The sequence below is a fragment of the Bubalus kerabau genome, chromosome 2 (assembly GCF_029407905.1).
Source record: "Bubalus kerabau isolate K-KA32 ecotype Philippines breed swamp buffalo chromosome 2, PCC_UOA_SB_1v2, whole genome shotgun sequence".
Lineage (NCBI taxonomy): Eukaryota > Metazoa > Chordata > Mammalia > Artiodactyla > Bovidae > Bubalus > Bubalus kerabau.
The window spans coordinates 69,116,204-69,260,382 of NC_073625.1; the positions used below are offsets into that span (position 1 = coordinate 69,116,204).

The window sequence follows — 144,179 nt, forward strand, 5'->3', positions numbered from 1 at the left end:
TACCCCGTCCCTGGGATTCTCCAGGCAAGAACACTGGAGTGGGTTGCCATTTCCTTCTCCAATGCATTAAAGTGAAAAGTGAAAGTGAAGTCGCTCAGTCGTGTCCGACTCTTCGCGACCCCATGGACTGCGGCGCACCAGGCTCCTCCGTCCATGGGATTTTCCAGGCAAGAGTACTGGAGTGGGTGCCATTGCCTTCTCTGGCCTTCTGCTTCTACACTCTTGGTAATTCAGTTCCCTCATCCTGAAACACCTCCAACCAACTGCTTCTTATTATCCCATCAACCTCTCCCAGCCCCTTTCACTCTTCAAAGTACTGTTAGACATATTATCTTCCACTGTCTTCTCTTCAAGATAAAATTATACAGCCTTTATTCAGTACTGTTTATCCCCTATGGCCATACCATAATTATGTAATATACCATAATAAATTACATTTATGTATCTACCTTCTGTCTCTCCTTCTGATTGTTACCAGTGGCTAACATCGTGCTCAATAAGTGTGAAGATGATCATTATACTTAATAATATTCATGGATTGTTTGAATTATGCATTCTTCATAAGGAAATGGTAGTGAATACTACTCACTAAAAATACACATACTTTTTATTCTTTACATTATGAAAGATTTTTAAAATACCACCTAAGTGAAGAGAACATTATAATGAATCCCTATTAACCATAACATATTCAATAACCATCAACATTTTCACATACATTTTTTAATCGGTTAGAAAGCTAGTTAGAAAGTCACTGGCCGATTATTCTCCTAGCAGGTTGACCTGCTGTCAACACGGATCGTCTGACTTACATCTAAGGTGAGGAAATAGAGTTCAATTCTCCAAGATCATAGTTCTGATGAATGTTAACATTAGTAACAGACAAAACAGTCTCCGAAGGAGCCATTATGTACAAGCAGTGACAAAGAAGGGAGAAAAATTGAAGACTAGAATCAGAAAAACACTCACAAGAGTCCTAAATGGCCGTGGCATGTTATGGGATTTGTACATGAGAACAATTCCTGCCATTTATGACTTAACTCAAGAGAACGTTAAGGTATCTTGTTTACATTTTTGTTTTTAACGGCCCTCAGTTTTAGCGATAGAGAAAACATGTCCCTACTCCTTTGGATAAATCGCACTGACTGAAGGTGCTCGAATACATTTTTTTCCCAAAAGAAAAGCAAAGGAGTGAGGTTCTTATCCGAGTTCCAAGGTAGCCCGCCCAGTCACCCTCTAGGCTTGCACTGTGACAGAGGCTTTTCTAAAGGATGCTGTGGGCGGGGAACGGGAGACATTTAAGAACCCACATCTGGAATCTAGATTCCAGGCAAAAAAGCACGTTTCAAAAGGTAGTAAGAACGAAATAACAAACGCTGGAACCTGGGCCTGGTTAGGGACATCACCCCAAAACACCAAAACCAAACAGTCCTCACTCTCCCGTAGGCGAACGCGGAGAGGGAGGAACTACACCTCCCAGAATGCAGAGCGGCGAGGCGGTGCTAAAGAGATGGCCTGCTTTTACCTCACGTTTGCTTAGAAACGCCAGTCCCTCTTCTTAGTACTCAGCCATCCCAGCGTAATTGGCTCTGTAGCCCGTGCGTGGGAGGGCGGCTCAGGCGTCACTGGCAGCGGTTGAATGAGGTCCTAATCCCCGCCTCCTCACGGGAAATGAAGTCCTTTCCAATAGTTTCTCTGACCGAGTCAGAGCAATAGGACTACATTTCCCAGAGGAGCGCGGGTCTGCCAGGGGGCTTGGGGGCGGTGCCTCACGTATGTTACAGTCATCGCAAGCCTCTTCCGCGGGACTGTGATGGCCGGAGAGATGACGATCTTAGGTTAGTAACTAAGAGGGTTCTTTACGCTGTCGCGGGCACCGGAGCGGTTGAGGGAAGCAGGGATGGGTCGGGGTCGTTGTTGCAACTGCTCGATCCCGCTGGCATGGCGGGAAAGGCGTCAGAAAGGTGCCTTTGAGGCGCTTTGGGGCTGTTCCCGACGCCGGGTTGGGGGTCGCCTCTTGGAATGCCCCGGCCGCTGTAGGCCTGGGTAGGGCCGGCGGCGACCCTCTGCATACATTTCAAGGATGTTGGACCTCAGGAAGTGTTCTTATCCAAGGAATGTCGATTTTTGAATCGTTGGTTGAATCGGGGTCTTTGAGAGGCCTCTAGAATATGCATTTCCGAGACCCCTTTGTGGAGGAAGGGGGAGGAGCACTAGCAGCATCCCGACCTGTAGGCTCGTGGGATGCTGGATTTTGAGAGATCCAGGGCTCTTTAATGTGTAGGCCAGTATTTCCACCAATCCGGGTAGGAATTACACTCTCCAGATGAGAATGTGATAAAAATGTTCCTGAAAATGAGTCTGTAAGAGCGAGTGGAAGGTGGGAATGGGAGTTGATTTCATTTCATTACGTGTTGATGAGGATTTTTGTTATTTTTTATTGAGTAATTAATTGTTACTAAGCTAAGAATTAGTGAAAGAGACTCCTTTAGATTGGCATTTTGAGTTTTATGTAACCTGGGTGGACACAGGTGTAAAACACAGCCTCCTGAAACCAAGTAACAGATTAACTATAAATTCGAAGTGGCTTCTTTCTCCTTCACTTATGTTTACAGGCAGTGTAACATTTGTACATATTTGTTTTTTTCATAATTAACATTTATTGGCAAGCTTCTGTTAGCTAGGAACCATTTGTGCAGGGGATTCAACGTGCCTAAAACCTAACTTCAAAGAGTTTCCATTTATGTTAGCATCAAGTTACACACTTCTATTCTCCTAAATATCACCGCTGCAAGATGTCCTTCATTCATATTTAATACAGAAAAGGTTAACTGTGTTCTGTTATGAAGTGACAGTTTAATATCTAAGCAACTTCCAAAACTGTTTCGATCCAGTTTATCCATTTCATCCTTTTGAAAGGAAAAAGGAGAGGGGAGATAAAAGAGTTTTAGCATTACAATATCAGGGCTTTTGGTATGGAAATTTTAATAATAGAGTTTTGTTTTAATATTGATATCTAAAGCTAATTATAAAACTATAAAATCTAAATAGCAAACTTTGGACAATTCTGAAAGAGATGGGAATACTGGACCACCTGACCTGCCTCTTAAGAAACCTGTATGCAGGTCAGGAAGCAACAGTTAGAACTGGACATGGAACAACAGACTGGTTCCAAATAGGAAAAGGAGTATGTCAAGGCTGTATATTGTCACCCTGCTGATTTAACTTATATGCAGAGTACATGATGAGAAATGCTGGGCTGGAGGAAGCACTAGCTGGAATCAAGATTGCCAGGAGAAATATCAGTAACCTCAGATGTACAGATAACACCACCCTTATGGCAGCAAGTGAAGAAGAACTAAAGAGCCTCTTGATGAAAGTGAAAGAGGAGAGTGAAAAAGTTGGCTTAAAGCTCAACATTCAGAAAACTAAGATCGTGGCATCTAGTCCCATCACTTCATGGGAAATAGATGGGGAAACAGTGGAAACAGTGTCAGACTTTATTTTTGGGGGCTCCAAAATCACTGCAAATGGTGAATGCAGCCATGAAATTAAAAGACGATTACTCCTTGGAAGGGAAGTTATGCCCAACCTAGACAGCATATTAAAAAGCAGAGACATTACTTTGTCAGCAAAGGTCTGTCTACTCAAGGCTACGGTTTTTCCAGTAGTCATGTAGGGATGTGAGAGTTGGACTATAAAGAAAGCTGAGTGCCGAAGAATTGATGGTTTTGAACTGTGGTGTTGGAGAAGGAGAGTCCCTTGGACTGCAAGGAGATCCAACCAATCCATCTAAAGGAGATCGGTCCTGGGTGTTCACTGGAAGGACTGATGTTGAAAGTGAAACTCCAATACTTGGGCCACCTGATGAGAAGAGCTGACTCATTTGAAAAGACCCTGATGCTGGGAAAGATTGAGGGTAGGAGGAGAAGGGGATAACAGAGGATGAGATGGTTGGATGGCATCACTGACTCAATGGACATGGGTTTCGGTAGACTCCGGCAGTTGATGATGGACAGGGAGGCCTGGCGTGCTGAGGTTCATGGGGTTACAAAGAGTCGGACACGACTGAGCCACTTAACTGAACTGGGTTACATTCTGACTTTTGCTCCAGATAAATGACTTTTCCTGTCAATTTTAGTACAGGTATTACTGAAATGTTTCTTTTTCAGCCTTTTACTCATCCATAAGTTAAGTACACTAACATACAGGGTTTTTTTTTTCTTTTTTGTTACTTCATTTTAATGGTATTATAGTCGGTTTGAATTGTGAAAAACATGATGTTTGAGAAATGTTATGAGTAAAAAAGAAAAAAATTTTGAGACTTTATAGTCTAGTATTGAAGAGTGATTTTAGTGTTGTAATTTATCAAATTATACTAGTTTGATAAGACAACTTTTAATTTGCCTGTATTTCAGGATCAGCTGTTTTGACTCTCCTGTTGGCTGGCTATTTGGCACAACAGTATTTACCACTGCCTACTCCTAAAGTGATTGGAATTGACCTTGGCACTACCTATTGTTCAGTTGGGGTGTTTTTTCCTGGCACAGGAAAAGTAAAGGTCATTCCAGATGAAAATGGTCATATCAGCATACCCAGCATGGTATCCTTCACTGACGATGATGTTTATGTGGGGTATGAAAGCTTAGAGCTTGCAGATTCGAATCCTCAGAACACAATATATGATGCTAAAAGATTCATAGGCAAAGTTTTTACCCCGGAAGAACTGGAGGCTGAAATTGGGAGATACCCATTTAAGGTAAGTTAAGCTGAAATGTATTTTTAGTTCAGCACGCTGTTTCAATTAGTTCTTTGGCTTCAAGTTACAAAAATTTATGTTTCAATGGACTCAGTTTGTATGGAAGTTATATTATCTCATTCAACAAGCAGTCCTACAGTGGCTCCTGGGTTGGTTAATTCGCTGGTCCCACAACACTGTTGAGGACTTAGGACACTACCATCTTCTCACTCTGCCATCCTCAAAATGCATTGTTCTTTTATTGTTCTTCTCACTCTGCCGTCCTCAAAATGCATTGCTTTTTTTACAGAATGCATTGTAGCAGGTGGCTAATGAAGTCCCATATACCTATAGATAGATGGATGGATAAATAGATACTCTGTTTGTGTGTGTATACGTATTTGTATATAGAAAAAGAGATCATACTAGGCATGCTGTGTTTTGACTTCTTTGAAACTCATCAGTATATCATATATATTGTTTTACATCATTATCTTTCATGGTTGTGTGGAACAAGTGTTCCACCGTTTAATTGTCCAGTCTCTATATGTTTTATTTTTTCCCTAGTTTTCCACTATCATTGGAACTTCAGTGAATATCATTGTTTGTACATGTGTATTTTTACACTTGTTTGATAATTTCGTAAATTTTATAGGCCAAATGGTTGTATGTTTTTAAGGTTTCTGATTTGTATTGCTAACTTTGGGCACCAAGAAGTTTACATGCTCTTATCTGTTTTTCAGACTGCCTATGTCTTCAGTAGTTATTATTTTTCAGTCTTTGCCAGTAGATAAGTAAAACATAGTAGTAATTTGCATTCCTGTGATTTCTAGTGAAGTCAAACTTTAAAAAAAATCAGTTTATTGCATTTTTCTTCAGTGATCCATTTCTCACCCTTTGTCCTATTTTCTTTTGGGATGTTTATCTTTTTTGAATGACTATAAAAATACATTTGTGACACTTAAGTATCCCCCCTTTTTTTTAACTAACTGATGTATAATTTTGTTTTTTAACTGTCTAGAGTATTAGATTTTTATGTGGTAAAATCATCTCAATAATTCCTTAAAAACGTTTTTAGAGTCTTATGCTACTTACAACAGCCTTTCCTATCCTATCCACTTGTATTTTTTTTCTAATGCTTTTATATAAGTATTTGTAGGTTTGGGTTTTGCTGGGCTTTTTCTCTTAAATATTTAGATATTTATGTAGGGTTTTTTTTTTTTTTTTTTTTTGGTAAATTATGAAATAGGATTCTAATAGTTTTGAAATTAGATGATTGTATCAGTGTTGCTTATTGAATAACCCATACATAAAAGCTCTGAAATTTTTATTTATTTTTAAGAGGAGAAAAAAATTTCTCCAGGTATGTATTTGGTTTTATTTCTTTGCTTTTCTTTTAATTTTTTGTTTTCAGTTCAGTTCAGTCACTCAGTCGTATCCGACTCTTTGCCACCCCATGAATCGCAGCACGCCAGGCCTCCCTGTCCATCACCAACTCCCAGAGTTTACTCAAACCCATGTCTATTGAGTCGGTGATGCCATCCAGCCATGTCATCCTTTGTCGTCCTCTTCTCCTCCTGCTCTCAATCTTTCCCAGCATCAGGGTCTTTTATTAAGACCCTTTATTAATTTGTAATTTTTCTTTTGTAATGATAAAATTGTATAAAGCTATACATTTTCCTCTAAATTGCAGCTTTGGGTACATTACTTATTGATCCTAGAGTTATTTTAAGGTTGTGTGTGTGTGTGTGTGTGTGTGTGTTTAAGTTTCTCAGTGATCCAATTTTTTTGTTGTTTCCCTTTTATGATTACTCTGAACATACTGGAATTAATCTAATTTTTTAAAATGTACAAATATACAACTACATTAGCAAGGATAGTATACTAATATACGTTTTCATGGAAATAAGAATGTGAGTGATATTTGATTCTTAGCAAAAATAGTGAAGTATTAAAATTATTCTTGTTAATACGTACCAGCACATTCTTTCAATTATCTATTATGTTTGGAAATAAATTAGTTTTTTGAAAAAGAAGATCTTGAGTCGTACATGATTTAGCAACTGTTATTCCTTCTATTGGGCTTTCCTAGTAACTCAAACAGTAAAGCATCTACCTGCAATGCAGGAGATTCAGGTTCTAATACCTGGGTCAGGAAGATACCCTGGAGAAGGAAATGGCAACCCACTCCAGTATCCTTCCTGAGAAGTTCCATGGACAGAGGAGCTTAGCAGTCTGCAGTCCCTCTATCTCATCATTCATTTTTTTCTTACATTTGACATATGTATTGAGTTCTAGTTATATGCTGCTGCTGCTGCTGCTAAGTCGCTTCAGTCGTATCCGACTCTGTGCCACCGTATAGATGGCAGTGCACCAGGCTCCTCCATCCCTGGGATTTTCCAGGCAGTAATACTGAAGTGGGCTGCCATTTCCTTCTCCAGTGCATACTTAATGATAAAATTTATTTTTCTGCTATTATTAAAAACTAGAGTAGATTCATTTTATAATTTTAAAGTATATCTTTTAATAGCCTCTGATCTTTGTACATGCACTTGCTAGATAACAAATGAAATTTTATGACCTTTTCAGGGTAAGTTTTGATTGAATACATTCAGTGTGTGTGTATATATATATATATATTTATGTGTATTAGTATATGTGTATGTATTATATGTATGTAGATATAAACACACACTCATATATAGTGTTTTCATCTTTGCAAATCTTATTCACAGGTTTTAAACAAAAATGGAATGGTTGAATTTTCTGTGACAAGTAATGAAACCATCACCGTTTCCCCAGAATATGTTGGCTCTAGACTGTTGTTAAAATTAAAAGAAATGGCAGAGGAGTATCTTGGAATGCCAGTTGCCAATGCTGTTATTTCTGTACCAGCAGAATTTGATCTAAAGCAGAGAAATTCAACAATTCAAGCTGCTAACCTTGCAGGTAATAATATCACTTGCCTGAGTTGCATTTTTCTCAAAATTTTCTTAGGCTGAAAATCTGTAATGAGGTGTATTATTTTGCTATCCATTTGATTAGGCGCCTAGACAACTATATGGTAGATAAACAATTAAGAAGGCTCCATGGTACAATGTAAAATATGTATATTCTGACAACAACCTATCAGGTATATGACTAAGGCTGAGAAAGAACATGGACACATTAGCAGTGAGGAATTTGTTCTCCTGAACTTGTTTTAATGTGAAGATGAATATAATACAATGTTTTTTAAAAATCTGAGGTGGGAAAAATTTATTTGATACCATTCAGCAAATACTGATTACCTAGGTAAACAGAACAGGTAAACCCTTTTTCTCATGGAGCTTATATTCTATTGGAGGAAACAGAAAATCAGTATTGAAGATAAATATAGTGTTCTTACCTTTAGCATTCTGTCATTTTTGAGGTTGTACCCAAGTCTGCATTTTGGACTCTTGTTGATTGCAAGGGCTACTCCATTTCTTCTATGGAATTCTTGCCCACAGTAATAGATACAATGATATCTGAATTAAGTTCGCCCATTCCCGTCCATTTTAGTTCCCTGATTGCTAAGATGTTGGTGTTTATTCTTACCATCTCCTACTTGACCACATCCAATTTACCTTGATTCATGGACCTAATATTCCAGGTTTGGCGTCAGAGGATGAGATGGCTGGATGACATCACTGATACAATGGATATGAACTTGGGCAAACTTCAGCAGAGGATGAGGGACAGGGAGGCCTGGTGTGTTGCAGTTTATGGGGTTGCAAAAAGTCGGACATGACTGGGCGACTGAACAACAACCCTTAGCATTATTGACATGTTAGCCTGAAAATTCTTTGTTGGGGAACTGTCCTATGTATCACAGGACATTTTGCAGCATCTTGTAAACTGTACTCACTAGAAGCTAGCCAATAGCACCCTCTCTACCAAGTAGTGATAATTTTATGTCTCTGGACATTGCTAGATGTCTTTAGAGGAAGAAAATGATCTCTGGTTGAGAGCCTTGATACAGTATGTATTAGAAAGTGACCTGCTATGGGAGAGGAAGATAGGATAGAGGTTTAAGAGGATGGGGATATATACATACATATGGCTGATTCACTTCATTGTTCAGCAGAAATTAACACAACATTGTAAAGCAATTCTATGCCAAAAAAAAAAAAAAAAAGTAACATTCTCTGGCTATGACCAACCTAGACAGCATATTAGAAAGCAGAGACATTACTTGGCTGACAAAGGTCCGTCTAGTCAAAGCTATGGTTTTTCCAATAGTCATGTATGGATGTGAGAGTTGGACCATAAAGAAAGTTGAGCACTGAAGAATTGATGCTTTTGAACTGTGGTGTTGGAGAAGACTCTTGAGAGTCCCTTGGACTGCAAGGAGATCCAACCAGTCCATCCTAAAGGAGATCAGTCCTGAATATTGATTGGAAGGACTGATGCTGAAGCTGAAGCTCCAATACTTTGGTCACCTGATTCGAAGAACTGACTTACTGGAAAAGACCCTGATGCTGGGAAAGATTGAAGGTGGGAGGAGAAGTGGATGACAGGACGAGATGGTTGGATGTCATCACCAACTTGATGAACATGAGTTTGAGCAAGCTCTGGGAGTTGGTAATGGATAGGGAAGCCTGGCGTGCTGCAGTCCATGGGTTGGAAAAGAGTCGGACACAAATGAGCAACTGAACTGAACATGTTATGAAAAAAAAGACAGGATAAGGGAATGGGCTTGCTAGGTGATCAGAGAGTAGGGGAACTTGCAGGTTTTGAAGAGAGTGATCAGATAGACCTCAGTGAGAAAGTGATGTTTAAGCAGAGTTGAATGAAGCCAGGTAGTGAGCCAAGCAGGTGCATGGAGGAAATACGTTGCAGGGGAGAAAGTGGCCAGTGTAGCAGCCATAAAATGAGAATTTAGAAAACAGAAGGTTGGCCAGTGTGACCAAAGGCGAGTGAGTGATGAAGTCAGAAAGCTAAGGGGAATAGTATTATGGTCTTTGAATAAATTCTTCAGAGTTTGACTAGTTTTTATGGCTCTTGATACAGAAAGTCATACTACTTTCAAGGCCACTCATTATCTATTGTTTAGCATTACCTTGAAATCAGATTTTACTGTATATTTCAGAGTTGCTTTCAAGGATCTTGCATTTTAAGTTCTTTTTAAAAATATCATTGTAGCTGTTAAAGCATATCTTCTAAGATTTTTCTTTTTATCATTTTTCTATCTATTCATCTGTTCTTTTACAAAAAAAGTCATTTTTAAAAGATGAGCACCATAAGCTTATTTCTATGGCTATTTGTTACAGTATATGGTTAATGTTTCCCTTCCCAAGTAAAATATGAAAGTTAGAAGAGGCTGAGGGATCTTAAAATTAAGTATTAAAAAGAATAGAGTGATGTATTTCACTGAATCTGGGCCTTTATTTCTTTATACTGTAGTCATCTTTTAGAATAATTTTAATGATATCCATTTAGAAGAACCAATATTTGTCCTTCCCGTTTCATTGTTTTTATTTGGCTTGTGACTGTTCTGATTATTACTCAGTGGAGTTCATGTTGGAGAAGATACTAATATGTTGTAGGATTAAGTGAAAAAAAATTCCTTAATCATGTCCTTTAATGATTGTTCTTCCCTCCAACCAATTTTACAGGCCTGAAGATCTTAAGAGTAATAAATGAACCCACAGCAGCAGCTATGGCCTATGGTCTCCACAAAGCTGAAGTCTTTCACGTCTTGGTGATAGATTTGGGCGGAGGAACTCTCGATGTGTCATTGCTGAATAAACAAGGAGGAATGTTTTTAACTCGAGCCATGTCTGGTAAGAAAAATGTAGGGAGTGTTAACGAGATTCAGCCATGTTGACATATCTAATGTGTAAAGTGTTCATTTTTCAGTGTTTCAGTATTGTTCGCATTAATTTTGGTAACCTTCTGTACTTGTGATCTTAATGCCACCACCTCTTTTATTTATAGCAAAAAGTCTCAAAAAATGACTGGATATCCTGTAAGTCAAATATTGTAGCTCACTGAGCCAGTAGTCTTCACCTCCATTGTGAAGGGAACAGAAGGAAAGAAATCATTTAAAATGAAGGATGGTCAGTTTACTTCATTTAATAATCTATTTCACTAAGTAGCTATGTTTAGGAAATCTAGTAGTAGTATTTTACATTCTAAATTTTTTTACGGTTTTTGTTTTAGTTTAAGGAATTAAGCCTATGGAACTTAAGTTATAGGTTGTCTAACTGGACTCCATTTAGAAGCAAGTTCAGTGATGGGAATTTATATCACATTAACTCTTTTCCTTATTAAATTATTTTTTCTACTTTTTAGCTCTTAATCATTTAAAAAGGAATTTTTTTTTAAAGATAAATGCTTACTGGTACTTTTTAATTGTAAGAAACACGTCTTTCTTTTGAGACTAATGCCACTTTTTGTTTCTAAATTGCTACTTAAAGCCCAGTCTGTGTTCTCAATTTCTTATTTTCCGAAAAAGTATTTGATATCACTGAGAGACTTCCTTTTACATCATTTGAACCCAGATGTTCACTGTATTTTAATAGTGTACTTTTGAATTAAACTGCTTTTAATCCAATTATTTTTAATCAGTCTGTATATGAATAAAATCTTAATAATACATTAAATAAGTATTTATCATCCCCAGAATATCATTTATACATACATACTACACAGATACATGCATATGTAAACACATACATAGTATAATATAAACTTTTTATTTTTAACTTAGGAAACAATAAACTTGGAGGACAAGACTTCAATCAAAGATTGCTTCAGTACTTATACAAACAGATCTATCAAACATATGGCTTCCTGCCCTCTAGGAAAGAGGAAATCCACCGCTTAAGACAAGCTGTAGAAATGGTCAAGTTAAACCTGACACTTCATGAGACTGCCCAGTTGTCAGTATTACTAACAGTGGAGGAAAATGACAGAAAGGGACCTCCGACTAGTGACAGTGAACTGCCAGAGGACAAACTTTCCCCAGCAGATGACCCCCATGTGGACAGCGTGTTTGGAGCTAACCTTTCTGAAAAGAAACGTGGAGAGGGTCAGGTTTTATTTGAAACAGAAATATCACGAAAGCTCTTTGATGCCCTTAATGAAGATCTTTTCCAGAAAATACTCGTACCTATTCAGCAAGTGTTGAAAGAAGGCCACCTGGAAAAGACTGAGATTGATGAGGTGGTCTTGGTTGGGGGCTCAACTCGTATTCCTCGAATCCGCCAAGTCATCCAAGAGTTCTTTGGAAAGGACCCCAACACGTCTGTAGACCCTGACCTGGCCGTGGTGACAGGAGTGGCTATCCAGGCAGGGATTGATGGAGGCTCTTGGCCTCTCCAAGTCAGTGCTTTAGAAATTCCCAATAAGCATTTACAGAAGACCAACTTCAACTGAAGTACGGAGGGATTGCTATTTGAGATCTTGTCTAGTGATCTCTTCCTCTTTATCAGACCACCTCCATCAGCCAAATAAAGTCTCGAAAATGTCTCACACATTTACCTGAAAAATAACGTTTATATATGTGAAATTTTGCATAACATTTTGTCTTAAGATTGAATGTGACCAGATCAATCCTTCTTGATTTTGGAGAGATCCCATTCCAACAAGTACTTCTAAAATGATAGAATTGAGGTAAAACTCTCTTACTGGATTATAGGTGACTGTATTTTCTGGATTCTGGAAGTAGACATCCATGTGCACTTAAAACTATATTCTGTAAACAATGCCTAGTGCCAATTATATGATTCCCAGTTCTTACTAAATTGTATTAGCAGGGGCTGGCAATTTATTTACTTGGTTATCAGATGTAATTCTTAATTTGAACTATACTTGAAGGACAGTGTTGATGTCATGTACTTATATTGACTGGGAGATAGCAGTGTTATTTGTATAAGCTGTATATACAATGTTCAGTAACGGCCATGGTATATGACAAAGTTAACCTTCGCAAGGTCAGTGTCCTGTCATGTGTCCTATTCATGGAACCTGCATTCTCCAGATTTTTAAAATATATTTATTGAATCAGTTTTTTTTCTTTCTAAAAAGCTACAAATTTATTCAAACATTTCATTACCAATTTATATTTTATTTCTTTAATCTGCTATCATTCTCTGCTTCGATTTCCATGGTTCTGCATGGTTAGAAAACAAAAGAATTATTAATTACATTTTAAAAATGTGTTAATGTCACAATATTTATTACTATAATTTTTTTGGTTATTTAAGACCTTTGTAGATGTTGATAAGGGGCTTTCCTGGTGGCTCAGTGGTAAAGAATCTGCCTGTCAATGCAAGAGACACAGGTTCAAGCCCTGGGTTGGAAAGATCCCCTGGAGAAGGAAATGGCAACCCTCTCCAGCATTCTTGCCTGGGAACTCCCATGGAGAGGAGTCTGGGGCTACCGTCAGTGGGATTGCAAAGAGTCAGACACACAATTTAGCTACCAAACAAGACATTGATAAACAGCAGTAATTAGGTACAGTATTTATTTATTTTATGGTTTTTTTTTCAGTGTTTATGGTCAGTAAGCCCTGGAGAATTTAGCTTGCGTTTGATTCAGTTTTACTGACGTTTTTCCCCATATTTAGTTGTGAATGAGGAAAATTGTACTCATTTGCAAAATCCTTGTTATTTGTTTCCTACCGTCATTTAAAAATAATCAGACTTGGACGGTTTTAACCTTAAGGTTAGTTTGTGATAAGAACAAAAATTCATGAATACTGGAAGTAATATGGAAATCTCATGAAAGACAATGTTAAAAAATGTCCACAAATCAGCATTTATAGTAACATTGGTATAGTGCGGTAGTTTTAGTTTGTTTCCTTTTAGAAAAGCTGCAGGAACCAAGAAAGAAAACATAGTGGTTTTATTTGTTATGCCCCTATTATTTGAAGATTTTCTTTTTCCTTAATAGAGGCTACTTCCTCTCAATATTCAAAAGTTATACTCTGGTCAACATTTTTGCTAATGTAAAATAGGTCTCTTTACCCAGTGCTGAATTTGAAAGGACGTTGAATTTCCAATCACTGAAAAAAAGAAATAAGCAAGCGCATTTCAGCAACATCAAAACATTTCTGCTTCTCATAGTAAAATCTAAGTGTTTTTGTAGATTATAAAGAAAATATTTCTTAGCAATGAAATTGCAGTTAAAACAATTTCAATCAGATACTTTTGTGAATAGAAAATGTCTGTAGTAGATAAGTAGAAAAATATAAAATGTCTGTTCACATGTTTAATTTTAGAACTGAATGGAGAAATGCCAAAGAGGAAGCCTTCACTGCATTATAAATATATTCAAGTGTTCTTTTGAACTTTATAAAAATTTTTACTAGACTTAAAAATTGAAAAAGATCTTTGTGCGAAGGTCTTTTAAGAGAAAAGTGTTCAATTTATCAAAATCTCTATAGTACCAGCTTTAACTAAAGCATTTTAAGATTTTTTTAAAGTTCGAATTTCTCCAATATATGAGATAGTTCAGGACAGTCTGTTAAGAGTTCTTAGAGGAAACAATTTGCAAGACAGAATGGCTAATCTCATACTCTAAAATTGGAATTTAAAAAATTTGATTGTGTCTGAAAAATAGAATGGCAGTGTTGGAATTTGGAGCCAATAGTTCAGCATATTCTCTAGAATAATACGCTTTAAAAAAAAATTGTGTCTGTCTTCAAACATATTTAGGAGGCTATGTATAAATAGTCTTGAAGTCAATGTAGTTTATTTAAAAGGTAAAAATGCATTCTGAAAGGGATCATTTATACATAATAATCTGAAGACATTTTCCATAAAACTATATTTTGGTTGTACATCTTGCTAGTGTTTTTTGAAGTACATAACTTTTAAAATATTAACTGTCTTACATGACTAGAATATGTGAATGAATGTTTGGTGTCAGGAATGTTTTGGTACCTCCTGTTTTCACTGGAACCACTGATGTATCAGCAGATACTATTGTGTATAACGTGTTCTGAAGATCATAGTTGCCGTGCATAACATTGTGCCTCTTAACTTGGTGTGCATACAGGTGGTTTACATTTTAATGTAAATAAATGCCACTTTGCAGTTTGTTTTTTAAACTGTGTCCTTTATTTTCTATTTGAGACTATGCCAGAGTACATTTTTGAGGTATGTAAATAAGAAAGGAAATGGGAATAGAGCTGATCTGATGCTTATGGCACATGACCTCAGCAGGTGTGGCCTAATTTCCTGCATCCTGAATGTCCCTGAAATTGCTTGCTTTTCTACTTATTTCTTTATTTTTTAATTAATGTTTATTGGAGTATAGTTTCTTTACAGTGTTTTGTTTCTGCTGCGGAGCTAAGTCAATCAGTGACACGTGTACATATATCCCCTCTCTTTTGGATTACCTTCCCATTTAGGTCACCACAGAGCACTGAATAGACTTCCCTGTGCTATATAGGAGTTTCTCATTGGTTATCCATTTTATATATAGTATCAATAGTGTATATATGTCAGTCCCAATCTCCCGATTCTTCCCTCCTCCCTGCTTATCATACATTTGTTCTCTAGGCCTTTGTCTCTGGTTTTGCTTTGAAAATAAGTTCATCGGTATCCTTTTTATAGATTCCACTATAAGCAATATAGTGTTTGTTTTTCTAGATTAGTTTTGGCTCCATTATAGTCAGAAGCCATGAATTGATATTTAGAATTCTGGATATCCTATTCATGATACAGGAAATGTCTCTTCTAATTTAAAGAAATGACATATACCCAGAATTCTGAATACCAATTTATGGCTTTTGACTAATGGAGCCAAAACTAATTTAGATAGTTAATAACCCTGCTTAATAAACAACTGTAATCCTTTGGTTAGTGATTAATACTTGATAATTCTCTAATAAAGTTTGTATTATTCTTTGGACAAAAAAATTTAATATGTATTTTTTAAAGAAGTTCATTTGATTCATGTAGTCTTTTCAAATGAGCCCTTAAAAACAGATGTGGCTTTCACTAGTTCCTGTGATTCTTTCATGGTTACTTTAACTACCATTGCTGGGAGATTCAAATATATGAGAAAATAGAGGGATATGTCCATATTTTATTTCACTAAACAGACATATACAGTGACCTATTCAGGTAGGCAGCTTCTAATGTAACTTCCAATACTCGGGCCTGGTATTCAAGTCTTCAAATGCTGTAGCCACAGTTCAAATTTGAATGTAATCTTTTGAGAGACTCTTAAGCCAGAATCACTGAGCTAAGCAGTTTCCAGATTCCTGGTTCACAGAAACTAGTACCCTTTTTTCATTTGTTTTAAGCTTTGTTCAGTTGCTCAGTTGTGTCTGACTCTGCTACCCTGTGGACTGCAGCATGCCAGGCTTCCCCATCCTTCACGATCTCCTGGAGTTTACTCAAACTTGTCCATTGAGTCAATGATGCCATCCAACTATCTCATCCTCTGTCACCCCCTTCTCCTTCTACCCTCAAACTTTACCAGCATCAGCGTCTTTATGGTTCAATTAACATCTCTACGTGACTACTATGGACCTTTTTTAGCAATAGATAATACAGTGCTTACTATGTACCTGGAGTTTTCTAAATGTTTTAATAGTACAAATTTTGTTCTAGCTGACTTATGAGTAGTTACTGTTACCCTGGGCTTCCAGGTGGTATTAGTGGTAAAGAACCCGCCTGCCAGTGCAGGAGACGTAAGAGACATGGGTTTGATCCCTGGGTGGAGAAAATCCACTGGAAAAGTAAATGGCAACTGAATCCAGTATTCTTTCCTGGAAAATCCCATGGACAGAGTATTCTGGCAGATAGAGACACGACTGAAGCGACTTAGCACGCGCACACTGTTAACCCATTTTCAGGTATGTAAATTAAGGTACAGATGTGTTATGTAATTAATACAACATTACACAGCTACTAAGTAGCAGAGTTATGATTCAAATCCAGTGCATGGACAGAGGAACCTGGCAGGCTGTAGTCTATGGGGTCACAAAGAGTTGGACATGACTGAGTGACTGAACACACACACATTTAATTCTTCACATTACTGAGAAATTTGAATTTACAGATTTTTCAGATCCGAAATGAAGATAATAGTACCTAATTCATTGGGGTTTTGTAAGTGCCTGGCACAGAAAGTGCCAAGTACTATGAATGGAGATGATAGATAATTGACCATAAGAAACATTGAAACAAGTTTCAGTGACTTGCTAATTTTATAAGAATTGTAAGAAAATGCCACAATAATGTAGGTTATTTTCCCTAATATACTCAAAGCCCTAATTCTATGAGTCTAGAAGATAAATTTGCCATGCTAAAGCATTTATTTAATTTTGGAAAGAATTAATAGCTTGCCTCACCTCAAGTTATTTGGATGTTAAAAAAGTAACAAATGCAGTTTATTTTATACCTCATTGAATTAACTATGCTTTGGCTTACCTAAAAAGACATTTAAAATGTTTTAAATAGCTTACCTAAAATATGTAACACAACTTTGATGTGGACTTCTTTTTTTTTTTTAAGTTATTGAATTTGTTACAATATTGCTTCTTAAAATCCTTAACCCAAGGGATCTTAGCTCCTTGACCAGGGATCAAATCCACACTCCTGCATTGGAAGGCAAATTATTAGTCACAACTTTATATATATATGTATATATATATACACATATAACAATGTAAATACATACTTCTGTTAAGAGTTTATCCATTCACCTTAAATTGTTTGATGTGTCCTATGTAGTACTGGAAACTAGAAATTGGATCTTAATTATTAGTTGTAAATACTACCCCTGCCCTGTCTCCCAAGTAACTAAATTAAGAACATTTTGTCAAGGTTGAAAAATATTAATACTTTATAACATGCCAAAGAATTGATGCTTTCTAATTGTGGTGCTGGAGAAGACTCTTGAGAGTCCCTTGGACTGCAAGGAGATCAAACGAGTCAGTCTTAAAGGAAATCAACCCTGAATATTCACTGGAAGGAAAGATACTGAAGCTGACGCTCCAATACTTTAGCCACCTGATGTGAAGAGCCGACTCATTGGAAAAGACTCTGATGTTGGGAAAGATTGAAGGCAGGAAGAGAAGGGGTCATCATCAACTCAATGAACATGAGTTTGAGCAAACTCCAGGAGATAGTGAAGGACAGGGAAGCCTGGCATGCTGCAGTCCATGGGGTTGCAAAGATTCTGATACAATTTAGCGGCTAACAACAAAAAAAGTGGTCGTGGCAGATCCTGCTAAATGCTACTGCACCATCTTTTCTATTCCTTCTTACTTCAGAAGTGAGTTTTTTTGGAGAGGCAACATCCCCTACTTTAAAAATTATTTTCTAGCTTCCTCTAAAGCTAGGGATGAATATGTGACATAACTCAGACCTACCTTCTTGAAATACAGACATGAGGCTGGAGATAAAGCAATGGGTTTGCAACTAACAATCAACAGACATGTAATGGGTGGTTGAGCCAAAGGCAGAAAGAAGCAGCCAGTGGTGTCATGTAACTGCTCTGGACATCTTTGTCCTTTCTGCCTTGGGACTTCTTTCTACCTAAGAAAAACAAGCCCTTAGTTGTTTACACTTCTTTGTTTTCCTTCTTTCTGGTTTTGAACCTTTGACCCTTAATTTATGGTTAAACATTTTGTCCAATTGTCATTTGTTGGACTTCGGAATAAAAAGGAAGTGGTTTAAGTAAAAAGTAGAAGAAAATACATGAAACAGTTTTTTCAAGACCTTATGCATCATGGTTCACATTAATTCTTGTCTGTTATCTCTGTAAAATCATGGCTCTGGCAATACAGAGAAAGCAGAATCTGTTGTGTAATACCTGGAGATGGTTGCACAAATGCTCAGAACAGAAAGCCAGAAGCAAATGTTCAGACAGAATTACTGTTGACTAAAGCTGGATTAATATTTATGCCTAGTTCCTGTGGTACTCCACTGTAACACATTCTCAATCATTCATTTAGTCTTATTCTCTGATGACCACATTACATTTTCTATTATGTCTATCAAGAGTTGAAAAATAGCAATAAACCCATAATCATCCCCAAGTATATTAATGATAAGCTGAGTGCTATAAATATGAACTCAAAATCAACCCTGTATCCCTTCCTTTGACACACAAAAATGCATATGTGTCATTTTCCTTTTAAATGTTTTGGAAACATATTTTTCAAATTTTTCACAAATATCACAGATAATTTTTTAGTTTATGATGTTATTTTTACATTTTGCTCGTATGCCTATCCATTTTTATTTTTCTCTTGTGCTGCCCTCATGAGATAAAATGTTACTATCATTGATCAGCTATAACTAAGCAGGTTCAATCTGGTCAGTCTGTAAATAGCAAGTGAGCAAGCTTGGTTACCTAGTCAGCAATCATTAACAAGAGAAGCTGAAATGGAGCAGGACCCTATGGATCCTTGTCCCCCATGTCCTCTGCCTGACTTTTGTCTGTGGAAAAACTTTTGCCAAAGAATAAGCCTAATCAGAGATGTGAGAACATACAGATACAAAGGAAAACAGTCAAAGGAGGCCAAATAATAAAATATATTCATTAAGCATAGTCAAGGACTTTTAGTTTCTTCTCACATCCTGTGAGCTGTTTTATAGATACTTAAACCACCCCACCAGGTGGAGAAGTTAACTACATGACGATCCGGCTTTAGCCATGACATAAGCTGACAATTCTGAGAACAGACCTCAAGAAATGGAAACAAAGTGGCCCTGGAATTGAAGATTAACTGTACTTAAAACAATCAAGTTGATGCTGGTCAGACCACTGACCAATTTCAAGGTGACTGTCAGAGCTAGCTATGCTGTTTCTGTTATTTAGCCCCCTCCATCTATAAAAGCTCTTGCTCCCTGATTGTTGGAGCTGGGGGGAATTGGCCTTTGGGCAGGAGTCTGTCCTCCCCCTGCCCCCAATTGTCCACATACAAAATAAAGCAAACTTTCCTTTACACCAACCTTGACACTTTATTGGCTTTTTGAGAGGTCTGCAGCCAGACCCCACTTTTGGTCACAAAACTAATCAGCCTTTACCAGGTTGTTACCCATTACCTTGGCACCATTAACCCAATAGCGTAGCAGCTGCCGTGCAAACTACCGAGGTAGTCTTCCATTTTCATGAAAAAGGTTTAGAGAAAAGTGGCTCAGAATATTGCCAGAAGTCCTGATTTCTATATTCCACAGATGGTCTACTTGCTTGGAACATAACAGCTAGAAAAGCAAGAGCTAGGAAAACTGGAAGGACTAGAAAGAGATCTGCCCTGTTACTGCCTTCTCAATGTTGCTTAATCTCACCAAGATCATATTGTACACAACTGAGGACCATATCTTATTTAAATATCCAATTATCCCCAAGTTGCTGTGTATACAATAGACTATCATAAATATTGGCTGTTTCACCCTTTTTGTTTAAAACTGTGTCCTATGTGATCTTGTTTGTAAACATGAGACTATATATAACTACAAGAAACTATGAATGTTAATATTTAAGTGGTTATTAAATATTTCTATATTCCAGAAAGTGTTCTATCTGTCCTAATGTTATGTCATCTCATTTAATTTCCAAAAAAGAAACTTTTAAGGGGTAGATAAAATTCTTACACCCAAATAAGTTCAGAGAAATAAGTTAATTTGCCCAAGTTTGCACATCTAGAAAGTTGTGGAGTTGAGATTTAACATACATATTCTGTATCTAGATTCTGAACTCTTTTAACTACAATAAAATTTTCTTATTTTAATTTTGTTGATTATTTTTCCCAGAATAAAAGCCCTCTAGATCAATTAGAACTCTTTGTTATTTTCATGTGTATTAAAATACTTCATTACATCTCTTAACACTAACTTAGATATCAAAGTTAAATTGAAAAGTAAATGAAATTGCCTTTATTCAACCATTTTTTACCTACAATGATAACTAATTCATTTGGGTTTAACTAATATTATATTTGAAGAAGAACCCTGACCGCAAGACAAATACCATTTATCTATTTCAAAGCTATTGGTTTAAAATTCTTCTCTCCCATTCTTTAATTATAGACTCTTTAAGTGGCTCTTCCAGAAATGAGACATATTATTAGACAACTGAAAAGAGCATCAATAGTTTTATAGTCACCTGGGTCTGGATTTTACAATTTGTTGGCTAAGATCCTCTTGGTATCTTATCATGTTTGGTAAAATAGGGTGGGTAGTAATATCTTCCTTATGTTCTTCAGTGAGAATTGAAAGTAATAAATTATTCCAGTGCTTTGTACATCACTTGGCATATAGTGGGCTTTCAGTAATAAATATTCTTATCCTAAAATAATTCAACTTAATGCTGCTTAGAATTTTCCTTCTATTAGCTAAGAAGGAACTGCATGTCAAAAATGATAATTATTCTCTTAATCCATTTTTTAAGTTACAATTTGAAATAAATCAATCATTCAATCAATGCAGGAGATCCAGACTTGATCCCTGGGACAAGAAGATCCCTGGAATAGGCAATGGCTACCCACTCCAGGATTCATGCCTGGAGAATTCTGTGGACAGAGGAACCTGGTGCACTATAGTCCATGGGGTCACATAGAGTGAGACGGGACTGAGCAAAATTTAAATTTACTACTTCTCTATAATCCAGTCTTTTAAATATCTCTCATTTTGCTTCAAAGACCACTGAAGTAATTGAACAAACTTGATGGACATAGCAGAAATTAGAATGAAATATTAATTTTTTAAAAAACACAATATATTGAGTAATAATAGCAAGAAGAGATAAGCCTTCCTCAGTGATCAATGCAAAGAAATAGAGGAAAACAACAGAATGGGAAAGACTAGAGATCTCTTCAAGAAAATTAGAGATACCAAGGGAACATTTCATGCAAAGATGGGCTCGATAAAGGACAGAAATGGTATGGACCTAACAGAAGCAGAAGATATTAAGAAGAGGTGGCAAGAATACACAGAAGAACTGTACAAAAAAGATCTTCATGACCCAGATAATCACAATAGTGTGATCGCTCACCTAGAGGCAGACATCCTGGAATGTGAAGTCAAGTGGGCCTTAGGAAGCATCACTACGAACAAAGCTAGTGGAGGTGATGGAATTCCAGTTGAACCATTTCAAATCCTGAAAGATGATGGTGTGAAAGTGCTGCACTCAATATGCCAGCAAATTTGGAAAACTCAGCAGTGGCCACAGGACTGGAAAAGGTCAGTTTTCATTCCGATCCCAAAGAAAGGCAATGCCAAAGAATGCTCAAACTACCGCACAATTGCACTCATCTCACACGCTAGTAAAGTAATGCTCAACATTCTCCAAGCCAGACTTCAGCAATATGTGAACTGTGAATTTCCTGATGTTCAAGCTGGTTTTAGAAAAGGCAGAGGAACCAGAGATCAAATTGCCAACATCTGCTGGATTATGGAAAAAGCAAGAGAGTTTCAGAAAAACATCTATTTCTGCTTTATTGACTATTCCAAAGCCTTTGACTGTGTGGATCACAATAAACTGTGGAAAATTCTGAAAGAGATGGGAATACCAGATTACCTGACCTGCCTCTTGAGAAATCTGTATGCAGGTCAGGAAGCAACAGTTCGAACTGGACATGGAACAACAGACTGGTTCCAAATAGGAAAAGGAGTACATCAAGGCTGTATATAGTCACCCTGCTTATTTAAGTTCTATGCAGAGTACATCATGAGAAACGCTGGACTGGAAGAAACACAAGCGGAATCAAGATTGCTGGGAGAAATATCAATCACCTCAGATATGCAGATGACACCACCCTTATGTCAGAAAGTGAAAAGGAACTAAAAAGCCTCTTGATGAAAGTGAAACTGGAGAGTGAAAAATTTGGCTTAAAGCTCAACATTCAAAAAACGAAGATCATGGCATCCAGTCCCATCACTTCATGGGAAATAGATGGGGAAACAGTGGAAACAGTGTCAGGCTTTATTTTTCTGGGCTCCCAAATCACTGCAGATGGTGACTGCAGCCATGAAATTAAAAGACGCTTACTCCTTGGAAGGAAAGTTATGATCAACCATGATAGCATATTCAAAAGCAAAGACATTACTTTGCCAACAAAGGTTCGTCTAGTCAAGGCTATGGTTTTTCCTGTGGTCATGTATGGATGTGAGAGTTGGACTGTGAAGAAAGCTGAGCACCGAAGAATTGATGCTTTTGAACTGTGGTGTTGGAGAAGACTCTTGAGAGTCCCTTGGACTGCAAGGAGATCCAACCAGTCCATTCTGAAGGAGATCAGCTCTGGGATTTCTTTGGAAGGAATGATGCTAAAGCTGAAACTCCAGTACTTTGGCCACCTCATGTCAGGAGTTGACTCATGGGAAAAGACTCTGATGCTGGGAGGGATTGGGGCAGGAGGAGAAGGGGACGACAGAGGATGAGATGGCTGGATGGCATCACTGACTCACTGGATGTGAGTCTGAGTGAACTCTGGGAGTTGGTGATGCACAGGGAGGCCTGGAGTGCTGCAATTCATGGGGTCACGAAGAGTCGGACACGACTGAGCGACTGAACTGAACTGAAGTGAATGGCTTAGTCATTTAAACTTTTACTTTTTTATTCTTTAACTGTATTATATAAATATAAATATATATGACATCAATAATAATATATAAATATTATATAAATATATTTATATTATATATAAATATATAAACTATATTATACATGTATGCTGCTAAGTCACTTCAGTCGTGTCCGACTCTGTGCAACCCCATAGACAGCAGACCACCAGGCTCCCTGTCCCTGGGATTCTCCAGGCAAGAACACTGGAGTGGGTTGCCATTTCCTTCTCCAATATGTGAAAATGAAGTCACTCAGTCGTGTCTGACTCTAAGCGACCCCATGGACTGCAGCCCACCAGGCTCCTCCGTCCATGGGATTTTCCAGGCAAGAGCACTGGAGTGGGGTGCCGTATGCATGTGTACATACTAATGTCACGTCAGTCACTTCCAACTCTGTGATCCTATAGACTGCAGCCCAAAAGGCTCTTCTGTCCATGAGATTCTCCAGGCAAGAATATTGGAGTGAGTTGTCATGCTTTCCAGAGGATCTTCCCAAGACAGGGATTGAAGCTGCATCTCTGATGTCTCCTGGATTGGCAGGTAGATTCTTTACCATTAGCACCACCTGGAAAGCCCATACATGAGATAAATATATAAATCTATCTATCTACATTGTACAAACCCTAAGTATATGGCCTGATGATTTTCACAACCTGAACCAATACTCAGACACAGATCAAGAAACAGTACATAACCATTTTCTAGAAGCCCACCTTATTTACCCTTTCAATCATTACCCATCATTGGAAAAGACTCTGATTCTGGGAATGATTGAGGGCTGGAGGAGAAGGGGGCAACAGAAGATGAGATGGTTGGATGGCATCCTTGACTCAATGGACATGAATTTGAGCAAACTCTGGGAGACAGTGAAGGACAGGGAAGCCTGGTGTGCTGCAGTTCATGAGGTTGCAAAGAACAGACACGACTGAGTGATGTAACAACACCAGCAACCAAGAGTAACCAGTATCCCAACTTCTAGGAGTATAATTGGCTTTTCCTTTTTTAAAAAACAAACTTTTGTATCAATGGAATCATAGGATCATGTAAGAGTATTCTTTGTGCTTTACTTCTGTCACTCCACGTTATGCATGTGAGATTCATTGGTGTTATTGTCTGTAGTGGTTGTTCATTCATTCTCATAGCTGTGTAGAATTCCATGGTGTGAAGATCCCACAATATATCCAGGTGACTGTTGACATACCATTAGACTGTTAAATTATGTAGTGTCTCTGACTGACTTATTACAGATGTAAAGAAGCTAAGACACAAACTTTAACTGATGTTAATGAAATATACAACTCCTTTCTTAAGAGATTTCAACAAATATTTATTCAATGCCTACTGAACACAAAACATAGTGGTAAGTACTACAGGAATTATAAAGACAGGACAATACTTTCAGTAGCTAATGTTTTAAGCAAGGAAACTTTAGATAATGTAGGGTTTTACAATTTAAGTTAACTTTTCATAAATACCTTTAGGGGATGAAGCAAGGTTATGCAAAGTTGTTAAGGAGAAAAAGAGGATAAAAGAAATGACTGATGGGTCTGAACAGGTTAAAACATTCTATTAAAATAATCTTGAAAGGAAAATATAATTGAAGTTTGGAAACTTCAAATTTGAAGGGCAATTCAGAGAAATAATGTTGCTTAAAACTACCAAATGAAAAAGCCATTCAAAATATAATTAGTACCACAAATTAATAATTACTTGTGAATGTATACCATCTGATATATAACTCACTGAGCTTTTCAAGTCAAAAATGACATTCCATAGAAAATACTGGCTGTTTACTCAAATAGTAAAAATATTATAAAATATTATTTTTAAATAAAGCACATCATAAAATTCAGTTAACATAGGCTTTCTCTTTCAAAAAAGCAGCTGAATAACTCAAAGTTTTTTCTGTGATTCCTCCAAAAATTTATATACTGTACAGTAACTCAAAACTTTGTTCATATGTATATAGGTGCCTATACAGTATTACTCTAAAACGCCTAATGATTTATTCTACAAATTTTTGTTGAGTATCAACAATCTGAAAGCACTATGCTAGCAACCTAACATACAAAGATGATAAAACTAGGCACTTGCCTTCAAGTAGCTTTAAGGGGAGGCACACTAAAAAGAATTTAAACAGATTTTGGTCCCTGCCATGATAAAGGTATGCCAATAAGGCTAGTCAGAACATATCAAAAGGGCATCTAGATAAGACAGGGGACCAAGGAGAGAAACCAAGAGATACTTTGTGCAGAAGATAACTCCTGAACAAAGTCTGAGACTTAAAGGATAAGTGGCATTTTGCACTTTGGGGAATCAATAAAAGGCAGATATTCAGGAGGGCATGACTGGAAGAAAGAAGGTTGGGCACAGCTCAGGATGGTTAGAACTATGGTGCTTATCTCTATTTGTGCCAACATAGGCCTACTTTTCGACATTTCTCTCCAGTCTTTATTTTTTTCAAATACTATTTTTTTATTTGGTATAATCCATATATAACTATTTATTTTTCGCCCCCAAGTCTCGTGTTATTCCAGCTTCTGTTAGCATGTCAAAGAAAAGTCCTCTCTTGTGTATCAAATTCTGTGGTGTTTCAAATTCTGTAATTCTTCCAGAGTCTAGAACAAGTACCCTGCAATGTGAAAAGAATCCAGTCAGGTAAACTATAATCAGTATTTCAGTTCATCTTTCTTGTTCTTGCAACTGTAAAGTTTAAATTACTAGGTAAGTTCTGCCAGTACGAAATAAAAGTACAATTTGACTCAGGAAATAAATCAAGTTTTCTAATATTCTCTTAGCATTAACGCTTTCCTCTAATTATTTTGGAAAGTATCTTCCATACTATTAGGGGACACTTTGTATCTCTCAGCACAGATAAAATCCATTATTAGTGGCAAGTAATTACTGTGTTTCAGACGTGCAATCGCTCTCTCTATAGAAATTGTTTTATTTCTGAAAACAAATAAAGCATACCTGTCTGAATCAATGATAGAATGCAGTCTGTGAGCAATTGTCAGGATGGTGCAATCAGAAAACTCCTTCCTGACTGTGGTCTGCACCAAGTTATCAGTCTCAAAATCGATGGAGGCTGTTGCTTCATCCAAGATGAGAATTTTTGTTTTTCTCAGCAAAGCACGAGCAAGACAGACTAGCTGTCGTTGTCCAACACTGTTATAAAAAATAGTAAAATGGTCTCAACAATGGATTTTATGGTCACACACTTCCTATTCTAAAATTCTGACGACATTGTTATTCTCTTCCTAAGCCACATTCATTCATTCTTTAAGAAGTATCCCCTGAGTGATTATGCCAGACTCTGGTCCAAGTTCTGCAAATAGAACAATGAATTAAACAGACAAAAGTCTGTGGGTTTTCGTGAGGAGACAAAAAATAAACAAGATAAATGAGCAAAAGGCATAAGAAGAATTTGAATATACAGAAAGGCAGGATGTAAAATGTGGGCATGGGGTGGACATTTTTGAGGAGCATGCCAAAGAAATCCTCAGAGACGACGCCTTTAAATTCAAGACCTGAGGAAAATGGAAAGTGAATCCTTGAGATTTCCAATGGGAACTTGCTCCTGGCAAGGTGATGGACAGATGTAAAATTCCTGAGGCAGGCAGGAAGTGGCCTGGCATATTCAAGGAACTATAAGAAGCCAAGGAGGCCAAGGTGACAGAAACAGAGAGAGGGAGAGCGGGGAGTAAGCAAAGAACAAGCTGAGTCACGCAGGCTGTGTCTCTTAGGGGCAGAGAGGGTCTAATTGCTTTTCCTTAGGTTTCTGGTTGGAGAAGGAAATGGTAACTCACTCCAGTACGCTTGCCTGGAAAATGCCATGGACTGAGGAGCCTACCTACAGTCCGTGGGGTCGCCAAGAATAGGACACGACTGAGCAACTTCACTTCCACTTTTCATTTTCATGCACTGGAGAAAGAAATGGCAACCCACTCCAGTATTCTTGCCTGGAGAATCCCAGGGACAGAGGAGCCTGGTGGGCTGCCGTCTATGGAATCGCACAGAGTTGGATACGACTGAAGTGACTTAGCAGCAGCAGCAGCAGGTTTCTGATCACATAAAGGGACTGTCCTAAGACAATAGTGATGAAGATAAAGCAGTACTTTGTTGTTGTTGTTCAGTCTTTCAGTCATGTCTGATTCTTTGCAACCCCACGGACTGTTACATGCTAGGCTTCCCTGTGCTTCCTATCTCCCAGAGTTTGCTCAAACATTTTTTTCCGGAAGAAAGCTATTAGGGTAGGAGTCTTTACTACAGAGGAGTCAGTTAACTAATGACTTTCCACACTGCATTGTTGCTTTCTTTCCCCTTCATTGTCCTTCACCAGCAGTTTTCCAGCTGGTGGCTACCATTTTGTTTATTCCTCGTCTCTCTTCTCTAGAAGGAATCAGCAAATGATGTCCTTTGAACAACAAAATCCATGGTGGCTCAGGAGTGATTTCCCTCAGGGGCCAACTTGTTTCTAAAAAGCCTGGAATGAGTAATTCAGGCAAGCTCTGTTCTTTTAAGCTTACCTGAGGTTTTCACCACCCTCTGAAATCTCATGCAGCAGCTTCTTGGGAAGGGACTGCACAAACTCTTTTAAGTGACATAGTTCCAGCACCTCCCATAGCTCATGATCAGGATACTTGTCTAGGGGATCCAGGTTCATTTGAAGGGTTCCAGAAAATAAAACAGGATCCTAGAGAATAGAACAATCACTGGTAATCTTATTGTCACATGAGGCATGCATACATTAAATAAGGAAAAAGCAAAATGATGAAAAGCTAAATAGTTACCAAATTCATTTTATATTGAAACCAAAAGGTCAGAATAAGCTGTGTTTGATTAAGTCATTATAAACTTCCTGATTCTTCTTTCTCTAGTTCATAATGTTGACGACAGCTTTCCAACCACAATAATAATGATGATAGTAGTCACCATTTAGTCAGGGATATAATATAATATGGGCTTCCCAGGTGGCTCAGTGGTAAAAGAATCCAGCTGCCAATGCAAGAGATGGGGGTTTGATCCCTGGGTTGGGAAGATCCACTGGAGAAGGAAATGGCAATCCACTCCAGTATTCTTACCTGGAGAATTCCATGGACAGAGGAGCCTTGTCGGCCACAACCCAGGGGGTTGCAAAAGAGTCAGACATAAGCTAGCAACTAAACAACAACGTAATATATAATATAGAGAAGAATAGAATAAATGTATCTATAGTATGTATATAATATTATCAATTAGTCCACCAACCAGAAATAAGGAAGCAAACACCCTTGTTAGATAGCAAACTAGAGGTTTCAAAAGCTCCTGTCCAAGGACACACAGAAAGTAAGTGCTTAAGCAGAATTCAAAGACAAGTCCATGCTTTTTCCAATACATTTACACATCTAGTGAAACTGCATTTTACTACACCTGTTTTGATTTATAAGAAAGGAATGACAGTTTCTCTTCTCCACCAATTTTTTTCCCTGCCAAAATTTACTTAAATTTGTTCCAAAGTAAATTCATGAATGCCAGTATATGTTTAAACAATATGACAAAGAGATGATAGCATTTTTAGAAGCAAACATAAACATACTTCATAAATTCTCAGCTCAAATCTTTCAAACACAACTGAATGAGTCACATTTGACTGTAGAAGCATATTATTGAGCCGATTTGCATACTTGTTAATGATCAAGTTCCTCTGATGCCACAGATGGAAAAATCAAAGGAGTTGGAAAAAAAAATCTAACTGAATTATGGTTCCTTTCATTTTTTAAAAAATACTTCTAAACCTCAAGTCAAAAAGTCAAAAAAGTCAAAATTCAACAAAGTACCAACTAAGCAAAAGCCTCACTAATTGCTTTTTTCTTCTAAAAAATACCAGTGTGTTTCAGTATGATTTCTTCATTTTAATTTTATTTGTATTTACTATTATGAAGGAAACTTGCAAAGCAACATACTAGTTTTTCAAACAGATAAATGCACTTAGAAAGAATGCATCAGGGTAGAGTATTTAATAGGATTTAATTGCATAGTTATTTTTCACAATATATTTAAAATAATTTGGCTCTCAAATCCAAATGTATAGGCTTGAAAGGAATATATTCTTAAAAAAACAACAAAAAAGAAGTTTACCAGAGGGAGTTAAGAAAGACTAGCAGTAAAACAGTCTTTACCTGTGGAATAATATTGAGTTTGCCACGAAGGTCATGAAGCCCAATAGTAGATATGTCAATTCCATCAATTATAATTTTACCTCCTGATCTTTCTACAATTCGAAAGAGGCAGTTTGATAGTGTTGATTTGCCTGCTCCAGTTCGTCCCACAATTCCAATCTATAATGAATGTATCATAAACAATTTACACCTTACTTTGTGTAAGGGAAGGAGACCTTTGTACTGACAAAAAATACATTATGTGTCTGGTAAGTGGAATCTAACTGCCAACTAGAGTAAACTTGACTATCGTGGAAGGCTTAACGTGACTTTCAAGGATCCATCTTTATCTAGATGCCGCTTATTCTGGTGGCTCAGGGGTGCAGAACCTGCCTGCAGTGCGGAAGACCTGGGTTTGATCCCTGGATAGGGAAGATCCCCTGGAGAAGGAAATGGCAACTCTTTTCAGTATTATTGGCTGGAGGATTTCATGGACAGAGGAGCCTGGTGGACTACGGCCCTGAGTTGCCAAGAGTCGGGCCCAACTGAGCAACTAACGCTTTCACTTTACTCACCAGAAAGGCTTGGGCTAATTTGTGTGTTTCCTCTGGTTTTGAATAGTTTAGTTATCACCCAGCAAGAACTGCCCCAGGCAGAGCAGATCATCCCTGAACCATCCCTGAACTAGCCATTAAATGTGAGGTTTAAAGAGAGACTGATAAAGGGCTTGATTCCATGAGACTTTCTGAAGGAGGCTTCTCTACCATTCTTCCTCCAAAACAAACAAGCAAATAAAGGAGATGGGAACCCTTTGCTGAGATAGGCTAGAAAATCTAAGGGAACGCCTGCAAAACAACTATTGCATCAAAATTACTAAGGGTGGTCACAGATCATGTCTGGGGATTTTGGACTTTTGGACAAAAGTAATCAGCTTGTCATAAGCATCCAGTGATTGCAGTGTTCCTTTGGCCACGAGATCTGAAGCAACCTCTTCTGGGTGTTGGTTCGTGTCTTGGTGTTAATGGAAACACTGCATGGAGAGAACATTTGGTGCCTGGTTCGCCCTAATTACAGATCTTAAATCTTAAATCTGACATACTACATCCAAAAAACCAGGAATACACTGAATGAAATAGAATGATTAAAATTCCACAATTATTTCCAAAAATTAATTCGTCCTTGAGGCCACCTCAGTGGACCTGGTTTAGAGGGTTAGAAAAGGAGAATTTGGGGTTACCTGAAACAAGTCTCAGGAAAGGGGAAAGTGGAATACTGCTGTTCATTAAAAAATTTTTTTTACCTTTATCTATTTGTAAAATATCAATCTGATCAGGGAAATAATATGTTTTCATAAAACACTTTGAAAAAATATAGAAGCATAAATCATCTAAAATCCCAACACCTGGAGAGAATCACTGTTTATATTTTGTAACCATTCTTTTTGCTATTAGTAATATGTCTATCTGTTTGCTTTTTTAAAACACAAAAATGATACATTGTCAAAAGATTTGTATATTGTTCTTATTAACTAAATTACATCTCAAGCATTTTCCCATTTCACTGATAGTCTTGGAAAACATAATGTCACTGACTATACAAATATTCTCACCTGTGTATTACTGGACAGTAACTATTATCTTACTGTTTTATTGTTGCACTTCACTTACTAGAGGAAGTAAAAATAAAATATACTAATAATACTGGATGTGTAGCCAAAGGAAATGAAATTTGTATGATGAAGAGAAATATGCACTCCCAAGTTCATGGCAATATTACAGTAGCCAAGAATATATCAAAACAACCTAAATATGTGCTATGGATCAATGGATAAAGACAGTGTGTATATATATATATACATATATATATATATATACATGTACATACATACACATATATAATTCTGCCATAAAAAGTGTAGAAAATCCTGCCATTTGTGGTAACATGGGTGAACCTGTAGGACATTATGCTGAGCAAAAGAAGCCAGACAGAGGAAAACATTTTATGATCTCACTTACATGTGTAATCTCAAAGTGTCAAACTCACAGTACCAGAAAGTAGATAGTGCTTACCAGGGGTTGAGTGGGAAAATGGGATATAAACTTTCAGTTATAAGACACATAAATTCTAGATATCTAATACATAGCATTGGTACTATAGTTAATAACACAGAAATTTGCTAAGAGATCTTAAATGCTTAAAATTATGATAATAATTTCACAATTTATTTATATCAAGCTATATACTCTATGTATACTGTACACTCTAAATATATACAATTTTCATTTGTTAATTATACCTCAATGTAGGTAAAAATAGTACAATCATGTTTCATAATAGATTATGAACAATTTAAAATATATATTTTTATTTGTAGAGGAAAAATTTATTCTTTACATACCAACAATGTCTTTACTATTTTTAAATGAAATTTGAACAAATGACCATCTTATACTCAATACCACAGTATATTTTGGCCTTGAGAATAAATATATTCAGATAAAAGGTAAAGTGAAAGTTAGGAAATATTTATGGTACCTTCTCTTCCCCATGAGTCTGGAAAGTGATATCTTGTAATGCTAAACCAAGATCATCTCTGTATCGAGCTCGATAATCAACAAACTCCACTATCCCTTTATTGGGCCATTGTGATGGAGGCCTCTTAGACGTTATCCAGGGTGCCTTAAAACAAATAAATACTTTTTAAACTGCAATTACAATAAAAATACCTTTCCTCCAAAAAAAAAATAATAATTCTCAGGCATAAAAACAGAAGTGATGAAACAAAAATGAGGAAAGACAACATTTGTAAATATTATGATTTTTCTGAAAATAGTTTTAAATAATACCAACATAAACCTTCTCATCTATATAAGAAGATTTTATAAATCAATTTTCACATATAAAAAGGCTTCCCATCTTCAATTAAGTTATCAAGAAAAGTCTTCTATAACTTTATAAAGGATATGAAAGTAACCTAGAATTTTAATTGACAGGGGACAGTTTGTCATTTATTTCCCACATACTGAGTGTTTACCGCACCAGTCAATGCTTTAGTTGTTGGAGATTTAGCAGTGAGAAAAACATAATAAATAATAAACATAAACTCTCCCTTCAGGAGAGTACTTGCTGGTGAGGAGAGACAGAAAGAATCATACAGCCTATGCAGAATATCGTTGCTGTTGCTGCTCAGTTGCTAAGTCGTATTGGACTTTTTTGTGACCTCATGGACCATAGGTCACCAGGCTCCTCTGTCCATGGGATTATCCCGGCGAGAATACTGGAGTGGGTTGCTGTTTCCTCCTTCAGGGGATCTTTCTGACCCAGGGATCAAACCCGTGTTTCCTGCAGTGGCAGGTGGATTCTTTACCACTGGCCACCAGGGAAGCCCATGCAGTATGTTAGTTGATGATAAAGTTTTGAAGGTCAGGAAATTGGCAGGGTTGGTGTAATTTTAAGTAGGGTGGTTAAGAAAGTCTTGATGGACCTGATTGGGAAACAAGCCATTTGGATATCAGAGGAAGGGCTTTCCAGGTAAAAGAAGCTAGGTGCATATGCTGAGGACCTGAGACACTGGAGGAAGAACAGAAGCTGGAATACAAAGAAGAGTGTGGTGCCTGGCCAGTGAGCGGAAGTGTTTTCATGAAGGGAAGTGATCACAGCAGCAAATGATAGGCTAGGTAAAGTGACGACTGGGAGGCTGCCACTGGTGATGCTGACCGGGGCAGGCGCGGTGCAGTGGTGGGAGTTAGAGCCTGTGTGAGGAGGTTCCAAAAAAGAATGAGAAAAGGAGTTAGACAGAGCAAGTACAGGAACTATTCCCAAGAATTTTGCTGTAAAGAGGAGCAGAGAAATGGGGCTATTGAGGAGTAAACATGGTTATTTGGACGTATTTACTTTTTTCTACATCACGAGTTTTTGTAATGGTATCTCTCACCTTATAAGGCATCAAATTATATAAAGGTAATTTTTAAAAATGTGTGTGCACACACACATTTTATTGTCTTTTTTTTTTTCAAAATAAAAATATATATCAATAGCAAAAGGTTTAGAAAATACAGAAAACAACTTATATTTCCTTTCTTTTGTCCATGGCATGTGGCATATGGGATCTTGGTTTCCAGACCAAGGATCAAAACCACATTCCCTGAATTGGAAGTGTGGAATCTTAACCACTGGACTACTAGGGAAGTCCTGAGAATGATAACATTTTTATATAGTCCTTACATAGCAATAGGCTGAACAAACTAAGTATTGATAATTATGACTGTTATTGTGAAGGTAGACTAATCTTTCAAGAAAGTTTTGGGAAAAATGAAGGTAAGACTCGGAAGAATCTGGAGGAAGAATCAACATTTAGGTAGAAGTTGGAGTATGCAGAAAATATTTTAGCATATTTGTAGGCTGAAAGGAGCCAAGGGGTTAGGGTGCTGAAGTTAGGACTTAGAGAAGATGGTTAATGGAACAAGGTCTGAGAAAAGACATGAGGAGATGCTACCAAAAATACAACTGGAAATCTGTAGGTTTTTATTTGGAGGAGGAATACACCTTCCTGAGTTATGAGCAAAAGAGGAATTTTTCATGAAGATTTAGATATCCTTATAGTCAGATTGAAGAAGATATAGAAATTCAACATATAACCTTTATCATCTGCCCTGTTAATTCATGGAACTGGGAGACAGAAGTAACTGAAATTAACAAAATATGCAGATAATGCAACCATTATACTCTGTCAATAGTCTAATTCTTCTGTCCCTCAAATTATACTTAATTAAAGGGAAAAAAGCAGACTGATTTATTCTCCTCCTCCTTCCCATCCACAGAGATGCTAATGATGAGTAAATGGAACAGAAGGTATAAACAATAAAGGCGTACTTCATTTTTAAATTATACAATCAGACTGTAAATAATTAAGAGCTGACTATATTAAGATACTTCTCAATGTAAAATCTTTACAAAGTTGTAATCAGAGGTTGCATATTTTACTCTACATTGGTAGGGGATACATCATTGTGCCTCTTAAAAACAGATGATCAAGTTTCATTTTTATAACAAATACAGATTTTGTTCAGAATTGATTTTCAGAATGTCCATTCAAGGTGTACTGCAATATCTTAAATTCTGTATCTGCTTATTGGTTATTCATGAGTGCTTACCTCTTTATCCATAGTTTCATATTCACAAACTCTTTCAATGGAAACTGCATTGGCTTCAATTTCACATGCTTTCCTTACCCAAAAATTCAGGGTTTGAGTAATCTGGGAGTGAAAAACCAAGAGCTTAATGAATAAGTATCAGTCTTTTACACAACGTTAATAATACTTTACAAAGCTTTTTTTACCCCAGAGTTTTAGTTTTTTTTATCCCTTTGAATTATTTAACAACTTAATTCAAAGTAAGCATTTTTATCTATAGACACACATATGTGCTGTTTTAGGTTTGTTAAATTCATTAATGCCATAAATAATGGTTATTTGGCAGAAGATAGACTGTTCACTATATATTAAAGGTGCCCATACTTGGTGTAAGGAAAGATGAATACCAAGACTGATGGGATAGGCCTTAAGAAATGTACATCCTAAGTGGGGAAAAATTTGTGCATGATGTTACCTTTGCTACACTTTACCATTTTCCACTAGAAGAAGGATTCTTCTAATTTTCTGACTACAACTGTCTCCTTTTTCCCCCCCAAATTTTATGTTCTTCACACTCACCTTTCCTCAAAATACAAGTTCTCCACGGTTATAACCTCAAATGTAGTTCTGAAAGTCAAAAAGCCCTCACAATTCAAATTTTTCTTGAGTTTGTTGTTAAAAGATTTGATGGCCAACCTGACTTGAACTAATGTGGGCCCCTTTAAAGTGTTGATTTAATTCACTCATGCTACACATTCACATGTTTCACTGCAGAACAAATAGTTTGATTACAGAGTTCTGCCCAGGCACTCCATATACTATATATATATATGCATGTGTGCATGCCAAGTTTCTTCAGTCATGTCCAGCTCTTTGCAACTGTATGGAACGTAGCCCCCCAGGTTCCTTTATCCATGGGATTCTCCAGGCAAGAATACTGGAGTGGATTGTCATGCCCTCAGCAGGGGATCTTCCTGATCCATGGATCGAACCCATGTCTCTTATGTCTCCTGCATTGGCAGGCAGGTGCTTCGCTACTACGGCCACACCTGGGAAGCATACATGTATGCCTCATCTACTTTATTCACCTGATCTCTCACCTATGACTACCACTTCTTCAAGCATCTCCAAAACTTTTTGCTGGGAAAATGCTTCCACAACCAGCAGGAGCAGCAAATGCACTCCAAGAGTTCATCAATCCTGAAGCATGGAGTTTTATCCAGCAGGAATAAACAAACTTATTTCTCACTGGCAAAAATGCATTGATTGTAAAGTTTCCTATTTTCATTAATAAAGATGTGTTAGAGCCTAGTTACAAAGGTTTAAAATTCATGGTCTGAGACCACAGTTACGTTTGCCCCAACATAACAGATGGACAGGACATGGTAGAGAAAGGCCCTACCCTTGTTGTGTGCATGCATGCTAAGCTGCTTCAGTCTTGTCCGACTCTTTGTGACCCTATAAACTGTAGCCCTCCAGGCTCCTCTCTCCATGAGATTCTCCAGGCAGGAACACTGGAGTGGGTTGCCATGCCACCAGGGGATCTTCCTGACCCATGGATTGAACCTGTATCTCTAACATCACCCTGTGTTGGCAGGCGGTTTCTTTACACCAGCACCACCTGGGAAGCCCCCACCCTTATTACACTTTATAATCTGTAAGGATAGGAGAGGATGAAATGTCTGGGTGATGATGCAAAACTAGGATCCTGGTCCTCTAGCACTGAACCTTGGGGATCGGCTTGCTTTCTGTGAACTACCTTAGAACTGCTGAGCCAGCTATTTTGCTAGTAGCAAAAGAGAAAAAGAAATGCGTCTCCAGGGTAATCCAGATTTGTCTCTCATTACTTAGTTACTACCATATCTTATTCAGACAGGAAAAGAAGAGAGCTTAATTAATTGGATTATAAACATGTCATATACCACACAATCATTATTACTTACATTTAGGGCATAGGATATAGACAAACCAACTATTGCTGAATCTATAGAATTGCCAGCCAGCACAGTAAGCACTGCAGTGAAGAACACCATTAAGTTGCCAAGAAATTCAAGTCTAACAGACAGCCACCTGAAATAATGGAAAATATTCCTGAAATGAGATGCAAAAGCTTTGGTGCACTCAATATGAACTCTCCTCTGGGAAATGAAGACATAAACATCAATAGCTGCTTTCTACTTTTTTCTCACTTAGTTAGAACTCAATCAAACATAGGATGGTTGCAATGACAATAAAGAATTTATCTGCATAAAAACATGCTTTACTTTTGCAGAACTTTGCTTTAAAACTTCAGTTCAGTCTCTCAGTCGTGTCTGACTCTTTGCAATCCCATGAACCGCAGCACGCCAGGCCTCCCTGTCCATCCACAACTCCCGGAGTCCTCTCAAACCCATGTCCATTGAGTCGGTGATGCCATCCAGCCATCTCATCCTCTGTTGTCCCCTTCTCCTCCTTCCCTCAATCTTTCCCAGCATCAGAGTCTTTCCAAATGAGTCAGCTCTTTGCATCAGGTGGCCAAAGTATTGGAGTATCAGCTTCAACATCAGTCCCTCCAATGTACACCCAGGACTGCTGTCCTTCAGAATGGACTGGTTGGATTTCCTTGCAGTCCAAGGGACTCTCAAGAGTCTTCTCCAACACCACAGTTCAAAAGCATCACGTCTTCTGCACTCAGCTTTCTTTACAGTCCAACTCTCACATCCATACATGACCACTGAAAAAACCCTAGCCTTGACTAGACAGACCTTTGTTGGCAAAGTAATGTCTCTGCTTTTTAATATGCTGTCCAGGTTGGTCATAACTTTCCTTCCAAGGAGTAAACTTAATCAGAATTAAAATGAAAAAGGAAAGAACACCAGCTGAAATGATGCATTTATTTTAAAATCTCATTGGAAAATCACTTACCTTTCTGATTACATGCACATTTTATACAATAAAATTAATCTCTAAAAGTTAAAATGTGCCTAAGTACTATTTAACATTCCCCCCCACCACTGGGTGAAATGTATAGCTATAAATTCAAAATATTATAAATTATTGTATGCAAATAAAATTTATGTTCACATACATAAATACAACATAGAGTCATATCTTTAGTAATTCTAATAGCATCCTGTGTAACTTTCAAAAAATGTAGGATCTTATATTTTCATAAGTAGCATGGACTGTTCATATGGATATAAATAGATGTACTTTAACTTAAATGTGTATTAAATACTAGAAATATTTAAGGTTTAATATTTTTGATGAAATGCCACTAAAAATACCCTATTTAAAGGTCAATAAACAAAACATCCAAGAAGGGACTAGTCCTGAATTAGGTATGTGGATATGACTTACCTGTTTGAAATCACGTTGTTGTAGAAACAGACCAAGTTCTCATTCACCACCTCTTTGTTTTGCTGGATGAACCTCTGTTCATGTCCAAATGCCCTGATAGTGGACACTCCCAGCAGAGTCTCACAAAAATGGGAAATGACTGGAGAGTGAGATGCTCCTGCCAATCGTCGAATCTGCCGAGAGCTCGCCATGTAGTATCTCTAACAGGAAAACAGAAAGAGGCAGTCTTGCAGATGTAGCCAAAATTTCTTCAGCAGTTTGAAAATGGCAAGATGCATGTGTAGTGGGCTAATGAACAGCCCCCAAAAGTTAAGTTCAAGTTCTAACCTCCATCGCCTGTGAATATGACCTTATTTGGAAAGAGGATATTAGCAGATGTCATTAATATCTTGAGATGAGATCCTTAGGGTGGGCCTGAAATCCAGACTGAGTGTTGTTATAAAAAATAGAAAAGGAGAAGACACAGACATAGGGAGAAACCCATGGAGGACAAGATTGGAGTGATGTACCTGGGAGCCAAGGAAAATGCCAGGGGTCACTGACAGTCACCAGAAGCTAGGACAGAAGCATGCGACAGAGGCCTACTCCTGGATTTTGCACTTGTGGCCTCTAGAACTGTGAAAGAATACAATTTCTATTGTTTTAAGCCACCAACTTTGTTATAGGAGCCCCAGGAAAGGAATGTACCTTTGTAACAGTGAAAGTGAAAGTGTTAGTAACAGTAAAAAGCCCAAATTCTGGATAGCACAACTCAAACATATTGGGCAAAACTTCACCTTGGTAATGCTCTCAAACAATCATTAGTGGAAAAAGCTCTATGTTAAATAGTTGAAAGTGTGGCCAGGTGGTTAACCCATTAAATGAAGGAAGCCTACCAAGTGCACAAACAATAATATTATTATGATAACGAATGTGTTCAGTCGCTCAGTCATTTCCAAATGTTTGCAATCCCATGGACTGTAGCCCACCAGGCTCCTCTGTCCATGGAGTTTTCCAGGCAACAACACTGGGGAAGGTTGCCATTCGCTTCTCCAGGAGATCTTCCTGACCCGGGGATCAAACCCAGGTCTCTTGCATTGTAGGCAAATTCTTTACCATCCGAGCCACCTATACCTAACTATAATTATGGAAAATTTTTTCCACTAAAAAATCTCTATATGGCCACAATTATAATTGGTGCTTCCCCTCTGGACAATTGGGATGAGTGGACTGTGGAGAGCTAGAAGGAGTAAGCCTGAGTTAACTGGACCATCATTCATCAGCCCCAAATAGTTGCTATAAACTGGAAATGAAAATAAAGAGTTGCCACATCTTGCAATTTTTTTTTCAGGAAAATCTTTTACGTAAAATTCCTGATTTTAAAAAAGTCTTCATTTTGGTAAAAAACATTGAGCTAGCTAAGTGAAAACATATCTGAAGCCACATGTGGTCTTGGAGTTTACAAGCTCTGGTCTATGCTAAACGCTCTGGAGAATACAAAGGATGACGACATTCTGAGCCTGCCAGGGGACTTAAGAGATTGTCCCAAAGAAAGTTTCATAAATGTTCAATGAATTGTTGAAGCCCTGGAGTCTCTCCATAAAATTATACAGAGCTCTGAGCTTAAGAACCTTTGATCTAGATTAATGCTTCTCATCCTTCAGCAAAAATTACCAAAGGATTATAAAAACACAGATTTCTGAGCCCCAACCTGAGAGATTCTTCATTCCCCCCTCCCAACTCTATTAGGGTATGCTAAATAAAAATTATACATATTTACTTGCAAAATATGATATTTTTAAAAGAAGAGGTACAATTGGAGATTCTGATTCAATAGGTCCATGGGTCCAGGGACCACACTTTGAGTAGCACTGATCTAAAACAAACTTCTTATCTTACAGGTGAAAGAAATGAAGGTTGGAAAGGGAAGTGCTGTACCAAGCACAGGAGTCAAAAAAGTGACTAGAATTTGAGGCTCCTGAATCTATGTCTTGGGTTCAACCTATTAAGTTCCTCTTTACAAAACATGGTTTCTAGACTCTTTTCCATTCTTAGTCACCCTATTATAGTGCACCAACCACAAACTTTTCACTTGTGATACATTTTGTTGTTTTTGGTTTTTTAAGCAGATAAAATTGATTCTCAACATCATTCATCAATTTTTTTGGTTATTCTTTTAAACTATAAGACATAGCATCTGTCCCAGAGAACTTACAATCTTATTGAGGAGACAATTTTAGGTCCACTAAAAAATAAAACAACAACAAAACAGCCTACAAAATAATATAGCATAATATAATAATATACTGTAATAATATAGTATAATAAGTCCATAATACCTTCATAAGTCATATCTTTGCACTATTTTGGTAGAGAATCCTTCACACAGAAAGTAGAATATAACCTATGCATAAAGGGTAATTTCCAGATAGCAGAGAGAAGAGGGGCATCATAAGAAATAAGAACAATAATGATAGTAGACATGTAGAAATGAGCAAATGATTAATAGCTTGGTTTTGACAAATTGGTGGCAAGAAAACACAGAAGAACTGTACAAAAAAGATCTTCATGACCCAGATAATCACAGTGTGATCACTCACCTAGAGCCAGACATCCTGGAATGTGAAGTCAAGTGGGCCTTAGAAAGCATCACTACAAACAAAGCTAGTGGAGCTGATGGAATTCCAGTTAAGCTATTTCAAATCCTGAAAGATGATGTTGTGAAAGTGCTGCACTCAATATGCCAGTAAATTTAGAAAACTCAGCAGTGGCCACAGGACTGGAAAAGGTCAGTTTTCATTCCAATCCCTAAGAAAGGCAATGCCAAAGAATGCTCAAACTACCGCACAATTGCACTCATCTCACAAGCTAATAAAGTAATGCTCAAAATTCTCCAAGCCAGGCTTCAGCGATACATGAACTGTGAACTTCCATATGCTCAAGCTGGTTTTAGAAAAGGCAGAGGAACCAGAGATCAAATTGCCAATATCCACTGGATCATCAAAAAAGCAAGAGAGTTCCAGAAAAACATCTATTTCTGCTTTATTGACTATGCCAAAGCCTTTGTGTGGATCACAATAAACTGGAAAATTCTCAAAGAGATGGAAATACCAGACCACCTGACTTGCCTCTTGAGAAACCTGTATGCAGGTCAGGAAGCAACAGTTCGAACTGGACATGGAACAACAGACTGGTTCCAAATAGGAAAAGGAGTACATCAAGCCTGTATATTGTCACCTGCTTATTTAACTTATATGCAGAGTACCTCATGAGAAACACTGGGCTGGAGGAATCAAGCTGGAATCAAGATTGCCAGGAGAAATATCAATCACCTCAGATATGCAGATGACACCACCCTTATGGCAGAAAGTGAAGAGGAACTAAAGAGCCTCTTGATGAAAGGGAAAGAGGAGAGTGAAAAAGTTGGCTTAAAGCTCAACATTCAGAAAATGAAGATCACGGCATCTGGTCCCATCACTTCATGGGAAATAGATGGGGAAACAGTGGAAACAGTGTCAGACTTTATTTTTGGGGGCTCCAAAGTCACTGCAGATGGTGATTGCAGCCATGAAATTAAAAGACGCTTACTCCTTGGAAGGAAAGTTATGTCCAACCTAGATGGCATATTCAAAAGCAGAGACATTACTTTGCCAACAAAGGTCCGTCTAGTCAAGGCTTTGGTTTTTCCAGTAGTTATGTATGGATGTGCGAGTTGGACTGTGAAGAAAGCTGAGCGCCAAAGAATTGATGCTTTTGAACTGTGGTGTTGGAGAAGACTCTTGAGAGTCCCTTGGACTGCAAGGAGATCCAACCAGTCCATTCTGAAGGAGATCAGTCCTGGGTGTTCTTTGGAAGGACTGATGCTAAAGCTGAAAACTCCAGTACTTTGGCCACCTCATGCGAAGAGTTGACTCATTGGAAAAGACTGATGCTGGGAGGGATTGGGGGCAGGAGGAGAAGGGGATGACAGAGGATGAGATGGCTGGATGGCATCACCGACTCGATGGACGTGCGTTTGAGTGAACTCCGGGAGTTGGTGATGGACAGGGAGGCCTGGCGTGCTGCGGTTCATGGGGTCGCAAAGAGTTGGACACGACTGAGTGACTGAACTGAACTGAACTTGGAAAAATTGAACTCCAATAAGCATTTTAAATTTAGGATTTTGAGAAAACATTAAATTACGAGAAAACATTAAATTACAAGAACTGCATCCTTTCATATAAAGAACCTCAAAACACTGTTATATTTAATTTAAACAAGAGTTAAGAAATTTTGTTTTTACACTAGAGCCTCGCAGTGACATTATCTTGGAATTCAAATTGGCTGACTACATTTTAATTAGAATATAAACGTGTACACCTATCATGAGAGATCTGTTTAGTACTTCTAGCAATAGTTTCTTGATAGCAGGGTAACAGGGCAAAAGGGAATATTCGTTTCTCTCTTGAATCTTCAGGCAAATTGACTTTCTGCTAAAACGTAAATAACACCTAGGTTTTGTGGTGGCCATGAAAATGCACAACTCAGTTCTCTTGTTGCAGGGCACATCGCTGACTGACAGCGAGGCTGCTGCCTTTCCAAATCCACTCCTATTTTAGAATGGAGGCCACTTTTCCCTCAGGTGGCTCCCAGGAAATGACTCAGCATGGAAGGGGTGTTAAAACAGACTCATTCAGAGGTCACATGGGAGTATCAATGGGCAGTATTGGTTGTGGATTTTCCATTCATTCACCCAAACCTCTTATGAAACTGTTCTGCAGTCCAAGACTTCCTACCCAATCCTCTTCCTTTCCCTTCTTCCTCAGACTCCTAACCATCTGAGCCATTAGGGAAGCCCAACTAGCATTTGACTGTGAAGGTGGAAGTTATTAAAACATAAAAATCCATGAACTTACCTGTATAGTGAAATAGAGGAAAACCAAGGGAATAACCCCCAGAATGAAGAGTGGTAAAGCTCCCACAATGACCAAAACTGTTCCAATAACATCCAGTGTACAATTCACCCAGGTCCGTATGTAGTAATGGAAACGCATATCAATTATAAACATGTCCTGAAAAATTTGACATCAGATCACTTTATTTTTAACTTTTTATGGTTTAAAATGAGGGGAGGAAGACGTATATCAGTCAGTGTAAAAATAAAAACATTTACCCAGAAGTGACAATCTGAATCTTAAATGATTTTTGCCCTCCTCAACTCACCCCCACATATTTTTCAGTTATAACAATCAAGAGGGTTTTATAGTCCCAAGATGTCAATGATCAAGCAATCTGCATTTTCCAATCACAACTGCATGACACTTGGTTTATACGGCTGCCATATTTTAAGGTCATGGCTATGCACAGTCTAGTACAGGAGCCACTAGCAAATATATGGCTATTGAGTACTTGAAATGCGGCTACTGCAAATTGAGATATAACCTAAGTCTATAACACAAATCAGATTCTAGAGATTTTGTAAGAATAAAAAATCAAAATATGCAATTAATATTTTTATATTTATTACACTTTAATGTTTCAGATATTCAGATATTCTGTGTCAGATACTCTACACATTAAGATATATTATTATAAATAATAATTTCAACTGTTTCTTTTTAATTTTCTATTGTTGCTACTAGAAAATTTTAAATTACCTATGTGCTTTGCATAATATTTTACTGGACAATACAATTAAAAGTACTTAGCTGCAAATACGATGGGTAAAACCCTATAGGTAAGCAGAGACATTCTGGGAACCTCCAGCCATTCCTCATCTGTTACTAGTGAGTTGATAGTTTTTTTAAAAGGTTTTTTAAAAAGTTTTTTTTTTTAAGTCTCTTAGCATGTTTAAGGACTTTCCTGGTGGTCCAGGGCTTAAGAATTCACTTTGCAATGCAGGGGATGTGGGTTCAATCCCTGGTCAGGGAACTAAGATCCCACATGCCATGGAGCAAATAAGCCTGTGTGCCGTAACTAGGGAGCCCACTTGCCAAAACTAGAGAGTCTGTGGGCTGCAATGAAAAATCTTGCACAATGCAACTTAGACCCAATGCAGCCACATAAAGAAAGAAAGATATTTTTTTAAAGGTACAATGCTTAAAATTCAGATATCTCAATATAGACTTACATATTCTTCCTCTTCGCTGTCTGAACCACTGATTCTCAAACTATATCTGTGTTAAGAATTGGAGCTATAGACACCAGAGCACATGCACTTCTTGGATTCTTTCAACAATTTTTAAAGAGTTTTAATGATGTGTGTGAGATGTGACTCTGTTATACATCAATTATGAATGGCCCAAGAATTATAAATTAAACAATGAAATCTACACTGAACATAATCTCGTTTTTTGAGAATGATGCTTTTCACAAATGAGATTATAAAGTACTAAATGCGGATCATCATTTATTTACGTATGCCATCTAATAAGACAGGGTTTCCTTACCTTGGTGAACCTATTGATGACCTGGCCTATGGGATTGGTTTCAAAAAACTGGAGCGGGAGATGCAGAACATTGTCCAACAGCTGAGCATGCAAAACTCGAGAGGCAGCCAAGGATCCCCTGGTGACTACATAAGCTCCAGAGCACACAAAAAGACCTAAACACAAACTGCTATCAGGGACATGTTAACAGCTTAAACTTCAAATTTTAACACTCAAGAAATTGCATATAATAGAATTTATTTTTAATGGAAAACTCAAGTATCAAACTTTAGAATGTGTAACTCTGGACCAAACTAAGTATAAACGTACATGGCACACTGAAAATAAATACAGATGCTCTGATGGGGTATCAGAGCAGGGCTCTCTTATTTTTGAGCATAGCTTCTAGAGAAATGCTCTGAAGATAAGAGATCAACCAGGTGGTTAGAATGTTAGCAACCTATTAACTTCGTAACGTCCTGAGGGACAATGGCAGTCACTGGTGCTACTAGGCAAATAGTTTCAGTTCTCCCAGCTTCTAGGTCCATGGTAGAATTGTACTTTTTGGCCCCTTTGTGATTGGAGAGAACAAAGAAATAGTTCTGAACAATACATTGAGGGAGAAACAACACATGACACTTCCAGATTAGAGCATTTAATTGTTGGTGTCAGATCTGCTAAAGCTCCTATTCGCTTTGCACAGTGCCTGCCAAAGTTAAAAAAAAAAAAATAGTTGGGTTGCTTTTTCAACTTGGGCTCTAGAATCAGAAAAATCCCCTTCCCAATCAACAATGCACAAGTGATGTGAGTGAGGAATAAACTTTTTTGGTCTGTCAAGCTGCAGAGATGTGGTTGGTGGAAGGGCTGTTCCTGACGAACTAAAGAGTCAGAAAACATAATCAACATGTCGCTTTAGTGGAAGAGGTTAAAAAACTGTTAACAGCATCTATTGACAATTGCGAGCTGTGTTTGACAAAATACTGAATATGACAAGAAAGAGGCAAGCTCAGAAAAGAGCTATCCAGGCGTGCAAGAAGAAATGAAAGCACAAAGAATCGCCAACTTGGGGAACTTGTAAGGTTGGAAGAAGAGAATGTTTGGTTATAACGATTGATTCAAAGATGGATATGTAACTCAGTTGTTTCAAGGAGAGTAATTTCCTGGGTTTCTATGGAGGGAAATTGTTTGAAAGATAACATTTCCATCACCATGTGAAGCTTAAGGATTAAGCCAATGAGGAAAATGAGTAGAACTGATAAATAGAGTAGTGGATACTTAGTTTGAGTCCCCTCGATCAAGTGAGTTAAAAGACTTGTGCCTGGACTTCTCCGTTTGCTGCTGCTGCTAAGTCGCTTCAGTCGTGTCCGACTCTGTGTGACCCCATAGACGGCAGCCCACCAACTTTCATGTTATCTGAGACATTTGCTTTTGAGTCTTCTGGGATACATGATTACTTTGTTGATCTCTACTACATAAGATTGTTAATAAAAGTGTGTTGGCAAGATGATTCTTGTAGGTATAATGTGTAAAACAAAGCAAAACAAAAATAGTTGACCCTGACCACTTCAAATTATTTTAGCTAGTTCTATTTTAAATAATATCACATGCGACTGTTTAATAATGTCTTACTCTTAAATATTTATTATTATTTTCCTACCTCAGTCCCCCATACTTTCTTCTAGCCCTTCTAAAAATAGGTTGTTGCCCCTTTTTCCCTCAAATATTCAGTGTTTACATTACTACTAAACATAATATTCATGAAGTTCACTACATTTACAATGCTTGTACCACTATTTTTCTATGCAATAAGAACTCATCTATTCCCAAACAATTCAATAGTCATAAAAATTCTTTTGAATATATTTGAACTGATCAGATATTCTATTATTTCTTTTATCCTCTTTTGCCCCCTCCTCTTGCAACACAAACTACTATCTTGGAACCCCCTGTATTTCTGCTCTAAACTGGAACATTTGTGGGGACAGACTTCAATTTTCTTCAATTACAGAAAATGTTGTTAAATATTATATAGTTGATAATTTCTATCTGCATTTACTGAAAGTCTTACTATAGGGATGGTGAACATCCTGGATTGTTACTCTAATTTCTCCTTATTTATCATTTGCCATCTGTTTCTGGTGTTGTACATCTGGGACTCTCTCCTCCAATTTATCTCTTCAAACTTGTACAATCTCTTTAAATTTTTTTAAGAACTTTCTTGCTCTTAGACTGACCTTATTTCAGCACATTCTGCACTTGCTTTGCTTCTGCCATTTGAATATCTAAAGATACTAATTAGATATTTTAAGCTTCTCTTATATACCAAGTATGAGTATTTTACTTCTTGGTTCCACTGTTCTGTTTGTTAGTTCTTATTTATACTGTTCACTTAATTAAAACGCATGACCATCCATCATGACCAGTTTAAACATGCGAGATAAAGATATGGTTAATCAAGAGGTACTTGGTGTGCCCTTCTTCTGCCAGTGTATACATTAATTTCCCCCAACATTTCTCTCCTCTGAATGGAAGTTCCACGTAAGTGGGTGTGACCCTGCAAGTCTTATATGGTGATTTATATGCAGGCTGGAACTTCTTCAAAAGCCACACAAGGAGGCCATCTTTAATATATGTCACACACACTAGTAACCTTCATTTTCTTTTTAAGCATCAGCTCCTAGTTTTCATTGTGCTACTCCTGTGCCAGTTGGTATATAATAATACATAGCTAGTGCTGGGGGTGGGGCTGAGCTTGTAGGAGAGGCTGACAGGCCAGAACAAAGCTCTAGTGAGCCACTTTGATTAATTCTGTGCTACTTAATCTTACTCCCTGTACTTGTGTTTCTCCAGTGGATAGACTGGACCACTTACTATGCTTTTACAGCTTCATCTAGTATTTATTCCTGGCTACAGGTTGTTCTACCCTTGATTATCAGTATAATTGCTTATGTAGAAATTCATCACTGTGAAATTCCCTGAATCCTTTACTTTTGGATTTGTTCACTGTCATTTCAGTGGAATTTTGTGAGGTAAGTAAAGTAAATGATCCACTCATTCATCTCAAACAGGGAGTAGCAGTGTACTCCTTAAACACTACACGTTGAAAATAAGGTGTCTATATTTTACACACTGGGTTGGAAAAGGAAGTTTCTAATAAGGAGGCATAAAACACAACAGCTTAGGGATGTCCAGAGTGTTTCAGAGATTCAGCACATAGCTGAGAACCAGAAATAAAATGTTTAGGGCTATTTCTTTTTCAGAAGATAAGGTAGGATTGTTATTATTGTTATAAAATATAGATGCAGTATTTTCTGCTTCAGTTCTCCAGTTTTGTTTGAATGTCAGTCTTCTACATTATTCATAGCAGGCCTCTGGTATTAACATGTGAAAGTGCTATTTATGCTTTAAAGCTCAAAAATTAATGTAAGCTTTTATGATATCAGTGAATACAGCCTGCTTTTGATTGGATCAGGTTCCAAAGGATGCAGCTGTGGACCACTAATAAAACCAGAAATTATAGAGTTTCATTTCTTATGAAATAATTTAAAATTTATAACATAATTACATTTAATAATAAGTCAACACTTTAAATTTTTAAATGTAAAAAATAAAAATCCAGTCATGAAAAAAATCTTTTTCATTAAATTGTATATAATCTGTTACTTTCATTACAAAATACTTTTTATACCTCCTGACAGTTAGTTAAAGTAAATGAGTAAAATTTTGAATACTAAACTTGCATACCTTGCCTAGTATAGGAAAATAACAGTATTTGATCACTTAAACTATTCTCCAAAGGATACTGAATCTCCCTTAAAACTGCAACATGAGCTCACTAGGTTGGTAAGAGTTTAACTCTGCTATATATGATGATAGACATAGGTATAGAGATGTATATGGGATATTTCTTTTGCTGCTCAGTATTCTATCGATATATCTCTAAATCTACCTTCACCTCATTGAGTTGCAAACCACGAGCCAATAAACTTGACTCACTGGCTTAGAACCAAGCACATTCTAAGTCCCTGAATCTCATTTTAGTTATTAACATAACAACTCTTTCCCCAATGAGTGTAACAGAATGACAAAACAAGCATAAATTTGCCTCAAAATATTTGTTTACTTTCCGATGGAGATACTTATAGGTAGTACTAAGGTGGGCCAACCAGTCCATCCTAAAGGAGATCAGTCCTGGGTGTTCACTGCAAGGACTGATGCTAAAGCTGAAACTCCAATACTTTGGCCACCTCATGCGAAGAGTTGACTCACTGGAAAAGACCCTGATGCTGGGAGGGATTTGGGGGCAGGAGGAGAAGGGGATGACAGAGGATAAGATGGCTGGATGGCATCACTGACTCGATGGACATGGGTTTGGGTGGACTCCGGGAGTTGGTGACGGACAGGGAGGCCTGGCGTGCTGAGATTCATGGGGTCGCAAAGAGTTGGACACGACTGAGCGGCTGAACTGAACTGATGGTGACATAATAAAAGATAAGATGGGAGAGGAGAAAACAAAGCAAGGCCTTGAGTCACATACTTTTAAATGTTATCCTCATTTTCTGTTACCGAAAGTATGTATTCTTTCTGTTTTCCCTTATGCACATCCTTAGATAGCAAGACTTCCATGTAGCTGATTTGTTATTTCTTATTTATCACTCTCCTTCACGTTATCCTCTTTTCTCCTATAAATACATAAAGATTGTCTCTAATTTAAAAAATCTTTCCTTTAATGGTTCTGTACTTTTGAGTACTGTACTTTTGAGAATCTTTCTTCTTACTCTTTCAAATCACTTAACTTCTTTGAAGGACAGTGTGAATCTACTTTGCTTACTGGGGGGAAAAATAACAGAAAAATATATCCACACTTTCCACTAAATGTGTTCCAAACTGAATTCATAATTTCTCTGTTCTATCACTTAAGACTCTTCCCCACTGGTTTCTTTATTTTTGTCTTCATTGTTTTCCCAATTACTCGAACTTCAAAATCTCAAGTGATGCTCTCTTCTCACCCACAACAAATTTTATATATCTTTTCACCACAATGTCTTTCCTATCCATCCCTTTTCTCCAACCCCACTGCAGTTCTCTGACTCTTCCTCCATTTGTACTTTATTCAGCCTTATTCCATTCACTGCCCATTGGTTAGCACTGGACTAGATGCTTTGGGTGACAAGGAGATGGATCAGATATCTTTTTTACTTGGTTATTTTTATCCCTACCGATCCCAACTTCTCCCTGGTCTCTGACTTTAGTCCCTCCAATAAAAATCCATCTGTTTTTTCATCACACCAAGTTTATTCATATTCTGAAAAATAACTACAAATTCTGTCATTTCTTTCCCCCCCAATTCTCAAAGTTTTCCACTTGCCTTTCCAACCATCATCTTTAACACATTTCCAAACTACCTTTCTACCTCCAGTTCCTCTCCTGCCCCATCAGTTACCTGAATATGATTCAGATTGGCATCCTCAGCTATGCCTAGAGCCCCCTCACCTTTCCTATCCATCTTTATGAACATCTTTCTCTGCATCTCTCACCTTCCCTTCTCTGTGATCTCTGACAAAACTCAATCCGTCTTTTCAGCGTCACCTCAAATGCCAACTATGCCTTGGGAATTATCTTAATCTCTCAACCAAATATAGCTTTCCCCTACTCTAAATCCTCCCAGTGTCATCTTTTACTATTATACAAATATTACTTGCCATGTAGTATTAAACTTTACTTACAATGCCGTTTTTAATAGACTCACTCACTGATCTTCACATCAGTCACAAGCCTCCCACATATGGTGACTAGCCATGTCGTCAAGACTTTGAGTCCTGAATGACTTAACAGATAAACCTCCATTTTCTCAGCTGTAAAATGGGGATAATGATACCTTTCTAAATACTTATCGCTAAGATTAAATGAGACAAATTTTTTAGTATGGGCCGTGTAGTTGACATATACAAGTTTCTGTTTACTCTCTCAAATATGGTGAATTAAAAATATATGTATTTGAATCATCCCAAAGTATATGAATATTATGAAGTAGATTAAAAAAAAAATGCCTTATGCTTGCATCCAGATCAGTTAGGTTAGAAAAAGAAAAGAAAAGTAACTGAAAAAAAAAAAAAGCTAGACTTTTTTTTTTAACCTTGCATTAATCCCAGTAATCCATAGATGCTTAATTTATTGCTTCTTATTTGCTTCCATTCTGTGAAATCATTCATGTGCTTTGCTTCTTTCGCCCAGGTACTAAGCCAGAGATTCTGTCCAGTTCCCACCAAATTCTGCCCCAGGCAAGTGGCCACATTCAGCCACACCCAGAGCCAGCCGAAGGCATGAAGGTACTTCAGAATGACTGAAAACTTCACCTAAAAGCAAAATTGTTTTTAAAAAATGATAAATTACTGTAATTAAAAGTCACACTAAAAGCTAGATTTAAACCTACTGTGATATATTCTAAGCTTTATGACCTTGATTCAAGTTACTAACTCCTTAGATTACTCATTTATAAATTGGAATAATAATAGTAGCCACCTTATAAGTACAAGCAAAGTACCTGCACAGTCCTGAAGGCTTTAAAATAAGTGCTCAAATAATGTTAGTTACTATCACTAACAAGAATATACATAGTGAAATATACACAGCTAAATATCTTTAGTAAATAAGAGTATACACAGCTAAATATACATAGCTAAATAATTAAACATCACTCTAATGTCCAATAGCTCATTTAATTTCTTCAAAATATTATATAGCAACTCCCTTCAAATTCAATAAAAAATAGATGGTATTTGTTAATAATACTACACGGGAGTGGTTAGTAACAAATAACACTAGTTATTCTGGTACTCACCCCACCAACAGGAATCTTTTCTTTTCTCACTGAGAACTGTTTCCTTTGATCCAATAAGGGCCTGATAAAGCAAGACAACGTCCTTTTTTTCCTTTAGATTTTTAGATCAACCAAACATTTTTTAAAAGTTATACATTCTCAATCCCTTTTTTTGCATATTCATCTGGTTCATTAACAGCAGCCTGACTTGCCTTGATAATAACTTTTTTTCTTTAATATTCTGGAAGGGAAATTGTTTATTCTTCCATACCCCACATATTTTAGAGCCAGGGCATACTGCCTGATTTTTTTCACCATTTCTTTTAGAAAATTACCCTTCAAACTTAAGCCGAACTCCTAGATTGTTTAAGCTAATTCCATCTGGCTGGACCATAATCTGTGCCTCCTCAGGTCCTTGCCTCCTGTCCTATCAGAAGACTAGCATCAAGCTAATTCATGCCACCTCAGTCTGCCACCATTCTGGGGGATGGCATAGCTGACAAGGACAACTGTATTAAACTCAATCTCTTCTCAACTTCATGACCTTCATACTTTTAGAGTCTGTCAGCTGCATGCTACATTGGCCATCAGCTTTCATGACCATAAACCATGAATCTTATTACCTGGAACTAATCCACCTTTGAAAACCCAACTCTAATTATTCCAGCCTCTGGCCATAATGTAACCTCTTCTATTTCTAAATCGTACATTCAGTTAGTCTCACTATATTTGGTTCTTATTCTATCGAGACTCTCAGTTTAAAAATGCAACTTTCTATCATCCATGCTCCCTAGGATGATCAATGATCCTGGTTTACCTGGGATCTTCCTGATTTTAGAATCAATGGTCCTACGTTCAGGAAAATTCTTAGGACTAAGCACACCTATATCCTGTCTTGAATCTTTTCATTATTCAGCCTGTACTCCATGATTACATTTCACCCAAATGGTGGTGATATTCTAAACTTTAATAGTCTTCCTTTTCCTTCTATTAAGCTTCAACATTAGAACTCACAAGTCAGTCCTAATCATACTTGCTCCCTATCTGTGGAGTGCTACTTCAAAAGATCATGCTGCTGCTAAGTCACCTCAGTCATGTCCGACTCTGTGCAACCCCAGAGACGGCAGCCCACCAGGCTCCCCCGTCCCTGGGATTCTCCAGGCAAGAACACTGAAGTGGGTTGCCATTTCCTTCTCCAATGCATGAAAGTGAAAAGTGAAAGTGAAGTCGCTCAGTCGTGTCTGACTGTTAGTGACCCCATGGACTTCAGCCTACCAGGCTCCTCCATCTATGGGATTTTCCAGGCAAGAGTACTGGAGTGGGGTGCCATTGCCTTCTCCGTCAAAAGATCATAAAGCCCTGCAAACTGGCTCCACCATAAATTAGTATCTTCCTTGCATGTGGGTTTTCATAGTGCCTAGAAATTCTTGCATCTCTCAGAAGGGGCCTTGACATCCTATCTGATGGAGAAAGTCAACACAGACAGGGAAGTCAGTTGCCACACTTCCACATTTACCTGCATCTCCACTCTGCCTTTTCTGACTCTCTCCTATAAAAAGCAAAGATAGTTCTCTCCTCAGATCCAAGGATAACCTTATGATCCGAATCACATTCTGCCCATTGCCTCAAAATACATTTATTAACTATAATTGTTTCCATACTTTCCTGCTGATGAGTCACTTGACAGTGCTTGATAAAAATGCAGATTGTAAGATTCTCCTCTGGAAACCTATCTTTAAAGGAATGATGCAAGGGATCATTTTATCGTAAGGCAAATTTTAAGATCTTCAATTGTTCTCTCTTTTTTAATCTTTTAATCTAATCCTTTCAAGCATCTCTTTCCCATCAGCCCACAGAGAACTACACATTTTTCTCATCTTATAATTAATACCATCACCACAAAAATGATTTCACTCTCATTCCTGTGTTCAGTTACCCTCTTACTTCCTGCCTTCCTTCTGTAGCCAAATATTTTTCTGCCAAACCACCTTTTTTTTCTCCTTGAACTTTCCAACATCTGGCTGAAAGGGTTTCCAACAGTGGGGCCTTGATAAAGAAAGTACAATACTTACTGCTGTATTCTTGGGATACGTTGAAAATTATCTCACCTAAACTCTTAATAGAAATTAACATCATTGATCATCCCCTTGTTTAAGACGTGTTTCCTTTTACTTCCTTACCATCATACCTTTGTGTTTTCTTCCACCTGTCTGGGTTTCCATTAGTTTCTTTGTCTTTTTTTAACATATATATTTCATGACACTCAGCTCTAGTCATTATTCCTTTCATATGCTTCTTTTCTGAGCAATCTCCTCCACCCCCAGTTTCAACAAACTTCTCTGTTGGTGTCTCTCAGATGGATTTCTCAAGTCCAAACTTCTTTTCTGAGCTCCAGATACATACAGTAAAAAGCCTACTTGCCATCTGCTTTATCTCACTTGTTTATCTCAATCAGCCTGCACTGAACCAGTTATTTCTTACCTCTTCTAAAGCTTACTCTGGCCAAAACACTTCCTCTGTCTTAATCTTGACACATTTCCAACCATCACCATGGAGCTGTCAACTCTTCTGGAATTGTATTGCTGAAGAAATATTTGGAAAATACCAAATAGCACAAAGAAGAACAAGGACAAAGGAGGAGGGAGAAGAAAGAAAACAGAGGAGGAATAGAAGCTGAAGAAAAATACTCATAATGCTAATATTCCAGAGATACCTGGTGCTAAGGTGCTTGTGAGTACTGCTAGAGTCTTTATATGTGTGGTGTGTGTGTGTGAGCCTCTCAGTCATGTCCAACTCTTTGTGACCCCATGGACTGTAGCCTGCCAGGCTCCTTTGTCCATGAGGTTCTCCAGAAAAGAACACTGGAGTGGGTTTCTATTTCCTTCTCCAATATGTGTGGTGCCATAATTCAAATGTTGCTCCATAACCAGTCTTACTTTTTTTTTAATGTACACATGGTCTTTGCAACTCAATATAAAATGCAGAGACATTTGTACAAAGGTACAGACCTTCGCCAACAAAGGTCTGTATAGTCAAAGCTATGGTTTTTCCAGTAGTCATGTATGAATGTGAAAGTTGGACCATAAAGAAGGCTGAGGGCCAAAATATTGATGTTTTTGAACTGTGGTGTTAGAGAAGACTCTTGAGAGTCCTTTGGACAGCAAGAAGATCAAACCAGTCAATCCTAAAGGAAATCAACCCTGAATATTCATTGGAAGCACTGATGCTGAAGCTGAAGCTCCCATACTTTGGCCACCTGATGTGAAGAGCTGACTCATTAGAAAAGACCCTGATGCTGGGAAAGATTGAAGGCAGGAGTAGAAGGGGATGACAGAGGATGAGATGATTGGACGGCATCACCGACTCAGTGGAAATGCGTTTAATCAAGTTCCGGGAGATGGTGAAGGACAGGTAAGCCTGGCATGCTGTAGTCCATGGGGTTGCAAAAAGTTGGACACGAGTGAGTGACTGAACAACAACAAATATAATCAACCTCAAATATCATTCTATAATAACATTTTATTCTGTCATATGGCAACATAAGATTTTATCTTTTTACTAAATTAAGACTTGTTCAACAAAATCAAAAGTTATGCCTGTTGCAGATTTTTCCTACTTTATTATTGTTATAATGCTCATTCTGTTTATATATCTCTCATGGTCCCTTGTAGGGACATAGGAACTTGAGACATGCTAAATTTTAAGTCATTTGATATATGAAATATCAAACTGACCTCTAGAAATTCTTAGCTGAGGTACATGCATGCCCCCATTTCTCCATGCTTCCCATTCTGTTTATCAGAATAAGAAATGACTATTTGATCAGTTCAGTAGTTTTTCCCTGCCCATCTTTGGCATTTCTGTCAGGAAACATTCTGTGGCAGGTCTCGGTACATGCCCTTTGCCGGATCAGTTTCACCATCAAAAAAAAGATACCGTATTTAACAGACACTTTGATTGGAATAGCTCCTGGTATATGATTTGGGTTAATTACTGTCATCATCCTTCAAGCCCTTGGCATGGCTTCTGTTTGGATAAGCAAACTTAGCATTGGTGTCAAGCCAAAAAATTAATTCTTAATGTAGTGGGATATAAACTGCTATGAAACCCAACTGTTAAAAGGGAATTAAAGCATCCTAATTAGACATAACTAACAAAGACCAATAATTTAATGAATACTACACAAAAAGTTTCAGTTTTTCCAAAATACAATGTTAATTATTCTTTTTCCACAAAAATACTGCATGTAATCCTGGGCATTTTGTTGTCAATAACAGGTTTTATTTGAATTTTAAAAGAGCAAATTATTTTGTGCTGGTAGAGAAGTTTTAAAAATGAGTCTTGTTCTGTCCTTCAGAAACCCTTGGGAAAGTTGGCATGATACCTGTCTGCATATTTTTGTATAAAATATATAAAATTACCATACTGAAACCATTATCCCTGATCTGAGCATACAGTTGTAAAGTATGGAGTATGTATGGAAGGATTAAAGTGATTAATAGAGCCTGACATGAAAGCCAGAAGGGGGCAGTCTAGATGCTAAAATAGCATTTTCAGTTTATTTTATTCAAGGAAGATAGAAATAAGGATTTTAAGGAAATAAAATAATTAATATATACCATACAAAATTAAACCACAAAGTGAAGAATAAAATGTTGAAACAGTTCCAATTATTTTAGTCCCTATTTGAAAACAAAACTAACGCTAGTAAAGTAATGCTCAAAATTCTCCAAGCCAGGCTTCAGCAATATGTGAACCGTGAACTGCCTGATGTTCAAGCTGGTTTTAGAAAAGGCAGAGGAACCAGAGATCAAATTGCCAACATCCGCTGGATCATGGAAAAAGCAAGAGAGTTCCAGAAAAACATCTATTTCTGCTTTATTGACTATGCCAAAGCCTTTGACTGTGTGGATCACAATAAACTGTGGAAAATTCTGAAAGAAATGGGAATACCAGACCACCTGATCTGCCTCTTGAGAAACCTGTATGCAGGTCAGGAAGCAACAGTTAGAACTGGACATGGAACAACAGACTGGTTCCAGATAGGAAAAGGAGTATGTCAAGGTTGTATCAGAGAAGGCAATGGCACCCCACTCCAGTACTCTTGCCTGGAAAATCCCATGGACGGAGGAGCCTGGTGGGCTGCAGTCCATGAGGTCACTAAGAGTCGGACATGACTAAGCAACTTCACTTTGACTTTTCATTTTCATGCATTGGAGAAAGAAATGGCACCCCACTCCAGTATTCTTGCCTGGAGAATCCCAGGGATGGCGGAGCCTGGGGGCTGCCTTCTATGGGGTCGCACAGAGTCAGACACGACTGATGTGACTTAGCAGCAGCAGCAGCAGTAAGGCTGTATATTGTCACCCTGTTTATTTAACTTATATGCAGAGTACATCATGAGAAATGCTGGACTGGAAGAAACACAAGCTGGAATCAAGATTGCTGGGAGAAATATCAATCACCTCAGATATGCAGATGACACCACCCTTATGTCAGAAAGTGAAGAGGAACTAAAAAGCCTCTTGATGAAAGTGAAAGTGGAGAGTGAAAAAGTTGGCTTAAAGCTCAACATTCAGAAAACGAAGATCATGGCATCCAGTCCTGTCACTTCATGGGAAACAGATGGGGAAACAGTGGAAACAGTGTCAGACTTTATTTTTCTGGGCTCCAAAATCACTGTAGATGGTGATTGCAGCCATGAAATTAAAAGATGCTTACTCCTTGAAAGGAAAGTTATGACCAACCTAGATAGCATATTCAAAAGCAGAGACATTACTTTGCCAGCAAAGGTTCGTCTAGTCAAGGCTATGGTTTTTCCTGTGGTCATGTATGGATGTGAGAGTTGGACTGTGAAGAAGGCTGAGCACCGAAGAATTGATGCTTTTGAACTGTGGTGTTGGAGAAAACTCTTGAGAGTCCCTTGGACTGCAAGGAGATCCAACCGGTCCATTCTGAAGGAGATCAGCCTGGGATTTCTTTGGAAGGAATGATGCTAAAGCTGAAACTCCAGTACTTTGGCCACCTCATGCAAAGAGTTGACTCAATGGAAAAGACTCTGATGCTGGGAGGGATTGGGGACAGGAGGAGAAGGGGACAACAGAGGATGAGATGGCTGGATGGCATCACTGACTCGATGGACATGAGTCTGAGTGAACTCTGGGAGTTGGTGATGGACAGGGAGGCCTGGTGTGCTGCGATTCATGGGGTCACAAAGAGTCGGACAGGACTGAGCGACTGATCTGATCTGATCTGAACGTCATAAAGTAATCCTAATTCTTAAATTTCAAAGGGAGAGACTCTCAAACATTATTTGGTCCATATTCTTTTCCACCTTTTCTCTTGTTGGGTAGTCAGTTTTCCTGAGAATCCTTCCACAAGGAAGATTCATTGTTCTCTCAGTACATCCCCCTGTAGAGAGTATTTGTTGTCGCGATTACTTCCTTGTATCTTCCAATCTCTAGTCTATCTTAATTCTGCACAAATTGGAAAAAATTGAGTATGTTTAAGAAATACAAGTTAGGTTGAAAGTCAGGAAAATTTTCTCCATATAATGTTGTCTTACCAAAAAGTAAAGCAGATTAAAAAAAACAAAAGCTAGACTAGTAATCATATAGAAAGTCATAAAGTAGGAAATACATGGATGTATGTAAAGAAATGCACATATTTTGGAGAAATGAAAATAAATCTCTGATCTTTCACAGACAACATAAAAATGGTATGGAGGATTCAGGGACCTCCAATAACACTTTTATCACTTTTAATTACTTTTAGTAATTAAAAAGTAAGTTTGAGGCCAGACTGTGTTGACATGAATGTACCATAGTAGAATGAGGTAATCTTTTTGATGTGATCTTTACTGAAGAAGTAACTTTCGGCAAGCTGGTTTCTGTTTGAGCCTCCATAACTTGATAAATGTTTAGAAACCAGATCTGTAAACAAACCTCCATAAGGACTAGGGTTCTTTTTTTAAGGAAAAATTTTGCAAAAGTGGTCCACCGAAACTTTGAGAGGTTCCATTTAGATATAACTAAAGATGACTTTTAAACAAGGAAAATTATTTATTATAGAGGAGAGGGTATGATTATGTTTACAACAATAATGATTACTTTTTCACTTTTAAGCTTTAAAGCAAGCTACTCATTGAGTGTATGGTGAGACTATATACAAATGAAAACTATGATTCAGAGATGTGTACAAATGCCACAGCACACAAATTTCAAAGTCTGCTTCAGTGTTTCTGCTTCAGTGGATTTGCTTTTCTTGGATACCCTTAAAAATTGCACTCATATAAATGAAACACTGTTATAATGGTAAGAAAAAATAAAATGATAGTTTAAAGTTCCCTGGGTGTTCTTTCAGTCTCTAGTTATTTATTCATCCATTCAAAATGCTTATTGAACACCATGTTACAAGCTATTGAGTGTTTAGTTGAAATGTGTTATTTAGATGGCAGTAACAGAGGAAAAAAAGGCAAAAATTCCTGCTCTTATAAAGCTTAAAACCTAGAGGTAAGAGAAAGACAAAATACAAGCAAATACATTTTCTACTACGCAGGTAATTAATAAAAAATTATGGGGAGAAAAGCACAGAAGGGATATTGTGATATAAAATAGGGTGGTTGAACAAGTCTTCATTGATGAGGTGACACTTGAGGAAAGACTTGCAGAAGTTGGGAGAACATAAGCCATATGGATATCTGGGAGAAAAATGCCCTAACTAGCGGGATCCCAGGGAAGGAGCATGTCTGATTGCCCAGGAATAGTAGAGTCAGGGCTGCTGGAATAGAATAGTAAAATGAGCTTTAGGAAGTTCTGAGATTAAAAAGACAAACAGGTTCAGGTCCTCCAAGGCTTTAAGCATATGTGTGTGCTAAACTGCTTCAGTTGTGTCTGACTCTTTGTGACCCCATGGACTGTAGCTTGCCAAGCTCCTCTGTCTGTGGGATTCTCCAGGCAAGAATACTGGAGTGGGTTGCCATGCCCTCCTCCAGGGGATCTTCCTGACCCAGAAGGGAACCCACATCTCTTCATCTACCTGCACTGGCAGGTGGCTTATTTACCACTAGCACCACCTGGGAAGCCCTTAACAGGCTCTTGTAAAGACTTGGGATTTCACTCTGAGATGTGAACCTTTGGAGATTTGGGACATAAGACTGATATGATCTAACTCATATCTGTGAAACAAACAACTTGATGTATGTTGTGAACAGATAGTACAGGGACAGGCTGTTGGCAGGAAGACTCATAAGAAGACAATTACAATAATTCAAGTGAGAAATGATAGTGATTTGGACAAAGGGTAGCTGTGAAATTGATGAGTAGTGTTTGAAATCTGGGTTATTTGATATATTTTGAAGATAGAGCCAATGGGGATTTGATGATGAATTGGATGAGGAAAAAGAGAGAGGTCAAGGGTGATTGCAAGATATAGTAACTGGAAGAACAGTGTTGCCATGAGCTGAAATTAGATGTCAAAGAGGAGGGTCCACCTCTGGGGTTCAGAGGACAGGTTGGGCTGGAGATATAAACTTGGAGTAAAGGTAACTAAAGTCAAGAGACTGGATGACAATATCTAGCTAAAAAAAAGAAGCAGTCCAAGGTCTTTAGGATCAAAGAGGAATAATTTAGTTTATCTACTCATCTAAACCTGGTATACACACAAAGCTCCAATCTGCAGCATCTGTATCATACACACATTCATAGGACTATCAATCCTTTAAAACAATTCAAGGTTGAAACTACAAAATCCTGAGCTATTAGATTCTAAAGTATTCATTTCTCTGTAGTTCATTCCAGCTCTCAACATTAGCAACTTGGACACAAGGCAGCTTTCAGTAATTCTAGCTGCTTATTTTTAAAGGACTCATTACTATTATTTCTTTTTTTCTTTCAATCTCCTCTTTGCAATGGTTGGGGGTAGAATTAGGGCAAATAGCTGATTAGGTTAATTTTCTTCAATCACTGCTCATTTTAGTTACTTACAAAAAGGAAAAATAAGTATAATATAAAAATTCAGAGTTTTATTATTTTTTTGTCTCTTTCACTTTCTCATATTCTTTCCTCTCTCCTTCCTTCTCTCCCTTCCTTCCTCTCATTTTTCTAAATGGATTCATTTGGGGGATATTTTTAGCACTTACACACACAAATCAGAGTAGATATCTTCTGGTAAAATTTGACTAGAAATTACTAAGACTTACTATGTTTCCCAAACTAAGTCACATACATCTCACTTAAAAACTTCGACACAACCATGTAACTTAGAGTTTAAAATTTGGAAACCACTAAGTACATTTTATATCCATCATAACATATAGATTCTTTTTTATAGGATACATTTTAAATGCTAAACATGTAATTAATTAGTCTGTAATCCCCAAGAGTCGAGTATCGTCCTAATACTCACCTATCATTTTGCACCAGGATTTGGTCTTTCAGTACAGTTCTGGAGTTGATTACACTGACTTGCTTTAAAGCATGAGCTGGGGAAGAAGATGGCGAGTGCTTTTATATCCATAAAGGCAACCAATGCACAAAATAGAAATATCATGAAAGATTATACAAATTAGAGTATTCTTTGTGTTTTGGATTCACAGGTATACCGGGAGCCTTTCCATTTCCCCCAGTATTTCCCCCTCATCTAAAATGTCCTGTTCGATGCACGATACTGGATGCTTGGGGCTGGTGCACTGGGATGACCCAGAGGGATGGAATGGGCAGGGAGGAGGGAGGAGGGTTCAGGATGGGGAACACATGTATACCTGTGGTGGATTCATTTTGATATTTGGCAAAACTAATACAATTATGTAAAGTTTAAAAATAAAATAAAATTTAAAAAAAAATAAAAAATAAAATAAAATAAAATGTCCTGTAATATGCACCCCACTCCAGTACTCTTGCCTGGAAAATCCCAAGGATGGAGGAGCCTGGTAGTCTGCAGTCCATGGGGTCGCTAAGAGTCAGACACGACTGGGTGACTTCCCTTTCACTTTTCACTTTCATGCATTGGAGAAGGAAATGGCAACCCACTCCAGTGTTCTTGCCTGGAGAATCCCAGGGACGGGGGAGCCTGGTGGGCTGCCATCTATGGGGTCGCACAGAGTCGGACATGACTGAAGTGACTTAGCCGCAATGTCTTGATAAAACTTAGATTCTATAACGAAAAATCCTACAGAAAATTCTTTCTTAGACATTAGAGAGAGTGCTAAGTTGTTTTGGATCTTCCATAGAAGGGTTTAATATTTGCCAAATGGAATGATTTTCTTTCTTTAAAAGAAACATGGAATATCATCAAGTCTTAATATTGTAAAAATGCTATTATAGTGAAAATTGTTAAGAAAATACAATGTAAATTCCCCAAATCTCTGTCTTGTTCTTAGTAATGTCAGTAATATTAACAACAGCTTCCTATCTGTCAGCAATATTCTAAATGTTTTACATATTTTAACTCTTATGTTTCAAAAATAACCCTGTGAGGAAGATCCTACAATTACCCTTATTTTACAGATAAAAAGTACAGAGAAAGCAGGTTACACAAATCAAAGCAGGTTACACAAATCAAAGTCACACATCTATAACTACAAGAATAAGGTTCAAGTTGTGTGTGTATGAATGTGCACTCAATCGTGTCCAACTCTTTGACACTCAATGGGCTGTAGCCTGCCAGGCTCCTCTGTCCATGGGATTTCCCAGGCAGTAATACTGGAGGTGTTTGCCCCTTCCTTCTCTAGAGGATCATCCTAACCCAGGTATCTATCCCTTGTCTCTTGCATCTCCTAAACTCCAGGCAGGTTTTTTATGAGCTGAGCCACTGAAGAAGCCCCGAGGTTCAAACTGCTGTTAGTGAATTCCATGGGAAACATCTCAGAGTTCGGCATATTTTTGTCTTTTTTTTCACAGTATAATACTTGAATTTCAGACTTCTTATTTTTAAAAGGAAGGAATTGGAGATTTCTGAGCTCTCTACATGCATTCTATGCTTTTTATTTCTAGAAGTAAACATCTTGCCCTTAAACGAAGCATCTGATTTGCATCAAGTGTCTCTGTGAAACATAGGATTCCATGTCTCATTGAATGAAAATCTGGGGATGTTGTAGCCTCTTCTGCCTAGGGCACATTTTCATCTTCATAGCTGATAATTATAAACATTTATATTTACGTATTTACAATTTATAGAATATGTTCACATACATTGTACAATTTGAGCATTAGAATGACCTGATAAGATAAAGAGAATAGAATAGGTAAGCTTACCCATATTTTTCAGGGAAAAGTAAAATTCAGAACAAGTGACTTGCCTAAAGCCCAAAGTTGTCAAAGAGACAAACAGGGGGAGAGAGAAAGAGAGAGAGAGAGAAAGATTGACACACTCTTTCCTGTCTTTCATTCTAAGTCAGTGGGCTTGTTCCTACAAATTTGATATAATGTTTAAGAGCTTGATTGGCCTCTGGCATGAAACAGGGGCAGCGATGGATTTAAATTCTGCAATTTATCATGTCTTAACTTGTGCAAGATACATATTCTCTTTGTAAAATCAGGACCATGCAGCCTCAGGAGGTTTTGGGAAAGATTTAAGCAAAACATTTGTGAATATACTGACAAAATTAATACCCAAGACATCTTAGCTATCATAAGTATTTTTAGTATGGATAAGAGCCTAAACTTCTAAATATAAATATGTAAATTTACCTTTGTATTTCATATCTTTTTTGATAAAGTCTTCTCTCACTCCTGATTGATTCTGTTTTGTAATATTCCCATGAGGTGAGACTTGTAGATTTTTCAGAGCTGGATGGATTTTTAGACATCTGATGTATCCAAACCAAATAATAATATAAATTCTACTTGAAAGAAAGTGAAAGTCGCTCAGTCGTGTCCGACTCTTTGCGACCCCATGGACTATACAGTCTATGGAATTCTCCAGGCCAGAATACTGGAGTGGGTAGCCTTTCCCTTCTCCAGGGGATCTTCCCAACCCAGGGATTGAACTCAGGTCTCCCACATTGCAGGTAGTTTCTTTACCAGCTGAGCCACAAGGGAAGTCCAAGAATATTGGAGTGGGTAGCCTATCCCTTCTCCACTGGATCTTCCTGACTCAGGATTGAATCGGGGTCTCCTGCATTGCAGGCAGATTCTTTCACCAGCTGAGCTATGAGGGAAGCCCATAGATTCTACTTATCTGTCATCAGCTCTGGTAGTGAGAGGGTGAATGATAGGAAAAGAAGTACAAGTGTCTGGGTGATCAGCAGTGAGGAAAGGCAGAGCAGGGACATAGTACAGGACTGGACACAGCTGGCCCAAGTCCAAGGGAAATAACTGCAGGAATGTGACACTAACTGTAACTAGATTTGAAGTTGTTTGGTGGGATGTTTTATTATCAATTTTATATCAGTTAATCTATTTTTTGCCCTGTTCTGTGTCATCAGTAATAAAATGACAATATATATGGCTGACCTTTTACATATATCTATCTAGCATTATGAGTAATATTTTGCCTGCTTTTTAAAAGCTTTCATGTATTTTTTACTCAGCATCCAAAAAATCAAAATCCCAGAAATATTCACTTTAGAAAACATATTCTATTTCCAGTATAAAAATGATCTCTACTCACCACCTTTCTGAATTGTAACAGAGAAGACATGATATTGAAGTAATTAGAAAAAAGTTCCATTTACATTTTTCTAATTATGGCATATTTCTGATGGTGAGATTGTAACATCTATTAATGTCAGCCCAGCTTCAAGAAAATTTTCCACTCGTTACCGCAGAGGACTGGTGTACTTAAGAAGTTTTATCAGTGCTGGGAAGGAATGATGTTTTTTTCCAAAACTGGAGACTTAGAAAAGAGCCACAGCTTTCAAAAGTGTATTCCATATTTTATGGTAAATTAAATATTGAACTTAAAACTTACATATTGCCTGCTTTTAAAGCTATATTTCCCAAGGTAATGTAATTTATATTTCATGTGATCTTTAAAATAAATAGCAATACTGACTCATAGCAATAAATAGCAATACTGGCTCATTACAAATCATTCCATTAACTCTGAAGAGACATACTTTTGGTAGAAACAATGGAGGCAGATTCATCTGTTTAACAGTTATGGAGTGCCTAGCATGAGGCTACCTAAGTGCTAGGGACAGAGACAATGACAGACTGCATCCTCATTCTAGCCCTCAGAGATACTCATAGACCTGCCTTTCCTACACACTAAACATAAGTTATTACTTAGCCTGACCAAGTAGGCAAGGGCTCATTTCCAAAATTGCTAGCCCTTAAGAAAAGATAAGGTGCTTCTCTTACTAAGAATGACCACAGCCATCTGACGATGCATCAGATATTTCTGAATGCATCTACATGTAGAACATTTCAGTTTGAGAAAGGAGTGTAAACAAGGAATAAAAAAATAGTAGTGCATATCTAATGTGTATTAGCTTAGAAAAAACATCAGGAAAATGGCTTTTTTTTTTCATAGCATTCAAATACTAAATTGTACTGATCCTATTATGAACTGGTTTCATATCTTTCTGACCTTTACATCCAGGTAAAATGTAAAGTGAATTAATAGATAACAGTTCATGCAGAAAACACTAAGACATAACTCTATGTTTCTTTTTAGCCTGGAATTTTGAAGTAGTTCACTGATTTTATAGTCATTTCTCAGTGGTGTTCCAGAAAGGGATAGCACAAGGATCCTGATGGTGGTCTATATGAGAAACCATCTATAGCTGGGAAGAGAGATGATGGCACATCCAGTTTTCAGAGTGAGAGAATGATCGATCTCTAGAATTAAACTAATGCTAGATTTCAAACACCCTTGTGTCCTAATTACATAAAGATCAAACAGCTTCATTTATACAAACATCTTTGGATCTTAATTTAAAATACTAACGCTATAGAAATAAAAATTAGTAGTAAATAAACTCAGTTGTTTTGTAAAAGTTGGACAACAATTATTCCCCTAGATTTTCTTTTCGTTTGTCTCTCTCCCACAACATGCAACAATACATTTTAAACATTTATTATTTATTTGATATGAATCTAAAAAGAAAGCAGAATGTTTAGATTCATTATATTCTAAACTTGCGTAGAGTTTATAAATTATCTAATCTCTTATTTCATAGATGAACAAACTGATCCTGGGGAATAACATTTTGCTTAAAAATAGTATGTGAAGTTGATTTTTAGCTGATGTGTCCCAAAGTATTTGTTTCTTTTCTAGAGAAAGGAAGATGTTCAGCTCCTGACTTAACAATCATGAATGAATAAAAATGCAGAGTAAGAAATCAGACAATCAATGGGCTTTCGGAATGGGTTAGCACACTGTATCTTAGGCTTATTTTTCATTGTGTCCTCACCTTTTTCTTGTTCACTGAAGGCCTGAAGCAAATTCGTGAGATTTTTGGTTTTAGACAGAATTTCCTGGTATGTTCCCATTTGTGCTACTCTGCCACTTTCCATTACAACAATGAGATCCATCTGTGGTAGAAGTGTGAGGTTGTGTGTCACTAAAATTCGAGTCTGAAAAAGAGTATTTTATTCCTTGGGTTACAAAGGATAGTCAAAATAACTATTTTAAAGAGAGCTTCAGGGCGTCTCTGGTGGCTCAGTGGTAAAGAATCCACTTGACAGTGTAGGACAAGGGTTCGATCCCTGGTCAGGGAAGAGCAACTAAGCCCATGTGCCATAACTACTGAGCTGTGATCCGGAGCTGGGGACCACAACTATTGTGCTCACACGTCACAGCTACTAAAGCCCGAGCACCCTAAAGTCTGTGCTCCACTATAAGAGCTGCTGCTGCTGCTGCTAAGTGGCTTCAGTTGTGTCTGAGTCTGTGCGACCCCATAGACAGCAGCCCACCAGGCTCCCCCGTCCCTGGGATTCTCCAGGCAAGAACACTGGAGTGGCTTGCCATTTCCTTCTCCAATGCATGAAAGTGAAAAGTGAAAGTGAAGTCGCTCAGTCGTGTCTGACTCTTAGCGACCCCATGGACTGCAGCCCACCAGGCTCCTCTGTCTGTGGGATTTTCCAGGCAAGAGTACTGGAGTGGGGTGCCATTGCCTTCTCTGCCACAACAAGAGAAGCCAGCACAATAAGAAGGCCCATGCATTGCAACTAGAGAAAAGACCACACAGCAATGAAGACCTAGCACAACTAAAAATAAATAAAATTTAAAAAAAGAGAGCTTCAATCATTATTTTTTGTTTTTACAATTTCAGAGTATAATTCTTGGGAGGCACCCATTTAAGATAGCACATAAATATCTCACAATGAATGATGATACACTACTTGACAGAAATAAAAAAAGTCAGCAAATGTTTTACCCCATGAGTTCAGGTATTCTTCATTCATTAAGAACGAATCAAATTTACAACAAATTAAAAACAGTCTTATAACTGTCATTCTTGCGTCCTTTTTTGAAGGTTCTGTACTGTTACATGGAGAAGGCAATGGCACCCCACTCCAGTGTTCTTGGCTGGAGAATCCCAGGGATGGGGGAGCCTGGTTGGCTGCCGTCTATGGGGTCGCACAGAGTCGGACACGACTGAAGCGACTTAGCAGCAGCAGCAGCAGTACTGTTACAAGGGGCTTCCCAGGGGGTGCTACTGGTGAAGAACTGGCCTACCAATGCAGGAGATGCAAGAGTCCTGGGTTCGAGCCCTGGGAAGATCCCTTGGAGAAGGGCATGGCAACCCACTCTAGTGGGTTTTCTTGCCTGGAGAATCCCATGAACAGAGAAGCCTGGCAGGCTACAGTCCATGGCGTGGCAAAGAGTTGGACACAACTGAAGCAACTTAGCATGCACGTTGTGTTACAAAAACATGTTTAAGTTATAACACGTAGTCTTTATTTTTAAATCTTTCCATATTATTATATAATATACACTAAATTGAATGAGAAGATTTATCTTGGGTTCATTTCAATAAGTAAAGACATTGGTCTGTGATTTACTTAAATATTTATTTTGCCATCTTATACATTTATTTACTTTTTCCAGAATTCTCTGTATAAATAAATCTATAAGCACACACTGTGAATACACGCATATGGCTCTGCAGTCAGAGAGACTTTTAAAAATCTCTGCGGTTCTTGGGGTTTCCCTGGTGGCTCAGTGGTAAACAATCCACCTGCCAATGCAGGTGACATGGGTTTCATCCCTGATTCGGGAAGACCCCACATGGTGTGGAGCAACTAAGCCTGTGCGTACCACAGCTATTGAGCCTGTGCCCTAGAGCTGAGAACCACAACTATCAGTTCATGTGCTGTAACTACGGAAACCCTGTCCACAGAGCCTTTGCTCTGCAATAAGAGAAACCACCGTAATGAGAGCTCCGTGCACCGCAGCTAGAGAGTAGACCCTGCTCTCCACCACCAGAGAAAGCCTGCACAGCGGTGAAGACCCAGCACAGCCAAAAAAAAAAAAAAAAAAAAAAAATTTCTGTGGTTCTTAAATTGGGCAGCTATATCAAGTATTATGAGTTCTAAGTTTCTTCGTATATAAAACAGGAGTATTGATAACGCTTATCTCAGAGACTTGCTATAAGAACTAAATGAACTAATTTAGTGTCAAATTAGTCATATTTAACTAGTGTCAAATATGATATGCACTTGGTAAATATTAATTCCTTTTTCCTTTGTTCCTTCACAAAACAATTGGATTGTTATTAAGGTTATGTTTAAAATACCTACTTTTAAGTAAAAAATAATAAATACTATTTTCCATAAAAGTGCTATACAACAAAATTCCATTTTTCCAAAAAATGATCAGCTAAGCTTAAAACACTCATTTGGATGTGTAAATCACCTTTGAATACAGTATGAGTCAATGAGGTAATAATCACAGAAGTAGAGTATACTTGTAAAAATGTTAAAATATTCATTAAAGTCTGTGAAAGAGCAATACACCATCCCATTCTTAATGTGAAATTTGACTACTCTGCATCAACAAATAAAGTATTAGAATTTGGGGCCCAGTGCTACGTAGAGTATTCTCCCCTTCCCTCACAAAAGCATATGTGATGCTATGGCTACCTTGTTCCTTAACATGCCAGAGGACCCAATCACTTTTTCAAAAAGTTGCTTTGCAACATGAACATCAACGGCAGACAAGGGATCATCTAGGAGGTAGATGTCAGCCCCACTGTAGACAGCTCTGGCCAGACACACTCGATGCTTCTGTCCGCCACTTATATTCACACCCTGAAAATGAAGCAGGAGAAAAAAAAATAGGGAAAATGTGTAAATCTCAAAGAACACATGCATGCATGAGTGTGTGCTCAGTCGCTCCAGTCATGTCTGACTTTGCAACACTAAGGACTGTAGCCTACCAGGCTCCTCTGTCCATGGGATTCTCCAGGCAAGAATACTGGAGTGGGTAGCCATTCCCTTCTATAGGGGATCTTTCTGACCCAGGGATCTAACCCAGGTCTCCTCCATTGGCAAGTAGGTTCTTTACCATGGAGCCAACTGGGAGGCCCCAAAGAACACATAGTTATGTCCAAATTCTCTTCTGTAGCAGGGATAGGTAATAACTCAGGATTAACATTTCAACCTTTCTTTATCCTGAAATTCCAAAAGCCTCTATTTCCTAGTGCCATTAATTTGTGTAAATCAACAGATATATCTGCTTTCTCTTAATTGTTTGCTTTTAAAAAGTAGATACTAACAGTTATGGAGAAAAGAATGTCCAATTCCTTGCCTCTGAAAGGTTGTGCCTGTGGAATATTAAAGGAAACTTTTGGCTGTCATTTGTATACTGACACTGCTGATCATTTTTAAATTGACATATAGGAAATTGAGAATAATAGCTAAATTACCAAAGCAGTAATCAACATGTCCTATTTCTTCTGTAGAAAGATTACTACAAGTCTTGTTGGCAAAAGTACAACTCTAAGAAGCAAGAATAAGGAATATACATCACTCTATGTGAGAATTAGAATCGACATGTACAGCCATGTATGGAGAATTATGTGGCCAGGCCCAATTTACTTGATTTATTTTATATTTAGTGTTTACAGATCTGGTTTAAAAGCTCTCCATGCAGCACAGAACTTAACTAGTGCCCTATAATTGTAAAATGCCATTGCTTCTTTGCCCTTCTCATCTTCCCTCTACTCAACAAATATCTCCTATATTCTGCTGCTGCTGCTGCTAAGTTGCTTCAGTCGTGTCCGACCCTGTGTGACCCCATAGATGGCAGCCCACCAGGCTCCCCCGTCCCTGGGATTCTCCAGGCAAGAACACTGGAGTGGGTTGCCATTTCCTTCTCCAATGCATGAAGGTGAAAAATGAAAATGAAGTTGCTCAGTCGTGTCTGACCCTCAGCGACCCCATGGACTGCAGCCTTCCAGGCTCCTCCATCCATGGGATTTTCCAGGCAAGAGTACTGGAGTGGGGTGCCATCGCCTTCTCCATATATTCTGAGAGCTGTTAAAGAATATGAAAGTGCTAGTCTCTCAGTCATGTCCGACTCTTTGCGACCCCACGGACTGTAGTCTGCTTCCCTCCGTGGAATTCCCCAGCAAGAATACTGAAGTATGTTGCCATTCCTTCTCCGGGTGGAGAGCTATACTAGCACTTGGGATTTAATGAAAAATGAAACCGAGCCTCTGTCATGGGGAGGTCATATTTTAGCAAAGGAGCCAAGAGCAAAAAAATACATACAAAGTAATATGATACATAAATACAACAAAGTAATACGATACATATATCTGTGAGTATGTGTGATTGTAACAGTCTCCAACTCATGGGTTTGTCATGAGCATTTAATGAGCTTAAAATATCTAGGATGAATCCAATACTGAGTACAGATATAACACACATTAGCTATTGTCACTCAATCACTTCTCTCTCTAATCCATCCTCTGACTTGTCATCCTGTATCCTGCAATTATGTCATCTTGCTTAGAAATCTTGGATAGCCACATCTTTCTCTTCTCATTATTCATGAATAATAGCATATTCCTTAGTAGAAATCCAAGACACTTAGATTTTGGCATTAACTCATCTTTCAACCACTCTCCCAATGCTGCCCTCAAGTGACTGACTTACAATCAGACTAGCCTGCCTTTTCCTATCTGCACAGAGAGTGTTCACTCTGCTTGAGTACCCACACCCTTCCTTTGCAATTCAAAAGCTACACACTGCAAGTATTCTTTGAAATCAATCTTCTACCCAGAGTTTCAGGTAAAGCAATTCCTTCCCTCCCTTCTTGTCTTACAGTTTTCTGTTTACTCATCCATTGCTAGAAATAGCAATGTCAGCATCTCATTCTCCTACCCACTCCTACCTAGTTTATTCTTGCACTCCCAGCACATAGTGTCCAAATAAATACTGGTAAAGGCAATTGATAACATCATTGGCAGAGATCCAGTTGATTGCAATCCCTTGAAGACAAAATGATAGCTCTCTTGCTCATCCTTATGTACTCCATTGTAGAAAAAGGGCAAATAACAGATTAATAAATATTTGTGTTCAATTGAATTATGTCAAAGAAAAAGATAATAAAGGTGAAGAAAATCCTACATTCATTATCTTTGTCATCTCACTGTTTTAGTTGGTAAGTCGAGTCTGACTCGTTGTGAACTCATGGACCATAAACAGCTGTAAACAGATTTCCTTCTGAAATATTCAATTACATTGGTAAGGTACATCATCAGATTGGGAGAAATTTAATTATAAAATATAAAAATCAGAATTTATAAGTGGTAATAACACTTAAGGACTATATTAAATCTATACTTCACATTTTGAGTTTTCCACTTTAATTTTTTAATTACATACGATTAGCTATTTCCATCTTCCCAGGTGGCACTAGTGGTAAAGAACCTGCCTGCCAATGTAAGAGACATAAATGATTCTGGTTTGATCCCTGGATTGGGAAGATCCCCCAGAGAAGGGCATGGCAACGTACTCCAGTATTGTTGCTTGGAGAATCCCATGGACAGAGGAGCCTGCTGGGCTACAATAGGGTCGCAAAGAGTCAGACATGACCGAAGCGGCTGAGCATGCATGCATGCATTAGCTATTTCATATTATTAAAGATTGGCTTTATCAGCAAAACGCTCAACATGTATTAACAAGTTTGAAGAAGCCACAGTTCTGTATAATTTTAGCTATAGTGCTATTGCCTAGAGGGATAGTGAAGATGCCAGAAAAAACACAGAGGTTGCAAAAAATTAAATCTACTTAACACTTTGAAAACATACACCTGCAAAGTAACAGGTTATGAATAAAAACAAGGTAAGTCTAGTTAAAAGGTAAGATCTACCTTGTCCTAGATTTTATATTTTATTGAAATATAGATGATTTACAATGTTGTGTTAGTTTCAGATGTACAGCAAAGTGTACATCCTAGATTTTAAATACTGGCACTTTCTACAATTTCATTTATAGTTTTCAATTTATATAACAAGACAAATAATAGGAGGCCAGGGTAAAAACGCTTAACAACGATATGCTCTCTTCTCAGAAATTCAAAATGCTAAGGATTATTTACTTATCTTCATAGTACATATGAATCGTAGGCAGAGGCTGCTTTTGCATTCATGTTTAATTAATGGAGATTTTAGTCAAGGGTTGGGGATAATCTCTCGGGGTTCATTATTTGACTTGTGATATATTATTTTGTTTTGTTTTTAACTACAATACACTGGGCGGCATGATACCTATTCATTAACTCGATGAAAATAAATAGAACAAAGAATATGACGTCTGGGAAACAAGCTCCTCCTGAGGAAGCAGGTGTGAGCATAGAACAGGTACATGATGGCAGCGTCGTCTCAGAGCGTTGCTGGAGCCTGGTCTTGCTGCTGCCTCTGGAGGCGGGGGCTCTGCTGCTACTCTCCTAGGCTTGACTTCGTGCGCAAGAGATTCACAAAGAAACAAAACTACTCCTCCCTCATTAGACAGTGAACGGCGTTACGCCAGAAACCAAGGCAAAGTGTTGATGATCCACTTGGTGGGCTTTCACTCCCCTGTACAGACACTAACAACAGAATTTCCTGCTGATTTTTAATCTGCTTTCCAAGTAGTCAATAAAAAATAATTATTCATCCTTAATACGGCCATCTCTTTCATAGGACTTCTACAATAACTTTAAAAAATTATAGCTGTGTAGCTCTTCAAGACCTCAGGAAGACGGCTATAGATGTTTTATTACTGCAGCTGACGGGAATGTTATTCCTGCATAGGATAAAATATATTTTCCTTACTTTTTCTCCAATCTCAGTTTGATCTCCATTTGGTAACTGCTCCAAATCGGGAAGGAGAGCACAGGCTTCCAAAACTCTCTCATAAAGCTGCTTCTGCATGACAGAGCCAAAGAGAATGTTTTCTTGCAAAATGCAATTCTGAATCCAGGCCTGCTGGGAAACATAAGCCACGGAGCCCTAAAAAAGAAATAAATAAAAGAAATACTCTTAACAGGGGAAAAGGAGAACTTGTCTGTGCCAGATAAAGGGAACATATTTGTCCATAGTTTTCCTTCCTTTAAATTGAATTTTTTTAAAAAAAAATTAGATTATTTCTTAAAATAAATATATTCCATATATATTTTAATCTTATATCCTATTTTAATCTTATGTATTTTTATTAGAGGCCGCTTCAAATGAATTACTTTGTGTTTTTTATTTACTTTCAAGTAGCTTCTACCAAGACTTCCCTGGTGGCTCAGAGGGTAAAAGCATCTGCCTATGATGCAGGAGACCCAGGTTTGATCCCTGGGTCAGGAAGATCCCCTGGAGAAAGAAAAGGCAACCCATTTCCTTTCTATCAAAGGTCCCTGGTGAGATTTTTGGCAGACACTGAGTTTACTTGTCAGCTCTTCCTACCCTCACAAGGTACTATGAACTGAGTGGCTTAAACAATAGAATTTTTTTTTTTCTCACAATTCTGAGATCAAGGTGTTGGCACATGTGAGGAGAGAGTAAATTAGTCAAGATGGTGTGTTCAGACTCTCTCACGCCACATTTTGTAAATAATGACTATGTAACAGCTGAGATCATTTATAGCACTGCACATGCGCATCATGAGGTACTCGATTGGTCACAAGCTATTTGTGCTGTAGGGATATGTGAGCTCCACCTAGAAAGTGGCAGCATTACTGCTATGTCAAGGCTGTGTCTGTTGGGTCAGCCATGAGACGAGAGAAAATAGCGTGTTTACTGCTACGGCTGCTGTGCCAGCCAGGAGAGAATAAACGTGTCTGCAGTTCCTACAGCTCTTCGCATCTTCTTCCCGCCTCTTAGCTTGCACCTTGCCTACCCTGGGTTCAACGAACAGCGTGCACAATGTGAACGGCAAGACAAACAACTGGCATCATGACCAGGACATCATGGTTGGTTTCTCCTAAGACCTATCTCCTTAGCTTGAAGATGGCTGTCTTCTCCCCAGTCTTCACATGGTCTTTCCTTTGTGTATGTGTCTTAATTTCTTCTCCTAAGATATCAGCCAAAGGGCGCACCCTATTAACCTTATTTTAACTTATGGCCCCCTTGAAGACCCTGTCTCCAAATACAATCACATTCTCAGGTATTGGGGGTTAGAACTTAGACATAGGAATATGGGGAGAAGACAATTCGGCCCATAACACTGAAGTTGGGGTGCAAGTTGTTTTGGAGGGATGAATTCCTGTGGACTTTTTATGGAAAGGAAATGGAGAAGCAGGATTGGATAGAGGGGTAGGTCACATGGTGACCCAGATCCAAGAAAGATTTGGTCAACCTTCCAGAGAGCTGTGGAAGTGTATTACCCAGCAGAGGGATTCTGTTGTTAGGCTGAACTGTCCTGGCCTTTAAGGTTGGAGCCCAGCAGGCCATCATGAAGGTTCTAATGTGTTTGATGTACTCCCAAAGCTGGTGGCAAGCCCCCTAGAAGGGGGCTCTGGACACCACATTCCTTTGTCTTCCATGAACTCACTGCTCTTAAATTCATTTTCCAATAATCTGATGTCTTGCCATTATTCCTGAATATCTCTGATGCATGAAATATTCTTTTAACTAACCTTTGTCTTCTAAAGGACTCCCAGTATTTGAACTAGAGACTCACCTTTCAATCTACCCCATGGACTCTATCCAAACACTGACTTGAGTATTCTGATTATTGCTCGCTCTAACAATACTGCACATTTAAAGTACTTTCTGACATAGACCTGTAAATAACTACCAGTATTTTGATTTCTACCAACTGCTTTCAAGAACAAAGATTAACTTTTAATTCTTCTTTGTTGAGCAAGTAAGACACCGAATGGATTTTGAGCCAAAACAATATAATTCGATCTGACTTGATCTTGAACACAAAAGTAATTGCTCTTGAACTACCTCACTTAGTGAATAACCTTTGATTAGGATAGCATAATAAATCAGTCCTCAGGTGATGGAGATTCTGAATATTTGATATACATCAGGCAAGATAAGGAGAACAGAGGGTGAAGAACACAGGAAAGAAGAATGCAGAACAAGGGGAAATGGTGTATAATATAAAATAGGAACTAAATACTACATTGAGAAATATGGACTTGATGTATTGGTGTAACAGGAGCTGAAAAAGAGTTGATAAATTTTCACAGAGATGTAAAACTTTCCGTGTATTATCATTACATCTCACATACAAATGAAAATGTGTATTTGTTTCATTTCATTCTTAATAATAAAACTACAATAGAAGTTTGGTTAATTCAAAAATGGACTCTAAATCTCTGATGTTCCATCAAAGAACACTGAATATTGGATATGCTGCATGAATGATGTCTGATATAAACCTTTGATACTGGGAATAGGGGATCTTAGAATTTGAACATTGTAATGATATGCATCAAACAATTGAGAATGTGAATCCTTGAGAAACAGAAAGATGTAAACAAAAGCACCTTATAAATACTAAATGTTAGGTTGGTCATGCCATTATTATGATTGAAAGTGAAAGCATCAGTCAGTCAATGGTGTCCATCTTTTTGTGACCCCATCTATGGACTGTAGAACTCCAGACTCCTCTGTCCATGGAATTCTCCAGGGAAGAATTCTGGAGTGGGTTGCTATTCCCTTCTCTAGGAGATCTTCCTAACCCATGGATTGAACCTGGGTCTCCCACATTGCTGGCACTTTTTTTTTTTTTTTTTTACCATCAGAGCCACCAGGGAAGCCCATTACTATTAAATTAGAGATAATCAGGGTAATACCTATAAATTTAGGATTAGACATGTTTTAGGAAATAACTGAGAGTATGGAATGTGGAATAATTCAGAATGTTAAATAATTAAAATCTTGCCACTGATCCAGACCAATAAGCTTCCTAAAGAACAAAGTGGCCAGTTATATAGACAGATAATATTGTTTCTCTTTCACATCCCTAGCTTAATATAAACAAAGTGAGTCCTCTCTACTTTATGATTAGTAATAGCAGTGTTATGGTTTCTATTATCACCATGAACACTTTCCTAACTATGAATCCTCAAAAGTATCAGAAATAATCTTTAAGTCTTACCACGAGCCCCTCAACAATCATAATGACGATAACAATAACCATAAAAACTCTCAGGGAGCCAGCTGACTCTGTGCCAAGAACTAGTCTAGGTCTTCACACATTATCTTATTCAATCTGAGCCTTAAAATTTAAGTTTATTATTATGTATGTATCATGGGAAACTTAAAATTGATATTTGTTTTATCTTGATCAACTCCTTATCATTTTTCAGGATTAAACAAAAGGCTACCTATTTTGATTATTTTTTTAACTCTTCAAAGCAGAATTTGTTGCTTTTTATACTGTTTCATTTCAAAAATCAAAATATTTATTGTAATTGATCTTAGTATCTCCCTCACTTGACTATGAACTCTTTAAGAAAAGTAGCATATCCTATTCATGTTTATTTCCTTGGTACTATGCCAGGCACATAGTATATGCTCAATTGTTGCTTTGTGAAAATTGAAGAAACTGAATGAAAATAAAATCAATATGTCAATAAAATCATATATCCCACTATTATATTTTTAAAGGATACTTACTGGCCATGTGGGGCCACCCAAGATGGGCAGGTCATGGTGGAGATGTCTGACAGAATGTGGTCCACTGGAGAAGGGAATGGCAAACCACTTCAATATTCTTGCCTTGAGAACCCCATGAACAGTATGAAAAGGCAAAAAGATAGGACACTGAAAGAGGAACTCCCCAAGTCAGTAGGTGCCCAATATGCTACTGGAGATCAATGGAGAAATAACTCCAGAAAGAATGAAGGGATGGAGCCAAAGCAAAAACAACACCCAGTTGTGAATGGAACTGGTGATAGAAGCAAGGTCTGATGCTGTAAAAAACAATATTGCATAGGAACCTGGAATGTTAGGTCCATGAATCAAGGCAAATTGGAAGTGGTCAAACAGGGGATGGCAAGAGTAAACATTGATATTCTAGGAATCAGTGAACTAAGATGGATTGGAATGGGTGAATTTAACTCAGATGACCATTATATCTAATACTGTGGGCAGGAATCCCTCAGAAGAAATGGAGTAGCCATCATGGTCAACAAAAGAGTCCGAAATGCAGTCCTTGGATGCAATCTCAAAAACAACAGAATGATCTCTATTCATTTCCAAGGCAAACCATTCAATATCACAGTAATCCAAGTCTATACCCCAAACAGTAATGCTGAAGAAGCTGAAGTTGAGTGGTTCTATGAAGATCTAAAGACCATCTAGAATTAACACCCAAAAAAGATGTCCTTTTCATTATAGGGGATTGGAATGCAAAAGTAGGAAGTCAAGAAACACCTGGAGTAACAGGCAAATTTGGCCTTGGAGTACAGGACGAAGCAGGGCAAAGGCTAATAGAGTTCTGCCAAGAGAACGCACTGGTCATAGCAAACACCCTCTTCCAATAACACAAGAGAAGACTCTACACATGGACATCACCAGATGGTCAACACCGAAACCAGACTGATTATATTCTTTGCAGCCAAAGATGGAGACGCTTTATACAGTCAGCAGAAACAAGACTGGTAGGTGACTGTGGCTCAGATCATGAACTCCTTATTGCCAAATTCATTCTGAAATTGAAGAAAGTGGAGAAAATCACTACACCATTCAGGTATGACATAAATCAAATCCCCTATGACTATACAGTGGAAGTGAGAAATAGATTTAAGGGACTAGATCTGATAGACAGAGTGCCTGATGAACTATGGATGGAGGTTTGTGACATTGTACAGGAGACACGAATCAAGACCATCCCCACGAAAAAGAAATGCAAAAAAAAAAAAAATGGCTGTCTGAGGAGGCCTTACAAATAGCTGTGAAAAGAAGGGAAGCAAAAAGCAAAGGAGAAAAGGAAAGATACACCCATTTGAATGCAGAGTTCCAAAGAATAGCAAGGAGAGATAAGAAAACCTTCCTCAGAGATCAATGCAAAGAAATAGCGAGAAACAACAGAATGGGAAAGACAAGAGATCTCTTCAAGAAAATTAGAGATACCAAGGGAATATTTCATGCAAAGATGGGCTCAATAAAGGACAGAAATAGTAGGCACCTAACAGAAGCAGAGGCTATTAAGAAGAGGTGGCAAGAATACACAGAAGAACTGTACAAAAAAGATCTGCACAACCCAGATAATCACGATGGTGTGATCACTCACCTAGAGCTAGACATCCTGGAATGTGAAGTCAAGTGGGCCTTAGGAAGCATCACTATGAACAAAGCTAGTGGAGGTGATGGAATTCCAGTTGAGCTATTTCAAATCCTGAAAGATGATGCTGTGAAAGTGCTGCACTCAATATACCAGAAAATTTGGAAAACTCAGCAGTGGCCACAGGACTGGAAAAGGTCAGTTTTCATTCCAGTCCCTAAGAAAGGCAATGCCAAAGAATGCTCAAACTACCACACAATTGCACTCATCTTGCATGCTAGTAAAGTAATGCTTAAAATTCTCCAAGCCAGGCTTCAGCAATACATGAACCGTGAACTTCCAGATGTTCAAGCTGGTTTTAGAAAAGGCAGAGGAACCAGAGATCAAATTGCCAACATCTTCTGGATCATGGAAAAAGGAAGAGAGTTCCAGAAAAACATCTATTTCTGCTTTATTGACTATGCCAAAGCCTTTGACTGTGTGGATCACAATAAACTGTGGAAAATTCTGATAGAGATGGGAATACCAGACTACCTGACCTGCCTCTTGAGAAACCTATATGTAGGTCAGGAAGCGACAGTTAGAACTGGACATGGAACAACAGACTGATTCCAAATAGGAAAAGGAGTATGTCAAGGCCGTATATTGTCACACTGCTTATTTAACTTATACGCAGAGTTTATCATGGAAAATGCTGGGCTGGAGGAAGCACAAGCTGGAATCAAGATTGCTGGGAAAAATATCAATAACCTTAGACATGCAGATGACACCACCCTTATGGCAGAAAGTGAAAAAGAACTAAAGACCCCCTTGATGAAAGTGAAAGAGGAGTGAAAAAGTTGGCTTGAAGCTCAACATTCAGAAAACGAAGATCATGGCATCTGGTCCCATCATTTCATGGGAAATAGATGGGGAAACAGTGGAAACAGTGTCAGACTTTATTTTGGGGGGCTCGAAAATCACTGCAGATGGTGATTGCAGCCATGAAATTAAAAGACGCTTACTCCTTGGAAGGAAAGTTATGCCCAACCTAGACAGCATATTAAAGAGCAGAGACATTACTTTGCCAGCAAAGGTCTGTCTAGTCAAGGCTATGGTTTTTCCTGTGGTCATGTTGAGTGTTGGACTATAAAGAAAGCTGAGCGCCGAAGAACTGATGCTTTTGAACTGTAGTGTTGGAGAAGACTCTTGAGAGTCCCTTGGACTGCAAGGAGATCCACCCAGTCTATCCTAAAGGAGATCAGTCCTGGGTGTTCATTGGAAGGACTTTGTTGAAGCTGAAATTCCAATACTTTGGCCACCTGATGCAAAGAGCTGACTCATTGGAAAAGATCCTGATGCTGGGAAAGTTTGAGAGCCGGAGAAGAAGGGGATGACAGGATGAGATGGTTGGATGGCATCACCGACTCGATGGACATGGGTTTGGGTGGACTCCGGGAGTTGGCGATGGACTGGGAGGCCTGGCATGCTGCGGTTCATGGGCTCGCAAAGAGTCAGACACGACTGAGTGACTGAACTGAACTGATCTGGGCTAGGAAAATGTATAGCCATCTTGATCACCAGACAAATGGCTGATTGTAATCATTAAAGAGAACATAAGGAGAAAAGATAGTATATTTTAAGTAAAAGTAGTGGTATTTATTAAGTGTAATCTTGTCAGAAAAAGTCCTTGAAATGCTTGATTCCAAACTAAGAAACTGTATCCTTGAGAGAAAAATAAATAAAAAATTAAACACTAAAAACCTGGAATCAGGAAAGATATAAAGACATGAAATTGAACTTGAACTTGGAAGTCGCTCAGTTGTGTCTGACTCTTGGGACCCCATGCACTACACAGCCCATGGAATTCTCCAGGCCAGAATACTGGAGCAGGTTGCCATTCCCTTCTCTAGGGGATCTTCCCAACTCAGGGATGGAACCCAGGACTCCCACATTGTAAGTGGATTCTTTACCAATTAATCACTAAAGACCTAGAATCAGGAAAGATATAAAGACATGCTTAGTTGCTCAATTGTGTCTGACTCTTTGCGACCCCATGGAATGTAGCCCACCAGGTTCCTCTGTCCATGGGATTTTCAAGGCGAGAATACTGGAGGGGGCTGAGATTTCCTTCTCCAGAGGAGAATAAATATAGACACAAGGAAATGATATATCATGAACAAAAATAAAAAGATCTGGAGTTGATTTTTCTTAGAGAAAAAAAAAAACTGTGAAGACACTAGTTTCATATCCATAGAGCCTCTCCATCTTGTCAGAAGTGAGAAGGAGTGATTAGGTAATATTTTACCTTCTTAGGTAGTTAGGTCTAAGGAAAAATTCATTGGTAGCCTAGTACTTCAAAAAAGAAATAGCTGATGAAGAACTTGTTGAATTCTTATTCCTATTGACCTTTAAGAATAGAACAAATGGCTGGAAGTAGACCTCTCCATAGTCCAAAAGCTGAAATTTAAATGTAAGCTATTAATAATTATTATTTTCCTGAGGTTTTCCTAGGTCAGAGATCCTTCTTGTGAGCAACTACACCATTTCTTAGAAATGGAATGGCCGTAATTACTTAGGAAACATTGCAATGAATGATGATTAGAAACCTAATCAAATTATATTATAAACTACATTCGTTTCTCCATAATTGGTTGCAATTTAGTTAATATCATCAAACAATTAACATAAGCATTCCTAAATGATTTGCTGAAGTATATGGAGGACAGAATGCTCTGACTAATCCATCCATAGCTAATCAATTTCTGTGGAAATTTAAATGTTTGTTACAAACTAGAAATGCTCATTAAATACTTCGTTCTTCAATTCAACTTGATAAATTCTTATTGACACTAACGATGTGCTGGCTGTGGTCCATTACACTAGGAGATGTGCAAAGAATGCATTGTTGACTTTACCTTTCTTTGGACTATTCCTTTTAGTTTCTCCATTTCCCCCAGAATTGCAGAAAGCACAGATGATTTTCCAGACCCAACTTGCCCTACAACAGCCACTAAAGCTCCTTCTGGAATCTTTATGTTCAAGCTGCACAACAAATAAGGAAAGAGATGATATAGGAAGTTCTGTTATAATTGTTTTTAATGTATATTCCCAGAAAATCACTGTATCACAAGTCACTATATACAGGGCATCATCCTTGAAATTGCTGCTATTCACATTGTCCTACATTATTCTACCAACACCCAACCTTTCCAAATGCAAGCAGTAAATGCTGCAAAGAAAATAGAGGAAATGAACGGGGGTAAAAAAGATTGTAAAACAATCATAAAGATGAAAGATGCAGTGAGAGGTTTTTAAAAAAATCTTATAAATTCCAATAAATTCATATTCTGCTTAAAACCTCTAAAAAATAAACACATGAAGCGTCATAGAATCTATGCTAATTTTTTTGTTCTGTTTTTAATTTTCCCCAAATCACGACTTACTCTTTTAATACTGGAATCCCTGTTTTATCCCAGGAAAAGGAAGCATTTGTAAAACCAATGGCATGATCTAGGAAGAAAAATAAATACAGAAATGTATCCTAGAATCAATTGTCTTCAGCCCAGAAGTCAAATAAATATTAAACACAAAAAAGAACTGCTAACCTCCTATGTAGTTTGCTTCAATACTATGTGGAAGAAGTTCCTCAGTGTTGAGAAAGTCTTCCAAATGAACCAGTGATATTCTTGTCTATCAAAATAAATGCAGATGGAATTTTTGGGTTTCAAGAAGAAGTTAAACTAAAAAACATTTTACATTTTAAAGTTTTTGATGTAAACTGGAGATATTGATATAAATATTCAGCAAGCATGATTTGCATTGTTTTAATGTTTATAAATAAGTCCATCGATAAAGAAAAAGAAGTTTCAAGACTCAAAAATAACAACAAATATATATATGCAGGAAAACATGAGAAGTTAGAAACCAAAAATTCTTAACATTCTAGCAAAAACATAACTGATTAATTAACAATCATAGAATAATTAGTTTTTAAGAGCGACTTCAGGTTGGTTGAATGAAATCTGCTTGTGAGCATAAACAAAATAGCAGTTTTGGCAATGGTAACATTTAACTAATAGAATAGCTATAAATGTTTTGCTACAGATAGGATAAATAGAATCATTTTTCCCCTGATACTGACTTGCATGAAACCTCTAGGACATTTTTATTCGCTTTCTGTTAGGATATGTCTACTGTTAATGGATAAGATATAATTAAAAGCTGTGATTTTGTTTACCAAGTGTGTCATATCAGTACGCAAGGTTGGTTTTTTTTCTTTTCTTTTTTTTGACAATTGTTTTCATTTGTTTAGTGCCAGTAGTAGCAAACCACTAGGAACTGGAAAACACTCTGGGATACCAGACCTTTAGCTAGAATATAATTTCAAGAGCAAAACAGAACTATTATTCTAAGAATTTTTTTTTTAAGAGAAGTGTGCTGTGAAATGTGTTAAAAGCATCAATAGTACTTCTATGCCCTCTGCTGGTGATTATTAGCAAAAGAATATAAAAACAGTATTATGGAACAAAAATAGCTTAAGTGCTATTTATTATAGAATTATGTTACTCTTCATTCAGATATAATTTCTATATCTCAATTTATATAAATTAAAAGGAAAAGTTCTTAGATCCAAGAGCTAGTTCCAATAAGCAAAAATTCACTTTGTTTATGAAACCAGACTTGAAAAAGTTTTGATGGGTGAATATCCAAACTTGATATTGAAAAATTTTAATTGAGAAAATCTAGGGGTAAAGGCAATGGCACCCCACTCCAGTACTTTTGCCTAGAAAATCCCATGGACTGAGGAGCCTGGTAGGCTGCAGTCCATGAGGTTGCTAAGAGTCAGACACGACTGAGCGACTTCACTTTCACTTTTCACTTTTGTGCATTGGAGAAGGAAATGGCAACCCACTCCAGTGTTCTTGCCTGGAGAATCCCAGGGACGGCAGGGCCTGGTGGGCTGCCGTCTATGGGGTCGCACAGAGTTGGACACGACTGAAGTGACTTAGCAGCAGCAGCAGGGGTAAAGGGATCAAAGAACTCACTTCTTTGGATTTCCTATGGTTTTAGCTGCCTTCTACTCATCATACCATCTAAAGAGGCTTCAGTCATTGGAGATTACAATAAAAACAGGCTAAACCAGATACCTCATACAAGGTTGGTTGGCAGACTGATATTATCAGCGCACTTTTCTCCCTAGTTAATTCTTTCAGCACAGATGAAGTTTTGCTGAACGCTAGGAAAATTCAGACCTAGTACTGTACAAATCACTTACTTAAAATTTTTCAATTGAAAACAGAAAATAAACCCTTTAATGGCATAGTGTCAAACACCAAATTTTAAAAAGCTAAACAAGAGAACTAACACTTAGCAAAGAAAACAATGTCACATGTTGAAATGCTTAAAAGTCATTTTTATAGATGAAAAGCACAGGCAAAGAAGACATGATTCTTTTCATTCTATCATACTCTCTGCTGCTGCTGCTGCTAAGTCACTTCAGTCGTGTCCGACTCTGTGTGACCCCATAGACAGCAGCCCACCAGGCTCCCCCGTCCCTGGGATTCTCCAGGCAAGAACACTGGAGTGGCTTGCCATTTCCTTCTCCAGTGCATGAAAGTGAAAAGTGAAAGTGAAGTCGTTCAGTCATGTCTGACTCTTAGCGACCCCATGGACAGCAGCCTACCAGGATCCTCCGTCCATGGGATTTTCCAGGCAAGAGTACTGGAGTGGGGTGCCATTGCCTTCTCCGATTATATTCTCTATTGCTCATTAATTTAGGGAAATTTTGAAAGCAGCATAAAACAACTACAAAAAACAAAAGTAAAAAAAAAAGATTAAGAAATGAAATATGCAAAACTAAAGATTTCAGTAGAGGAATGATTCTCAGTTTAAGGATAATTTGGATGTACCTGGACCACAGCTGAGATCACCATCGGTAAATCAAACAGAGGAAGCCTCAAGATATTAAACAAAGACATAGACGTGAACACTTTAGTGGCTGTTAAAATGTTTTCTTCATCCAGTAAGAAATAGACACCAAATGTTGCCAGGGACACCTTAAAAGCAGACATGTAATTTTCTTCAATGTGCAATTATTAATACAGACTCAAAATTAGGAAAGAAATCTTCAATAACCTTTGTTGTTGTTGTTTACCAAAATTTGGTACTATTTAGTAATATTGCTGAAGAATATGAAATAAATGTTTAGTACAGATCATACAATTAAGTATCTTAGATAATGACATCCTACGAACACGTGGTCCAGTGCCCTTCTTTGACATGGCACATTTTCGCTAAAGTACTTATCCCCATTTAAAACATACAACAGTTCATTTTTTCCTTCAAAATGGAGTTTTATGTAAATTTTTTCCAGTGATGCATGCATACCTATTGTCTCATATGCAGAAATTTTACTTTCTCTGTGTCTTAATATTAACCGAAGAAGATATAAATAAATCATGATTAGTAAGATTTATATTTACTTGCATAAGTTTCATTTAGAAAAGGCAGAAAAATTCATTTATGCATGAGACTGTATTGACTATTTATCACGTACATAAGACTGTCTTAAGCAAATGCTTCCTGGCTATTTTTACTAAAGTATTCCAAATGTAAATATTGCTTTTACTTTCATAATATCCACATGTTTGTTTAAATAAAAAATAATAATATTTTAAATTAACAACAGGGGAGACATATAGAATGTTTCCTGATCCCATCACTACTGAGAGTGGTTAAAATCGATCCTTCAGTTATACATAGTTTTCCTATCCTTTGGCTTCCAGCCACTGCTTCAATATCTCAAGGCAATTTATACTCTTTAAATAGCATGAGATTCCCAATATTTGCATGAAGTGACAGAAAGAAAGAGACTTCAATTCGTATCAATTCACCTACAAATACTAGTTCTATAACTTTGAGGATATTTCTAAACTATTTCCATTTCCTCTTGTGAAATGAGAAAAGTAATACCTTATTATTGCAAGAAAGAAATAAAATGCATATAACTTGTCTGATACACAGTAGAAACGCTCAATAAATGTAACGTCCCTTTCCAACTCTACGTAGTGTGCCTTTCAGTCTTGCTTAAAAGGGATTAATCAAGAAAAATAATCGAGCTGAAAAGGAACGCTGAAATATAGATTATATTTTTTAAGATTGAGGATGGCATGTGTTCAATCTATGAAAAATTTACAAAGATGTAAAATCTTATTAAATACAAAAAATATAGACCAATGAAAATGCACCAAAAAATTTTCCCCATCTTTAAAACTTTCATTCTCTCACCTCTACAGATTAATGACTGCATTTTTTGAAAATTTAAATTTAGATATAGAAGACTTCACTTTGGAAACCTTAATTCCAGGGAATTTGAAGGTGAATATGCAAATCAAATTTGAAAATCAAAACAGGAAATAATATACACACTCACCAAGAATGGAATACAAGTTAAAGTTAGCATGGAAAATACAGCAAGATACCCAGCTGATTTTTGAACTTCCAATTCCTGTTCTCGAATTTCAATAATCTTCTTTTTATAGGAGGGTTCCCATGCATAAAGTTTGAGAATCTGTAAAGAAGTCAGATGATGACAATCAATATCATAGAAGGAATAAAAAAACATGCACACGTACAAATACACACACTGTAACACACACACTCGTAACTGTGAAGGTGAAAACGGTACCCATGAAGTAAATCACTCCTGTTTTCAACTGAGTCAAAATATTTCCTGTGGTGTTTTTCTAGGGTGAGTGGGAGGAAGAAATCACCATTTCCCTACTCATGTCTCTCTTACCCACTACTAGCTTATTCCTGAGCCAGACTTTGACAACATCCCAGCTCCTGGCATGAGCTCCATAGCAGTTTCTGTCTAGCTTGAAAGTTAAAGTGAGAGTCACTCAGGTATGTTTGACTCTTTGTCCATGGATGCATTATGGACATGTCTGAGCCACCAGGGAGGCCCTCTGTCTAGTTTAATCCTGACAATTTTTCCACTGCTCCAACTCTCAATTCTATTCTTTTCACATCTTTTAATAGTTAAGCTTCTCCCCCGACCTCCCAATTTCTTGAAAACTTATGTCTTGGGATGTCAAGCCATTTTCCGAAAGGTTACAGGTATTTTGAGATTGCAAACTATTTTCTGAGATGGAAAACATGGAGAAGTAGAATCATGCATGGCTTACCACATACTTCTTAGAAATAGACAGACCGACATTCAAATTCCAGGTCTCTTATGTTGTTGTTCATTCGCTCAGTCACACCCAACTCTTTGAGACCATGGACAGTAGCACACCAGGCTTCATTGTCCTTCACTGTCTCCTGGAGTTTGCTCAAGCTTTTATCCATTGACTTGATAAAGCAATCCAACCATTTCATCCTCTGTCATCCCCTTCTCCTCCAGCCTTCAATCTTTCCCAGCATCAGGGTCTTTTCAAATGAGTCAGTTCTTCGCATCAGATGGCCAAAGTATTGGAGCTTCAGCTTCAGCATCAGTCTTTCCAATGAATATTGGAATCAGGGTTGATTTCCTTTAGGATTGACTGGTTTGATCTCCTTGCTTTCCAAGGAACTCTCAAGAGTCTTCTCCAACATCACAGTTCAAAAGCATTAATTCTTCAGTACTTAGCTTTCTTTATGGTCCAACTCTCACATTCGTACATGACTACTGTAAAAACCATGCCTTTGACTATATGGACCTTTGCCAGTAAAATGATGTCTCTACTTTTTAATATGCTGTCTAGATTTATCATAGTTTTCTTTCCAAGGGACAAGCATCTTTTAATTTCCTGGCTGCAGTCACTGACCATAGTGATTCTGGAGCCCAAGAAAATAAAATCTGTCACTGTTTCCATTGTTTTCCCATCTATTTGCCATAAACTGATTGGATCAGATGCCATGATCTTAGTTTTTTGTGATGGTTAGTTTTATGTGTAAATTTGGCTAGGTTATGTTGCCCAGTTATTTTATCAAATACCAGTAGATGTTACTGTGATGGTAATTTTTAGATATGATTCACCTTTTAATAAACTTTAAATAAAGATTGCCCTTCATTAAATGGGTGGTAACAAGCTATGTTGCCTAAGTTGTATTCAACTGTTTGTGACCCTGTGGACTTCAGCCTGCCAGGCTCCTCTGTCTAAGGGATTTTCCAGGCAAGAATACTGCAGTGGGTTTCCATTTGCTTTTCCAGGGGATCTTCCTGACCTAGGAATCAAACCAGCATCTCTTATGTGTCTTGCATTGGCATTGACAGACAAGTTCTTTACCACTAGAGCCACCTGGGAAGCCCCTTAGATGGGTGAGCCCAATCTAATCAGTTGAAGGCCTCAGGAGAAAAAACTAAGGTTCTCTGAGATGGAAGGAGTTTTGCCTCCAGACTCAAGGCTGTTGCATCAAGTCCTGCAGGAATTTCCAGCCTGCTCAACAGATTTCAGACATGTCACTGCCTATACTCCTAAGCCAGTTGCTTAAAATAAATCTTTGTTTATCTATTAATCTATCTATCTATATGTCTATGAATCCTCTGGAAATCTCTAATAATCTCTTACCAGCTCTGTGAACTCAGGCATGACCCTCAACTGCTCAGATACTTTGCTTCCTTATTTGTAAAATGAAGATGAGAAATCTTTTTCTTTAGGTTTATAAGAATTATATGTGGAAACAGATATAGTGGTAAGTACATTGTGTGACATACAGAAAATGTTTGATAAATGCTAAGCCATTACCATTGTTAGAGAGAGGCTTTATGCCACCTGTTTTCAAACACCACGGATGCAAACTGCCCCCACTTTTAAACTATCCTAACTAATTTCCATTTGGACCTCTTCCAATATTCTAGTGTATTTACTGCTGGGACTGCTATTTTAAATCTTGAACTTTGCTTAGATCTTGAGAAAATTTATCTACATTGTCTTAGTCCTACTGATAAAACAAATTTAATTTTATGACTATCAATAACTACAGCATATAAACATACATCACTATTTTCTAATGGATGCTGGGGGTCTCAGTTAACCCACAAAGAGGTGCAAGGTGCATCTGGATCATATACTTTGAGGATGTGTGACTTTATAGAATAATCTGAGTTAAATTTCAGTTCAGTTCAGTTACTCAGTCGTGTCCAACTCTTTGACACCCTATGAATCACAGCACACCAGGCCTCCCTGTCCATCACCAACTCCCGGAGTTCACCCAAACTCACGTCCATCGAGTCGGTGATGCCATCCAGCCATCTCATCCTCTGTCGTCCCCTTCTCCTCCTGCCCCCAATCCCTCCCAGCATCAGGGTCTTTTCCAATGAGTCAACTCTTCACATGAGGTGGCCAAAGTATTGGAGTTTCAGCCTCAGCATCAGTCCCTCCAATGAACACCCAGGACTGGTCTCCTTTAGGATGGACTGCTTAGATCTCCTTGCAGTCCAAGGGACTCTCAAGAGTCTTCTCCAAAAGACTGTTCTATACACAGCCTCCAATTAAAATAAATTTAAATTAAAAAAAAAATAAAGGGAAAATGAAAAAAAAAAAGTCTTCTCCAGCACCACAGTTCAAAACATCAATTCTTCAGCCCTCAGCTTTCTTCACAGTCCAACTCTCACATCCATACATGACCACTAGAAAAAACATAGCCTTGACTAGACGAACCTTTGTTGGTGAAGTAATAGCTCTGCTTTTTAATATGCTATCTAGGTTGGTCATAACTTTCCTTCCAAGGAGTAAGTGTCTTTTAATTTCATGGCTGCAGTCACCATCTGCAGTGATTTTGGAGCCCCCCAAAATAAAGTCTGACACTGTTTCCACTGTTTCCCCATCTATTTCCCATGAAGTGATGGGACCAGATGCCATGATTTTCGTTTTCTGAATGCTGAGCTTTAAGCCAACTTTTTCTCTCTCCTCTTTCACTTGCATCAAGAAGCTTTTTAGTTCCTCTTCACTTTCTGCCATAAGGGTGGTGTCATCTGCATATCTAAGGTTATTGATATTTCTCCTGGCAATCTTGTTGCTATTCATGGATATCAGTCTCCTTTCAAGGTATCTTCAATCTAACAATGTCTTTCACTTCAGTAATTTATATTTTTATAAAAATGTTATACAGCACAATGCAGCATATCATTTACTGATTCTAAGGTGAATCAGTATGTACATACAATGGGTTTATTCTGTGGATAAATAATTTATTTGTGTATAAAGAAAGCTGAGTGCTGAAGAATTGATGCTTTTGAACTGTGGTGTTGGAAAAGACTCTTGAGACTGGACTGCAAGGAGGTCAAACCAGTCAATGGTAAAGGAAATCACTCCTGAATATTCATTGGAAGGACTGACACTGAAACTGAAATCCAATACTTTGGCCTCCAGATGCAAAGAACTGACTCATGTGAAAAGACCGTGATGCTGGGAAAGATAGAGGGCGGAGGAGAAGGGGACGATAGAGGATAAGATGGTTAGATGCTATCAGCAACTCAATGGACATGAATTTAAGCAAGCTCCAGGAGTTGGTGACGGACAGGGAAGCTTGGAGTGAGGCAGTCCATGGGGTTGCAGAGAGTAGGACATGACTGAGAGACTGAACTGCACTGTACTTAGTTGCTCAGTTGTGTCCATCTCTTTGTGACCCCATGGACTACAGCCTGCTAGGCTCCTCTGTCCATGGGGATTCTCCAGGCAAGAATACTGGAGTCAGTTGCCATGCCCTCCTCCAGGGGATCTTCCCAACCCAGGGATCAAACCCAGGTCTCCCGCATTGCAGGTGGATGGAAATGTCCGATGGAGTTTTAAATGTCAGAAGGAAATTCCAGGTGAACTTTGCAAATTTTGTGCTTTAGAAAAATCTGATGAGCTATAATCTAAGTGCAATAGGATTTGAAATTATACACAGATGATCTCTGATATACAGTGATTCAATTTAGGATTTTTCAACTTTAGGACGGTGTGAAAGCAATATTCATTCAGTAGAAATTGCACTTCCAATTTCAAATTTTGATGTTTTTCCCAGGTTACTTCTATGTGATATAATACTCTGCCATGGTGCTGGGCAGCCAGACAATCTAGAGGATAAATGACCAATATACTACCAACCATTCTGCAACCATATTACCAGTCTGTTTTTCACTTTCAGTACAGTATTCAATAAATTAGTGAACTTTTCAATGCTTTCCCTGGTGGCTCAGATGGTTAAGTGTCTCCCCACAATGCAGAAGACTCGGGTTCAATCCCTGGGTTGGGAAGATCCCTTGGAGAAGGAAATGACAACCCACTCCAGTATTCTGGCCTGAAAAATCCCACAGACAGAGGACCCTGGTAGTCTACAGTTCATGGGGTCACAAAGAGTCGGACACAACTGAGCAACTTCACTTTCATTTTTATTATAAAATAGGCTCTGTGTCAGATAATTTTGTCCAACTCTAGTCTAATGTAAGTGATGTAAGTATATATTAAACTATGGTAATAAGTATGTTAGGTGTATTCAATGCATTTTCGACAACGATATTTTCAGCTTATGATGGGTATATCAGGATACAAAGCCATTGTAAATTGAGGAATGTGGTGGTGGTTTAGTCTTAAGTTGTGTCCTCCTCTTGCAACCTCATGGACAGTAGCCTGTCAGGCTCCTCTGTCCATGGGATTTCCCAGGCATGAACACTGGATGGATTTTCATTTCCTTCTCCAAAATTGAGGGGTATCTCTATGCAAAATTTATAAAGCTTCACTCATTTTATCACAGAGAAAATGTCAGTGGTGTGGAGTGGAGGTAGTTTTTATAGGAAACAATTGGTAACGTACTTTTCATAGATAGCCAGGTAAGTGGCTCAGACAGTAAAGAATCCGCCTGCAATGCAGGAGACCTGGGTTTGATCCCTTGGTCGGGAAGATCCCTTGGTGAAGGGAATGGTAACCCACTCCAGTATTCTTGCCCAGAAAATTCCATGAACAGAGGCACCTTGCGGGCTCTAGTCCATGGGGTGACAAAGAGTTGGACATGACTGAGCGATGAACACTTTCACTCTTTTTCATAAAATACATTTGTATGACGGCTTCTCTTCTGTACAAAAGAAAGTGAATGGCCTCTCCTCACTGTCCCCATGTCCTACCTTCACACAGATGACAGTGTTACTGCCGCTCTGCCCGCTTCATTTCAAAGTTTCTGTTTTAAAAACGAGTAATATTTTGTGTCTTTTGAGACATTTGTGTTTAGTTGTTGGTTGAGAACAACAAAAAAACACCTTACATTTTATTTGGCTTTAGTTAAATGCTATTTCAATGTAAGAAATCTTATACATCTGAAATCTAAATTACTCTCTCAAAATTATACATATTTCATTATTTTGATATTGAGAATGCTAAAAGATTCATTTATTGGTTAACTTATTGCTATATTCTAAATAGATAAATTAAATGCATGTCCTTTTTTTATTACCTTAATTCCATGTAAGATTTCATTGAGCAGTTTTATCTGTTTGTCTTTGTTCTTCCTTTGATTTTTCTATATAATGGAAAGAAAATGACAGCATATTTGATAAAAGTTGCTAATACTATAATTTACATAACTATTTTTAAAAATGCAATCTACTTCCTCTATTTTATATAATATTTAGTTGATGAAAACTATATTATAACATCTATACAACATTATTCTGTTAATGTTGGATAACAGTTATAGATATTTTAAAACTTAAAAGTAGCCATCAGTAAAATAAAAACAAGTTGTATACTTTCCAAAAGAGTAGAAAATATAATATTTATTCAGAAAAATTTTGTTATAAATGGAATAAAAATATCTATATTCAATCAAAATGGGAAAAATTCCCCAAACTCTATCAATTATATGTATGTAAATCTTTATTCCTGTGGTACTTCTATTATCACATATATATATACACACACACATATATATATATATATACACACACATACCAGCTTTTTTTGCAAATATTATATAAGTATTATATAACTTACTATTTATAATGTAAAACTTTATTTATAATACTTATTATCATTTGGTCATTTGGTCTTAAGGATTTTCTCCAATAATATTGCCACAATTATGTTATATGCAATAATAAGTCCTTGTATTTCTAACAAAGTACACATTTACAAGCTAACATCCTTTATATAGTTTGTGTAATTAAAGCATATTTTTTATTTAGAATACTTGTACCTAATATTGGAGTCTCTTGGATGTTTTAGGGCTCTAGAAAAATTCCCAATAATGTAATTCCATTCCTAAAAATTTAACTTACAATTATTTAATATCCAGAATATTAAAAAACATATTTTAAAATTATTCATTTAAAAATCTGTTATTCTAAATACCCATATGTTTAATAATTTATAATTATTTTATAATTATATGTTATTTCCTAGTTCTTATCTTTAAAAACTAGGCTTTTGGGTAATTATTTGAAAAATTCAGAAGAAAGTAAAAGAAGGTATAAATTCTTAGCTTCTAAATGTATTAAAGTAATAAGTAAAAAAATCTTCCCTCCTTCCATTTAATTTCACTTTACAGGTAACTACTCTTAAAAGACTAGTGTTTTATCTCTAGGTTATTTCTATGTTCATACAAATACATTAAAATCTATATTTAGATATCTTTATCACTATATAGTGATATAAATATATCACTTTATATATATTTTTATCATATCCATGTGCAAAGGTATAGTCACATTTTAAAAACTGGATCATTATACATATATATACACACACACACACACACACACATATATACATATATATACACACCATATAAATGCATGGCATACATATTACACATTTTTGTTGTTTAGTCACTAAGTCGTTTCCAACACTTTTTCAAGCCCACTGACTGTAGCCCACCAGGCTCTTCTGTCCATGAGATTTCCCAGGCAAGAATACTAGAGAGGGTTGCCATTTCCTTCTCCAGGGCATCTTCCCAATCCAGGGATCGAACCTGCGTCTCCTGCATCTCATGCATCGGCAGGCAGATTCTTTACACATATATATGTGTGTGTGTGTGTGTGTGTTTCTCTAGTTTACTTTTTCCTAATAGTGATTGATTCATTTCCATGTCCATACATAAGATGTTGTTTACCCTTTATTCATTTAAAATAATAAAATAATTGTCCCAAGCAACACATCTGCATCTATCATTGTTACTTTAACATGGGAAACCATCTATTTCTCCCATTACAGTGTGATCTCCTTCAGAGAAGTGAACTCTGTCTTGGTCCTGTTCCCCCATTCCTACAGTACAGCATAGTACACACTGTTTTGGAAATAGCAGATGTCAAAAATATATTGATAGTAAGATGACTGGCGGAATGTAGAAGAAGAATATTAAAATTAATTCAGTTAAGCATTTACTGTCCACTGGCTGCACGCAGCCACTCCTTGCACATTTTAGCTCACTAGCCTTCTTGCCACTTAAGGCAGACCAAGCATATCCCCACCTCTCGGCTGTGCACACACCATTCTGTTTGCTTGATATCTTTTTCTTAGACATCCACATGGATTGGTGCCTTACTCAGCTGATACATCATATCTTTCCTGAGGATGTTCCAGACCTTGTTTGTGAAATGAAATGCTTTGTTACCCTATCACTTTATCCTAATTATCTCTCTTCATATACAAATTAACACCAGGCATTATGCTATCTACCTATTTATTTGTTTGTTGCCTTTCTCCCCCAATAACCCAAGGAGAGCTGGAACTTGTCAATTCTCTTCACTGCTATACTTTATGTGCCTGGCACAGTGACTGACAAGATAGATGCTCAATCAATACTGGTTCAATAAATGAATGATTAATTCATATTGTATCCATTTTAAGCCTCTATTTTCTATATTCAGAGAATTAGCTAGGTGTTTAGTATCAAGTCTGGAAACTCAGCTTCTGTTTGACACAGGTAACATGAGGCAATTATTTTCTTACCTTCAGCTTTTTCATTCTATTTGCAACTAAAGCATTCATTGGTATAACAAACACAAGGACTGCCACCCCTGCTAACACGGCTGGACCCAGCTCTTGCCAAAGGAGTGATACGGCCATCAGGATTTGAAAAGGAGCTGACCAAAGAAGATTGATGTTTGTCATCAAGTCCATGAGCTGCTGGGTATCTGTTGCCATCAAGTTAATAATTTCCCCGTTAGAAAACTGTTTTCTAGAAACATTAGATAGAAGCAGGGCCTGGGAAAAGAGAAGCAGAATATTTACAGTTCTGTAGATCATGCAGGATCTTTACAGTCAAACAATGATAACTTTTAACTATAAATAAAAAGTTTTCTAGCACTGAGCTTCCTTTCTGTTCTTTGGCACCCCTACTAAATCATCTAAAGTTCATCAATACAGAGTACACAGGTGAATCAATGAAAATCTAATGAAAGTATTTTATTAATGATATAGTTTCAATCTTAAAGAGATTACAGTCTAGTAGTGGAGTCCACTCCCCTACTACACAAACATCCTACACACAGGCTGATTATAAGGGCTTCCAAGGACTCAAATAGTAAAGAATCTGCCTGCAATGCAGGAGACCAGGGTTCAATCCCTGGGTTGGGAAGATCCCCTAGAAAAGGAAATGGCTACCCACTCCAGTATTCTTGCCTGGGGAATTCATGGACAGAGGAGCCTAGCCAGCAACAGCCCATGGGGTCGCAAAGAGTTAGACACAACTGAGGGACTAACACACACACACAAACACACACACACACACACACACACACGTGTAACAGTAGCTAAGAAGGGCCATGGGTATTTACAGAGGTAAGAGTATTGTTCCATCTTCTCTGTTCTTCCAAGGCCTAATTCTCCCTTTCCTTCTGTATATGTCATTTAATATTTGTATATTGAATTTAATATACTGAAGAATTGATGCTTTTGAACTGTGGTGTTGGAGAAGACACTTGAGAGTCCCTTGGACTGCAAGGAGATCCAACCAGTCCATTCTAAAGGAGATCAGTCCTGGGTGTTCTTTGGAAGGAATGATGCTAAAGCTGAAACTCCAGTACTTTGGCCACCTCATGCAAAGGGTTGACTCATTGGAAAAGACTCTGATGCTGGGAGGGATTGGGGGCAGGAGGAGAAGGGGATGACAGACAATGAGATGGCTGGATGGCATCACCGACTCGATGGACGTGGGTCTGAGTGAACTCCGGGAGTTGGTGATGGACGGGGAGGCCTGGAGTGCTGCGATTCATGGGGTCGCAAAGAGTCGGATACAACTGAGCGACTAAACTGAACTGAACTGAACTGAAGGTTAATTATTGGTAATTTCTTACTAAGGCTAATATTAGAAATTCATTTATTTAATTTCCCACTCATTTAAAATTCCCAGAAAAATGCATGAAAGTGAAAGTGAAAGTTAGCCGCAGAGTCATCTCCAACTCTGTGATTCCATGGCTGCAGCCTGTCCTGCTCCTCTCTCTGTGGAATTCCCAGGCAAGAGTACTGGAGTGGGTTGCCATGTCCTTCCCCAGGGGATCTTTCCAGTGGGGATCGAACCCAGGTCTCCCACATTGCCGGCAGATTCTTTACCAGCTGAACCACAAGGGAAGCCCAGAAAGCCCAGGAAAAACGCATAAATAACTGTAAAATAAGCAGGAAATTGATATTTATACCAGAAATTAGGTGAAAGTCCAATCATATGCCAAAAGTTTTAAGGAACTCCTACCACACTGATTTAAAGAGAGACAGGATTGAGAACTAGATCTAACAATGATAAATAGGATCAAGGGGACACTCAAGTTCTCTTCACTCAATAAATGACTAATAGAAAGCCCAGAGAAAAAGCCCCTCTGGAAAATGAGTAGGCAGGGCCTTCAGTGGGACACTTCTAACATTCCCTAGCTTAAAACCCACAGGCTCAGTGCATATGGCAGTCTATGGGGCCAGCAGAGGAAAGGCTCAACCCTCGGAGGTTCACAAGGGATCAGGATCCTCCTAAGCTTGATGGCTGCTGCAATGCTGAATCCTTTCATTTTCTGCTCCTGCCTTCCAAGGTATGGTGCTGATGATACGACAGAATAAATACTGCTCCCATAAGAGTGAATAAAAAAGGAAAAAAACACACTATGATAGTTAAGCTTCTAGCCATGTCTCCTCCAAAGGCAGCTTTTCAATCTCCCCTAATAAGTTACTGACCATTTAATGTGCCCAAGAAAAACAATGGAAATCCAAGAACAGTTGTTCTCATTTCATTAAGACTACACCATTTTTTAAGTGAGATCCATTGATCTCTAATAGCATCCACCTCCAACTTACTATTATAAACAAATACAAACATGTTATCCTACTTTTCTAGAAGGAAAATATAAACTGACTTATGTAAGAACTAAAAGACTGGGTAGTTCAAAATAATCAAATTACCCAAGGAATCAAATAAATGCCCTCCTTTAGGAAAACACACAAAGCACAACGGTCACTAGCAAAGGCCATAACAGTTCTCAGGGAATTCCGTAATAAAATAAAGTCTTACCTTGTTTCCACCCCCCACCCCCCATTTTCCCTAGCACTTAGTCTATTCCCATTTGCTCACAGGGAGGCCATGTGCAGAGCCTTGCATCTGGCCCTTCAGACCAGGGTTCCTCCTGTGAAAGGAAACGGCCGAGCCTACACCTCAGCTGGGCGTCCATGTGCAGAAGCCATGCGTGACACAAAATACAAGATGGGAGCTGCAGGCCACGTGCAGAGACGCTGCTCCAGGAACTGCCATCTGGAGCCTAAGCAGCCCAGCTGCCCCTGCTCCAACTCCACAAGAACCTCACTTTGAGAGATCCTTATAAAGCAGCCCTACCTACAGCCTATTGGGAGAGTGGGTGCTCAAGAGAACAGGCCCACACCTCTTCGTTATCTGATCAAAGAATAAAACCTTCCTTCGCTTCTGACCAGAACTCAGATGCTTGAAGGGCTGAAGGACCCTTGTTGGAGCCCCACTCAGGAAGACAGGTAACACAACCTTGTGACTCCTTAATTTTTGAAACTTCATTCATTTCATTGATTGCATTTGCTCTAAAAAAAGTGTTAGTTGCTCAATCGTGTTCGACTTTGTGAAAACATGGACCATAGCCCACCAGGATCCTCTGTCCATGGAATTATCTGGGCAAGAATACTGGAATAGGTAACCATTTCCTTCTCCAGGAGATCTTCCTGACCCAGGGACTGAACCTGAGTCTCTTGTGTCTCCTGAATTGCAGGAAGATTCTTTACCATCTGAGCCACCAGGGAAGCCATAAAAAGACCCAGATAAATCATATATGGCTCCCAGCCTCAAGAATCCTTTTTACAGACTGGAAATATCTTGTTTATTACTGACCTCAATTCAGTAATGGTTTATTTTGTCATATGATTATGAAATTTGCTTTGTGATTTCATATTCTCCCTCATATATTTGTTTTTGCTGATTTTTTTTGCCATAGCCCTGGTTCATATATTTATTTCTTGAACTATTTTTCCTGACCACCCTAGCTCTGAGTCATAGACATTATATAATTTAGAGCTGGAAGAGCTCTAAACATTTTTATCCCAGTGATTCTCAGCGGTTACCATACTTCTAATGAGTCATGGTGTATGTAAAGGTGAATCCTCATAAATCTATGAGAAATCATTTTCTTCAGCTCTTTTGGATGCAAAAATGTATGCCAGGATTCTCTTTATCTCTTCTCCTTCTAATCACATTTAAGTATCTCTATTTTAAAGAATGGAAAAATAATTTTATCAATTTTCTTTATACTGCATTCTCCCCACAATTAAGGAAAGAATATCCTTTAGGCGCAAATGTAGACAGTCTAGATATGGATGTTAAATTTAATTGAAATTAAAAATTTACTTCCTTGCTCTTACTTGCCAAGTTTTCAGTTTCAACAGTCATATGTGATTAGTAGCTACCATACTGCATAATGTGGATATAGAATAATTTAAAAATCACAAAACTTCTACTGGATGGCATTTGACAAAATGCCCACAGGCTGCCCACATTAAGCACAGGACTAACTGATGCTGCTTTTGAAACATATCTTATTATTAGTCCTCAAAAACTCTCATGGAGCCTGTAATTGGGAGCGAAGGGATAACAAAACTGAGTTTTGAGACCCAGAGACTCATGAAGTGGTCAAGTAGAAAGAGGTCCGTGTTCTTCCCCACAAACCTTAAAAATAAAGTCCCTTGAACTTTACTAGAATAGCAACAAGTCATGCAATTGGGTAGAGATAAAGAGCTTTCTAACACCTCCCCTCCTCACCAGGAAAAGGATGTGAGACTAGCTTTACCCAAGTCTAGTAATGAATTCCTGATGAAGGAGTGCCAGTGTCAGATGAATATGAGTTATCTGGTCATCTATGAGAGCTGAGGTTATCGAAACATGATAAACATCAGAATCCTAAAACGTGTAAAGGAGACAAGAGATCTAATAACCCCAATTAGTCCCTTTGGAAAGCAGATATAGGATAAGAGATTCAGAAGAAAGACTGCCTTATATTAGTGCCACCTGCATAGGCTACCGAGGGCATCTGAACACTACAGGTCACTAACTAATGTCTTCTGCTGCTTGTCTGATGGACTAAGAATTAAATCTTAATCCATGCTGCAGGGCCCACTGAACCCCTCTGATCTTAGAATGCTCTCTGTTGTTAAATAATCTCTAAGGACCCACATAGTCTCACTCCTGTAGATGCTGTTCCCTCTTCCATTATCTCCAGGGTCTCTTTGCCCTTGTTGTAATGTACTCACCCACAAGACTTGACTTTCCTTTTTATTTCTGATGGTTTGCTTCAATTTCTACTGCTATCTATTCTTTTATGCTTATCAGTTCAGTTCAGTTCAGTCGCTCAGTCGTATCCAACTCTTTGCGACCCCATGAATCGCAGCACGCCAGGCCTCCCTGTCCATCACCATCTCCCGGAGTTTACCCAGACTCACGTCCATTGAGTCAGTGATGCTATCCAGCCATCTCATCCTCTGTCGTCCCCTTCTCCTCCTGTCCCCAATCCTCCCAGCATCAGAGTCTTTTCCAATGAGTCAACTCTTTGCATGAGGTGGCCAAAGTACTGCAGTTTCAGCTTTAGCATCAGTCCGTCCAAAGAACACCCAGGACTGATCTGCTTTAGAATGGACTGGTTGGATCTCCTTGCAGTCCAAGGGACTCTCAAGAGTCTTCTCCAACACCACAGTTCAAAAGCATCAATTCTTCAGTGCTCAGCTTTCTTCACAGTGCAACTCTCACATCCATACATGACCACAGGAAAAACCATAGCCTTGACTAGACAGACTTTCGTTGGCAAAGTAATGTCTCTGCTTTTCAATATGCTATCTAGGTTGGTCATAACTTTCCTTCCAAGGAGTAAGTGTCTTTTAATTTCATGGCTGCAGTCACCATCTGCAGTGATTTGGGAGCCCCCCAAAATAAAGTCTGACACTGTTTCCACTGTTTCCCCATCTATTTCCCATGACGTGATGGGACCAGATGCCACGATCTTTGTTTTCTGAATGTGAGCTTTAAGCCAACTTTTTCACTCTCCTCTTTCACTTTCATCAAGAAGCTTTTTAGTTCCTCTTCACTTTCTGCCATAAGGGTGGTGTCATCTGCGTGTCTGAGGTTATTGATATTTATCCCAGCAATCTTGATTCCAGCTTGTGCTTCTTCCAGCCTGGCATTTCTCATGATGTACTCTGCATATAAGTTAAATAAGCAGGGTGACAATATACAGCCTTGACATACTCCTTTTCCTATTTGGAACCAGTCTGTTGTTCCATGTCCAGTTCTAACTGTTGCTTCCTGACCTGCATACAGGTAATCAAGAGGCAGGTCAGGTGGTCCAGTATTCCTATCTCTTTCAGAATTTTCCACAGTTTATTGTGATCCACACAGTCAAAGGCTTTGGAATAGTGAATAAAGCAGAAATAGATGTTTTTCTGGAACTCTCTTGCTTTTTCCAGCGGATGTTGGCAATTTGATCTCTGGTTCCTCTGCCTTTTCTAAAACCAGCTTTTATAAATCTACCCAAATCCTATACCTAAACTCCAGTGCTTTAATAAATGAATGAAGACCTGTTCCATAGGGGCCATATATGGGAAACAAATGTTAGCATTTAAACTGATTCCTAGACTCTTTAATGGGAGAAGGCAATGGCACCCCACTCCAGTACTGTTGCCCAGAAAATCCCATGGATGGAGGAGCCTGGTAGGCTGGAGTCCATGGGGTCGCTAAGAGTCAGACACGACTGAGCGACTTCACTTTCACTTTCCACTTTCATGCATTGGAGAAGGAAATGGCAACCCACTCCAGTGTTCTTGCCTGGAGAATCCCATGGACGGAGAAGCCTGGTAGGCTGCAGTCCATGGGGTCGCACAGAGTCAGACACGACTGAAGCGACTTAGCAGCAGACTCTTTAATATTTGTATTTTATATCTTTCCTCCATATTTGTATTTCTCAGAAGTTACAACCTGTAGAATTACAAACAGCCTCTCTGACCCTGTATCTGGGGTGTGTTACACAGCTAGTTATACAGGAGTTCCCTGGTGGATCAGGTGGTAAAGAATCTGCCTGCAATGCGGGAGACCCAGGTTCAATGCCTAGGTCGGGAAGATCTACTGGAGAAGGAAATGGCAACACACTCCAGTATTTTTGCCTGGAAAATTCCATGGATGGAGGAGCCTGGCAGGCTACAGTCCAAAGGGTCGCAAAGAGGTGAACATAACTGAGCAACTAACACTTTCAGTTTCACACAGAGCTAGGTTTACTGCAAGTTCAGTTATATTCTGGCTCAGTTGGGCTTGGAGCATTCTAGAATCTCTAAAATTACTTGCTGCCTCCATTTTGGCCTAATATGGCCAAATGGTCTGTGACATTTCATATCCAGGTCAACAAATCCTACACTTCTCCCAAAGATTATTTCAAGGCTCCTTTCTATGTGAAACCTTCCTCTGCTGCTGCTGCTGCTAAGTTGCTTCAGTCGTGTCCGACTCTGTGCGACCCCATAGACAGCAGACCACCAGGCTCCCCCATCCCTGGGATTCTCCAGGCAAGAACACTGGAGTGGGTTGCCATTTCCTTCTCCGGTGCATGAAAGTGAAAAGTCAAAGTGAAGTTGCTCAGTCGTGTCTGACTTTTAGCGACCCCATGGACTGCAGCCCACCATGCTCCCCCGTCCCTGGGATTCTCCAGGCAAGAACACTGGAGTGGGTTGCCATTTCCTTCTCCAGTGCATGAAAGTGAAAAGTCAAAGTGAAGTTGCTCAGTCGTGTCTGACTTTTAGCGACCCCATGGACTGCAGCCCACCAGGCTCCTCCGTCCATAGGATTTTCCAGGCAAGAGTACTAGAGTGGGGTGCCATTGCCTTCTCTGGAAACCTTCATCAACTGCCTTCAAATATTGTAGATTTCCTGCTCATCTGAATCTTAAAACATCTGCATTTATTGATAGTTTCACACATTTATTATGTATGCTTAATAGTTCCCTAGTTTTGAAGGTAATGGATCATTTATTCATTTACTCAGTCTTCCAACTTTTATAAAAATATGTGAAAGCCACTGTCTTAGATGATAAAGGTATAATAGGTAAGTTAAGTTCCTATTCCAAATCTCAAGAACACAGATTGACAGAGAACTACAGAATAAGAAGGCAAAATATACTTTTGACTGAATAACTCAGTAATAACAACAGAAGGGAGGAAGGTTTTTAATTGTTTATAATTATGATGTAAATAGGCTCTGAATGGTAAAGAGATGATGTTTAAAACTGCATTTTCAAGAAAGGACAAATTAAACTTTAGAGTTATGCTAGGTATAAGGGTCAACCAGCTCTTCGGGTGGATAGGAAGGGGCTTAGACTCAAACAGAAATAGATAACAACTCTATAAAGAAGTATGGCTTTGTTTTATGAAAAAGTAGAGTGAGCAGAGGAAGAAGTAAAACGTATTATGTAGAAGGAAAATGACCATGGAAATTAATTTATTGATACATAAATAGGGACAACCATGAAATAGTCAATTCCATTCATTTTCTGAGGAGGAATTAAGTGACATTAAGAGTGGACAAAGAACATCATTTAGTTTCAGGCATTAGGGTTGACTAGAAGTTTCAGGAAATATAGAGAGAGGATAAAGAAATTGATGTAACTAATATTGATAAGTCAAAGTTATTTTTCAGCAAAATAAATGTATATTCAAAGTGCATAATAGAAATTTTTTAAATACTACTTCTATTTTTCCAGATCCCTTATTTTAAAGCATGCACTGGACACAGTCCACTTAGAAACTTGGAATTTTTTAAATCTTTTACCTTTTTGTAGATCAGTCCAATTACAGCTGTCTTAATTTTTGCTGAAGTGAGCATTTTAAAACGCTGGTATTGCTGAAGGATCAGGGTTTGCAAAAAGACTACAACAAAAAGCGCCAAAGCATAGCCATAACCACTCCAGCCAAAATCTGGGCGTTGTTCACAGAAAAGGATCATTTGCCTGAAGGTCATATACAAATCGAGAAAAGGGAAGAAGTGTTAAACATCCAAAGTAATAAAATAAATGTGTGAACTAAGTACTGTCAAAATGTTACACACACACACATACACACACACACATTCTTGCCTGCTCTTTTTATCCACTTGCCCAATTTTGCATTCTCTCTCTCTTTATTTTTACTCAAGCTTTATATAAATAAGGCCAGATGCAGGAGACCTGAGTTCTGTTCTAGGAGGAAACAGCAACCCACTTCAGTATTCTTGCCTGGCAAATCCTATTCACAGAGGAGCCTGGCAGGCTACAATCCATGGGGTCACAAAAGAATCGGACACGACTGAGTGACTGAGCACACACTCACACACAGTCAACAGTTTCTCAGGCTTCTGGGTAGAAAAGTATTTTCTGGTTTTCCTACAGTAATCTCATCAATATTGTACAGGAGGTGATGACCAAAACCATCCCAAAGACAAAGAAATTCCAGAAAGTGAAGTGGTTGTATGAAGAGGCCTTACAAATAGCTGAGAAAAGAAGAGAAGCAAAAGGCAAAGGAGAAAAGGAAAGATATCCACCTGAACACAGAGTCCCAGAGAATAGCATGGAGAGATAAGAAAGCCTTCTTAAGTGAATAGTGCAAAGAAATAGAGGAAAACAATAGAATGAGAAAGGCTAAAGATCTCTTCAATAAAACTGGAGATACCACGGGAATATTTCATGCAAAGATGGGCACAATAAAGGACAGAAATGGTATGGACGTAACAGAAGCAGAAGATATTAAGAAGAGGTGGCAAGAATACACAGAAGAACTCTACAAAAAAAGTCTTAATGACCCAGATATCCATGATGGTGTGGTCACTTCCCTAAAGCCACCTCACTGGAAAAGACCCAGATGCTCGGAAGGATTGAGGGCAGGGCGAGAAGTGGGCGACAGAAGATGAGATGGTTGGATGGCATCACCAAGTCTGAGCAAATTCCAGGAGATAGTGAAAGACAAGGAAGACTTGCATGCTGCGGTTCATCGGTTTGCAAAGATTCAGACATGACTTAGTGACTGAACAAAAACAAGGAAGCCCCTTAAAGACTCAGGATCCAGGGTACCCTCTTTCTAACATAGGCTGAAATTCCAAACTCTCAGAAAAAGAAGGAGGAATTCAGCATGGATCATGTATAAAACATCATGTATAAAACATGTATAAAACAGTCTGGCCATATCGAACCACTCTTATCAGCTAGGGTAAGTGAGAACCCTCCTGAAATTCAAGTTCTAATTGCCAGCCTGAGGCCAGCCATATAAACAGTCTTTCCAAAGGGTGGCAGTCAGGTCTGTTAATTTAATTCTGCAGAAAATCTAATGCATATTTCAAATTTAGCAAATTGCACGCCTTACTCTTTTCTGAGCCTTCTGTATGTCAGTAAATGGTAACTCATTCATCTTGTGACAAACAAAAACTCTGAAGCCACCATGACTCCTTTTTTCTTCTCTCAACCTACATTCAACTATCAAGGTATAATGTTGACTCTACTTTTAAAATAAAGCCAAAATCTGACCGCTTATCACCTTCACTGCCACAATCTTGAAGCTGCTATTGACTTTTGCCTGGATTATCATAGTTGGCTAGTAGCTGCTGCTTCTTCCACTCTTGCTCCTCTTTACTTCATTTTCGACATAGCTACTAGAGTGATTCCTATGAAACTGCAGTCTAATCATATCATTCTATGCTCAAAATCTTCCAAAGGTTTCCTTTCTAACATGAAATGAAAGCCTGTATCATCACATTCTCTGCATGTGTGCTGAATGTCTCAGCTGTGTCCAGCTCTTTGCAGTCCCATGGACTGCAGCCTGCCAGGCTCCTCTGTCTATGGAATTCTCCAGGAAAGAATACTGGAGTGGATTGCCAATTCCTATTCCAGGGGATCTTCTTGACCCAGGAATCGAACCCGAGTTTCCTGCATCTCCTGTATTACAGACAGATTCTTTATTGCTGAACCACTGGGGAAGCCCCCCTCACATTCCGTAAGGCCCAACTAAAAATCTTTTTAGCTGCCCAAACTTTCTGACCTCAACCTTTTTGTCTCCCCACCCCCACAATGTCTCTATTTTTTTTTAATTGGAATATACTTGCTTTACAAGGTTGTGTTGGTTTATGCTTTTCAGCAACACAAATCAGCTGTAAGTACACATTTATTAACCTCCCTCTTGAGCTTCCCTCCCAGCGCCCAATCCCATCCCTCTAGCTCATCACAGAGCTGAGCTCCCTGTGCTATACAGCGGCTTTGCACTAGCTGTCTATATTACACATGAAGGTGAAAGTGAAAGTTAAGTCCCTCAATCGAGTCCTACTCTTTGCGACCCCATGGACTGTAGCCCACCAGGCTCCTCCATCCACGGGATTCTCCAGGCAAGAATACTGGAGTGGGTTGCCATTTCCTTCTCCAGGGGATCTTCCCAACCCAGGGATCGAACCCAGGTCTCCCGCATTGCAGGCAGACACTTTAACCTCTGAGCCACCAGGGAAGCCACATATGTTACACATGGTAGTGTATATATCTGACCTCAGTCTTACCACTTTTCCTCTCAGCTTCCCTGCTGCACTCACTTGCCTCCTATGAGTCTTCAAAAATACCAAATATGCTGCTGCCTCATGGCTTTAGCCCTCTTTGTTCTTCCTGTTTGCAACAGGTATATCTTGGCTTCCTCCCTAACTTCCTTCAGAACTGTGTTCAAGTTTCACCATTATAACCAATGTCTTCCCTAATCACCTCACAGAAAACAGCAACTTCCAGTCCCTCAGACCAGTATGCTGTGCCCCACTACCTCACCATATTGTTTTCCTTAGCAGTAATTACCTCTTAATAAAATTTATACTTATTCATTTATTGTTTATCTCTCCCTTCTAGGTGTCATCAGAGCAGGGACTTTTTGATTTTTGGTCAATCCCCATGGTCTACTTAGAACAGTTTGGCATATAGTAGGTGCTTAATAAATATGGGCTAAATATGTGCCTGGATGTGATTTGGGATCTGGCAACTCAGAATTAATTTTATTTTCATGAATTAAATTGTTCTTAAAAACTCCAACTTGAAAACATATTCAAAACAAAAAATATATAATAATTGGTTAATAAAAAAATCTTTCCTTGTACCCTTGGAGGCATACAATCAAAGACTCAATTTTACTGTCTGCTCATGAATCCTTGCATATGGACACTATTAGAAGTAGAAATTACTTAAATAGTTTCTCTATGCTGCTGCTGCTAAGTCGCTTCAGTCGTGTCCGACTCTGTGCGACCCCAGAGACGGCAGCCCACCAGGTTCCCCCATCCCTGGGATTCTCCAGGCAAGAACACTGGAGTGGGTTGCCATTTCCTTCTCCAATGCATGAAAGTGAAAAGTGAAAGTGAAGTCGCTCAGTCGTGTCCGACTCTTAGTGACCCCATGGACTGCAGCCTACCAGGCTCCTCCGTCCATGGGATTTTCCAGGCAAGAGTACTGAAGTGGGGTGCCATTGTGCATTATTATGTATTATTATTTGCTTGGCTGATAAAGTTCAATTCCAAAAAGTCACTCAGTTGTGTCCAACTCTTTGCAACCCCATGGACTATAAAGTCTATGGAATTCTCCAGGCCAGAATACTGGAGTGGATAGCCGTTCCCTTCTCCAAGAGATCTTCCCAACCCAGGGATTGAACTCAATACAGGTCTCCTGTTTTGCAGGTGGATTCTTTACCAGCTGAGCCATCAAGGAAGCCCACACATAAATACATGCATATATATATTTATATAGTATTACCTTGGCTGATAAAATTCAATTCCAAAAAGGTCACAGCAAAGAAAAATAGTAAAGGTATGTGTCATTTCATTTCCTAAACATATAAACTCAAGCCAGATTTCCCAGATTTGTGTTGTGACTCTTATATTTTCTAGTTGTATGGTCTTAGGCAAATTACAGAGATTTCTTTGTTTCTACATTGTGCTAGTGGGTACAATATTACTTCCTACATTGTAGGATTGTTGTAAAGATTAGATTAGATAATTAATATAAAGATTTAGAATAGTGCTTAATACATGGTTGTTTCAATAATTACTATATTATCATAATTCACATTCATATCACAAGCAAACTTAATAGAATGCTTGTATCTAAATAAAATCTGTAATATGAACCCACCCCACTCTTTTTTAGTACATTTTTAAAGTGAAACAGTAAACTTCCTTATCAAGTACTTGTGGGAAAGGGAAAAAAAACAACAACTTCAACTTACTTCATTATGAGTGGGCTAGTGAAGGACAAAACATCAGCCAATACTTTGAATAATGCAACCTGAATCAGGGCAAGCTTAAAAGTGTTCCACAATGCCCGGAGTAGAGATGGCTTCCTGGTGTGTGCCTCTTTATGAAAAGATGACTACATAATTAAAGAAAACAAAAACAATGAGAAAAGAGAACAGAACTAATCCATAAAATATATATAATCATAAAATTAGTAATGTACTCCAAAGATAAAAAAGCAACATGAAAGGAATAAGTTCAATTAAACTTGAAAACAAGGTCCCTGTTACTGGTATAGAATGGTGCCAAACCACATGGTGTTATTCATACCATGTGGCATAAACAGAAAAAGAAACCATTTTTTAAATCACTGTTGTGGGTTTTGAAACTGTTTCACTAGTACAGTTTTTATCTTCAAATTATATTTTCTTTTTGAGAAGTCTAAAGACTATATACATACATTATATATATATATATATATATATATTCATGTGTGTATGTATGTGTGTGTGCATGATGCTACATCTGAAGAACCTACTCTCGCCCCCTATAAGTCTTAGCCTTGGCCACTATATGACTTACTTTGACCAATAGATATGATGCTCTGAGATATGGAAACTATCTTTGCTACAGTGGATGAGGAAGGATACTGGTGAGAAGCCCCAAATTATATACATATAACACACTTGCTCCTGAGCTTTAAAGAGATGCTGAATAATTTGATGACAGAAATTAGCTTTAATAACAGCTAGTATTGTTAGGGAAATGACATGTTTTATAACATATTTAAGGGATTTTCCACATTAATAATAATATCTCATATTTGGAACAAGTTATGCAGTTAAGTACTAAGGATTTAATAGTTACCTTTACTTTTTGCCTCTCTTGAGTCCTTAAAACTTCCTTCCTCCACTGTTTCTCAAAGACGGGACACACAATATAGGAGGAATCGCCTTCATTAAGTTCAAAAAGATCCTCTCTTTCCAAAGGTTTCTTATAGCCTAAAATAATTATTCTAAAAATGAAAGAGCAAGGAAAACAATTCATCAAAACCAATCGTTAAAACTAAACTGCATACATTCGTTTCACTTCTTGATTTATTTTATTGATCAGGTTGGACTCACTAGAATGTGTTTGAAAAATCACACAACTCTATCCTGAAGTTCAATAATATATAATAATCCTTTGTAGCTTTTAAAAGGGCTGTTTAGATATCCAATTATTCAGTGAAAACACTAATTGCATTTACTCACCTCATATTGGAGACACCCACCTACTCTATTTCCCTTTACTGTTGTTTAGTTGCTTCAGTCATGTCCAACTCATTTGCAATCCCATGGACTGCAGCTCACCAGGCTCCTCTGTCCATGGAATTTCCCAGGCCAGAATCCTGAAGTGGGTTTCCATTTCCTTCTCCAGGGAATTCTCCAGACCCAGGGACTGAACGGCATCTCCTGCATTGGCAGGCTGATTCTTTACCACTGCTGCTGCTGCTGCTGCTAAGTCACTTCAGTCGTGTCCAACTCTCTGCGACCCCATAGACGGCAGCCCACCAGGCTCCCCCGTCCCTGGGATTCTCCAGGCAAGAACACTGGAGTGGGTTGCCATTTCCTTCTCCAATGCATGAAAGTGAAAAGTGAAAGTGAAGTCGCTCAGTCGTGTCCGACTCTTAGTGACCGCATGGACTGCAGCCCACCAGGCTCCTCCATCCGTGGGATTTTCCAGGCAAGAGTACTGGAGTGGGGTGCCATTGCCTTTACCACTGAGCCACCAGCAAAACCCACTCTTACCTCCCTTGCTGCTGCTGCTGCTGCTGCTGCGTTGCTTCAGTTGTGTCTGACTCTGTGTGACCCCATAGACGGCAGCCCACCAGGCTCTCCTGTCCCTGGGATTCTCCAGACAAGAACACTGGAATGGGTTGCCATTTCCTTCTCCACTTACCTCCCTTGCTGGAACTTAAATAGCTAATATTCACAGTAAGATATTCACACCAAAACCCACATTTGATTTTTAAGCTTGTGTGAAAATAGAAATGAATCTGTCCTCTGCTGGGACTATATAGACCCTTTGACACTTGACTTCACAGAGTGTCCAAGTGGAGGACCTGTATCTGCTGCATAAACTTGGGTCTTGGTCACATATGACTTACTTGACCAATAGAACATGAGTCATTATCACAGAGCCGTTTTGGAGCTGAAACCTTAAGATACTGTCAGCCTCTTAGTACTTCCACATTTCTTCACTCAAAGAGCTTGCTCCAGAGTACATTGTGAGTAATTATGCAAGAACAATACGTCTAAACTGGGCTTGTCCCAGGAGAACTAAAGTGCATGGTCTAGTTATACCACAGATGTTATTGTTGCAGACAATGATTTATATTTACCTTACATCCCTTCCTTCTGCCTCATCATCTTCCTACTGACTAGAATTTGATATTTATTTAGTTGAAAATCTCTTGAACTCAGAGTAAGTCCATATTCCAACCATAGAGTTATGAACTATGATTGGTCTAAAGCAGTCCCTGTAGTTCAGTTCAGTTGCTCAGTCATGTCCGACTCTTTTCGACCACTGGACTACAGCACGCCAGGCCTCCCTGTCCATCACCAACTCCCAGAGTTTACTCAAGCTCATGTTCATTGAGTTGGTGATGCCATCCAACCATCTCATCCTCTGTCATCCCCTTATCTTCCCGCCTTCAATCTTTCCCAGCATCAGGGTCTTTTCCAATGAGTCAGTTCTTGGCATTAGGTGGCCAAAGTATTAGAGTTTCAGCTTCAACATCAGTCCTTTCAATGAATATTCAGGACTGATTTCCTTTAGGATGGACTGGCTGGATCTCCTTACAGTCCAAGGGACTCTCAAGAGTCTTCTCCAATACCAATTGAAGTTCTTCTCCAATTGATGTTCAAAAACATCAATTCTTCGGCTCTCAGCTTTCTTTACACTCCAACTCTCACATCCATACATGACCACTGGAAAAACCATAGCCTTGACTGGACTGACCTTTGTTAGCAAAGTAATGTGTCCCTGTAATCTCATTACTATTTGCTTGACATTAATAAGTCAGTTAAGGCTGTGGCTCAGACTGAAGAATCTGCCTGCAATGTGGGAGACCTGGGTTCAATCCCTGGGTCGGGAAGATCCCCTAGAAAAGGGAATGGCTACCCACTCCAGTATTCTTGCCTGGAGAATTCCATGAACAGAGGCTATAATCCATGGGGTCGTAAAGAGTCGGACATGACTGCGCAACTAATATTTTCACTTCAAAGCTAAAATATCTATTAAAAAAATCTACTGAAGAGACCTCTCTATTTCAAAAGATGACACAAAACAGGGAGTCCCCTGATGTCCTAGTGGTTAGGATTCCAGGCTTTCACTACTGTGACCAGGTTCAACCCCTGATGGGGGAACTGAGATCCCACCAGCCTCACAAAAAATTTTAAAAGTAAAAAGAAAAGGAGACACAAAACTTCAAAAGGAGAAAAATGTTTGCCTCCCTTTTCCTGAGCTTTCCTCCTTCCTCCCTGTACTGAAGACATGATGGTCTGAAATGGAGAAGCCATCTTTACCACCAAGGGTGAATAGCCAAATACTAAGGATGGAGTGGAAAGATAGAAGAAGTCTGGATAGAAGAAGCAGGATAAAGGCTGGTGCATTACCCAATAACATAAAAAAAATTTTTTTAATCTATCTGTTTAAGCTATTATTATTTGAGTATTCCGTTATGTGAAGCACTCCTGAGTCATATAGTTCAGATACACTCCGTTTTGAGCCTGATGACATGACTTGTTCAGTGAGAAATTAAACTTCCATTTAAACCCGGGCCTTCTGACTCTATAGATTCAGTTCTTTTCATTATAAAGTATATTAGTCCAAGTGACCATAACAAAGTATTACACTGCCCCAAATTGGAACTGCTTTCATTGTCATTGTTACTGAACAATCTGAATTGATTGACCCCAGAATGGATTTAAATCCCGTGGTAACCAGTCTCCACGGGATTCAATTTCACTTTTATTACACACTACCTAATATCATATTACAATTCATATTTAACAAAAAAGCTTAAATGTACTAAGAAAGGACCTTTTGTAATCATGTTTCTGTTGGCTCAATATGCTGGGCATTTTTCTGCAGTGCACTTTTAAAAACATATTAAGCAATAAACTACTTTAATGTCATATTAAGTTCTTCTATCCCATTCCACAAAATAAATATTCGTTTTCAAAATAAGATTGCATTGATTTTCACAAAAGCATTTTTAATAACATTTACTGCCTCAGCATTTTGAGGTAGAACTGTGGAAAACTCAGCAGTTTTGGTTCATGGGGATAAGTGACCCCTGGCTTTCATGCTGAGTCTCCAAATAAAGAACCATCTAAAAGTGACACTTAAGCCGAATTGACTGTGGTGTACTTGGGCTCAGCTGTGACTTCCTTTTACCAGGTGTGTGCTTCTTCCACCTCTTTTGCTCTCTTCTGTGTCTAACTTTTACACATACGAATCCAGGAGAAGAGGAAGTGGTGCTTCTTTAAATCAATTGATAAAGCAGCTTTGGGGAAGCTTCTTGGACCAATAGTTGACCCTCCCAACAATGAAATGCACCAGATCCTACAAACTTGTGGACTTTAGTCCTTAAGCAATAATAAAGGTACATACAAGCATCTTGGTTTTTTATAGACTGATATACTTTTTTCAAAGGACAACTCTCTAAAGCATATAGAGCAATCATTTTTATCGGCTGTTAAACAGCAGGAACTCTAGGGACTGGTCACAGGTTTTTAAATGTGATATAGACCAGTACTTACTTACCCAAAGGCAGACAATATCATTAAATGTAATATTTCCACTGTATATTCATTTTTGTTACGTTAGAGAGAATCTTGAGTGTATTTAACATTAACAAGTGTGCGTAAATATCTTATCCAACTGATAGTAATGGTAGTAAACCAGTGGCAGTTGGCTAACAGGGTGAGATGAAATATACATTTTGCAGATGAGTAATAATCGAAATACTTGGAAAGTATAGATATATGGCAGCACTGTCAATTTCATTATTGCTGTGCTGTGCGTGCTAAGTCACTTCAGTCGTGTCTTTTTTGTGACCCTATGGACTGCAGCCCACCAGGCTGCTCTGTCCAGGAGAGTCTGCAGGCAAGAATACTGGAATGGGTAGCCATTCCCTTCTCCAGGGGATAACTTTCTGACCCAGGGGTCGAACCTGGGTCTCCCATATTGCAGGCAGATTCTTTACTGTCTGAGCCACCAGGGAAGCCCTCATTATTGCTAATCATCTGTTTAAACATTTCTGGAAAGGGGTGATTATGTAATGGGAAAAGGTAAGGTGTCAGTTGGTACAAAAATCTTAGGATGAGACAAAGTCAGGTAATGTACAAATTTTACTAATACATGAGGAAAAGGTAGGACAGATTGAATAGTGTATCCCCAGTTAAAATAATTCAATTGTGAACTATAAAAATTTTAACTAGATTTTTCCATGTATGTCAAGGGGATCATTCTATGACCATGATTATTAGACACTGATGACAGATTATATTTGCTAATAAAACCTTCATAATTATTAATCATCAACATGATTTAGACAGCTACTGCCTTAGGAATTAAGGCTCATAAGCATATAATTTCCTAATCATTTGCATCATCTGAGCACATTTTAATCAAATTATTCATATAATTAGGGGAGCTTGAATTTGGCCTAGGAAATAATTTCTGACTTCATTCTGTAACTCAAAGAACAGATCTGAGAACACAATTAACCAGTGTCTTGAAAGAGACATTCTCTTAACAATAGCTATGATTCAGCTGCAATTGTTTCAGCACCAGATAAGCAACCACATTAGTTTAATGCCAATGATAGCTTCAGATAATGCATGCCATGAAAATATTTCCTATCTAGTTCTGACATGTGAGAGTTAAACAGAAAATAAATGAGATATTCAAAAAGTATAGCTTATTGGTTGTTTGATCTAAAATATAGACTTCAAGATACTGAGTTGCTATATTTTAAATTCTGCTGTTTTATTTGATATTAAATTCAATTTCAGCTTCATACTTCATGCCTCCTAAAATTGTGTTTGTAATATTTAACATAAATGCATATTGTTTTCATTTGCCAAAATGCATATAGTTTGATAATAAAAGTTTTTAAAGTACATTTACTTAAAATTATTTGCATCATTTAAATTCTGTTAGCTTGTGACTTAAAAATGACAGTCTGAAAAATTTAAAGCCAGTGTAGACATCACTCTTATTCTCAATTCATGGATGAGACAGAACTCAGGTTTGAAAAACATATCTAAATATACACAAATTTGAAAAACCAAAATCATTAACTGTAAATAGTCCACATTTACATAGTTTCCATTTAAACTTTATTTTTTCTAGTGCATAATTTACTATAGCATATTGTCATAAAATTTCTGCAATCCTCTTTAAGTGTTTCATAGATTTGTATAACTTAGAATTTTTATCATAATTCAACTTCTGCCCAATTATTTGCTTATCAAGTATATCAGTTTTCTACTTCAACAACTTTTATAAAGATCACCAATAATTTTTATATTGCCAAATTCAATGGAGAGTATTCATTTCTTACTTTAATTTTCAGTATTTGGTCCTATTGGTCACTTAACTTTTTTTCCTTTTTTGACAGTTTCCCTAGCTTCCAATCACACTGTTTCTTTGGTTTTTCTGTTATATTCTGAATACTTAGCTTCCTTTGTAGACTCTCCCTCCTCTTACTGTTTAAATACTGAGGATTCCCAATACACTGCTTGTTAAATAGATTCTCCTGCTTGGTTTCAATGACATTCATGACTACAGATCTACAGTCATTGAGTCTCAAATCCACAACTGTAAGCCTGAGATCTACATCTCCAACACGTGCAAGTTTTTTTTTTTAATGGGGATGAGTCAGGCACCAGAAATTGAAACTTTGCTAAACTGAATTCACAAATTTTCACAATATCTGAAACTCTCAGTTATCTGACCCAGAAACCCAACGTTATTCAACACTTTCCCCAGTTCTTCAATCTCCTCTTCCAATTAACTCTTTCTCTTAAATGTATTCCTTCCTATTCATCATCTTTATCATTACTATGGTTCAGGTGGTAATCATAAATCTACCAAGATATCCAAAGAGCCTCCTAACCAGTCTCTCTCCATTTTCTTCTCTTACATATATCCACAGAATTGAACAGGTGATTTTCTGAAGTGCAAATCGTATGTCTCTATTTAAAATCCTTCAGTGGCTTCTGTCTTCAGGATATCCTAGAGAACTCTTACTGATCTGTCCTTTCAACTTGATCTTTTGACATACCAATGTGGAAGGGTCAGTTCTCCTCTGTCTCCATGATTTGTATATGGTGTTTGCTCAACTGGGAATGCCACTTTAGCTCACCCCTATACTTTTTAAATGTTGGGTTAAGGCATTAATCACTTGTGAAACATTCCCAATTGTGCAGACTTGGTTAAATGACATTTCTGAAAATTGTGTTTCTCCATCATGCTTAGACTGCCTTTTTGTGTAATTGATACTGTACTTTTTAATCTTTTTAATTCTATTATGAATTCCTGGAAGACAAGATCTAGATCATTTATCTCTGCATTTTTAAAGGTTAGCATAATGTAGGACATCTAGCATGCAAAAAACTTTTTTTTTTTAAAGCATTCATCTACTCTTAAAAACACATTGGGTTAGCCAAAACGTTTATTCAGATTTTTCCATACTGTCTTACAGAAAAATCCAAATGAACTTTTTGCCTAACCTAATATTTGTAGATCAAATTGGGCAATTTTGTTTCTACCAACTATAGAGCAAGGGGTGTTAAGTTAGAATGATACATTTAATTTCACATTATCATAAACTTTCTGTTATAGGAGAAAACATAAAGAAAGTTGTTGAATGTATAAAATTGGAAAAAATGAACTCTTCTCATTCAATATGATTTAATTCTTGTGTTAAAGCCCTCATTACATATTATAAATTATTCTGTAAGATAAACCACATTATATGCTTTACAAAATGATGTGTGTGTGTTTTAATAGGAGTATAAATAAGTATAAATGAGAAAATTTTCAGCAAAAAGCAGAATAGGTGGCTCAGATGGTAAGGAATCTGCCTGCAAGGCCAGAGACCTGGGTTTGATCCCTGGGTCAGGAAATCCTCTGAAGAAGGAAATGGCAACCCACTCCAATATTCTTGCCATTTCCTTCTCCAGAGGATTTCCTGATTCAGGAATCAAATCCAGGTCTCCTGCATTGCAGGCAGATTCCTTAACCATCTGAGCAACCCACTCCAGTATTCTTGAGTTTCCCTTGTAGCTCAGTCAGTAAAGAATCTGGCTGCAATGCAGGAGACCTGGGTTTGAGTCCTGGGTTGGGAAGATTCCCTGGAGAAGGCAATGGCAACCCACTCCAGTATTCTTGCCTGGAGAATCCCAGGGACAGAGAAGCCTGGTAGGTTCTCAGTCCATGGGGTCACAAGAGTTGGACACGACTGAGAGACTAAACCACCACCACTGGCATTCTTGCCTGGAGAATTCTATGGATAGAGGAACCTGGTGAGATACAGTCCATGGGGTTGCAAGGGTCACACACGACTGAGTGACTAATGCTGCACTGCATAGATAAGTATAAATGAGAGCATTTCCAGTAAAAAGTAAAATAACAAAACAGAACAAAGAAAGCTTGAAACGTGAACTCAAACTGACTTCTAACATCAGGTCAGTCTGCTCCTCCTACCTAGGTACCTCCTACTTGGATATCAAGCCTACCTGGCTTCCCTCTCCTTGAGCCTCAAATGTCCTCTCTGTAAATGCCTGTCTCATAGGGGAAAATTACATGAAATAAAATATATAAAATGGGTAAAAGTAAATAGCAGATACATGATTAAACATATATGTGTATATACATGTCTGCTGCTGCTGCTTAGTCCCTTCAGACGTGTCCAATTGTGTGTGACCCCATGGACTGTAGCCCACCAGGCTCCTCTGTCCATGGAATTCTCCAGTCAAGAGTACTAGAGTGGGTTGCCATGCTCTCCTCCAGGAGATCTTCCCAACACAGGGATTGAACCCAGGTCTCTTGCACTGCAGGCAGATTCTATACCATGGAGCCACCAGGGAAGCCCCATGTATATGTATATGTATATATGCATATGTATAATATATGTATATGTATATGTATATGTTGGAGAAAGCAATGGCACCCCACTCCAATACTCTTGCCTGGAAAATCCCATGGACGGAGGAGCCTGGTAGGCTGCAGTCCATGGAGTCACTAAGAGTTGGACATGACAGAGTGACTTCGCTTTCACTTTTCACTTTCATGCATTGGAGAAGGAAATGGCAACCCACTCCAGTGTTCTTGCCTGGAGACTCCCAGGGACAGGGGAGCCTGGTGGGCTGCCGTCTATGGGGTTGCACAGAGTCGGACACAACTAAAGCGACTTAGCAGATGTATATGTATATGTTCATTTTCACTTCCTAGTGCTAACAGGAATAGAAATAGTATAAATGGGCAGCCATATTGCAGGAGTATTAACAGTCTTATCTGTGGACCTAATTTCTGTGTTACTATTTGTCATATTTTTGGAATAAATCACATGAGAAGAAAACCTTTGCAAAGTTATTTTGTAAAAATATACGTGCTTAGATTAAAGTAATAACATGTAAGTGTCATTTCACTCAGAATTTTCCTCAATGTGTTACACTACAGATAAATTAGTAAAATTCTTACCTACTAAACCAGGAATAGGTCATCTTACTGAAGAATGAAGCACTTTTCTCTGGACTGCATCTCTAAAATAAATAAATAAATAACAGCTAGTGTATGAAGAAAATGCTTTTATTTTACATTTGAAATATCTTTGTCAGCAAGTGGAAAGTAAACATGAAATAATTTATATTTCAGCTATGTTGATAACATAATCTTTAATTAATACAATTAAGATATCCTTGGACAATGCATTAGAGGAAAATTAAGATTTCTTCTAATATTATGGCTTTTACATAGCAATAAACCATGTAGAAAAGGAAAACTATTTCTAAATTTCCTATTATTTCTTCTTTTTCTCTCTGTCCCTCTCTACATATGAATAACCACACATGTATATATATATAGCCTCTCAAACTAAAATGACTGTGTATATATGTATGTATATACACGCATATATATAAATACATAATTTAGCTTACATATATGCACAATAAAAGCTAAATTTAAAATGTTATTTGCTAAGTGAAAAACAGTTTTATCTTTCTTCTGATAAATAGGAAAACAATAGACTATAATAGGCATTTGGTTTACTCACTTCTGTGCAAATGCTTAATCACATAATTTGTATAAATGCATATATACATACATAATTATATATTATCACAATTATATATTATTTGGGAAGATTATAGTATTTCCATAATTCTCTTTCCATTGACCTGATAAATTTGACCAAAAGAAGAGGGGTTTAAAAGAGAAGGTCTCAAAGGCAATATTCTTACATTTTTTTAAGGTCAGCATCAATCTCTATTTTTACAAAGTTACACTAATCACAAAATTAAATTCACTGTTAGAAACTGTCCCATATTTAACAATTTTGCATTAATCCTCTCTAATCCAGTTCTGATTTCATATTTACAAACTGTTTACCGCATTAAAAAAAATTCTTATTCTAGAAGAATGAAACAGTATTTCATCCTGAACAGCAAAATATTCTTGGAGTAGGAAATGGTAACCTACTCCAGTATCCTTGCATGGGAAAGCCCATGGACAGAGGAGCCTGGTGGGCTACAGTCCATGGGGTCGCAAAAAGTCAGAGAAGACTTAGCAACTAAAGAATCCGCCTGCAATGCAGGAGACCCCAGTTTGATTCCTGGGTTGGGAAGATCCACTGGAGAAGAGATAGGCTACTCACTCCAGTATTCTTGGACTTCCCTATTGGCTCAGACAGTAAAGAATCCATCTGCAATGTTGCAGACCTGGATCTGATCCCTGGGTTTGAAAGATCCCCTGGAGAAGGGAACAGCTACCCACTCCAGTATTCTTGCCTGGAGAATTCCATGGACAGAGGAACCTGGCAGGCCACAGTCCATGGGGTTGCAAAATGTGGGAGACAAGTGAGAGATTTTCATTTTTCACAGCAAAATATTCTGATTAAAGATGAGAAAGCATAATACTCACTCCAAATCTGTTCTCTGAGTTATAGCAAATGATACACTATAAATCATTGCATATATATGTGTGTGTGTATATATACATACATATATATATGAAGAAGGAAATGGCAACCCATTCCAGCATTCTTGCTCAGAAAACCCCATGGACAGAGGAGCCTGGCAGGCTATAATCCATGGGATCGCAAAGAGTCGGATACAACTTATCGACTAAACAACAACTATATATATATATATATATACACACATACATACATATATATATAGTTGACCCTTGAAGAACATGGGTTTGAACTGCATGGGTCCACTTATATTTGGACTTTTTTTTCTTACCACACAATCACGGATTGATTGAACCCATGGATGAGGAACTTTAGACACAGAGGAACCACATATATGGATTGAGCATGTGTGTGTGCTCAGTCGTGTCTGGTTCTTTGCAACCCCGTGGACTGTAGCCCTCTAGGCTCCTCTGTCCATGGGACTTCCCTGGCAAGAATACTGAAGTGGGTTGACATTTCTTTATCCAGGGGAACTTCCTGACCCAGGGACCAAACCTGCATCTCCTGTGTCTCTTGCATTGGCAGACGAATTCTTTACCACTGAGACACCTGGGAATCCCACATACACGAAAGGCTGACTATAAATTACATGCAGATTTTTTAGTTTGAGGAGATTTGGCACATTTAACCTCTGTGTTATTCAAGGGTCAACTGTATTTTAATAAATTGCTATATATCCTTACACTGTTGTTTCAAGAAATAAATGCTATGACAAATGTAAAACATTTATCACACAGTGGCCCAAAACAACCATGCCAACAAGTGAACGATGATGTTGTCATAAATCTTGCTATCAAACACATTTTTTGGAAAATTAGTACATATATCAGTGAGGAGAATGTGTGAAAACTCTCTGATTAACTCAGTGGTCACATTTTATTTTATAGGGAGTTGCCAATTTGATAATTGGCCACCAATGTGAAGATCATATTCACATAAAAAATACACATATTTCTGTGCCCAACTGCAAATGGCTGCAAATACTTTGCAGCTTTTCCCATCCAGAGACTGATTCTATTTCCCACTCCTTGAATCTGGGCTAGCATTATTTCTTCTTTTGATTATGAGAATGCAACAGGAGTGATGTTAAGAGAACTCCAACTCTAAACTTCAAAAGGCTTGCTACGCTTGGAACCCTGAGTGCACCATGTGGCTGAGCCCAAGCTAGCCTCCTGGAGGGAGGCTACCTGGAGTAGAAATGACGTTCTCATCTGACAGCCCATCATCCTGACCAACAGCTTGAAGACTGCCCAACATACGGGACATTGGTCTTACATTATCCAGCCACCAGCCAACTCTCCAGCTGACAGTACATGTCTGAAAGAGCTCAGCAGAGATTGGCCAAGCTAACCCAATTGAGGCCATGATCCAGCTGGGCCAGGGAATCATCAGCTAAATAAAAAAATTTCAGGGCCAAAGTCTTGCAGAGCTAGTAGACAAGGTTACTTTAGCAGGCCAAGGACTGGGTATTTGACATTTGCTCTAGGTCCACTTTTCATGTGAAAGCATCTTATACAAGGTTCTTTGAGTACTCTGGTAAATAAACAGCCTCATTAGATGAAGGCCAGGCATCTTATACGGAAGTTATTACAGTGAATTCCAAGCATATTTACCTTCCAGAAGAAATATCAGGCAGGCAAAATATCTAGTAGAGGTAATTAAATCTTACCAAGTACCAGGCTGGGAGGGATTGGGGGCAGGAGGAGAAAGGAACGACAGAGGATGAGACTGCTGGATGGCATCACTGACTCGATGGATGTGAATCTGAGTGAACTCCGGGAGTTAGTGATGGACAAGGAGGCCTGGCGTGCTGTGATTCATGGGGTTGCAAAGAGTCGGACACGACTGAGCGACTGAACTGAACTGAACTGAACTGAAGTACCAAGAATGTACACATAGCTTCTCAGTAAATAATTACTGAATTCATAGCATGGGTCTCACTGAGTTTATTATCAACATATTGCTATTAAGCAACATCTGTGTTGAAAACAAGGATATGACAATTCTGTGAGTTTCCTTCAGTGTTTGAGTTCACTCCCATCCTCTCCACTGGACATTCTGTAGTCCTTGCAACTCACCTGTTCTCGCTGACACCACTTCCTCTGCAGACCTGATATCAAATGATTTCTCATTTCTTTCATCTTCACAAGCCTATTACAGGCTTTTGTTTTCTAAAAAGCCTGTTTTCTTTTTATTATCTTTGCACTTATCTAGCACTGGGTATATACTAGGCATCCTGTAAACGTGCCTTAATATTAATGCCGTGCTGCTATCTGTGCTAAGTCACTTAAGTCATGTCTGACTCTGTGCCACCCCATGGACTGTAGCCCACCAAGGCTCCTCTGTCCATGGGATTCTCCAGGCAAGAATACTGGAGTGGGTTGCCATTCCCTCCTCCAGGAGGTCTTATGGGCAATTTTCATTTGAATGGTGAGCCTGTTATTTTTATATTGTGATGGAGGAGCAGGAAGGTTAGCCCACAGCATAACCTGGGTCCAGGATTTAATGAATCATGTTGCTGGTGATCTTCTTTGGGTTCAACCTTGAGATGTAGCCTCCTGAGGATGTGGTTTGTGTGACTGCTACTGTTAACAATATCTAATAACCCCTAACTTCAGGAACTTCCTCTGTGGGTATTAGAGAATGATCCTGGGAAGAGTGAAGGAAGATATGGAAAAATGCCTATACAGGAAGTCTTACAGAGAAGGAAAACCATCTAGAAAGCAAAAGGGATTTATGCTTTTTAGAACTTAGGCTTTCCAATTGCTTATTATGTGTCAGATTCTGTTGTAAATACATGTATTATTAAATATAATGTGTCTTAGTGGTGGGAATATTTTTGTCAACCCAATTTTACAGAAGAGAAAACAAAGGCCCAGAGTTTAAAAAATAAACTTGGCCAAGGTTCTCCAACTGAGAAGCATAAGACATTGAACTGAACCCAGTAAGTTCATTCTATTTTCAAGTCATAATTCTACACCCTCAGCTCTACCTGTTATGTGCTGTTACTGTCTGCTGCTACTTAGAAACCCCTTTCTTCTTGTCCACTTCCTTGTACTTCACTTCTGCTGGCTAAATCTTACTTATGCTTGAATCATCTGGAGGATGTATTACCATTAGTGATTCCTCTCCTCCCATCCCTACCTCCAAGTCTCAATTTCTTGTTCTGGGTTACCAAGGCAAACTCAACAAATTCCTTACGTGAGATGCAAAGGCTCTTCAGACTTGTCCTCCCTGAACTTACCCTCACTCTTACCTGACTATCCAATAATTTGCCTACAGGTACTTTTTCCTTCCAAACTTATCTTCTCTGGAGGGTAGAAAATACTATGCTTCAGTTCAGTTCAGTCGCTCAGTCATGTCCGACTCTTTGCAACCCCATGGACTACAGCATGCCAGGCCTCCCTGTCCATCATCAGTTCCCGGAGTTTACTCAAACTCATGTGTATTGAGTCGGTGATGCCATCCAACCATCTCATCCTCTGTCATCCCCTTCTCTTCCCACCTTCAATCTTTCCCAGCATCAGGGTCTTTTCCAATCAGTCAGTTCTTCACATCAGGTGGCCAAAGTATTGGAGTTTCATCTTCAACATCAGTCCTTCCAATGAATATTCAGGACTGATTTCCTTTAGGATGGACTGGTTCGATCTCCTTGCAGTCCAAGGGACTCTCAAGAGTCTTCTCCAACACCACAGTTCAAAAGCATCAGTTCTTCAGTGCTCAGCTTTCTTTATAGTCCAACTCTCACATCCATACATGACTACTTGAAAAACCACAGCTGTGACTAGATGGACCTTTATTAGCAAATTAATGTCTTTGCTCTTTAATATTTAATATTTCCAGGGTCCAGCTCATAAAATGTTTTACATGAATAAATATGTGACTGAATTAATGCTAATCACCACCAATAAAATTTTTAAGAGGTTTTCTATTTATACGTCACTATGCCAGCCCTAGAAACTCAATCAGAAAGTCATGTTCTTGGCTTATAGGTTAGGCTGGGATTTTTATCTGAGCTCTACTATGCCAAAAATATAGTCTAAGTAGTAAAATATAACCATACAAGGTTTTCAAAATGCCTGAAAGTCATCAACTTAAAAAAACAAAAAAACTTGGTGTCATAGAAGTAACAAACAGAAAATGCTATTTTTTCAATCTTTTCTAAATGGATTCTTGGTCCAAAAAGCTATTGACATTGAGTAACACCTGATGCGAAGACCTGACTCATTTGAAAAGACCCTGATGTTGGCAAAGATTGAAGGCAGGAGGAGAAGGGGACGACAGAGGATGAGATGGCTGGATGGCATCACTGACTCAATAGACATGAGTTTGGGTAAACTCCGGGAGTTGGTGATAGACAGGGAGGCCTGGCGTGCTGCGGTTCGTGGGGTTGCAAAGAGTTGGATAGGACTGAGCGACTGAACTGAACTGAATAGCCAAGGAAATAAACAGTTGGAATCTTAAAGGAGTTCACTTGAATTTGGAGTGAAGAAATTGTTTGAGTTTATAATTTCCCATCACACCTGTTTGTAATTCACTGCCTTTGGCCACCTCTGAGGTTAGACTGATGATGTTAAACCAGTTTGCCTGACTAAGCGTGACATGTCTCAAGTTAAACAAACAAACAGAAAACCGAAAGGTATATTGTCCTAGTGGAGCTCTTGCACATTTTAAGGGACTTATTCAATACCTATACTTTATAGATTTAAAAAGAGTACATATAATTTGTCCTACTTTTAAAGAAATTTATAGTTTCATATGTAATTAATAGACTGTCTTATTGATTTGACACTTTAAGTTACTAACAAAAGCCAGGATGAGAACGAGATCCTCTGAATCTGAAATTTTTTTTCTTCCTTTTTAAGTACTACAGATCTAAGTGTGTTAGGCCTATTTCTAAGACCTATCTTGTGTAGTGATGAGAAGTAAAACAAGTAAGATATTTTTAGGAAATCGGACTTCCCAGGTGGGGCTAGTGGTAAAGAACCAGCCTGCCAATGTAGGAGATGCAAGAGAGGTGAGTTCCATCCCTGTGTCGGGAAGCTCCCTTGGAGAAGGAAATGGCAATCCACTCCAGTATTCTTGCCTGGAGAATTCCATGGACAGAGGAGCCTGGCAGGTTAGTCTATGGGGTCTCAAAGAGTCAGAGGACACGACTGAAGCGGCTTAGTACACATGCCGGCATACAACAGCAGAGTTCATGGCACATGACTTCCACTGTGGAAGAAGCACGTGTTACCACAGCGTGGGGGTAGGGATAGGGTGCCCGGGGGAGCAAGGCACAGTCAGATGTCCGCAGTTTCTGGGTTTGCCCCAGGCCTCGGGTTCTCAATATCATGTCAGTTGACAGAGTTTATTTATCCCGGGTCACTTCCTGTGGTTTTATTGGGCTCTACCACTGGTTGTAGAATTCCATCCAGGTCCATTCATTCTTTTCTCAAATGCTTGTTTCTGTTTACAGGGGGGGCCACTTATCCCTTCAAAGATGCCTCTTTCTCTCCTCCAGCAGCCACCTTGACTGAGATCTTGCTCGGTGAAGTTTCACACCATCCTATGGACAGATCTTAGCTCTTAAGACTCTGTGTGTGTGTGTGTGTGTGTGTGTGTGTGTGTTTGACTACTACGCATACAGGGATCTAAGACATCAGTTCATGTTTCAGGGTCTGCACAGTCAGCTCTCCCCACTTCCCTTCGTCCCCAGATTGGTCGGAAAACCTCCCCGCCTCTTCCACCTCCACCAAAGAGCTTTACCTGCGCCTCGGTGACCCGCTGGTAGAAGCCGCCCCATCTCCCCAGGATGGAAAACATGGTCCACGCGGACTCCCGGCGACGGGAAGCGGAGAGAGGTCCGGGCTGTCACTTCTCTTTGTGAGGGGACTGTCAATCGGCGTCTGTAAGGTGGAAGGACGCGAGCGCCCTGCCCGGGCGTGTCGGCAGTCGCCCAGCCCTTCCCCAGCCCTTCCCCCCCGCGCCTGGGAGGCGGCTGGAAAGAGGGAGGCACCCGGTGGGAAGTGGGACCTTCCTTAGAATCCAAATATCTCTGCCTTTTGGGGAACTTGTACTGGACTCAGTAATTCTCACTCCTCAGTTGCCAGGGTTGCACTGTTAGAAAATGTGTCCCTTTATAATAGAAATTCAAAGCTCTTTCCTCCCTGGGGTGACATTTATGTGTTTGCAAACAGAATGTTAATATCTGTCCCTTGTAGAAAACTGTTAAGGAGAACAGGTGTCAGTAGAATTTTACAGAGAGAATTTAATTGCAAGGGCTTTAAGATTAGAACGTTAAAAAAAAAAAAAACTAATGAAATACTTCTCATAGTATTAAGAAACAATGACAGTATAGAGAATCTAAATTTTACTTTTCAAATTAATCATAAGGCTATGTAATAAATGGAGTAACTTCGTAGTAACTAAGGTTAGCAAAGAACTAAGTGAAATATGATACATGACATATAAAGGGGGTTATGAAAATTAAGGACAGCATTTTGACATTTAATAAATACTCATGGATCATGAACCATGTATAGAAGTATTAGTTTATGCAACAAATCCCTTTCCATGAGATGTGTCATTGGTCTAATGAAATATTTTGTTTCGATTAACTTAGAACTTGAAATAACAGAAGAGGGACTCACTTTAAGAATTCTGTACAATGGAGATAAGGATAAGGAAATGTGATAATTTTACAAGAGTGGGTATTATGTTTCAGAACCAAGAAATATTCTGTCTGATTCTTGAAATTAATGTTAGAAGTAGAAGAAAGAATTGAGCATTTAGAGAAAGAAAAAAAAACAGCATCCTGGAAAAAGTGGTTCAAAGATATTATGTAGGGGGAGTTTTAGCCTGCCCACAGAGTGGATCTACAACAGTGTCTACATAAGACATAGACCAAATGATACCTCATGGAGTTACAGTGCTGGAGAATGTTTAGAACACCATTTATGTGGCTTTCTTCCTGTCTTCAGACTGTATTTGTCAGACCCCATGCAAAGAGGAAGTTGTAGATTTCACTGTAAATGTGTCTGTGAAGAACTGAAGTCAAAGTTCAGGATTTAGAAATCTTATTTCACATCTTCCAGGACTTTTCAACAAATTCACCTATCACTTTGGAGACATCTTTTACTCATCAGCCTCAGCCTGAGGGACCCTTTCCCCATCTACACTGTTAAACTTTTTATTCTTTGGATTCTAATCAGAAAAGTCACGCTCTTCTTAAAGAGATAGCTCTGGTTTTTAGCTACAAGGAAAGAAGGAACTTGAACCTGTACCACAGAGGGGGAAGACAAGAAAAGCAAGGCCTAGAACTAGATCAGGCTTCAGACTCAACATTTTCTTCCCTCCTGTTGGAATTAATTCCCTCAGGAAAGGGTAGTTCTAACAACGGGAAACAGACAGATTTCCATGAATACTCAGCTCTTAAAGTGACCCAGCTCCTGGATTGGTGGGGAAAGAGGAATCCCTAAGGTAGTGGAATAGATAAAGTTAGAAAGGGCTTTAAGATGTGTTGGGGAACTGGAGTGCTGGAGCCCCTACCAAAAGGGACTGAGGGAAACATCTCTGGGTACCCCACAAAATTACATTTTAATGTCAAGTTTCTGCAGGAGGAGATACAAGATAAGACAGTGATAATGAAAGGGAAGGCATGGGGTTTTTTATTTGTTTTTGTTTTATGAAAGAAATTACAGTTTTTATTGCTTCAATGTTTAATTAAGGAAAACTCAATGAAACATTCTAATTTGTCTAAGGAACATAAAATGTTAAATAAAATGGCCCTGGCATAAACAAAACCTTCCCACAAAATTAGCATTCTGATTCACTGCATTCTCATGCTAGCTGAATTGGGAAATAAACATTTCCTTTTCCAGCAAAAAGAAGATTAGAAAGAAGTAGAATATAAGGGCTTAGGGATTTAGTAATGAGGGGCGCATATTTTAACATCACAAAATTCAATTTTTTTAGGTTGCCAGAAAGATTCATTATTAGAGTTCTTATCCTTCCAGGGATTTTGCTCTACTTCCTACCTTCTGCAGGCACTGTACCTCACCCATTCTTATTGTGGAAAGCATCATAGATCAGGGTCAGAACCTCTGAGGTTGGGACTTCCCTGGTGGCCCAGTGGTTAAGCCTTCACCTTCCAATGCAGAGGATGCCGGTTTGATCTCTGGTCATGGAACTAAGACCCCACAAGCCTCGGGGCCAGTAAAACAAAACATTAAAAACAGAGCCAATATTGTAACAAATTCAGTAAAGACTTTAAAAAAGAAATGGTCTACAACAACAAAATCTTTAAAAAAAGAAAAAGCATCTCTGAGGCTGATTAAAAGTAAAACTGAAAGGAATCATCTGCCTGTTTCCTATAATTCTCTGGGGATGTGTTTGTCATCCTGGGTGAGAAGTCACTCATCTTTCCTGACTGCAGATTATGTCTTCACAGCGGAGGTGGGGGGTGGAAGAGATGGGTTTTTTTGCTGTCATTAACCTTGGTATTAAAAATCGAATTCATGAAACTATTCAGTTCATGGCATAGCATCATCATTTTGTGAAGTACCATTTTTATTTTATTTTGATTTATACTGTTTTCCCCATCATAAGTCATTGATTTGGAGTTATAAATAAGTATCTTTTCAGTTCAACTTCTACACATGTATTGAGACACTTCTTTATACTTAAAAGCACTATGGTGCTGTTTCATCTGTTTCAAATATGTAGACAAATGGTATTTTCCTATAAAGTTATTGGACAATAATAACTTTTTATTATTCCCTCTATTCCCCTGTATTTTTTAATTTAATGTGATTAGTGCAGCATCTACCTATGTGAGGCTATGTAATATTCCACTCATTGTTCCTGGCTGCTGCATGACGTTCTGTTCCATGCACATACCACACTTACCAGGAACTCAGAATGTGACTGAGCGCGCAGACTCTAAAGGAAAACTGCAGACGCAGGCCTGGCACCGCTGCTGCTGCTGCTGCTGTCACTTCAGTCGTGTCCGACTCTGTGCGACCCCAGAGACGGCAGCCCACCAGGCTCCCCCATCCCTGGGATTCTCCAGGCAAGAACACTGGAGTGGGTTGCCATGTCCTTCTCCAATGCATGAAAGTGAAAAGTGGAAGTGAAGTCGCTTAGTCATGCCCGACTCTTAGCAACCCCATGGACTGCAGCCCACCAGGCTCCTCCGTCCATGGGATTTTCCAGGCAAGAGTACTGGAGTGGGGTGCCATTGCCTTCTCTATTTACCAGCAAATCATTAACACCTCCTGGCTCATTTGTAAACTAGAAAAGTAGTGCCTTTCTCACAGGTTTGCTGTAAGGACTGTGTGATTCAATCATGTTACCAGTAAATTACTTAGAACAGCAAGCGCACGTGGTGAATACTGCATAAATTATTGTGATGATTATTACCTAGCTAGTCACCTAGTGAACAATGTATAGGCTAACTCTGACTCTGCCTCATGGTCAGTGTTTGGAGGACTTTCTGAGGACTGATGTTGCATTTTTCTTAGATCAAGTGTTCTCAATTTTTTTTTTTTTGGACTCAGGACTTCTTTAAATTTTTGAAAATTGTTGAATATACAAGTAACATTTTTGTGTGTGGGATAGCTCTATTGATATTTGTCACATTAGAAATTAAAACTGTAAATGTAAAAAATTAATTTAAAAAACAATAATAAACCCATTAGATGTTTTTTAAATGCTGGAAATTAAAACAAAGATTACAGGGTTCTCAGGATATATCCCAAGCCCCCCATGTCACAGAGGAGGTGACCAGGTCTGGAGAAAGTCTGATGACTTTCACAACATTACAGTCATAAGGAAAACTGGGGGGAAATATCAAATTTCCTTGAATCCAGGATTCTTTGTGCTTTTTTGTCCCCGCTATACCAATCTAATACCCTTCTACTGTGCCTCACATTGCTACTGATTTGCAAACTTGAGAGAAAAGCTGAAAAGTCTGCCCATTTGGGGGGCTTCCCCTTTGGCACAGTGGTAAAGGATCCATCTGCAATGCTGGAGACATGGGAGACGGAGACATGGGTTTGATCCCTGGATCAGGAAGATCCCTGGAGGAGAGCATGGCAATCCACTCCAGTATTCTTGCCTGGAGAATCCCATGGATAGAAGATTCTGGGCTTGTGATCATTTTTGTTGCCATCCCAACTCGTAGCCATACGAGTTAGCAAGAAAGGAATTTCCAAATATTTAACAAAATTTTTCTTTACAACTCCACTATGTTTTCCTGAATGTTCCTCCTTTCTTAATTTTTTTAACAAGCATTAATTTAGTACCTCCATGTACTAGGCATTCTGCAGGTGCTAGAATCATTCCTGTCCTCATCAAATTATACACTAGTGGGAAAAAACAAGCAGAAACAAGTACACCAAGAATAAATAAATAACTGCAAAATGTATAGAGCAATGAAGTAAGTGAACAGGATGCAATATTAGAGAATAATCAACCAGGGTTGGCACCTCTTTCCAGATTAGCTAGTGAAGCCTCACAGGTTTAATGTGATGAACACACTGGACAGAATAATAAGTGCAGAAAACTGAATCCATCTCTGTTTTTCATACTTTTTATGATGTGCGGGCATGTGTGCTAAGTTGCCTCAGTCCTGTCTTACTCTGCAATCCTTTGGACTACAGCTTGCCAGGCTCCTCTGTCATGGGATTCTCCAGGCGAGAATACTGCAGTGGGTAGCTATGCCATCCTCCAGGGGGTCTTCTGGACCCAGGGGTTAAATCCATGTCTCTTGCGGATCCTACATTGCAGGCAGATTCTTTACCACTGAGCCACTGGGGAAGCCCTTTTATGATGCAAATTACTCATAAAACCTTCCTAAAGTTTGCTATACCTGCAGTACTGTGTTCTTGATTTCTCTGCTTTCCTCTCCCTACCATCATCTGAAACATTATTTGGTTTCTAAGGAGGCAGACGTGTGATAAAGTCCACATTTACCACATTTACATGCACACCGACTGAATCTTATTCCACATATCTGTATGGGATTCTTTCTGGACATTCCATACATAAAGCACTTCAAATAGATTTGAATACTTTTGTCAAACTCATGTAAGATGCTAGAACAGAGCCCAGGGGACCTTAAAACTTAGTAATAGCTCATATTTAGAGTGTATTTATTATGCATCAGTTGCATAGTAAAATATTCACATTCAGTTCAGTTCAGTTCCGTTCACATACAGTATCTAATTAAGTTCACACAACCAAACCCGTGAATTTTTGTGGAAACAGATAACTTGAAAAGAGACATGTAGTCTCGAAGCCAAGAGTTGACCAGAAACAGTTTTATAATCAAGGTATTCAGAATGGAGGGAAAGAGTGTACCCTAAACTTCAGAGCTGTGGTGGCTTGTGTGCACATTCATATTAACACAATTAGGAAGGATGATGTGAGCAAAAAGGGATAGGGTTGTTACCGTAGAGGAGTGTTCCTGGAGAAGTACACTTTCTCGCTGTGCAAACCTTTTCATTCTGATTCCGGTGAACTAGGAATACTTGCATGAATTTTCCATAGTTTAGGTGGATAGTCACTGAGTCATTCATCAGTTATTCATCACATATCTATTATGGGATAGGCACTGTGATAGCTTTTGGATTAAAAAAAGGGAAGGTGGAAAGGGAAGTAAAATCTTGCTTCATAAACTTACAATTTAGCATGTTTGGGGAACAGAAAATAAATACATAAATTGAGGAAATGGTTTGATGTCGGGGGGAATCAATGCCATGGGAAAAAATAATGAGGGGAAGAGGGAAAGGAATACGGATGGTTTTGTTGCAGTTTATTTATGGTGATCAGCAAAAGACACTAATGAGAAAAGGTCTTTCAGGGAAATACCTAAGATAAAAGAAGAGGAAGGAATGTGGTAGTATTTGGTAATATTCAAGGAAATCTTGACATGAAAACTAGCAACATTTTGGAAGAAAGCTGGGATAACAGTGGGGCAATTTTCAGGGTATCCACCTCACCGCAGTTCTTGGTGAGGCACAGTGGATGATACTGTGTGGATAAGAGGACCAACCTACTCTAATTCAAAGAAAGACTTGTTAAAGTTGATTCTGAGTTTAAAGACGTTTAGAAATATATTATTAATTGGTTCATCAACATAAATGGATGAACTTTGAGCCTGTTATACAGAGTGAAGCAAGTCAGAAAGAGAAAAACAAATATATTAACACACACACACAAACACATAAATCTAGAAAAATGATTGATGAATCTATTTGCAGGGAAGGAATGGAGATGCAGATACAGAGAAAGGACTCGTGGACACAGTAGGGTAAGGAAAGAGTGGAACGGATGGAGAAAGTAGCATCGACATAAACAAACTATCATGTGTAAAACAGATAGCTAGTGTGAAGCTGATAGGGAGACCAGGGAGACCAGCCTGGCACTCTGTGATAACTAGGGGATGGCACGGGGGGAAAGGAGGGAAGCTCAAGAGGGAGGTGATATATGTACTATTATGGCTGATTTGAGTTGTTGTATGGCAGAAACCAACGCATTGTAAGGCAATTTTCTTCCAATTAAAAAATAAAGAAAGTAGAAAAAAGATTTAAAAAATTTTAAAGGAATATATTAATTGATTTGGTTTGATTCTATTTATCTTTTTTAAGTAGGCACAACAGTGATACAATAACACCTCTGTCTAAATCTAAAGGAACTCTCTAAGTGAAGTGAAGTGAAGTTGCTCAGTTGTGTCCGACTCTTTGTGACCCCATAGACTGTAGCCTACCAGGCTCCTCCGTCCATGGGATTTTCCAGGCAAGAGTACTGGAGTGGGTTAAGGAACTCTCTAAAGAAGTATAAAATAACACACCTAATAGATAAGAGAACACTGGTTCATAGTTACACTGGTAGTTTTTGGTTTGTTTATTAAAAAACAAATCATTTCAAAATAATGTTAATATTTTTCAAGTACCTGGAATAGAGACAATAAAATCATGCATATTTGAAAGCTTGAAAAAAAGAAGTCACAACAGATTGTGTACAATTTCTGCTTCTTTGCCTATCCCTTCCTGGGCCAATATTCTCCTACTTAGAATCACTATTAATCTTTATCTATTAAAGAAAAGGTGGTTTTTATGAAACAAGAATGCAGTCATTATCTTCCCATTAACATTAACAAGATGAATTTATGGGACAAGGATAAGATATAGGAGGAAGAGTTTTATTAATTAGGTTTAAAAATGGCACATTAATGAACAGAGAGAAATCAGAAAAGTTCTAGATTCTTCGAAGACTATGGAAGTGATTATCCTTAATCATAGTAAATTCGTACTAAAATTTAGACATGGTTTCTCACCCTCCTCCAGTGATTAATTATTAGTTTGGAATTAATTTAAGGATTAAAGAGATTACAAGGATTAAACAAAAAATTATTTTTATTCAAATTTGGAAAAAAGTGAAAATATATTACTTAGTATGTTAAATTAATCCCTTTGTAATGAGCTAAAACAATATAATTAAAGCACATTAATTTGAATTTAAATGTCACATATACTATGTGTCTTTGGAAATGGTCATTATATTTATGAATATATTAAGCAAATTACCTAAATATATTCTCTCCCAGTTTTATGAATTGAACAAATATAAAAAATATTTTTTTAAAAAAGCAAAGAAAAGAATCACTGAAACTCCTTATCCTTGGGATGGTAATTCTGTGTGATTTTCTCTGTAAGCATCGTTATTGTAATTAATTACATTTTACCAAGATTACATTTATGTCCTTCCTTTTGCTGCATTATCACTTAATTATCACTTAAAATAATTAACCTTCTATTCTATTGTGCTAATGCAGCAAATTTAATTAATGAAGTAATTTCAATTCTTCAAGTTTTAGATGATTTTCAAATTTTTACTGTCACAGAGGAGCTTTTCCTCTGTGCAGAAAATATTCTTATCCACTTTTTTGCTACTTCCTTGAAACAAATTACCAAGAATAACTAAAACAGGAGGTTTAAAAATTTGAGTTGCTCTTGGTAACTTTGGACATCATGTAAAGGTATACTACTAATTTACCTTGTTTCCAGGTCATATTTATTTCTAAACTGGTTTATTTATTTCATCAATTTTTCAACTCTCCTGTAATTCTATGGATAATAATGATTATAATGATGTAAACACGACTAACAATGATAAATTTGTTTAGTTCAAAACATGTCAGGCACTACTCCAAGCACTTAGTATAGAATTGTAACGGAATAGTATAGATTTTGTATTTAAATAGACTTGCATGTGCTTCCCTGGTGGCTCAGTGGTAAGAATCCACCTGCCAATGCAAGGGACACATGTTCAGTCCCTGGTCTGGGAAGACCCCACAGGCTGTGGAGCAGCTACGTTCCATGCACTACAATTACTGAGTCTGTGCTGTAGAGCCCGACAGTCACACCTACTGAAGCCCTAGAGCCTGTTGCTCTGCAACAAGCAACAAGAGAAGCCACTGAAATAAATACAATTATTAAAAAATAGACTTGCATTTGACTACTTACTCTTTCACTAACTAGCACAGTGACCTTGGGTAGGTTACTTAACGTCTTTGAGATAAGCTTTTCCAGTCACACTATGCAAATAATATCAAAAATCTTACAGGATTTTTGAGAGGATTGGCTTTTCTTAGGACTTGATTTTTTTTTAATTTAACCCTTTAAACTGATTGGAATTTATTTCTTAACATGTTATAATATATGTATCTATTTTTCTAAATGGTTAATTTACCATAACATTGTTTATTAAATGTTATCCACTTTGGCCACCTCATGCGAAGAGCTGACTCATTGGAAAAGACTCTGATGCTGGGAGGGATTGGGGGCAGGAGGAGAAGGGGATGACAGAGGATGAGATGGCTGGATGGCATCACCGACTCGATGGACGTGAGTTTGAGTGAACTCTGGGAGTTGGTGATGGACAGGGAGGCCTGGCGTGCTGCGATTCATGGGGTTGCAAAGAGTCGGACGTGACTGAGCGACTGAACTGAACTGAACTGGCTGATCCCTTTTGCCAATGCTTAGTGATATATACTTCCTTATATTTAAGTTATCATATACAATTTATGTTTCTGAACTTTCTATTCTTTTTCACTGATATATTTTCATGTCAACATGATAATACTTTAGTGATTATTGCATCCAAGTATGTTTTATTCTTTAGTAGGCTATGCTTTGCTATGAGAGCTCATGGTTCTCATTGTTCCATTTGTTTCAAAACACTATTTAACAGATTCAATCCAGTTTGGCAGATTCATTTTTATCAGAAAAATTTAGAATTAGTTGCAAAATAAGTGTATGTGGTAGGCTTTTATTAAATGCATTCATTAACTTCAGGAGTACTAGTAAGTTTTCAGTAGAATCAAAGTCACACTGTTAGGACTTCATGGATAGTTGCTCAATGTAAACAGGTGCAGCAGTCTCCATAAATGAGACCTCTGGGGAGAGAGGAGCCCTCCAGGGTTCCTACTAAAGTCAGTCAGATTTAGCAAACTTTTGCACTAGAAGAAAACCCATAGGTGGTTGTATCTACAGAATTAACTGAAATACATTAAATTGAGCACCTTTTTAAAATACATAGGAAGTGCATTCTAAACTATTTATTCCAGTTAAGCATAAAATTCACAACTATATTTTAATTATCAAGCATATAAATATTGGTATATTGAAACAGAATGTGTCATTCATAAAAAAGTCTAAGGAACTTAATTCTGACTAATGAATACAATCCTGATTTAAAATTGAAATCCATTTCAAGTTAATTACATGTACCCCAAATGTCATGCTATTTAAGTGGAAGATAACATTGCATTTTATAAAGAAAGGTGATTTGCATGAAACATTTAAATAAGAAAAAAGGGCAAACTTTCCTTAAATGAATGGCCCAAATTATACAATAATATTTTAATAATTCAGACATCTATTTACAAAATTTAAATTTGTTTATTAAGTAATAATGACAATAATATTTGAATTTATTTAGTACTTCCCACATGCCAAACATGTTCTAAAAGTGCTTTCTTTGTACTCATATGATTTCAGAGTAAACCTATGAGAAAGAAATTAGAATGAAATTCTAATTAGAAAGAAATTTTATTGGTGAGGAAAATGAGGCATAGAAAATCTAAGAAGTTTTCTCCAACTTATTCAGAGCATTTGAACCCAAGCTGTTCTGCAGAGCCCGTGCTTTCAAGCATTTTGACCAGAACAATTAAATCCTTTATATGGTCTAACTTTTTTCAACTTTGCCTAGAAATTACTTTTGATTATCTATAGAACTGTACATTTTAGCTGACATTCTCTACGATATTTTGACTATTTCACCTGACGGGGGAGTCTTAGAAAAAAATCAAACAAGCCTTACTGAGTGTTCTAGTTCAGGATTAAAGGCTAATCGTAGAACAAAACAGTGTGCAAAGCATGAATTAAAATTAGAGCACACCTTTCAAATATGACTTTTCAATTAAAAGTATATGATTTTCAATTAAAAGTATATACATATGATTATAAAGTATTGCCCTTATGCCCATAACACTTTCTGATTTAATTTCAAGACAATTTTATGATTCCATACAAAACTGTATAAGTAAAGGTCTATAAAAGCTGTAAGGTACTGGTTTGACCTTTATTCTTTCTACAGGAAAAGTTAAATAAGCAATTACATTCAGCTCCTATATAGAATCAGGGGGCTGTCCAGCTCTAGCGTTAGCAATTGCAAATCCATCCTTTACCTTTCTCAGGCGAAGGATGGCTGGCCAGGAGCAAATCGTTAGCCAATGGGAGCCTCAAAGTCAACCATGCATTAATATGTTGCTTGAGCACCATCTGCTGGACACTTTAAATAACAACCAATTTGAGAACACCAACGTACCAGAGAATCACCTGAATTTCAGATGTACAATACAGTGTTTATATTTATGCCCCGGTGTAGTAGCAATCCATTTCTTCTACCTACTCAGAATTAATTACCCAGGCAGGACACTCACCTCCATCTTTGCCTGTTGATTTACTGGCATGAGAAGCTCCAAGTGGCCAGGTGATAGGCTCAACGTTTAGTTTAATGGGGCTATATTACTGGGTCTCATGGTGGAAGAATTCCTCCTTTGGGAACAAAGATGACTAAACTAGCAGAACCACAAATCCTGAGGTCCCTAAAGTTTCTGACAACTACTCAACTTTGCCTCTGAAGTGTGAAAGCAGCCACAGACAATGGTGTGGCTGTATTATCATTAATACAGTAAAAACTTACATAAACAGAAAGCTGAATGTGGCCTGTGGTTCATAGTTTACCAATCCCTGATGTATATATGACTTCCCAGGTGGCTCAGTATAAAGAATTCGCCTGCCAAGCAGGTGACTGGGTTCAATCCCTAAGTCAAGAAGATCCTCTGGAGAAGCGAACGGTTACCCACTTCCGTATTCTTGCCTGGAGAATTCCATGTGCAGAGGACCCTGGTGGGCTATAAGGGGTTCTTGCCTAGAGAATCCCAGGGACGGGGGAGCCTGGTGGGCTTCCGTCTATGGGGTCACACAGAGTCGGACACGACTGAAGTGACTTAGCAGCAGCAGCAGAGGTTGGACCTGACTATCACATAATGTGATATATACATGAGATAAATATATATCCCTGCTTATTTTTGACAGATAGATACAGATAGAGTTAGGAATAGAGATAGACATGATAGAGATAGAAATACATTTCTAGTAACTAGGAGAGTCTATTTTGATGCTGTGACTGTTTTATCTCTCACCATGAACCAATAACCCTTAAAAACCCTGTGCTAGTATTTTTCTTAATAATGGTGGTGTGTGTACATGTCTCTTTGTGTATGAATGTTAATTTAAAGTCTTCTGTGATAACTAAACTCATCCTGCTACTTAAGATCGTAAGATCGATTCAAATCCCATATCCATTTTAATGAAATATTCAAGGGGTTCCCCAAGGTTTCTGGGAATATCAAGCCTATTCTTTAGTCACAGTCATCTTTACTCTCAAACTCCTGCTTCCACTAAATTACAGAAAACAATTTATTGCCACTGCTCCACACCCTGTTAACTTAGTGAACTCAGAGTTTTCTTTCTTTTCTTCTTCTTTTTTTTAAAAATTTTTATTTTGTGTTGGGGTATAGCTGATTAACAAATAATGTTGTGATAATTTCAGGTGAATGGCAAAGGGACTCAGCCATACATATACTTGTATCCGTTCTCCCCCAAACTTCCCTCCCATCCAGGCTGTCACATGACACCAAGCAGAGTTCTCTTTGCTATACAGTAGGTCCTTGTTGGTTATCCATTTTAAATATAGCAGTGTGTACCTGTCTATCCCAAACTCTCTAACAACCCCTTCCCTCCATTCTTTCCCTCAGCAACCGTAAGTTCATTCTCTAAGTCTGTGAGTCTCTTTCTGTTTTGTGAGTGTCATATTGAGTGAAGTAAGTCAGACAGAGAAGGAGAAATATTGCATGACATTCCTTATAAGTGGAATCTATAAATAAACAATACAAAGGAACTTACCAAACAGAAAGAGTTTTCCTTCTTTTCAACACACACGCACAAATATACACACACCTTACTGAAGGCCTTTTTCTGGCATAACTGACTTCACCGATGTTCTGGACAGATGACTTAGGTTAACCTAGGCTGCAAATTAATAATTTGAAATTGAACATTAAACACTATTTATAGTGTTTTACACAAAAAAGGGTCCTGGCTCAGAATTTTAATCAGCTCATTTTCACACCATCCTATTCTGACACATTTTATTTATTTATTTTTTGTATATTTTGTTTTACATTAACACAGTTCTGACACATTTTCCCAATTTCCCACTGCCCTCTTGTGGCTTCTCAAGGCATTTTCCTAAACACTGCTGCTGCTGCTGCTAAGTCGCTTCAGTCGTGTCCGACTCTGTGTGACCCCACAGACAGCAGCCCAACAGGCTCCCCCGTCCCTGGGATTCTCCAGGCATAGACCCACCTAAAAAGAACTCCAGTGTCAGCTGTTCAGATCAACTCATTTTAAAACATTTCACTTGCACTAGACTAAATCGGTGCTCAGCACAATCTTTATATAATTTTATTTTGTGATTCATTTAGGGTATTGAGTAATAATTAAGAAAACATTAAGTACGCTTCAACATGTATTGCAAAAACATGGCATCTCTGAAAATAAGTGATCTGTCCATGAAAAATAACAAGACATTCTAATAGGGTGATTCACTTGGCTGCATTTCATAGTACTTCATGTTATTTTGTGTAACAGAAGAAATAATGAAAATTAGAAGGTTTAAATGAACTATATTGATGTTTTTGTTGTTTTGTTTAATGATAGTGGCAACTGGATTTTACTAACCATTCATAAAATTCCATGGGCCAAAATAATATGATTTATTCTCAATGATCAGATCTCAGTCAAATACCTATATGGACACTTGTGTGATTAAAAGTATCTTTTCAAAGAAAGCCATCCCTTGTCACATTGTTCACAGTCTTAGGATACAACTCAGGAGGGCTTCCTGTCTGAGAGAGAAGGTGGAGAGGACTCCTTATTTCTTGGAGCAGAGCTATAACCTCAGCTTTTCTCAGTATGGTTGTCAATGAGTTACGTCACGTATCTGCAGTTAAGGCACATTGTAGGCACTTATGAACAAGAGATCAGTTTTCAGACATGAGTTCAGAGATGGGGTATGAACTCAGGTTTGAGTCACAGAGAGCATGGATGAGATATTTTTGACAAAGGGAATAGTGAGAGAAGAGCAAATGGTCAAGGAGAGTTACTGATCAGTCCTAAGGTTTACTGGGACTTCCCTGATGGCTCAGACAGTAAAGAACCTGCCTGCAATGAAGGAGACCTGGATTGGATCTTTGGGACAGGAAGATACTCTGAAAAAGGGAATGGATACCCACTCCAGTATTTTTGCCTGGAGAATTCCATGGACAAAGGAGCTGATGGGCTACAGTCCATGGGGCCACAAAGAGTCGGACACAGCTGAGTGACTAACATTTTCACTACTGGGTCTTCCCTGGTGGTGCTAATGGTAAAGAATATGTCTGCCAATGCAGGAAACTAAGAGATGCAGGTTCAATTCCCGGGTTGGGAAGATCTCCTGGAAGAGGGCATTGGCAACCCACCCCAGTATTCTTGCCCAGAGAATCCCATGGACAGAGGAGCCTGGTGGGCTACAGTCCATAAAGTCGAAAGAGTCAGACATGGCTGAGCAACTGAGCACGCGTACAAGGTATATTGAGTGCGCTTGACTCTGGGTCTTTTGCTAAAAGCTTAATGTCTAAAACTTCTTAGGTTGAGGCTCTCAGAGTGAACTTTGATTTTGCCTAATGTTTAGTTGACTACTTGCTGTGCTTTACTAGATTTGATAATTCAGGCTTAAAAAAAAATCCTCCACACAGGATTAGTGGGATTAATAGTCAAACTCTGTCTTTAGGTTTATTTACAGAACCCCAAGGATGTGGCAATGGTGAGAATACAAGATGAGGAATCCTATTCTCTGAAAGTAGTTTTTAGTTTGCCCTTATTTTTAGGACTGATATGCTTTTCTTAACCTTCCTTTGACATCTGCTGTGAAGATCTGTGATTCTGTACAATGATTCTATATTCATGACTGTTATCTATCTTTTTAGGAAGCTATATGATTATATTACAAGTCTTAAATTGTGTAAATTGTGATTTTTCTCTTTTCTATTTCTCATTCCAAAAAATGAATTTTGTGAGTGATTTTAGATGATGTTATATCCATGGTAGTAAAGAGGTTGATGAATCAAAACATTAATGTTTTCCTTTCATAGAGAAAATTAGAGAATAAAGTTAGCGGGCCTCTTAAATGCTTGAATGATCTAGGCATGTTCCTATATCATTGTGGCACTCTGGGATATCCAGATGGTTGCTTTAGATTATGCTAAAAAGAATTTTACTTTACTGTTCTTGCTTTGTCACATTGCAACAATCTGAATATGCTAGTTAGATAATGGGCAAACAATTTAAGGAAATGAGATACATTTCTCCTGATCATGACTTTTATGATGAAAAATATTAAAATTTATCCTTGCACAGATACTTGAATTTGGGAACTGTATCAATGACCTGTCTCAGTGGATAAGCACAGACAGAGAAATATGGAAAACTGAACATAGTTATAGTTAAGTGTTAGTCACTCAGTCATGTCCAACTCTTTGTGATCCCGTAGACTCTAGCCTGCCAGGCTTCACTGTCCATGGGATTTCTCAGGCAAGCATACTGTAGTGGGTTACCACTCCCTTCTCCAGTGGATCTTCTCGACCCAGGGATCGAACCCAGGTTTCCTGCATTGCAGGCAGATTCTTTACCTTCTGAGCCACCAGGGAAGCCCAGTTATAGTATGCATGAGTGCTCAGTCACTACAATCCTGTCCAACTCTTTGCAACCACATGGACTGTAGCCCTCCAGGTTCCTCTATCCATGGGATTCTCCAGGCAAGAATACTGGAGTGGTTCGCCATGCCCTCCTCCAGGGAAAGGCATGAACCACTGGGGAAGTCCCAGTTATAGTATATCTTTGTATTAATATTCAAAACTACCAGGAACTTCTCTAGTGGTCTTGTTGCTAAGACTTCCCCCTCCAATGCAGGGGCTGTGCATTCGATCTCTGGTTGGGGAGCTAAGATCCCATGTGACTCATGTCCAAAACCCAAAAAAAAAAAATAGAAGCAATATTGTAGCAAATTCAATAAAGACTTTCAAAATGGTCCATTAAAAAAAAGAAACTTAAAAATAAGAAAGTTACTAAACTGTGCTGCTGTGTTGAGTGTTTTCTCATTGTTGTGCAATAGAAGTTTGCTTTTGCTTTTAAGGACTGAGAAAACATTAGTCCATTTCCATGCACCTTCTCATGGTTACAAGCTGAATTCTTAATTTGAGTGTGGCATTTTAGAATTTTTGTGGTCCAGAGGAAAAATAATGTATATTAAACACATATCAGGTATCTAGGACATTCTTGGTTGCTTTATCCTTAACAAGTGGAAAAGATCATCATTCCCTACTTCGTGCATCAATAAACTGAGAATAGAAATTGTACAAAGTTTTGTTGGTGCATGTTTCTATATTTGATCTGGATTGGATATGCATTTCAGATATCCAATTTCTGGAAAAAATGATCTTCTCTCTAGAGAACTTAGGACAACTAGAATATGGTAATTGAGGAAAATGTTCTAAAATAACAGTATGTCATTTAAATACGTATTTTCCAGCAATGAAACTATTTTTCATTGCACTTTGGCTTGAGTATTAAGATTAGTAAACAATGATATCTTCAGATGAGTGCTAAGAAGAATCAATGCACAGACCACTTGATTTAAAGGTACTAATTTTCTCCCTCAGAAATTATGATGAAAGAACAGATAAACTTTCTTTCATGATATGACTGCCTTTAAGAGAAGTAATCAGGACTAATGTGATTTTTTTAGTGATATTTACTCTTCCTATTTAAGTTAATTGTGCCCCTAGCATGGATTTAAAAGCTTTTCTTAGTAGAAGATAAACAACAGAAACTATCCAGAAATTTTCTTTCTGGATAATTTGGAAACAAAATCAATCTTTTATACAGTATTTTCCCAACCTGGTTGCTTTGGTTTCCTTTTTATATCTCATGAATTAAAAAAAAAAGAAAACTTCTAGTTAATGATCTCTTGTCTTTTGAGAAAATGGCTGTAATGAATTTGCTTCACTCAACATCTTACTTGACTCACATAAACGATTCTAGACACAGAAGAAAATAAAAACTCTCAACAGCCATGGTGGTAAACTTAAGGGCATCTGGAAACATGTTCTACAAAACGCCAGGATGATGGAGGGGAGAAGCCAAGACATTCAGTGATGAGAAGTAAGCCATTCTGTCTCCATCCTCTGCCATTTTCTTCCAGTTTCAGAACTTAAACACTTTAATAAAATAGAAAAATTGACAGCCATGCTTCTACTTCTTAGATGCTATTTTGTGATGTTAACATCTACAACCCAACTCAAAATTTCTACATCTAATTAGAAACCCCAAAACTTTTGTAATATTAGTGGGATAGCACCAGGGCCCACATATAATTGAGACAGATAGTGGCAGCTTACTATCTTAAGCAAGATGTAATATACACAAATAAATCATTAGAAAGAAAGATGGGGTCAGGAAGCCATCCAGTCATGGTACACAGAGAGCGTTCTACAAGTCCACGTCCAGCATTCATTCCAAACATTAAAAACCCAATTATGTAAAGTTGAAAAATAAAATTAAATTTAAAAAAATAAAATAAAAATAAAAAGCCAGGTGGTGAATATAGAAAGGGCTCATCTCATTCTTACAGGACCCACATAGATAAAAAACATTTTAACTAATGAAAGAGTATATGAATTCAGTAAATGCTTCTGAAACATTGTTCTGGATTAAATCCCAATGAAAGATTAGGACTTGCATCCAGGTTGGCTCACAATCAACACAAACCTATTCCTTGGTCCTTGTAATGTAGTAATCACTGTGTCTGGGGAGAGTTCTCTTTATTTAGAAATGAGCTTCCCTGGTGGTTCAAATGGTAAAGAATCTGCCTGCAATGTGGGAGACCTGGGTTTGATCCCCTGGAGTAGGAAATGGCAACCCACTCCAGTATTCTTGCTTGGGAAATCTCATGGACAGAGGAGCTTGGCGGGCTACAGTCCATGGTGTCACAAAGAGGCAGACAAGACTGACCGCACACACACACACATTTTTAAAGAGGGAAATGAAAATGTATGATAGATTAAAATACATGATAAAGCAACAGCAAAGAAGTCTGTGAAATTTCAGGGAATGAGAAGACTTCAAAAGTTATTTAAAGAAATATAATGGGAGGAGGAGCCAAGATGGCGGAGGAGTAGGACGGGGAGAACACTTTCTCCCCCACAAATTCATCAAAAGAGCATTTAAACGTCGAGTAAATTCCACAAAACAACTTCTGAATGCCGGCAGAGGACATCAGGCACCCAGAAAAGCAGCCCAACTCTTCGAAAGGAGGTAGGAAAAAATATAAAAGACAAAAAAAGAGACAAAAGAGGGAGGGACGGAGTTCCGTCCCGGGAAGGGAGTCTTAAAAAGAGAGAAGTTTCCAAACACCAGGAAACCCTCTCACTGCCGAATCTGTGCCGAGCTTTGGAAGCACAGAGGGCAACATAAAAGGGAGGGGAAAAAAAAAAAAAATAAACAATTAAAAATCGCGGATTGTGAGCCCTACGGTAACTCCCCCAGCGGAGAAGCAGCGCAGACGCCTGCACACGGCATTAGCAAGCGGGGGCTGGGCAGGGAAGTGCGGCACGGGCTGTGTCCCTTAGAGTAAGAATCGGGCCGAATGTACTGAGCGCTATCTGAGTGAAATAATTTGGGCTAGCAAACCAGACTGTGGGATATCTACCACGTGAAAAGCCAGCCCTAACCTAAGACACCGCCAGGCCCGCGCACAGAACAAAGGACTGAACAGAGATAGCCGGCTGCAGACCTTCCCCCTCCGGTGACAGGCAGCCAGAGCCGGAAGGGGGCAATCGCAGCCCCAGAGAGACACTATCTATAAAACTGTAAGCAGGCTTCTTTGCTAACTAAAACTTCTTGGGGGTCTGGACGGTCAATATCTGCCTGAGAAGGTGCGCCGGTTTTACACCCAGATAACCGAGTGGCGGGGAGGCGATAAGTCGCAGCATTGGCGTCCGCCAAACACCTCATCACCTGAGCTGCTCGACCTGGGAAGAACACAAAACGCAGGCCCAACCGAGTCTGCGCCTCTGAGGACTACCCGAGTGCCTGAACCTGAGCGGCTTGGACCTGGGAGCTCAGTCCAGGGCCGGCCTCTGATTGTTCCCGGCGGAACAACCTAGAGCCCAAGCAGTGTGGGCAGGGAGGTTACACGCGCCGTGAGCGGAGGCAGACCCAGTGTGGCCGAGGCACTTCGAGCGCACGCCAGTGTTATCTGTTTGCAGCATCCCTCCCTCCCTCCCCACAGCGCGGCTGAACAAGTGAGCCTAAATTAAAAAAAAAAAAAAAAAAAATAGGGTCCTCCACCGTCCCCTTTGTGTCGGCGGGAACCAGACACTGAAGAGACCAGCAAACAGAAGAAGCTATAACAGAGGGAAACGCCTTGGAAGCTACAGGCCATAGATTAAAACCCTGTGGTTACTACGGATTACATAGGAAGGGGCCTATAGATCTTGAGAAATATAAGTCAGACTAAGGAACTGCCAAAAATGAACTGAACCCACAATACTCACAACAAAACCAGAGAAAGACCTAGATATATTTTTACGATCAATCTTTCTTTCTTTTTTTTTTTAATTAAAAAAAAAATTTTTTTAAGTCCTCTATTGTCCTTTAATTTTCACTTTTATAACTATTACTTTGCAAAAAAAAAAAAAAAAAGACCCTATTTTTTTTTTTTTTCTTCTTCAGCAAACTTCATATATATATTTTATAATTTTTTGACCGTGGTTTTTTTTTTTTTTTTCTTCTTTTTCTTCTTTTCTTTAACATTGCATTTTTGAAATTCCAAACTCTACTCTAGATTTTTAATTTTAGCCTTTTGATATATGTTATCAATTTTGTACCTATAGTTTTTTTCATAATTGCTGTGACTTTTTTTTTTTCCTCTGTTTCTTTCTCTTCTTCTTTTATATAACATCGTATATCTGCAATTCCAAACTCTACTCAAGATTTTTAATTTATGCTTTTTGGTATTTGATATCAATTTTGTACCTGTATTTTCTTTATAATTTTTGCGACATTGTTTTTGTTGGTTTGTTTGTTTTCTCTCTTTATTTTTCTTCTTCTTCTTCTTCTTTTTTTTTTTTTTTTAAAGTTGTATTTTTGAAATTCCAAACTCTACTCTGGATTTTTAATTTTTGCTGTTTGGTATTAGTTATCAATTTTGTACCTGTAGTTTCTTTATTACTTTCACGACCTTGTTTGTTTTTCTTTGTTCGTTTTTTCTCTCTTTCTTTTCCTTCTCCTTTTCATTAACATCGCTTTTTTGAAATTCCAAACTCTACTCTAGATTTCTAATTTTTGTTTTTATGTATTTGTTACCAATTTTGTACCTTTAAGAACCCAATCTTCAGGACCCATTTTTCACTAGTGTACGAGATTACTGGCTTGACTGCTCTCTCTCCCTTTGGACTCTCCATTTTCTCCACCAGGTCACCTGTATCTCCTCCCTAACCCCTCTCTACTCTACCCAACTCTGTGAATTTCTGTGTGTTCCAGACGGTGGAGAACACTTAAGGAACTGATTACTGGCTGGATCTGTCTCCCGCCTTTTCATTTCCCCCTTTTATCCTTCTGGCCACCTCTGTCTCCTGCCTCCTTCTTCTCTTCCCTGTATAACTCCGTGAACATCTCTGAGTGGTCCAGTTGTGGAGTGCACATAAGGAAGTGACTACTGGCTAGCCCACTCTCTCCACTATTAATTCCACCTCATCTCATTTGGGTCACCTCTAACTCCCTCCTCCCTCTTCTCTTCTCCATGTAACGCTGTG

At 38.2% G+C, this 144,179-nt stretch overlaps 2 protein-coding genes across 2 annotated transcripts; one reads left to right on the forward strand and one right to left on the reverse strand.

The window, feature by feature from the left end:
- The first annotated feature begins 1,720 nt into the window (after positions 1–1,720).
- Positions 1,721–14,819, forward strand: HSPA13 (heat shock protein family A (Hsp70) member 13). The gene is made up of 5 exons (XM_055567807.1): positions 1,721–1,838; positions 4,419–4,759; positions 7,474–7,687; positions 10,378–10,545; positions 11,475–14,819. Exons 1-5 carry the CDS (start codon positions 1,814–1,816, stop codon positions 12,140–12,142), a joined length of 1,416 nt encoding a protein of 471 aa, XP_055423782.1. The 5' UTR covers positions 1,721–1,813; the 3' UTR covers positions 12,143–14,819.
- A 9,814-nt stretch (positions 14,820–24,633) lies between these two features.
- On the reverse strand, positions 24,634–119,790 carry LOC129644436 (multidrug resistance-associated protein 1-like). Its single transcript, XM_055570072.1, has 28 exons — positions 119,728–119,790; positions 116,155–116,216; positions 107,263–107,410; positions 106,389–106,531; positions 101,953–102,130; positions 93,612–93,866; positions 91,117–91,182; positions 85,136–85,273; positions 83,613–83,759; positions 81,309–81,393; positions 81,147–81,213; positions 80,619–80,745; positions 72,324–72,500; positions 68,143–68,310; positions 65,469–65,631; positions 60,518–60,593; positions 51,134–51,194; positions 50,429–50,648; positions 44,314–44,468; positions 42,781–42,936; positions 37,907–38,106; positions 36,511–36,637; positions 34,589–34,690; positions 31,971–32,114; positions 29,457–29,615; positions 27,825–27,991; positions 26,269–26,463; positions 24,634–25,927 (listed from the first exon to the last, which is right to left on the reverse strand). The coding sequence occupies exons 1-28, from the start codon at positions 119,788–119,790 to the stop codon at positions 25,795–25,797; spliced, it is 3,882 nt and encodes a 1,293-aa protein (XP_055426047.1). The 3' UTR covers positions 24,634–25,794.
- Between the last annotated feature and the right edge of the window lie 24,389 nt (positions 119,791–144,179).

Excerpts from the sequence above, each read along its gene's own strand:
- HSPA13 (XM_055567807.1), top strand. The coding sequence starts at position 1,814 with ATGGCCGGAGAGATGACGATCTTAG. Across the intron at positions 1,839-4,418 it reads CGGAGAGATGACGATCTTAG|GATCAGCTGTTTTGACTCTC; the intron begins GTTAGTAACTAA and ends CCTGTATTTCAG. Across the intron at positions 10,546-11,474 it reads TTTAACTCGAGCCATGTCTG|GAAACAATAAACTTGGAGGA; the intron begins GTAAGAAAAATG and ends TTTTTAACTTAG.
- LOC129644436 (XM_055570072.1), bottom strand. The coding sequence starts at position 119,790 with ATGAAAGAAATGAGAAATCATTTGATATCAGGTCTGCAGAGGAAGTGG. Across the intron at positions 68,311-72,323 it reads AAACTGAGATTGGAGAAAAA|GGTGTGAATATAAGTGGCGG; the intron begins GTAAGGAAAATA and ends CTTCATTTTCAG. Across the intron at positions 51,195-60,517 it reads ATCCTGGTGCAAAATGATAG|GCCCTTATTGGATCAAAGGA; the intron begins GTGAGTATTAGG and ends TTGCTTTATCAG.